At 44.7% G+C, this 144179-nt stretch overlaps 1 protein-coding gene across 3 annotated transcripts; it reads left to right on the forward strand.

The window, feature by feature from the left end:
* Positions 1–22683: 22683 nt before the first annotated feature.
* LOC115140094 (transcription factor COE2) lies at positions 22684–79082 on the forward strand. Of its 3 annotated transcripts, none has more exons than XM_029678170.2 (16): positions 22684–23324; positions 26017–26173; positions 27977–28040; positions 29168–29223; positions 29340–29413; positions 30975–31043; positions 63426–63507; positions 74697–74838; positions 75220–75350; positions 75602–75728; positions 75876–75964; positions 76091–76156; positions 76266–76440; positions 76621–76806; positions 76993–77157; positions 77373–79082. In XM_029678170.2, the coding sequence occupies exons 1-16, from the start codon at positions 23191–23193 to the stop codon at positions 77402–77404; spliced, it is 1749 nt and encodes a 582-aa protein (XP_029534030.1). In that variant the 5' UTR covers positions 22684–23190; the 3' UTR covers positions 77405–79082. The 3 variants fall into 3 exon arrangements, with proteins under 3 accessions (XP_029534030.1, XP_029534031.1, XP_029534032.1); XM_029678171.2 differs by having other exon boundaries at positions 27983–28040; XM_029678172.2 differs by having other exon boundaries at positions 77347–77432.
* The last annotated feature ends 65097 nt before the right edge of the window (positions 79083–144179 follow it).

Consider the following 144179-nt stretch of genomic DNA (forward strand, 5'->3'; position numbering starts at 1 on the left):
AGCTTTTGGTACAGTAGACCATTCCATTCTTGTGGGCCGGCTAAGGAGTATTGGTGTCTCTGAGGGGTCTTTGGCCTGGTTTGCTAACTACCTCTCCCAAAGAGTGTAGTGTATAAAGTCAAATGTACTTGTTGCCGATTAAAGTCAGTGTGTCAATACGTAGTGCACATAAAAATAACTTTTGAGCAGAAAAATATATATATATATTTTTTAAAGTTAAATGAGTTTCCATCGCATTTTCAACTCTAGGCCTACTGATGGTTTTGTCACAAAAAGTGTAGCGAATGTGCTGACTCTGGTATTTGCATTTGCGCTCTAGCCAACAGTTTGCAGATAGAGTGCAGATACAGTGCAGGTATAGTCTACTACATAATGAGATTATTATGGACAACAGTGGCAAGATTATTTTTATTTGTCAAATGGCAGCCAAGCGTCAATTAAATGGATTCTATACACTTGTGTGAAACCCTATGCCATAATCTTCTACCTGGGTAACTGGCACCCCCGGGCGCCAGTTACCCCATGGGGAGGGGCCAGTTACCATGGCACTTTAAAAAAAATGGCCCTTTACTAAAAACAAAATTTCATGAAATAACTAAAAAAGTTTCAGCCATAAGCCATTTATTTCCCTTTATAGTTTATTCTAAGGAGGCACCGATATGACATTTTTGGCCGATACCGATATCCGATATTTTCCTTGACAAAAAAAAACAGATACCAATTTAGCGGGCCTTTTAAGCATTCTAGTACAGGTAAATAGTTGAAACACACATACTGAACAAAAAGTTATTTTGTTGGCATTTACGTATGTCCCCATTACCAGTAAAACATAATCAAAACCTATTTCTTTCACTTACTTGCCGTGCTGTTTTGTTGTTTATTCTCAACCGGGATTTCATCATACACGTCAAGCAGTCTGTCAATGTGTCCGTTTCCATCTTGTCCAGTTGTGTTTGTAACATATCACGTAATGTTTCAAACATGTTCTGAAATTACAAACTGGATGTAGTCTGTCACAGTGCCATCCATTTTGTCACCAAAGCCCCATATACCACCCAAAACTGCGACCTGTATGCTCTCGTTGGCTGGCCCTCGCTACATATTCGTCGCCAGTCCCACTGGCTCCAGGTCATCTATAAGTCTTTGCTAGGTAAAGCTCTGCCTTATCTCAGCTCACTGGTCACCATAACAACACTCTCCAGCAGGTATATTTCACTGGTGATCCCCAAAGCCAATACCTCCTTTGGCCGCCTATCCTTCCAGTTCTCTGCTGCCAATGACTGGAACGAATTGCAAAAATCACTGAAGCTGGAGACTTATATCTCCCTCTCTAACTTCAAGCATCGGCTGTCAGAGCAGCTTACGATCACTGTACCTGTACACAGCCCATCTGTAAATAGCACACCCAACTACCTCATCCCCATAGTTATTTTTTTGTTGCTCTTTTGCACCCCAGTATCTCTACTTGCACATCATCATCTGCACATCTATCACTCCAGTGTTAATGCTAAATTGTAATTATTTTGCATCTATAGCCTATTTATTGCCTTACCTCCCTAATCTTACCTCATTTACACACACTGTACATAGACTTTTTCTATTGTGTTATTGACTGTACGTTTGTTTATCCTATGTTTATCCCACTCTGTGTTGTTGTTTGTGTCACACTGCTTTGCTTTATCTTGGCTAGGTCGTAGTTGTAAATGAGAACTTGTTCTCAACTGGTCTACCTGGTTACATAAAGGGGAAATAAATTTAAAAAATAATGGCCATTGCCACATTGTGCTTCTGTGTCTGTACCTCTCAGGTTGTTACAGAACTAGTTTCAAACAAATATTCTTCTCAGATTTGACTTTTCATTGTAATTGTTGCTACAAATACCCTCCTCTGGTCTCTGATCTGATGAATGGGGAAGTATGCTATTTTTGTGCCAGTCTTTCCTCATTCAGATCATGTCTGAGGGCTCACATTTTCAGTAAAGCAGTATGATTTAAGATACATTCATTGTGGTTTGTTTGATCATTTACTGTCATGCGTTTTGTTTTTCTCCCATTAGGCCTATGTATCATTCCCCTTTGATTTGTAGATATAATGTGCATTCAACATTTCAAAAAGGATGCTGCTGCGACCTTAAGTAAAATGATGAAGGTTGAACAATATTTAATGCATCCCAGTGCAAATTCAAGGGTAAATCAATTAGGATTGAGCAATTCATGAAAATAGTATTACTGTAATCCAATGGTTTTATGGACACAGGTGACAGATTGACAATGCAGGTCTCCATACAGGTTGTCACACAGGTGACAATGAACAATTTTGTGATGTGTGCTGCACGTTGATTAACCACACCCCAAGATCTGGTCGTCTGCTTTTTGCCCACATTAAATTTCACCATCTTCACTCAGCCCCTTCAGCAAAAACAAATTAGTTGTCACCAGAGGTCATCTTGATGCAATTGAAAGGATGGTAGGATGCCTCTTTGTGTGTCAACACAGGGTAAATCTGTCACCGGTCAAATTCACGTCTCCGTGTGTGGCTGGCTGTTGAACAGGTGCGAATAAAACCCCATATGTCAAGACCGTCTCTGATGACACTAGCCAAAGTTAAGAAAGTAAATGACATACAGATAATTGACAAAATAAAGGAAACGCCAACATCAAGCATCTTAATAAGGCGACGGCCCTAGGGTCGCAAAGGGAGGGTATATTACTGGAAACTTTCAAAGTTTACCAGTAAACTACTAGAATTTTGGTATCTTTCAAGGATTTTATGTAATCTATCACAAGACATCTAGTGGCTCTTTTGGGTACTTCAGATCATCAAAGGTGTCAGGTAGCCTAGCAGTTAGGGCGCTGGGCCAGTAACTGACAGGGCGCTGGTTTGAATACTTGAGCTGACAGGGTAGAAAATCTGTCGTTCTGCCCCTGAACAAGGCAGTTAACCCACTGTTCCTAAGCCGCCATTAAAAATAAGAATTTGTTCTTGTGGAATAAATCAAGGTGTATGCATACTTTCTGAAGGCATTGTAATCATGTCATTCAAATCAAATACCAACTGTTCAATATCTAAATCATACAATTATGCAATTCATATCATATACCTACTGTGTGGATCACATGCTGTCACCACTAACAGTGATGTTCCAGTTCAGAGAAGCATCAAGGGCCCAGATCTACAGTCTAGTTCAAGATTGCCAGGGAAACATAGGATGTTATAACACATACATAGGATGTTATAACACAGTGCCAGGATAAAGTGACTAAGGGGGCAGTAGAAATCGCCGTGGTGGCAAACAATTTTGTGATTCTTGCGTTGGAATTACATCAAATTCAGTTTACATATATAATCACCCTCTACCATAATAATCATAAAATTAAAATGCAGAGATTATGAGATCATTGAGTGCTTTTGAAATCTGTAGGCTGTCTGTGCTGCGCTGTACAGCATAATGGACAGCCTCCTACAGCAATGCCATTTAGATGGGCAATTACCCAATTACAAACAGCCTATGTGAATTCAATGCAGCCGTACACACAGCTGTCTTACCAAAATAATGCAAACTAAATGCTGAAAGTAGTAGCTAAGTTATTCATGCATGCAAACAAACATACTGAATAGCAGTTTTGTCTTAGAATACCGACACAACTGTGAATGCGAATGAATGTGATCAGAACAAAACAATGGTACAAAGTAGGCCTAGTAAACTAAATATCAGATGGATAAAAGTCATGACAATCTATATTTAAGTTAGTTACATTAACAGTAAACAAACACACTAAACGAAAGGCAAATGGAGATCCAAATAACCAAAACATAGCCTACAGTCTACTACAGTGAAATGCAGCCATGAACAGCTGTCTTGCCAAATAAATAGGCCTATACAGGAAACATGGGAAAGTCATGCCACTCATGAGTTCAGCAACACGTTATGATATGGCACATTACACTTCTGTAAATCAAATCCGACCCACTTTATCATTTAAGCAATGCCAGCCTACCATAAACACATTTCAAATACGTACAGTTCCATTTACAGCAATGAAAACCACTAGGCTACCAAGAAAACCATAATATAATGCAGCCTATATCTATTTCTATGATGAAACATACAGATATGTAGCATCATTTGTGTTCTTGCATTGGAATGATATACAATTCTGCTTATGTCACGCTATAAGACAAAATATATAAGTAAAAAAATGATGCTTTGACCAAGAAGTGACATGTTCAATGGCATGAAATCTCACTGCGCTCTATCAGCACCATGGACAGGTAGGTAGCCTGGCGGGTAGGAGAGTTGGGCCAGTAACCGAAAGGTTGCTGGATCGAATCCCCAAGGTAAAAATCTGTCGTTCTGCCCTTGACCAAGGCAGTTAGCCCACTGTTCCCCGGGCACCGATGACGTGGATGTCGATTAAGGCAGGCTCCCACACCTCTCTGATTCAGAGGGATTGGGTTAAATGGGGAAGACACATTTCAGTTGAATGCATTCCGTTGTATAATTGACTAGGTATCTCCTTTTCTACACACTAAAGCAAGATTTTGATAAAAACCAACCAGCTAGATTGTTTTAATCTTACCTGTTCAAAAGGATTGAACCTGTTCAATAGCTAGGCTATCCATACTACCGGAGATTCTTCTTATTCTTTCTCTTTCCATGGCGGATTCCCGGGCACAAATTATGAAACATTTATGAAACAATAGATGTCAAGTCAAAGATACTTGTTTCCCCAATCCATCTGTGGCAAGTTTTTCCCTAAATGTTTATGACAAATCCAGCTCCAGAACCAGCCATAGCCTTAGCCAGCTGTCTACAATTTTGAATATGGTGTAGGAACAAGAGATAACATTAGCTAGCTCGATAAGTTTTGCATGCCAGCTAGCTAAACTGACAGCTGTCAGTGCCCTACTTCTTGTTATTTCTCCACTCCATGTGGAAATCACCATATAGTTCCTACCCACAATTTGTGAATATGTATTACCAGCCTGCGTCATTCTTCAGATGTGGAACCTAAACAATCATTTTTGCTATAGGAAAGGAACTACATCAAAAAAGGTTGCCCTCTGGTTGGGGGCCTTTATAGCTAAATTCCTACAATTCTACACATTACTTATGCCTTATGGTAATATGATATCTGAGTAAGAATCAATGGGGGGCCCCTGGAGGTCAGGACCCCTGGGCACATGCCCTGCGTGCCCGGTTGGTAGTTGGCCATGATTGCTACCAGTTTAGATAGCTGGCTAGATATACTAACTACCAATGAAAAATTTCACATGGCTTATTGACCCTTTGTTAAACCCCACCCCAGAATTTTGGCCAACCAATCGCAGTGCTCCAATGGATAGCAACTGTTGTTGAGTCCAACACCTTGGACAAGCTCACATTTGAAACACATGAAAGCCACTGAGGACATTACAAAAGAGTTTTCATCCACAAGCTAATTGTTTGAATGGCCAAATAACTGACCAGTGCACCAGGGGTACTTGCTACTGTGATTCCTGAAATGCAGAGCCTATTGATGAAGTATTTTTCAAATCCAAAATTATACTTTTGTTACATTGTTTGCTAGCTCAGGTGGTTAGCTAGCTCTCATTTTTATTGACGACCCAACGTTGCTAATGCTCTCTCTAGCTAGCTAGTAGCCAGTTAATATTACTTGTTTGTATGTTTGCTAGCTAAGTTAGCCATGTTATGAATACAACTCATCTGCTGTCAACATCAAGATATTATTTGAAAGCACTAGTTAGCTCCAAAAGTGGTTAGTAACTTTGGCTACATGCTGACAGTGTATTCAGAGCCATCCAGTGGCTGCATGCTGACAGTGTTTTCAGAGCCATTTGGCTGCATGCTGACAGTGTATTCAGAGCCATCCAGTGGCTACATGCTGACAGTGTATTCAGAGCCATTTGGCTGCATGCTGACAGTGTATTCAGAGCCATCCAGTGGCTACATGCTGACAGTGTATTCAGAGCCATTTGGCTGCATGCTGACAGTGTATTCAGAGCCATCCAGTGGCTGCATGCTGACAGTGTATTCAGAGCCATCCAGTGGCTGCATGCTGACAGTGTATTCAGAGCCATTTGGCTACATGCTGACAGTGTATTCAGAGCCATCCAGTGGCTACATGCTGACAGTGTATTCAGAGCCATCCAGTGGCTACATGCTGACAGTGTATTGACAGTGTATTCAGAGCCATCCAGCCATCCAGTGGCTACATGCTGACAGTGTATTCAGAGCCATCCAGTGGCTGCATGCTGACAGTGTATTCATGCCATGACATGCTGACAGTGTATTCAGAGCCATCCAGTGGCTACATGCTGACAGTGTATTCAGAGCCATTTGGCTGCATGCTGACAGTGTATTCAGAGCCATCCAGTGGCTACATGCTGACAGTGTATTCAGAGCCATCCAGTGGCTACATGCTGACAGTGTATTCAGAGCCATCCAGTGGCTACATGCTGACAGTGTATTCAAAGCCATTTGGCTACATGCTGACAGTGTATTCAGAGCCATCCAGTGGCTACATGCTGACAGTGTATTCAAAGCCATTTGGCTACATGCTGACAGTGTATTCAGAGCCATCCAGTGGCTACATGCTGACAGTGTATTCAGAGCCATCCAGTGGCTAGCCACACTGCAATCTTCCTTTTACGAGGTTCCCGTGAAGCAGTTGTAATGACAGTCCATCACAACATAACAGAAAGTCTGCTGATTAGCAACGGGTAGTCTGTGTTTTAATTTAATTGTGTATTAAAAACACAGCTTGAGATCATTGTGAGGGGCTTCCCGTGAAAATGTTGTCCAAGGTCAAAATAGTTGCATCAAGGGGGCGGGGCTTAGCAAAGGGTAAATTGTCAGCTAATTGAGTGACTGACATAACAAGAGAACGACTGTTGATGCACAACCAAATTTCGAAATTGCACCATTCTTACTCTCAACAGCAAGTTGAGAGCCCGACTCAAGGGCCCCCTAGGCAACCACTTATTTCGCTAATGCCTGGAGCCGGCCTGGAAAGGACTCAGCCATGTCTAATTTGCACTGTCATACTTCTGAGTCTTCAGCCATGGTTAGCAAAACCCCTGTTAATAACCATAATTCATCACAATGGTGATGACAAGTGTTGATCTGAGGCCTTGTGTGACATACAGCTCTTTAACTGAGCCTTACAGAGGTGTGATTTGTTTTGTTCTCATGTGTGAGTTAGAAAGATATTATTTGGTCAATATTTACAGGAATACATGATTTCTAATGTAATTTTTCATTGATCACAGTCCAAATACAGATCCCAAATCTGGTAGGACTGGAACAGTAGGACCGAGAAGACCACCAGGACCAGAAGGTGAAATCACCCCCTCCTCCACCATTATTTTTCTCCCCCATATATTTAGTTACTGTCTGTATCATGTCATAAATATTCCACTAGTAAAGTTTGAATGTACAGTAGTCACTCATTAGACCTGATGTGAGGTGTAAGTGATGAGGTCCCCCAGAACATAACCACTGCTGTGACTAATAGTGTAAAACAAGGAGGTGCATAACCACTGCTGTGACTAATAGTGTAAAACAAGGAGGTGCATAACCACTGCTGTGACTAATAGTGTAAAACCAGGAGGTGCATAACCACTGCTGTGACTAATAGTGTACAACAAGGAGGTGCATAACCACTGCTGTGACTAATAGTGTAAAACAAGGAGGTGCATAACCACTGCTGTGACTAATAGTGTAAAACAAGGAGGTGCATAACCACTGCTGTGACTAATAGTGTACAACAAGGAGGTGCATAACCACTGCTGTGACTAATAGTGTAAAACAAGGAGGTGCATAACCACTGCTGTGACTAATAGTGTAAAACAAGGAGGTGCATAACCACTGCTGTGACTAATAGTGTAAAACAAGGAGGTGCATAACCACTGCTGTGACTAATAGTGTAAAACAAGGTGCATAACCACTGCTGTGACTAATAGTGTAAAACAAGGAGGTGCATAACCACTGCTGTGACTAATAGTGTACAACAAGGAGGTGCATAACCACTGCTGTGACTAATAGTGTAAAACAAGGAGGTACATAACCACTGCTGTGACTAATAGTGTACAACAAGGAGGTGCATAACCACTGCTGTGACTAATAGTGTACAACAAGGAGGTGCATAACCACTGCTGTGACTAATAGTGTAAAACAAGGAGGTGCATAACCACTGCTGTGACTAATAGTGTAAAACAAGGAGGTGCATAACCACTGCTGTGACTAATAGTGTAAAACAAGGAGGTGCATAACCACTGCTGTGACTAATAGTGTAAAACAAGGAGGTGCATAACCACTGCTGTGACTAATAGTGTACAACAAGGAGGTACAGTTGAAGTCAGAAGTTCACATACACCTTAGCCAAATACATTTAAACTCAGTTTTTCACAATTCCTGACATTTAATCCTGACCAATTTATTTTAAGAATGTGAAATGTCAGAATAATAGTAGAGAGAATGATTTATTTCAGCTTTTATTTCTTTCATCACAGAAGTTTACATACACTTAGGTTGGAGTCATTACAACTCGTTTTTCAACCACTCCACAAATTTCTTGTTAACAAACTATAGTTTTGGCAAGTTGGTTAGGACATCTACTTTGTGCATGACACAAGTAATTTTTCCAACAATTGTTTTCAGACAGAATATTTCACTTATAATTCACTGTATCACTATTCCAGTGGGTCAGAAGTTTGCATACACTAAGTTGACTGTGCCTTTAAACAGCTTGGAAAATTACAGAAAATGATGCCATGGCTTTAGAAGCTTCTGATAAGCTGACTGACATCATTTGAGTCAGTTGGAGGTGTACCTGTGGATGTATTTCAAGGCCTACCTTCAAACTCAGTGCGTCTTTGCTTGACATCATGGGAAAATCAAAATAAATCAGCCAAGACTTCAGAAAAAAAGTTGTAGACCTCCACAAGTCTGTTTCATCCTTGGGACCAATTTCCAAACGCCTGAAGGTACCACGTTCATCTGTAGAAACAATAGTACGCAAGTATAAACACCATGGGATCGCGCAGCCGTCATACCGCTCAGGAAGGAGACACGTTCTGTCTCCTAGAGATTAACTTACTTTGGTTCAAAAAGTGCAAATCAATCCCAAAACAACAGTAAAGGACCTTGTGAAGACGCTGGAGGAAACAGGTACAAAAGTATCTATATCCACAGTAAAACCAGTCCAATATCGACATAACCTGAAAGGCTGCTCAGCAAGGAAGAAGCCAAAACCGCCATTTAAAAAAACACTACGGTTTACAACTGCACACGGGGACAAATATCGTACTTTTTGGAGAAATGTCCTCTGGTTTGATGAAATAAAAATATAACTGTTTGGCCATGATGACCATCCTTATGTTTGGAGGAAAAAGGGGGAGGCTTGCAAGCCGAAGAACACCATCCCAACCGTGAAGCACAGAGGTGGCAGCATCATGTTGTGGGGGTGCTTTGCTGCAGTAGGGACTGGTGCATTTCACAAAATAGATGGCATCATGAGGAGGAAAATGATGTGGATATATTGAAGCAACATCTCAAGACATCAGTCAGGAAGTTAAAGCTTGGTCGCAAATGGGTCTTTCAAATGGACAATGACCCCAAGCATACTTCCAAAGTTGTGGCAAAATGGCTTAAGGACAACAATGTCAAGGTATTGGAGTGCCTATCACAAAGCCCTGACCTCAATCCTATAGAAAATGTGTGATCAGAACTGAAAAAGCGTGTGCGAGCAAGGAGGCCTACAAACCTGACTCAGTTACACCAGCTCTGTCAGGAGGAATGGGCCAAAATTCACCCAACTTATTGTGGGAAGCTTGTGGAAGGCTACCCGAAGTGTTTGACCCAAGTTAAACAATTAAAATGCAATGCTACCAAATACTAATTGAGTGTATGTAAACTTCTGACCACTGGGAATGTGATGAAAGAAATAAAAGCTGAAATAAATAATTCTCTCTGCTATTATTCTGACATTTCACATTCTTAAAATTAAGTGGTGATCCTAACAGACCTAAGACAGGGAATTTTTATTTGGATTAAATGTCAGGAATTGTGAAAAATTGAATTTAAATGTATTTGGCTAAGGTTTATGTAAACTACTGTCTTTAACTGTACATAACCACTGCTGTGACTAATAGTGTATAACAAGAAGGTACATAACCACTAGTATGATTAATAGTGTATAACAAGGAGGTAATAGCATAACCACTAGTATGACTAATAGTGTATAACAAAGGTACATAACCACTAGTATGACTAATAGTGTATAACAAGGAGGTGCATAACCACTAGTATGACTAATAGTGTATAACAAGGAGGTGCATAACCACTAGTATGACTAATAGTGTATAACAAGGAGGTGCATAACCACTAGTATGACTAATAGTGTATAACAAGGAGGTGCATAACCACTAGTATGACTAATAGTGTATAACAAGGAGGTAACCACTAGTATGACTAATAGTGTATAACAATGAGGTGCATAACATAACCACTAGTATGACTAATAGTGTATAACAAGGAGGTGCATAACCACTAGTATGACTAATAGTGTATAACAAGGAGGTGCATAACCACTAGTATGACTAATAGTGTATAACAAGGAGGTGCATAACCACTAGTATGACTAATAGTGTATAACAAGGAGGTGCATAACCACTAGTATGACTAATAGTGTATAACAAGGAGGTGCATAACCACTAGTATGACTAATAGTGTATAACAAGGAGGTGCATAACCACTAGTATGACTAATAGTGTATAACAAGGAGACTAATAGTGTATAACATAACCACTAGTATGACTAATAGTGTATAACAAGGAGGTGCATAACCACTAGTATGACTAATAGTGTATAACAAGGAGGTACATAACCACTAGTATGACTAATAGTGTATAACAATGAGGTGCATAACCACTAGTATGACTAATAGTGTATAACAATGAGGTGCATAACCACTAGTATGACTAATAGTGTATAACAAGGAGGTGCATAACCACTAGTATGACTAATAGTGTATAACAAGGGAGGTGCATAACCACTAGTATGACTAATAGTGTATAACCAAGGAGTGTATAACAATGAGGTGCATAACCACTAGTATGACTAATAGTGTATGACTAATAGTGTATAACAAGGAGGTGCATAACCACTAGTATGACTAATAGTGTATAACAATGAGGTGCATAACCACTAGTATGACTAATAGTGTATAACAAGGAGGTGCATAACCACTAGTATGACTAATAGTGTATAACAAGGTGCATAACCACTAGGACTGCATAACCACTAGTATGACTAATAGTGTATAACAAGGAGGTACATAACCACTAGTATGACTAATAGTGTATAACAAGGAGGTGCATAACCACTAGTATGACTAATAGTGTATAACAAGGAGGTGCATAACCACTAGTATGACTAATAGTGTATAACAAGGAGGTGCATAACCACTAGTATGACTAATAGTGTATAACAATGAGGTGCATAACCACTAGTATGACTAATAGTGTATAACAAGGAGGTGCATAACCACTAGTATGACTAATAGTGTATAACAAGGAGGTGCATAACCACTAGTATGACTAATAGTGTATAACAATGAGGTGCATAACCACTAGTATGACTAATAGTGTATAACAAGGAGGTGCATAACCACTAGTATGACTAATAGTGTATAACAAGGAGGTACATAACCACTAGTATGACTAATAGTGTATAACAAGGAGGTACATAACCACTAGTATGACTAATAGTGTATAACAAGGAGGTGCATAACCACTAGTATGACTAATAGTGTATAACAATGAGGTGCATAACCACTAGTATGACTAATAGTGTATAACAAGGAGGTGCATAACCACTAGTATGACTAATAGTGTAAAACAAGGAGGTGCATAACCACTGTGACTAATGACTAATAGTGTAAAACAAGGAGGTGCATAACCACTGCTGTGACTAATAGTGTAAAACAAGGAGGTACATAACCACTGCTGTGACTAATAGTGTAAAACAAGGAGGTGCATAACCACTGCTGTGACTAATAGTGTAAAACAAGGAGGTGCATAACCACTGCTGTGACTAATAGTGTAAAACAAGGAGGTGCATAACCACTGCTGTGACTAATAGTGTAAAACAAGGAGGTGCATAACCACTGCTGTGACTAATAGTGTACAACAAGGAGGTACAGTTGAAGTCAGAAGTTCACATACACCTTAGCCAAATACATTTAAACTCAGTTTTTCACAATTCCTGACATTTAATCCTGACCGATTTATTTTAAGAATGTGAAATGTCAGAATAATAGTAGAGAGAATGATTTATTTCAGCTTTTATTTCTTTCATCACAGAAGTTTACATACACTTAGGTTGGAGTCATTACAACTCGTTTTTCAACCACTCCACAAATTTCTTGTTAACAAACTATAGTTTTGGCAAGTTGGTTAGGACATCTACTTTGTGCATGAAACAAGTAATTTTTCCAACAATTGTTTTCAGACAGAATATTTCACTTATAATTCACTGTATCACTATTCCAGTGGGTCAGAAGTTTGCATACACTAAGTTGACTGTGCCTTTAAACAGCTTGGAAAATTACAGAAAATGATGCCATGGCTTTAGAAGCTTCTGATAGGCTGACTGACATCATTTGAGTCAGTTGGAGGTGTACCTGTGGATGTATTTCAAGGCCTACCTTCAAACTCAGTGCGTCTTTGCTTGACATCATGGGAAAATCAAAATAAATCAGCCAAGACTTCAGAAAAAAAGTTGTAGACCTCCACAAGTCTGTTTCATCCTTGGGACCAATTTCCAAACGCCTGAAGGTACCACGTTCATCTGTAGAAACAATAGTACGCAAGTATAAACACCATGGGATCGCGCAGCCGTCATACCGCTCAGGAAGGAGACACGTTCTGTCTCCTAGAGATTAACTTACTTTGGTTCAAAAAGTGCAAATCAATCCCAAAACAACAGTAAAGGACCTTGTGAAGACGCTGGAGGAAACAGGTACAAAAGTATCTATATCCACAGTAAAACCAGTCCAATATCGACATAACCTGAAAGGCTGCTCAGCAAGGAAGAAGCCAAAACCGCCATTTAAAAAAACACTACGGTTTACAACTGCACACGGGGACAAATATCGTACTTTTTGGAGAAATGTCCTCTGGTTTGATGAAATAAAAATATAACTGTTTGGCCATGATGACCATCCTTATGTTTGGAGGAAAAAGGGGGAGGCTTGCAAGCCGAAGAACACCATCCCAACCGTGAAGCACAGAGGTGGCAGAATCATGTTGTGGGGGTGCTTTGCTGCAGTAGGGACTGGTGCATTTCACAAAATAGATGGCATCATGAGGAGGAAAATGATGTGGATATATTGAAGCAACATCTCAAGACATCAGTCAGGAAGTTAAAGCTTGGTCGCAAATGGGTCTTTCAAATGGACAATGACCCCAAGCATACTTCCAAAGTTGTGGCAAAATGGCTTAAGGACAACAATGTCAAGGTATTGGAGTGCCTATCACAAAGCCCTGACCTCAATCCTATAGAAAATGTGTGATCAGAACTGAAAAAGCGTGTGCGAGCAAGGAGGCCTACAAACCTGACTCAGTTACACCAGCTCTGTCAGGAGGAATGGGCCAAAATTCACCCAACTTATTGTGGGAAGCTTGTGGAAGGCTACCCGAAGTGTTTGACCCAAGTTAAACAATTAAAATGCAATGCTACCAAATACTAATTGAGTGTATGTAAACTTCTGACCACTGGGAATGTGATGAAAGAAATAAAAGCTGAAATAAATAATTCTCTCTGCTATTATTCTGACATTTCACATTCTTAAAATTAAGTGGTGATCCTAACAGACCTAAGACAGGGGATTTTTATTTGGATTAAATGTCAGGAATTGTGAAAAATTGAATTTAAATGTATTTGGCTAAGGTTTATGTAAACTACTGTCTTTAACTGTACATAACCACTGCTGTGACTAATAGTGTATAACAAGAAGGTACATAACCACTAGTATGATTAATAGTGTATAACAAGGAGGTGCATAACCACTAGTATGACTAATAGTGTATAACAAGGAGGTGCATAACCACTAGTATGACTAATAGTGTATAACAAGGAGGTGCATAACCACTAGTATGACTAATAGTGTATAACAAGGAGGTGCATAACCACTAGTATGACTAATAGTGTATAACAAGGAGGTGCATAACCACTAGTATGACTAATAGTGTATAACAAGGAGGTGCATAACCACTAGTATGACTAATAGTGTATAACAAGGAGGTGCATAACCACTAGTATGACTAATAGTGTATAACAACCAGTAGTATGACTAATAGTGTATAACAATGAGGTGCATAACCACTAGTATGACTAATAGTGTATAACAAGGAGGTGCATAACCACTAGTATGACTAATAGTGTATAACAAGGAGGTGCATAACCACTAGTATGACTAATAGTGTATAACAAGGAGGTGCATAACCACTAGTATGACTAATAGTGTATAACAAGGAGGTGCAAGTATGAGGTATAACAAGCATAACCACTAGTATGACTAATAGTGTATAACAAGGAGGTACTAACCACTAGTATGACTGTATAACAAGGAGGTGCATAACCACTAGTATGACTAATAGTGTATAACAATGAGGTGCATAACCACTAGTATGACTAATAGTGTATAACAATGAGGTGCATAACCACTAGTATGACTAATAGTGTATAACAAGGAGGTGCATAACCACTAGTATGACTAATAGTGTATAACAATGAGGTGCATAACCACTAGTATGACTAATAGTGTATAACAAGGAGGTACATAACCACTAGTATGACTAATAGTGTATAACAATGAGGTGCATAACCACTAGTATGACTAATAGTGTATAACAAGGAGGTACATAACCACTAGTATGACTAATAGTGTATAACAAGGAGGTGCATAACCACTAGTATGACACTATAACCACTAGTATGACTAATAGTGTATAACAAGGAGGTGCATAACCACTAGTATGACTAATAGTGTATAACAAGGAGGTGCATAACCACTAGTATGACTAATAGTGTATAACAATGAGGTGCATAACCACTAGTATGACTAATAGTGTATAACAATGAGGTGCATAACCACTAGTATGAGGTGTATAACCACTAGTATGACTAATAGTGTATAACAATGAGGTGCATAACCACTAGTATGACTAATAGTGTATAACAAGGAGGTACATAACCACTAGTATGACTAATAGTGTATAACAAGGAGGTACATAACCACTAGTATGACTAATAGTGTATAACAAGGAGGTGCATAACCACTAGTATGACTAATAGTGTATAACAATGAGGTGCATAACCACTAGTATGACTAATAGTGTATAACAAGGAGGTGCATAACCACTAGTATGACTAATGATAACAAGGAGGTACATAACCACTAGTATGACTAATAGTGTATAACAAGGAGGTAATAACCACTAGTATGACTAATAGTGTATAACAAGGAGGTGCATAACCACTAGTATGACTAATAGTGTATAACAAGGAGGTGCATAACCACTAGTATGACTAATAGTGTATAACAAGGAGGTGCATAACCACTAGTATGATTAATAGTGTATAACAAGGAGGTACATAACCACTAGTATGACTAATAGTGTATAACAATGAGGTGCATAACCACTAGTATGACTAATAGTGTATAACAATGAGGTGCATAACCACTAGTATGACTAATAGTGTATAACAAGGAGGTGCATAACCACTAGTATGACTAATAGTGTATAACAATGAGGTGCATAACCACTAGTATGACTAATAGTGTATAACAAGGAGGTACATAACCACTCGTATGACTAATAGTGTATAACAAGGAGGTGCATAACCACTAGTATGACTAATAGTGTATAACAAGGAGGTGCATAACCACTAGTATGACTAATAGTGTATAACAATGAGGTGCATAACCACTAGTATGACTAATAGTGTATAACAAGGAGGTACATAACCACTAGTATGACTAATAATAACAAGGAGGTGCATAACCACTAGTATGACTAATAGTGTATAACAATGAGGTGCATAACCACTAGTATGACTAATAGTGTATAACAAGGAGGTGCATAACCACTAGTATGACTAATAGTGTATAACAAGGTGGTGCATAACCACTAGTATGACTAATAGTGTAAAACAAGGAGGTGCATAACCACTGCTGTGACTAATAGTGTAAAACAAGGAGGTACATAACCACTGCTGTGACTAATAGTGTAAAACAAGGAGGTGCATAACCACTGCTGTGACTAATAGTGTAAAACAAGGAGGTGCATAACCACTGCTGTGACTAATAGTGTAAAACAAGGAGGTGCATAACCACTAGTATGACTAATAGTGTATAACAAGGAGGTACATAACCACTAGTATGACTAATAGTGTATAACAAGGAGGTGCATAACCACTAGTATGACTAATAGTGTATAACAAGGAGGTGCATAACCACTAGTATGACTAATAGTGTATAACAAGGAGGTGCATAACCACTAGTATGACTAATAGTGTATGTTGCAGCGTTGACATAATTTCTAACCTTGCTCTCTCTCACTCATGGCCGCAAGGGCCAAGTGGTTTCTGTGGCATCGCCACAAAATCTGCCTTTGCCATGCGGCTGGGCTACAACTACCTCCGAACCATGCCACCCCATCTAATTCCGTGAGGTCATGGACAGAACAAAGTTTGAGTTTCATGGCACCATATACCAGAATGTTGGCAACATGGAACTGCTGAAAAAACGTCCAGATGGTGCTGCACTCCTTCACCACCCAGCAGAATGGCTACATCACGGCCACAGGAGGCACACTGCTGCAGCTCAAAAAGGGGGGTGAGATCTGCCTGTCAGCTAACTATGGTGGCAACGGCATGACCTCTGACAGCTTCTCTCAGGGCACCTGATCTTCACTGTCTGGAGCCCATCCTGACCTGGACACTGATCCCAAAACACAACCACTCTGACACACAGGTTAGAACTAAGCTAAGGTTCTGTATTTTAAAAGGGAGATATTTTATTTAGACTCTTTTAACTAATGATAATCTTTATCACATCTACAATGAAAAGAGAGGTCAATTGACTGTTTTGTTATATTTGCACTGAAGTTTGTTAGACTTGCACATGAGTGGGAGAGTCATTGCATGCCACATTTGTCTCTCTTCCTCTTTCCTCTATCTTTCACGTTTTTTCACCAAACCAACACCAATGTCTAAACAGTTTATCTGTGTGTTGACCCAATCCCTCTACCCCCCCAAACCCAATTATTGTTGTTAGATTAAATTAATTTTACCACATCAGGGAAATGCAATGTGATCACTTTTTGATTGTTAATTGCATTATTTCTTCTAATTATTGGTATGTGTTTTCCTTCTTATGAACTTTAAGGCTAATTAAATTATATAGTTTAGGTCTTGCACATAAAACACATAGGAACAAAATCTAACTTAATATATGCTAATTATGAGTTTTTGGGTGATGGTGAAATTATGACAAATAAGAACAAACTCAAAACTATGCTCAGGGAGCCTACCTGCTGCATTGGTTCGGGCAAACCATTGAATTCTAAAGCTAAAGACTGAATATTTATGTAGTAAACTTCAGATGTAAATTATTATAAAGAAAATACTTTAAAAATAGATGTTGTATTTTCACATATACCGGATAGGTGCAGTGAAATGTATTGTTTTACAAGGTCAGCCATAGTAATACGGTGCCCCAGAAGGTTTAAGTGCCTTGCTCAGGGGCACAGCAACACATTTTTTCAACTTTTCGGCTTGGCTCTTCAAATCTGTTTTTGATAAACAATTATATTCTGTTCTGACTGTTTCATCTTTCGAAAAAATGAATACAAATAAATACAACAATAAAATAACACATGCACATACTCTGTGCTTTCTGTCACCTCAAGTCAAGACTTGCCCTCACATTTTTGGAGTAGCGAGACACAGCACAGCATGCACTTCACGCTCAACCAAAGGGGGGCGTGAAGGCTCCACCTCTGCTCGCGCACTTTTCCTCATGTGGAAGATGAGTATAGGGCTTTTCACAAAATACGAACATTTTCATGACAAAAATTAATAAACGATCATATCATCATACCAATCCCTATGATTCAAATGCACGTTAAACTTTTATTAAACAATTTTTTGTTTTTGCTCATTGAGCTACAGATTTCACTTATGGGGCACTAAAAATGCCTAAAATAGGCCTAAAAATGTGCAAAACATAAACCAACTTCTTACCCTTGGATGCCCAGATATTTGCCTATAGGCAATAGTGTGTGGGTTATCGCACATGTAATTAATAATCTATATACACTGACAGTACAAAACATTAGGAACACCTTCCTAAATTTTAATTGCACCCCCATTTGCCCTCACAACTGCCTCAATTCATCGGGGCATGGACTCTACAACGTGTCAAAATCGTTTGACAGGGATGCTTGCCCATGTTGACTCCAATGCTTTCCACAGTCATGTTAAGTTGGCTGCATGTCCTTTGGGTGGTGGACCATTCTTGATACACAAGGGAAACTGTTGAGAGTGAAAACCCCAGCATACTTGCAGTTCTTCATCTACACTGATTGAAGTGGATTTAACAAATGACATCAATAAGGGATCATAGCTTTCAACTGGATTCATCTGGTCAGTCTGTCATGGATAGAGTAGGTGTTCCTAATGTTTTGTACACTCAGTCTACGTAAGAGTCAAGAATGTGCAAAAAAAAACTTTTTGTGCATAGGGAAAAATTGGAACAAAAATATTGTCTATATACATAAAACTACTATGGACAGGCTATAAGCTATATGGAAAACAGACAACTTTAACATTTTGTCAACTTTAACAGGGCTATTAATGTTATAACCAATCATTATTAAAGCAAACTAACATTTTTCGTAAACATTTTCATTAACAAAAACGTTTTATTACTGAAGATAATGATTTAGAAAAACAATAGGCCTACAATAATACAGGCAGAGGATAACAGAAGATGTGGTTTGACTGCGCACCATTTTAATTGTTGTTGTATATTTTCCCCGGGGACTGACCTTACTTAAATAAGTAAACAAATAAATGAGCTCAATATATAGGCTAGCATCGATACAGACGTGGTGGGCCGCATTATCCCATTGTTCTCACCGGAGTGGAATGAGCGGACGGGAACCAGCTGCTGCGTCCCGGGCCATCCCCCACACGCCCCTGTGACCTCCTAGGACTTGAGTGCCATCCACAGAGAGTGGCGCTGGTAGGCTACTCCCGTGGGAGCGAGGGAATGCTTGTAGAGGGAGAGTGGCACACCGTACTCGATTGTTCGCTCTAGCAGTCACTGATTCCTCGTTCCACCCCCCATAAACACGCGCGGATGACAGTCTCCGTGGCTTACATTGATTAGAAAGCCGTTTGTCTAGCTCAAGGTGGTTTGAATATTTTTGCTAAAATATCACAGCCAACCAATTATTTTTTCTTTCGATGTGGCTACATGGCTAGATCTACCCATCTGTGAAGCATTTTTGTAAGGCAATCCAGCATTTTTTAGAGTGCACTAACGTTACAATTACTGCTAGGCTAGTTCGCTGTCATTTAGAACTGACAAAAATTGTGTTGGCATGAGTCCTGTTTGTCTAGCCACCCTCTCCGTGCACAATGCTCCTTGACTTGTGAATGGAAGAGCAAACACACCAACGCCTACATTGAGGAAGTTCTGAGTCATTCAAGGCTTCTGAGGAGTCTACTGTTTTAGGCCAACAGTCCTTCTCCATTAGTCCTCAAGTCAAGAAGGTCTCTCTCATGCCAGTAGATGACTCCTTTCACCGGAGAGGAAATGGGTAGCCCACATAAAGCAGGTGGGCTATAGTTCACAATAAGTAGACCTAGACAGAATGCCAAAATACTTGTAAAAGCAAGTGCGGTTATTTTAGTGATGGTGCTATGTCATCTCGGTGTAGGCATACGGCTGTTTTTTTGTAAAGTAGTGTGGAGGAATTCCCAAGATGTGTATTACTCCTTCAGCATCTGTAGTTATTTAATGGTTTCTGGTTAAGCAGAGCTGTCAATCAAACAAGTCGGGATGCGGGGAAGAAGAGTGTGGAACGAACACGGGAGGGGGCGGAGATTCAGTGGCAAGGATTCCGCAAGACTGTTCTTATAATTGGGGGAACATCTGACTCTGTTGCGCGCTGGCAGATGGTCGGTTGAGGCGGGATCGAAGGAGGGAGATTTACGTTCATTGTTCAGGCGCTGGAGCTCAGTCCAGAGACAATAGCCTCCGCAAGGAGCAAGGGATGGAAAAACTTGTCTTTTCAGATTCAGAAAGATGGATAAAGAAAGCAACGGAAATTAATTTTAAAAATCTGGAAATTAAAACGCATAAAAACGTTTGCCAGCTCATCGAGCACATCTGTCAGGCCTATAGAAACACGTAGTTTGTCAGCAATTGTAATGTAAATCATGCAAATAACCTCAGTAAAAGGCACCATACACACCTGGCCGGTGTTTATTGCAGACAGACAAACTACAAACGTAACGGTTTTTCTGCACAGGTTCTTCAGTGACATGACATCCTCATGGGAACTGATGAGGTCTAACTTTCCAACTGCAGAATATTTTTGATAATAAGGTTGAACGTATTTACAACTCAAATGTTGTTAAATTAATTAAACACTGGTTCACATCCTATTTATATCAGCATGATATCTGATTCCTCTATTATGGAACATTTTGGAATGTGCAGAAAATAAATATTGATGATCTATTTCGAATGATAAGCCTTTCCAATGTACACATAAAACCACATTATTTTTCATGGATGTCTTGTCATTCCATTGGCTGTTGTTATAATGTATATCATTATTTATCATGTGTTCATTTGAAACGTATCAAACATATCTGTACCATTTTAGACACAACTTCCAACCATGTTGCCTCAGACTCACAGCACTGCCTTGGATGAGCAGCACAAACGTATGCAGTGAAGAGTAATAGACCAACCAGACTACAATTGTTTAGCATGATGCCACTGATATCCTTAGTCGAATCACAGCTTTCAATCACTGCGCATTGTTCGTGTCAGACAGAGCGCGAGAGCGTGGCTGGTTGAATAGGCAACGCGCCTGCCGGGTGCTCTCTTGTGTTTAGTGATGACTCGACTGAAAACGCCAAATAAAATGTTCAGGATGGTTACTTTAGACTTTTCATCCAGTTATCTGATTAAAATACAATTAGCAATAGAATGCCTAACGCAAGAAATATAACTGAAACTTTTGCCAAATTTTGAATAGCAAACTAAATAGACCAATAGTTTTGTTGGAAATGCAATATGTGTAAAGAATAATATTACATTTGACATTTTTAAGTAGCCTAGACTTAAATGCTCAAAGTGTAGGCTTAGTTGTCTTTTTGCTGGACTTTCATATTTCAAATGGACCTTTTTCAAAGGGAATGTACAATATAGCAGCGAAGATGAATAGACCAACCAGACTACAATTGTTTGTGCACGACATTGATATCCTTAGTCGAATCACAGCTTTCAATCACTGCGCATTGTTCAGGGAGAGCAGACAGAGCGCGAGAGCGTGGCTGGTTGAATAGGCAACGCGCCTGCCGGGTGCGCTCTTGCGTTTAGTGATGACTCGACTGAAAACGCCAAATAAGATGTTCAGGATGGTTACTTTAGACTTGTCATCCAGTTATTTGATTAAAATACAATTAGCAATAGAATGCCTAACGCAAGAAATATAACTGAAACTTGAGCCAAATTTTGAATAGAAAACTAAATTGGCCAATAGTTTTGCTGGAAATGCAATATGTGTAAACAATAATATTACATTTTAAATGTCTAAAGTAGCCTAGACTTAAATACTAAAGAAACGTTCGAAAAATGTGCTACAACGTGTTAGTTGTCTTTTTTTCACAACTTTCATATTTCAAAATAACCTTTTTCATTTTGTTATTTCTGTTATTTGTTTCGTTTTGCATGAATTTGCTGACTTAACTTATTCATTTTCTCACATGGTAATTGCGTGCATGCAACACTGACAAATCGTCAATAAATCGAAAAATAAGTAATAAATATATTAGGTGATTCTTATCAATGGCTGAATTAGTTAGTCACTGCAGTAAATACCCTAGTCCCAATATGAACGACTAATGTGTTCACTGAAATTATCCATTTTTGATTTCAACATTGAAGAATAATTTGTTGAAACACAAAATCAAGCAATGAATATAATGTAGCCTGATAGTTCGATAGTCAACAAATAATACAGCTCCATTGTATGAATTCATAATTTAACCAAATTGATAAAAGTAATACATGAACAAAACTATATTTAGAGACATTTCCTATTCTTATTTGTATAATCAATTAGCCTAAACAGCTGAATAGTTGTTTATATTATCCCACTTTCACCTGCAATCCGAAGCAGTCTTTGGTAGGACTTCACTAGAGAAAAGTTTGATGAAACATGAGAGCTATAGGCTAGCTGGATGCTAAAATTGGTATAAGTCCAACTAACGGAGGCATTTTACACCAATGAGAGCATCAATTTCAACAATCGGTCCCCCATAAGGCAGTGTAGCCCCTCCTCCAGACCCTATCCCGGCAGAGGAAGTCATTCATGCTCCGGGACAGTGAAACGTTATTGCCAGCCCTTCGGCCTATAGATTCAAAGAGCAAAAGGTCTCTGTCTACTCTGTTTGAGAAAGATTCTTTCACCTGTGACTTTAGGACTTTCGTGTGGAAGTGTGTGCATGCATATCTGTGGTGTGCATATCTAAGGTGTGCATGAGCTTGTCGAGGAGTGCTTGCGTGTCCACCAAACAGGTGATCCTTGTTTATGTTCGAACCGACGTTGGACGTTACCGATCCCCTGCTCTTGGACAATGATTGCAGTCCAACAGAAGATACATCATCTATTGCCTGTTTTCCTTCATGAGCACGTTTGACGACAAGCAGTATTATTTACTTTGGGCAGCTAAGCCCCAGTCATCTTCCAAGTGTTCGATAGCACAGTATCCTGGAACTGACCTTCCAGTTCTAGTTTCCCAAAGTCATATCGCTCTCTCGTTTACTCTGAATTTCTCAAAAGAAATAAAAGAACAGCATTTGGTTTGTGTTTTAAATGTACGGGATCCAGGAGCATCTCATAAGAGACGTCAGCGGATTAAAAGAAAGAACTCTGGGAGAGGAGATGGATCCGGTCCGGTCCTGGGTGCGTAATGTCGGTGTTGTCGATGCTAACGTAGCGGCGCAAAGGTACAGTATACCTTCATGTTCTCAAGTACTTTGTGGTATTTTGACGAAATTAACGAGTCAATCTGTCTTATTGGCAACACAACATAAAACAATATTACGGACCTATAAGAAGTGAATTAGACCTCTTTAAGCATGCACGAGGAGTCGATGTAGGCTATTATGTAGGTCGTTTGTCTCACTTCAATATCCAAAAGCATATTATGCTAGGGAAATAATTATACAAGTAAATGACAAATAACCTATGTGCACAGATCACCATAACATAGCCCATAAGTGACCGGTGGTGCCAAGCGGTCAAATATAACGTATTTTTGTTGATTATGCTCATGCCTCTTGTTTGATACTCATTGACCTCAAACTTCTCCAGACTTGGGATGAAACGAAAAAGCAACAGGTCGTCTTTGGGAGTTAATGGCCGGCGGTAAAGAATGACAAATGTAGAAGAATAGATATCGAGCATCCCTTGCTTTGTGTGAGAGTGCGGCTTGTCCCGGGGTACGCGCTGTCAATAGCTAGGGGTGTCACGAGCATGAAAGGGATAGGGATAAAACAAAACAATTAAACAAAAACGCATTCTGTCACGAAAGCGAGCGCCCGGAATAATGTTATTTTAGTGAGGATCACACCTCTTGGCTATTGATTTGTATGAAGCGCATGAAATCTCCATCCAGTTCTCTGATCACCATAGTTTAGGCCTATATCCAATAAGCTAATTACGATGTAAGTTGATAATAATAATAACCCAATAATAATAACAATACAATTATATTGGTGTGTCTACTGAAATATAAATCCGTAGACAAATTCATATTTATATTGTCATCCCTTTCCCCAAAAGAAAGAGGTTGGAGAAAAATCTAAATGTATTTTGATCAACTAGGCTACCATTATATTATGCATTGAACATTTTTGCTCAGTGCTTTTCATACTGGTTTAAAAGTAACTTTGTGAATTCTTAATGTTAAAATACTCCAGTACATATACAGTATGTTGTGATAGCCTTGGTATAAATTAGCCTTAAAATACTCCAGTACATTTACAGGCTATTATGATAGCCTTGGTATAAATTAGCCTATGTTTATATTATTCAAAGGAGAACATGCAAAACAGTAAGCATGCAGACAAGGTAGTCTAACATTAATGTCAAAGGTGTATTTGCCAAAATAAACAGATGTTTGGTGCTAGGACAAACTTGTAACAAATCTCTGTTATTTGGTGTGTTCGGTTAAGGTTATGACTGACGTTGCAAATGTGCATCATCTATTGCCTGTCTTTTCATATTTTAGATTTATTTTTTTGCAAACGAAACACGTCTCGAGTCATTTGTTGATTGAAGGCCTTTATCACATCATGAGTATCTACTTTCATAATAGGCTACTCACTAGATATGGTAACTTTACCTAAAATGTATCTGATAGTTATTTGGCATGTGCATTTCTAAATCAAACCTATGTTGTACAGCTATAACTACGTAACACAGTTCAGACGTGTTCTATCAGTGTTTATTTGGTGGGAGCCGGTTTGAAATCGGTTAAATGGACGGTGGTACAGGCCCGCGCTTGAGTATTGAGTTGGCCTATAGGCTAGGATCCACCTATCAACCTAACTAACCTATTATTCTCATCCTGTAGGAAAATTATAATTTGCGTATTCTGCTAGATCTACATTATGTATGCGAAAAAAATGTATGCAGCGCACAATTATCCAATCAAAGCAAATGTTAATTTGTCAGACTTTGAAACTTTTAGTCCTTGAACTTTTCAAAGGTCAAGAGGATGAAGGTCAGCATGAATTCCAAAATAACTTTCACAGTATAAAAAAAACGTTTTATCTGAAAGAAAGAAAACCTTTAAGGTTTGGAACTTTATGTGGTGCAGCGTCAACAAAAACCAGCCTTGGTGTCATCTAGTGTAAGAGGCGAAGCATCAATAAACAACCAGTGTTAATTAAGCTGCAGGCATCCACGTTTGGGGCAAGTCAAACTTTGACCCACCCATTAATGATAAAAACACACTGAGAGGAGAGTTAGGATATTTTTTGACTTCCTTTCATTCCACCATCGATCATCTGTGATTTCCTAGATAGGTCATAAATAGAAAGTTACAGTCATTGAACCCAATGTTTTAAAACGTTTTGAAAGGCGTTGAATTGTTGCGAACAAATAATCTACATTTAAGCTCGTGAAAATTAACCATCAACCAATAATTCAGTTAGACTACAGTAATAGGCTATTTATTTATTTTAATATGAATTAAGCATATTAATCATGTAGGCTCAAATTCATTTGACGTTTTTTCCACAGTGTTTGTTCAGTGAGTATTTTTCAAAACGAATTTCCTCTATATTGCCATTTCTGACCAATTCCTGTTGCAATAGTTGTTGAATCTAGAATTGAAATAACATAAAGATCAGGAAGCATAGGAAAGATGTTCCTTTCAATAGTAGTTATAATCACTACAGACTTCTTTTCCTTTCATAATTTACTTTTATCTGCAAATAAATGTATTGTTCATTAGACCTGTATTAGCTCAAAGTCTAAACTCAATCACCCTATAATTATTATGTTGTAGCCTATACAGTTGTCCTTAATAAACAGTGATTGCAGTTGTAAGAGTTTTTGTTATGTGTGCCTGAGGATTGTGATGTAATGTGAAGGGATTTTACTCTCCTAATTTCCCTCTCCTCTCTACAGTGGTGTAGCTCTCTCCAGGGCCCACTTTGAGAAGCAGCCCCCCTCTAACCTGCGCAAGTCCAACTTCTTCCACTTCGTCCTGGCACTCTATGACAGACACGGACAGCCTGTAGAGGTGGAGAGGACTTCCTTCGTGGACTTTGTGGAGCACGACAAGGTGTGTGTGTTTGTTTGTTTTAGTTTGTTGAGTGTGTGAGTATATTTGAGAATAATATGTATTTCTCTTTATTATGCATGTCCGCTTTGGCTATTGTTTACCAGAAATACTTAAAAAAACATTTGGTAGCTATTACAGCAGTACTATCTAGCAAAGCTTTAAGCTGATCACATTTGTACAACCCGTAGCAGGACATTTCTGTGCAGCCAGTAGTCTACATCCAGGCGTTTAACTTGACCTTCCACATCCCCTATAAAGCTGAGCATAATGAACAGCTGACAGCTCAATGTAACACAAGCCTCACTCCCAATAAGCTGAGCTGATGATGAGCGATTGAAAAAGAATACCTAATGACTAATTAGCAGCCTTCCTCATTAGTGGGACATCACTACTTTTAAAAATGCAAATGACGCTTGCCTCTGTTAAGTTATACCATGTACACATCATCAAAGTCTCTTTTCCTCCCACCCCCATGTACTAAATACTGCTGAGGGGAAGAAGTAAATTCCTCAGGTCAGACATGGGGCCAAAAGAAGGAGAGGAAGAGGTGCAGAGTGGCACTCAGATCAAGAGAGAGAGAGAGGGGGAGAGAGAAAGAGAGAGTTTAGAGAGAACCAGAGAGACAGGGCAGGGGAGGGGTACACTGCCCATGGTGGGAGCCTTGTGCCCAGTGTTGATGGATGGTTTTGCCTTGTGGTTAAACTTGAGCTGGGAGTGTGGGGCTTGTGGTCCAAACTGGTAACAGCTCTTCCCTCAGAGAGAGAAGAGGGCACTGTCCTGTCAACAGAAGTTAAAACACTGTTTTGTTTTACTGAGAGTGTGAGAGGGAGGGAGACATGGAGGGAGGGTGAAAGGGAGAGAGGGAGGGAGTGAGGGCTCCACTCTGGGCATCAGTGCTAATGCTAGGGCTGAGGGCTGTCAGTGTTTCTCCTAACGCCACACACACAGCCAGGGCGAGGCAGAGTGATATGACGGCTGCAGAGGAGTTCATTTTCTGCATGGTTAACCTGGCATCTGGTTTTGTTTTGTTGTTATTCAGAGGTGGAAGGGTGATAAGGGGAAATAAATGTTCCTCTGTGTATATGAACACAACATTATATTCCAGTCTCTACTGTATCTCCACTGTCGATTTCTTTCTTTCTCACCTTTACTCATCTCTTTTAATCTGTCCATTGTTTTCCTTCTTCTCTTATCTCTCTTACTTTCTCCTCATCTCTGTATTCCTCTTTCTGCTCAGAGATGCTCCCTGGGTTATTGGACCAAAGAGCATTCCTTTGAGACCAGTTAGGGATAGACTAGGAAAGGCAGAGAAAGAGAGGGATAAAATGAAAGAGAGTGGTGTAGAGCCAGGGGGAAGAAGGGATGGAGGAAGGGAAGTTTCTCCTTCAAGGTCGACTGCACTGAAAGAGTTTCCACTCATTGAAGCACACACGCACAAAGGCACACAGGCACAGACACTCAAAGACATGCAGACCTATACATATGCACACATGAGCTTGTGTGGACATTAACTGTTGCATACATGATCCTTTGTACACTGTTGTATGTGATCATAAGGATCCCATGGCTTTAGGATTTCACATCAGACATGTGGCAGTTCAACTTCTAAAAAGAGGTGCTAACTCAAGGTTAAGGACCTTGTTCTGGAGCCCAGTGTAGGGTCCCGTCTACAGGGTAGGGATCCCTCTGATCCCACACCAGTCCCAGGGATGAAGTGAGCTTAACTGTGCTTAACTGTAACCCCACCGCGCTATAACTGCATGACTGCATTGTGTGTTCGTCTGTTTGTCGTCTCATTCCAAGGAGCAGACGGGAGAAAAGACCAACAACGGCACGCACTACAAGCTGCAGCTCCTCTACAGCAATGGTGAGTACACCAGACCTCCAAACCACCCTGGAATCACATGAGGAGCAGCATGTCCCATTCATGTCAGTGTGAGAACTTGGGCATTCAGGAGTTGATATGGTCTGTGTGGTTTCATGTCTCTTGATTCTTTGTCCCGGAGACATTTTAGTGTTTGACCACTTTAGAGTGGGAGGAGAAACAGGTTGTCCTGAGCCAGACCACTGACCAAACACCATTATGCATCTCAATGGTCTGGCCATGGAATGGACATGATATGGACATTTGTTCCAAATATAAGAGGAAAATCCCACTTTCCCCCAACCCCCCACTCCCAGTACTCTTCTACCTACCTCTTCCTCTGCCTCTCATCCGACCTCACCCCTCTTCTAAATATCTATCCATTCATCCAATCACTGAGTTATTTAAGCCCCAGATTTAGTTGTGTGTGAAGCTGCTCCAGGCCCCATAAACAGGGAAACGAGGTACACGGTGCCCCCCATGGTGTTACAACATCAGATAAGGGATGTGCACAGAAATTTGGGTTCCCATGAGCCTCCACTGCCCCTACTCTGCCATCCCTGTGGCACCCATGGGATAGGAGTTCTAAGACATGTAGCAGAAAGACCCCGACTATACACACTCATATACATGCACACACACACACACACGCCTGGCTCTGCACCCTCCCTTTCCCCCCCACTTCCCTCTAGTGATATCAAAGCCCCCCCGATTGAGACTTTGATGAGGGGAACCCGTTTTAAAAGCAATACTCTGCATAGTAGGCTCCATAAAACAAAACCTTGGATAACATGCTGCTCTTCAGAGGCAATCCATTACATCAACGTTGTTTCTCTGTCCTGTGTGATTCTCAGCAGCCTACAAGGAAGTAAAACCAGTGTGTTTGAAGCGCCCAGAGGTTCAGGTGTTTTCTAAAAGTATGCTGGGAGGTACTCTGTGTCAGATCCCAGAGCTCCTAAAGCCCTCAATTGATCCTGATCTGAACTGTATGGATGACCCAGGAAATGGCCATTATGGGAGTCAAATCAATGTCCAGTCTAAAACACTCATATCCCATGCCTTCAGGATTAGGTTGTCTTTGTGAGGTTAGATTAGATTCCTCTAATGACTGTGTTTATGCCTGTGTGCAGGGGTTCGTACAGAACAGGATCTTTATGCACGACTTATTGACTCCGTCACTAAACAGGTAAGGAACCCTGTTTTCCCTGACTGGATTTAGCCTGCTGTGCAGCTCATGCTTACAGCTTGATTGATTGCACATGAAATCAAATGCCCCCATCACCCATGCTCCCTCTCTCTCAGCCCATATCATATGAGGGACAGAACAAGAATCCTGAAATGTGCCGGGTTTTGCTCACTCACGAGGTTATGTGCAGGTGAGTCATATACGCATGCGCACACACGCACACACGCACACACACACACACACACACACACACACACACACACACACACACACACACACACACACACACACACACACACACACACACACACACACACACACACACACACACACACACACACACAGACATTCTTAAAAATGTATTTGGGTTTTGTTTTGATGTGTCTGAAATGTGGTATGCCATTTGGAAATAAGACTGGGTCTGAAATGAAAGTATAGCCAGTCCGTCATCAGGCTTGTTACAGTGTGAGCCCCCTGCTGCTCTCCGTGTCCCACGCCAGCCCCTGTTTCTCTCTGGAGCCTCCCTCACAGATAAACAGGGGCCACTCTACCTTCAACCTCCACTGAAACATGTTAAGGGAATAATCAGCCCCCTAACCCCCCCACCCCCATCACCACCTCAGACCCTTATGTTATGCATGGACAATGATCTACATAGGAACAATGTTGAGACATAAGAATTAGAGTAGTTTCTCACAGTTCTGAATGATTTAGTTTCTGACAATGTGCATGGAAACTAATGCATATGTAAAAAGAATAAGACAGTGTGTCAGGAATGGGTCAGGGTGGAAGAAGAGAGCTGCCGTTATGGTGCTTTTGGAAGATGGGGCTTCTTCACCATGCATGCAGTGTTTTTGGAGGTATGGAGCAGTGGAGGCTGTTGAGGGGAGGATGGCTCATAATAATGGCTGGAATGGAGTAAATGGAATGACATGTATTTGATACCATTCCAGTTATTCCACTCCAGCCATTACCATGAGCCCATCTTCCCCAATTAAGGTTCCACCAACCTACTGTGGTAAGCAGGTAGGAAGAGAAGGACACAGTGAGAGAGAGGTAGTGTTGGTGTAGTGGGACAGTGGCTCAGGGTTTGAGGGCAGGAGGGGGAATGAGAGGGGGTTGGGTAGGGGAGAGGGGCTAAGACTGATTGGGCTTTGCCATTGTGTAGCCAGCAGATGCCCGAATGTAACTCACAGCTGGCTAATAACAGAGCCAGGGAGGCAGAGGGCAAGCGTCACAGCTGGGGAGTGAGGCCGCCTGACAGGGGGGCGGAGGGAGGGTGGAAGGGGGCAGGGCAGGGCCAAGCTGGGACACGAGAGGGGTGAGGTGAGGTATAGGGGTGGCAGATGGTTAGGGGAGGGGGCACTTTTGTTATACAGCGGAGGGGACTTGTAGGGGGGGGGCAGGCTCCACAGACAGGACTGCTGACGAATTGTAGGATGCTGTGTGGGTGTGTTGATGTGTTTGTCTGTGTGATGGGGTGGGGGTTCTCTTTGATTTTGAAATCCATGTGACAGATTGCCAGGCTGGCTTTTCACTTTTGAAGGGTCTCTCCCTGTTTGTATGATACCTTTTCTTCCCCTTTCTTTTTTTCACCTCCTCTCCTTTGGCACTTTTTGTTTCCCTGGATCTGTGCAGTCTGCAGTGCAGTCTGGGCCAGTGGTCGGGCCAGAGGAAAGATTAGTCCGGTCATGCTGGTTTGTTTCACTCACTGTGTTGTTGTGTTTTCTGTTTGTTATTTTGGAACACAGTCGCTGTTGTGAGAAGAAAAGCTGTGGAAACCGCAACGAGACGCCCTCTGACCCGGTCATCATTGACAGGTAACGGCACCTGTCACTCACTCACACTAACCAGACAACGTCAAACAGCCCAACTGAGCCTATGTTCTACTGTCTCCCCCTCAACTGTCCCTCTCATGCCTTTAAGATGTCCATTGTCCAGACATGCTCAGATGCAGAAATACTCACACAAACATTAATTTTGATAGAGAGAGAGAGAGAGAGAGAGAGAGGAGAGAGAGAGAGAGAGAGAGAGAGAGAGAGAGAGAGAGAGAGAGAGAGGCAGAGACCCATGTGGTTCCTGTGATGAGACCTCACAAATCAGCCGTTTCTTTTATGGCCAGTAAAAACAGAGGAGAGGGAGGGTTAGTGAGGGCAACGGGAGAGGAGGAGGGGGCAGGGGTAGGGTGTAGATGTGTAGGGGTGGTGGCAAGGTGCATACATGTCTGCATATTAAATGTGTGGGTGAGTAGGTGCAGTCCGTGTGTGTGTGTATATATATTTAAGAGCTTTCCTCTAGGTCTGTTGCTGTGTCAGATCCCTGTAACAGAGCGTACCTACCCTATGAGTGTTTATGGCACTGAGGCATGCGTCTGTGATAATTAGTGTCTCTGCAGTATACCTGTCGGTGCTAATGTAAGCATCTGTGTTTGTTAGTGACTGTGCTCACATACTGTATCTGTCTGTCTGTCTGTCTGTCTGTCTGTCTGTCTGTCTGTCTGTCTGTCTGTCTGTCTGTCTGTCTGTCTGTCTATTCGCTTGTCTCCTTTGCTCTGGTTGGTCAGCACACAGGACACTGTGGCGTCCCCTTACACTTAGTCCACACTGTCCTACTAAAAATACCTCCTCTGTACACAGTCCTAACTCCTGCCAAATATATGAATACAAAAATATTCCTATCAGAATCGTGAAGAGTTAGGGTCTATCGTGCAATGTGAAGGTTATGTATTGTCTGTAGATTCCCTACCTGACAGTCAGTTATCAGGCTTTAGGGAGACGGAGTATTACCTTAATGGACATGTGTGAGGGTTTCCAGGTCCCACCGTATCTGCCTGATATCAGCTGCTGTGATAAATGATCATAAGCAGAACTTCTGTACAATGGTTTTTCTGTGACGTCATATCTTCAACCTTCATCGCCCCTTCCTTCCCCTCCCTCTTCCTCCCTCCCTCTCTCCATTCCTCCAAAAATACATCCCAAAATGTCAAGAATTTTTCTCCCACTTTCCCTCCCTCTTCTGTCTTTGTCTCTCCCCATCACCCCCCCCCCCCCCCTCTCCTCCTCTGTCCGAGCTGGCCGGCAGTTGACAGTGTGTCTCAGAGGATCTCTGCTGAAGATAGTTTTCATATAACGGAAAATTGGTCTGTTGTCTTTTGAATTTTCCCAGAATCCCTAGTAGCAGCTGTTTTGCTCATTTGGCGCATTACTTTCCCAACGACCCCCGTCCTCTTCCTCCATCTTCCATGGCAAAACCACTCCAAAGATTGTTTATAAGTAGCGCAGGGGCCTTGTGAATTGGAGGATCTATGTCAGTGTGTGGGCCTGTGCAGGCTGATGGTGGTACTGTGAGGATGGATTTAAATGGGATCGTTGACCTACTGTACCCTCTAATCACACTGGGCCCATCCAGGTCTGATAGGGGGTTATTCCCTCTTGACAGGCCCATGGATCCCTCTCCTTGGGGACCAGCCTATTAGCAGTTATGTCATTTGGGATAAGCTGGTGGAATTTGTTGCAGCGTTCCACTGTGTCCTTGCAGAGATCTCAACTTTATTTATTGTGGATTTTTGTGTGTGTGCATGTGTGCATGTGTGCATGTGATAAATAGCAAGAGAGAGCGAGAGAATGTGTCTGTGTCTGAATAAGCCCATATGTATATTGTTTGTGTATGTGTACATGGATGTGCACAGATGTTTATTTATTTATGTATGTATGTATATTGATGTGTGTGCAATTGTGTATGTGTCGGTGACCCTTTGCCTGACCCTTTCCCTTAGTCACTGCTTGGGGCCTAAATGATTCATGTGTGTATGTGGAGGGGGGAGGTGGGTGAGGGTGGCTGTTTCTGAGGCTGCAGTAATCAGCCTCCTGCTCCCAGCCCCAACACCTGTTCTCCAATTAATATGCAGCGTGCTGGGGCCCACCCGCTCCTACTGCCGCTCCTACTGCCGCTCCTACTGCATCTCCATCTCGCTCTCTCTCACTCTCTTACTCTTTCTCTCTATGGTCCCCCTCTCTCTTGGTTTCTCAGGCTCATACCAGTGTTTCTACCCTACTCATTCATTCTTTATCTCTCTTTCTTTCACTTCCTCTCTGCCCTTGTCTTTCTCTCTTCCTCTCCCTTGTGTTCTCTCATCCATCTCTTTTCCCTCCTCTTAGCCCATCTTATTTTGTGATAATTAGGCAGTGTCATTAAGACACCTACCCAACCACAAGGGAGTTTGCAATTCCCCAAACGGCCCAAACCCCCTCTTTTTCTAATCTCCTTTCCATATTGTTTCGGTCCCCCCCCAAATCCCCTCCTCTCTCTCCTGCTGCTCCACTCTGTCCTTCTCCCTAATCCTGATTTGAGTGAAAGGGGAGAGAGTAGATCACAGCTGATCCATAGGGAGGGGTGGTGGGGCCAGGGGGCTTGTAGGGGGTTAGTCAGGAGGGGGAGATTACTCTTAAAGACGCCCTTGTGTCGGGCTCTTATTCAGAGTAAAACACTGATCATGTCATATTGCTTGCAGCGTCTACTAGTTGTGTTATTGTTCAAACTGTCACTCACTCACTGACATTCATACTTTTGCAAATTGAAGGGAACCTCTGTTTCAAAGATGTCAATGGTCTTTGACTGATTGATTGACTGATTGATTGATTCCTCTGTCTTGCCCATTTCAAATCTTAATGGATTACATCCACACGTGCCCTGGTGTTGACTGAATCTCAGGTGACTGAAGGATCTGTTTCAAAGATATTTTCTTTTACAGTATGGCTACATCCCTCCATACTCCGATATTCTGTTTTTTACAAGCCTTGCTTTTGCATTGTCTGGCTTTGATATTTTCAGAGCTTGTCTAACTTGAGTATACTAGAACATACAGTATCCCTGTCTGTGTCTCTCCCTCCATTTAGTTAAGGAGTTCTCCCTCTACCCTCTGCTCAGAGACAGACAGGTCATTTATCGGTGGCATTACTGTCAGATGACCCCTGACCTTTAGAAAGCGCTAGCCTCTGTATTTCTAGAGGAGCATGCTTTACAACAGAGACAGGCAGAGAGTCAGTATTGGTGCAAGTGTTTGTAGGAATGGGAAGTGTGGGTTGGTTAGTGGGAGCAGTCAGGATTGGAGTGTACAAGTGTGGTTTTATATTTGGCTAGGAGGTTGGAATCAATAGATGGTCATAAGGAAATCATGGAGGATCCATTGTAAGGCAGGAGAGAAGAGTGGAGGAGAGGAGAGTTGGGGAGAGGGGAGGCAGGGGAGGAGAGGAGAGGGGAGGCAGGGAAGAAGAGTGGAAGAGAGGGGGCAGGGGAGGAGAGGAGGAGAAGAGAGGAGAGGGGAGGCAGGGGAGAAGAGTGGAGGAGAGGGGAGGCAGGGGAGAAGAGTGGGGGAAGCAGGGGAGAAGAGTGGGGGAGGCAGGGGAGAAGAGTGGAGGAGAGGGGAGGCAGGGGAGAAGAGCGGAGGAGAGCAGAGGATAGCGGAGGCAGGGTATAAGAGTGGAGGAGAGGGGAGGCAGGGGAGAAGAGGAGAGGAGGAGAGGGGAGGCAGGGGAGAAGAGTGGAGGAGAGGGGAGGCAGGGGAGAAGAGTGGAGGAGAGCAGAGGATAGCAGAGGCAGGGTATAAGAGTGGAGGAGAGGGGAGGCAGGGGAGAAGAGGAGAGGAGGAGAGGGGAGGCAGGGGAGAAGAGTGGAGGAGAGGGGAGGCAGGGGAGAAGAGGAGAGGAGGAGAGGGGAGGCAGGGGAGAAGAGTGGAGGAGAGCGGAGGCAGGGGATAAGAGTGGGGGAGGCAGGGGAGAAGAGTGGAGGAGAGTGGAGGATAGCGGAGGCAGGGGATAAGAGTGGAGGAGAGGGGAGGCAGGGGAGAAGAGGAGAGGAGGAGAGGGGAGGCAGGGGAGAAGAGTGGAGGAGGCAGGGGAGAAGCGTGGAGGAGAGTGGAGGAGAGGGGAGGCAGGGGAGGAGAGGGGAGGCAGGGGAGGCAGTGGAGAAGAGTGGGGAGGCAGTGGAGAAGAGTGGAGGAGGCAGGGGAGAAGAGTGGAGGAGAGTGGAGGAGAGGGGAGGCAGGGGAGGAGAGGGGAGAAGAGTGGAGGAGAGGGGAGGCAGGGGAGGAGAGTGGAGGAGAGGGGAGGCAGTGGAGAAGAGTGGAGGAGGCAGGGGAGAAGAGTGGAGGAGAGTGGAGGAGAGGGGAGGCAGGGGAGGAGAGGGGGGGAGGCAGGGGAGGAGAGTGGAGGAGAGGGGAGGCAGCGGAGAAGAGTGGAGGAGGCAGGGGAGAAGAGTTGAGGAGAGTGGAGGAGATGGGAGGCAGGGGAGGAGAGGGGAGGCAGGGGAGAAGAGTGGGGGAGAGGGAAGGCAGTGGAGAAGAGTGGAGGAGGCAGGGGAGAAGAGTGGATGAAAGTGGAGGAGAGGGGAGGCAGGGGAGGAGAGTGGAGGAGAGGGGAGGCAGGGGAGGAGAGTGGAGGAGAGGGGAGGCAGTGGAGAAGAGTGGAGGAGGCAGGGGAGAAGAGTGGAGGAGAGTGGAGGCAGGGGAGGAGAGGGGAGGAGAGGGGAGGCAGGGGAGGAGAGTGGAGGAGAGGGGAGGCAGTGGAGAAGAGTGGGGGAGGCAGGGGAGAAGAGTGGATGAGAGTGGAGGAGAGGGGAGGCAGGGGAGAAGAGTGGGGAGGCAGGGGAGGAGAAGGGAGGCAGGGGAGGAGAGGGGATCAATGACAAGCACCATCTCACTAATTTATAGTGTTTTCAGGAGGGGTCTTTTTTAACAAGATGGTACTCTGAGGAAACAGGAATAATCAATGGGAATTTTCACATTTGGTCAATATTACTTTTCCCTTCCCCCTTTTAAAATGAAAAGCGATTTCACAAGGACTGAATGCAAGGGAGAGATACAGTAGAGTTTTCCTTTCTGTCAACTAGAACATACAAAATCTTTCAAGTAAGTTATTTTCTCATCACAAATCAGGTTTCAATCTAACCTTTTTATGCGAGTAAAGTACATGTTGGATACAACTTTATTACAGGTCTGATGGAAACAGAACATTTGTTGGTAAACATTCCAAATGTTGACAAAACGAAATACGATAGACAGTGGGAACTTTTTGTGTCTGTACAATTAATTGTGCGAGAATTGTCAGAGGAAACGCTTTTATGCGCCAATTTTGATATAAGAACCATCACATCGAAGTAAACATGGAGTCACGGGATGACATGGTGTGTGGTCCTCCCACTACGACTCGTTGGGAAAGCATGCAGTTTATTAGGCTACATATTAAATAAATAATGATGAACTTCACAGGGTGGTGAAAGTGCAAAGTGATGAGCTTGATGCTCCTTTACAATAAATATCCAGGGTCTTATTCTGGTGACATGATCATCGATGCTTGGCTGCCGTTTGTCAAATAAAAACAATATTGCTCTTTTGTCCATAATCATCTCATAGTGTAGGTTCTACCTGCACTGTATCAGCAACAAATTGCAACAAGTCAATTTGATGGAAACACACCTCTAGTGGCAAAATGCGCATATTGTTTTTATGCAGATTTTTTTTTTATTCTGAAGAAAATCTGTCACCAATTGGATGGAAGCCCAGCTAATTAGACAAGAGAAATCCTGTCCTATGTGTTAATACTTCTAACTGTTAAGGACTTATTATAGGAGGCAGTGATGGTTATGGTAAAGCCCACTTTTAGAGATGTGATTAGCCTTTTACTGCAGTGGGGTGAATCTACTTTCAAACAAAAGTATACAGGTCACACACATGGTTCTGGGCTTTAAAAAGGAAGACACCTGTACGATGTCAGATATCGAGTTGAAAGGTATTCAATGTTGAGTTTGCATCCCAATATTACACTTTATATACTGTACATCACAGAAGAATGAAATATAACAAAACTGTTTGACATAGAAACATCAGATCTTCTTCTGTAAAAAAATAAATAAATATGAATAACATTTCACCCATGAAGCCAAAGAGGGTGCTTTTCGTCATTGACTGCAGGAAAGGGCTTCATTTGCTTAGACTCGACCATACTAGGAATCCATTGCTCTTCATCTTGTTTAACAGACCATACTGATCTTGTACTCCTGATTCTAGCCATGTGCTCGTTTGGCTGTTTTTAACTTGCCTTCACATAGCAGTGAATGAAAGTGTGCATACATTTGCTCTGAATCAATATCCACTACATGAACTTCCCGAAAAGCATGTGTCAATTTCTAATGTCTTCAGTTGGATGAGGATTATTTCAGTAAATGTTTTGCACATGTTATCTGTTGGAATGGATCCCTGTAGACATAGCTAGTTTCCACTGTGAGAACGTACAGTATGTGTCTGTGGAAGAGCACCGTGTAGTCTATCATCCGTCTGTCCTCTGGTGCAATACAACTACAGGCATCTTCATGGGTCTTTACGGATTTAGTCTGTCTGGACAGTTTGACAATAAAGCATTCAGATATCATTTTTCATCGATTTGTATGTGAATGCCCTTCTTTAACCACCACGTCTCTAAGGGATTGTTTAACCATCTGTCTGAATCGTATTTTCTGTCTGTCTCTGCCTGTGACTGCCTGTCCGTCTCTCTCAATCCCTTCTTTCCTCCTCTCTCTCCTTTTTTTCTCACTTACTTTCCCCTGTAAGTAGGATTTGTTTGGGTGATAATTATGAACACATTGTTTTATCTCCTGTCTCTGTGTGTTGTCTCTGTGTGTTGTCTCTGGTTGTTGTCTCTGTGTGTTGTCTCTGGTTGTTGTCTCTGTGTGTTGTCTCTGGTTGTTGTCTCTGGTTGTTGTCTCTGGTTGTGTAAGGGTTTTCCTGTGGTGAAGGAGAAGCGGACCAAAATGCAGCATGGTGGTTATTCATGTTCTTTAATTTATAAAGAAACTACACATGAGATAACTAATAAAAACAACAAATGTGAGAAAACCTAAAACAGTCCCATCTGGTGCAAACACAAAGACAGGAACAAACACCCACAAACACACAGTGACACCCAGGCTACCTAAGTATGATTCTCAATCAGAGACAACTAATGACACCTGCCTCTGATTGAGAACCATACTAGGCCGAAACATAGAAATACCCAAATCATAGAAAAACAAACATAGACTGCCCACCCAACTCACCCAACTCACGCCCTGACCATACTAACTAAATACAAAACACAGGAAATAAAGGTCAGAACGTGACAGTACCCCCCCCCCAAAGGTGCGGACTCTGGCCGCAAAACCTTGACCTATAGGGGAGGGTCTGGGTGGGCGTCTGTCCGCGGTGGCGGCTCTGGCGCGGGACGCGGACCCCACTTCACAATTGTCTTAGTCCGCCTTATTGTCCGCCTCCGTGGCTTTCTCACCATGGCCACCCTTATCAATGACCCCACTGGACAGAGGGGCAGAAGCTCTGGACAGAGGGGCAGAAGCTCTGGACAGAGGGGCAGAAGCTCTGGACAGAGGGGCAGAAGCTCTGGACAGAGGGGCCAAGCTCTGGACAGAGGGGCAGAAGCTCGGGACAGGCGGGACACTCCGGCAGCGGCGCCGGACAGGCGGGACACTCCAGCAGCGGCGCCGGACACAGGCGGGACCACCTGCAGGGAGGAGACAGAGAGACAGCCTGGTGCGTGGGGCTGCCACAGGAACCACCAGGCTGGGGAGACCTTCAGGAGGCTTGGTGTTAGGAGGAGCCTGAAGGACCGGGCTGTGGGGGAGCACTGGAGCTCTGGTGCGCAGCCTTGGCACCACTTCCCCAGGCTGGACACCTACTCTAGCCCAGACCCTCCAGATTGCAGGCACAGGTTGAACCGGGCTGTGGGTAAGCACGGGAGATCTAGTGCTCACTACACGCACCTCTCCCTTAGGCTCCACTCCCACATTTGCCCGGCACGAGCGGAGCGCAGGCAGAGGACGCACTGCACCCTCCCAGCGCCCGGAGACACAGCACGCAGAGCCGGCGCAGGATAACCTGGACCAAAACTGCGTACCGCGACCAGACCCGCTGAGCAGGCACCATACGCCCTGGCTCAATGCCCACACTCGCATGGCACTTTCGGGGCTGCCCTATAGCGCACCGGGCTATGGGGCACGCACTGGCGACACCGTGCGCTTAACCGCATAACACGGTGCCTGACCAGTAATGCGCTGCTTATAATAAGCACGAGGAGTGAGCTCAGGTCTGCTACCTGGCTTAGTACCACACCTCGTCTGCCCCCCCCCCAAAACTTTTTTGGGGCTGCCTCTCGTACCTGTCGCACTGCCGTGCTGCCTCCTCATATCGCCGGCTCCTCTCTCCGGCTGCCTATGCTCTCCTAGCTGCCTCCACCTGTTCCCATGGAAGGCGATCCTTTCCCTCCAGGATCTCCTCCCAGGTGTAGCAACCCTTGCCGTCCAATACATCCTCCCATGTCCATTCCTCCTGTGATGCTGGCCGCTGTTGTTGCTGCTGCTGCTGCTGTCGTCGCTGCTGTTTACCACACTGCTTGGTCCGAGTTGGGTGGGTGTTTCTGTAAGGGTTTTCCTGTGGTGAAGGAGAAGCGGACCAAAATGCAGCATGGTGGTTATTCATGTTCTTTAATTTATAAAGAAACTACACATGAGATAACTAATAAATACAACAAACGTGAGAAAACCTAAAACAGTCCCATCTGGTGCAAACACAAAGACAGGAACAATCACCCACAAACACACAGTGACACCCAGGCTACCTAAGTATGATTCTCAATCAGAGACAACTAATGACACCTGCCTCTGATTGAGAACCATACTAGGCCGAAACATAGAAATACCCAAATCATAGAAAAACAAACATAGACTGCCCACCCAACTCACCCAACTCACGCCCTGACCATACTAACTAAATACAAAACACAGGAAATAAAGGTCAGAACGTGACAGTACCCCCCCCCCAAAGGTGCGGACTCTGGCCGCAAAACCTTGACCTATAGGGGAGGGTCTGGGTGGGCGTCTGTCCGCGGTGGCGGCTCTGGCGCGGGACGCGGACCCCACTTCTCTTGTCTTAGTCCGCCTTATTGTCCGCCTCCGTGGCTTTCTCACCATGGCCACCCTTATCAATGACCCCACTGGACAGAGGGGCAGAAGCTCTGGACAGAGGGGCAGAAGCTCTGGACAGAGGGAAGCTCTGGACAGAGGGGCAGAAGCTCTGGACAGAGGGGCCGAAGCTCTGGACAGAGGGGCAGAAGCTCGGGACAGGCGGGACACTCCGGCAGCGGCGCCGGACAGGCGGGACACTCCAGCAGCGGCGCCGGACAGGCGGGACCACCTGCAGGGAGGAGACAGAGAGACAGCCTGGTGCGTGGGGCTGCCACAGGAACCACCAGGCTGGGGAGACCTTCAGGAGGCTTGGTGTTAGGAGGAGCCTGAAGGACCGGGCTGTGGGGGAGCACTGGAGCTCTGGTGCGCAGCCTTGGCACCACTTCCCCAGGCTGGACACCTACTCTAGCCCGGACCCTCCAGATTGCAGGCACAGGTTGAACCGGGCTGTGGGTAAGCACGGGAGATCTAGTGCTCACTACACGCACCTCTCCCTTAGGCTCCACTCCCACATTTGCCCGGCACGAGCGGAGCGCAGGCAGAGGACGCACTGCACCCTCCCAGCGCCCCGGAGACACAGCACGCAGAGCCGGCGCAGGATAACCTGGACCAAAACTGCGTCTCGTGACCAGACCCGCTGAGCAGGCACCATACGCCCTGGCTCAATGCCCACACTCGCATGGCACTTTCGGGGGGCTGCCCTATAGCGCACCGGGCTATGGGCACGCACTGGATACACCGTGCGCTTAACCGCATAACACGGTGCCTGACCAATAATGCGCTGCTTATAATAAGCACGAGGAGTGAGCTCAGGTCTGCTACCTGGCTTAGTACCACACCTCGTCTGCCCCCAAAACTTTTTGGGGCTGCCTCTCGTCCTGTCGCACTGCCGTGCTGCCTCCTCATATCGCCGGCTCCTCTCTCCGGCTGCCTATGCTCTCCTAGCTGCCTCCACCTGTTCCCATGGAAGGCGATCCTTTCCCGCCAGGATCTCCTCCCAGGTGTAGCAACCCTTGCCGTCCAATACATCCTCCCATGTCCATTCCTCCTGTGATGCTGGCCGCTGTTGTTGCTGCTGCTGCTGCTGTCGTCGCTGCTGTTTACCACGCTGCTTGGTCCGAGTTGGGTGGGTGTTTCTGTAAGGGTTTTCCTGTGGTGAAGGAGAAGCGGACCAAAATGCAGCATGGTGGTTATTCATGTTCTTTAATTTATAAAGAAACTACACATGAGATAACTAATAAAAACAACAAACGTGAGAAAACCTAAAACAGTCCCATCTGGTGCAAACACAAAGACAGGAACAAACACCCACAAACACACAGTGACACCCAGGCTACCTAAGTATGATTCTCAATCAGAGACAACTAATGACACCTGCCTCTGATTGAGAACCATACTAGGCCGAAACATAGAAATACCCAAATCATAGAAAAACAAACATAGACTGCCCACCCAACTCACCCAACTCACGCCCTGACCATACTAACTAAATACAAAACACAGGAAATAAAGGTCAGAACGTGACAGTACCCCCCCCCCAAAGGTGCGGACTCTGGCCGCAAAACCTTGACCTATAGGGGAGGGTCTGGTGGGCGTCTGTCCGCGGTGGCGGCTCTGGCGCGGGACGCGGACCCCACTTCTGGTTGTCTTAGTCCGCCTTATTGTCCGCCTCCGTGGCTTTCTCACCATGGCCACCCTTATCAATGACCCCACTGGACAGAGGGGCAGAAGCTCTGGACAGAGGGGCAGAAGCTCTGGACAGAGGGAAGCTCTGGACAGAGGGGCAGAAGCTCTGGACAGAGGGGCCGAAGCTCTGGACAGAGGGGCAGAAGCTCGGGACAGGCGGGACACTCCAGCAGCGGCGCCGGACAGGCGGGACCACCTGCAGGGAGGAGACAGAGAGACAGCCTGGTGCGTGGGGCTGCCACAGGAACCACCAGGCTGGGGAGACCTTCAGGAGGCTTGGTGTTAGGAGGTGCCTGAAGGACCGGGCTGTGGGGGAGCACTGGAGCTCTGGTGCGCAGCCTTGGCACCACTTCCCCAGGCTGGACACCTACTCTAGCCCGGACCCTCCAGATTGCAGGCACAGGTTGAACCGGGCTGTGGGTAAGCACGGGAGATCTAGTGCTCACTACACGCACCTCTCCCTTAGGTTCCACTCCCACATTTGCCCGGCACGAGCGGAGCGCAGGCAGAGGACGCACTGCACCCTCCCAGCGCCCCGGAGACACAGCACGCAGAGCCGGCGCAGGATAACCTGGACCAAAACTGCGTACCGGCGACCAGACCCGCTGAGCAGGCACCATACGCCCTGGCTCAATGCCCACACTCGCATGGCACTTTCGGGGGGCTGCCCTATAGCGCACCGGGCTATGGGCACGCACTGGCGACACCGTGCACTTAACCGCATAACACGGTGCCTGACCAGTAATGCGCTGCTTATAATAAGCACGAGGAGTGAGCTCAGGTCTGCTACCTGGCTTAGTACCACACCTCGTCTGCCCCCAAAACTTTTTGGGACTGCCTCTCGTCCTGTCTGCCGTGCTGCCTCCTCATATCGCCGGCTCCTCTCTCCGGCTGCCTATGCTCTCCTAGCTGCCTCCACCTGTTCCCATGGAAGGCGATCCTTTCCCGCCAGGATCTCCTCCCAGGTGTAGCAACCCTTGTCCAATACATCCTCCCATGTCCATTCCTCCTGTGATGCTGGCCGCTGTTGTTGCTGCTGCTGCTGCTGTCGCTGCTGTTTACCACGCTGCTTGGTCCGAGTTGGGTGGGTGTTTCTGTAAGGGTTTTCCTGTGGTGAAGGAGAAGCGGACCAAAATGCAGCATGGTGGTTATTCATGTTCTTTAATTTATAAAGAAACTACACATGAGATAACTAATAAAAACAACAAACGTGAGAAAACCTAAAACAGTCCCATCTGGTGCAAACACAAAGACAGGAACAATCACCCACAAACACACAGTGACACCCAGGCTACCTAAGTATGATTCTCAATCAGAGACAACTAATGACACCTGCCTCTGATTGAGAACCATACTAGGCCGAAACATAGAAATACCCAAATCATAGAAAAACAAACATAGACTGCCCACCCAACTCACCCAACTCACGCCCTGACCATACTAACTAAATACAAAACACAGGAAATAAAGGTCAGAACGTGACTGTACCCCCCCCAAAGGTGCGGACTCTGGCCGCAAAACCTTGACCTATAGGGGAGGGTCTGGGTGGGCGTCTGTCCGCGGTGGCGGCTCTGGCGCGGGACGCGGACCCCACTTCACAATTGTCTTAGTCCGCCTTATTGTCCGCCTCCGTGGCTTTCTCACCATGGCCACCCTTATCAATGACCCCACTGGACAGAGGGGCAGAAGCTCTGGACAGAGGGGCAGAAGCTCTGGACAGAGGGAAGCTCTGGACAGAGGGGCAGAAGCTCTGGACAGAGGGGCCGAAGCTCTGGACAGAGGGGCAGAAGCTCGGGACAGGCGGGACACTCCGGCAGCGGCGCCGGACAGGCGGGACACTCCAGCAGCGGCGCCGGACAGGCGGGACCACCTGCAGGGAGGGGACAGAGAGACAGCCTGGTGCGTGGGGCTGCCACAGGAACCACCAGGCTGGGGAGACCTTCAGGAGGCTTGGTGTTAGGAGGAGCCTGAAGGACCGGGCTGTGGGGGAGCACTGGAGCTCTGGTGCGCAGCCTTGGCACCACTTCCCCAGGCTGGACACCTACTCTAGCCCGGACCCTCCAGATTGCAGGCACAGGTTGAACCGGGCTGTGGGTAAGCACGGGAGATCTAGTGCTCACTACACGCACCTCTCCCTTAGGCTCCACTCCCACATTTGCCCGGCACGAGCGGAGCGCAGGCAGAGGACGCACTGCACCCTCCCAGCGCCCGGAGACACAGCACGCAGAGCCGGCGCAGGATAACCTGGACCAAAACTGCGTACCGTCTCCAGACCCGCTGAGCAGGCACCATACGCCCTGGCTCAATGCCCACACTCGCATGGCACTTTCGGGGGGCTGCCCTATAGCGCACCGGGCTATGGGCACGCACTGGATACACCGTGCGCTTAACCGCATAACACGGTGCCTGACCAATAATGCGCTGCTTATAATAAGCACGAGGAGTGAGCTCAGGTCTGCTACCTGGCTTAGTACCACACCTCGTCTTCCCCCCAAAACTTTTTTGGGGCTGCCTCTCGTACCTGTCGCACTGCCGTGCTGCCTCCTCATATCGCCGGCTCCTCTCTCCGGCTGCCTATGCTCTCCTAGCTGCCTCCACCTGTTCCCATGGAAGGCGATCCTTTCCCGCCAGGATCTCCTCCCAGGTGTAGCAACCCTTGCCGTCCAATACATCCTCCCATGTCCATTCCTCCTGTGATGCTGGCCGCTGTTGTTGCTGCTGCTGCTGCTGTCGTCGCTGCTGTTTACCACGCTGCTTGGTCCGAGTTGGGTGGGTGTTTCTGTAAGGGTTTTCCTGTGGTGAAGGAGAAGCGGACCAAAATGCAGCATGGTGGTTATTCATGTTCTTTAATTTATAAAGAAACTACACATGAGATAACTAATAAAAACAACAAACGTGAGAAAACCTAAAACAGTCCCATCTGGTGCAAACACAAAGACAGGAACAAACACCCACAAACACACAGTGACACCCAGGCTACCTAAGTATGATTCTCAATCAGAGACAACTAATGACACCTGCCTCTGATTGAGAACCATACTAGGCCGAAACATAGAAATACCCAAATCATAGAAAAACAAACATAGACTGCCCACCCAACTCACCCAACTCACGCCCTGACCATACTAACTAAATACAAAACACAGGAAATAAAGGTCAGAACGTGACAGTACCCCCCCCCCAAAGGTGCGGACTCTGGCCGCAAAACCTTGACCTATAGGGGAGGGTCTGGGTGGGCGTCTGTCCGCGGTGGCGGCTCTGGCGCGGGACGCGGACCCCACTTCACAATTGTCTTAGTCCGCCTTATTGTCCGCCTCCGTGGCTTTCTCACCATGGCCACCCTTATCAATGACCCCACTGGACAGAGGGGCAGAAGCTCTGGACAGAGGGGCAGAAGCTCTGGACAGAGGGAAGCTCTGGACAGAGGGGCAGAAGCTCTGGACAGAGGGGCCGAAGCTCTGGACAGAGGGGCAGAAGCTCGGGACAGGCGGGACACTCCGGCAGCGGCGCCGGACAGGCGGGACACTCCAGCAGCGGCGCCGGACAGGCGGGACCACCTGCAGGGAGGAGACAGAGAGACATCCTGGTGCGTGGGGCTGCCACAGGAACCACCAGGCTGGGGAGACCTTCAGGAGGCTTGGTGTTAGGAGGAGCCTGAAGGACCGGGCTGTGGGGGAGCACTGGAGCTCTGGTGCGCAGCCTTGGCACCACTTCCCCAGGCTGGACACCTACTCTAGCCCGGACCCTCCAGATTGCAGGCACAGGTTGAACCGGGCTGTGGGTAAGCACGGAGATCTAGTGCTCACTACACGCACCTCTCCCTTAGGCTCCACTCCCACATTTGCCCGGCACGAGCGGAGTTGCGCAGGCAGAGGACGCACTGCACCCTCCCAGCGCCCGGAGACACAGCACGCAGAGCCGGCGCAGGATAACCTGGACCAAAACTGCGTACCGGCGACCAGACCCGCTGAGCAGGCACCATACGCCCTGGCTCAATGCCCACACTCGCATGGCACTTTCGGGGCTGCCCTATAGCGCACCGGGCTATGGGCACGCACTGGCGACACCGTGCGCTTAACCGCATAACACGGTGCCTGACCAGTAATGCGCTGCTTATAATAAGCACGAGGAGTGAGCTCAGGTCTGCTACCTGGCTTAGTACCACACCTCGTCTGCCCCCCCCCAAAACTTTTTTGGGGCTGCCTCTCGTACCTGTCGCACTGCCGTGCTGCCTCCTCATATCGCCGGCTCCTCTCTCCGGCTGCCTATGCTCTCCTAGCTGCCTCCACCTGTTCCCATGGAAGGCGATCCTTTCCCGCCAGGATCTCCTCCCAGGTGTAGCAACCCTTGCCGTCCAATACATCCTCCCATGTCCATTCCTCCTGTGATGCTGGCCGCTGTTGTTGCTGCTGCTGCTGCTGTCGTCGCTGCTGTTTACCACGCTGCTTGGTCCGAGTTGGGTGGGTGTTTCTGTAAGGGTTTTCCTGTGGTGAAGGAGAAGCGGACCAAAATGCAGCATGGTGGTTATTCATGTTCTTTAATTTATAAAGAAACTACACATGAGATAACTAATAAAAACAACAAACGTGAGAAAACCTAAAACAGTCCCATCTGGTGCAAACACAGAGACAGGAACAATCACCCACAAACACACAGTGACACCCAGGCTACCTAAGTATGATTCTCAATCAGAGACAACTAATGACACCTGCCTCTGATTGAGAACCATACTAGGCCGAAACATAGAAATACCCAAATCATAGAAAAACAAACATAGACTGCCCACCCAACTCACCCAACTCACGCCCTGACCATACTAACTAAATACAAAACACAGGAAATAAAGGTCAGAACGTGACAGGTTGTTGTCTCTGTGTGTTGTCTCTGGTTGTTGTCTCTGTGTGTTGTCTCTGTGTATTGTCTCTGGTTGTTGTCTCTGTGTGTTGTCTCTGGTTGTTGTCTCTGTGTGTTGTCTCTGTGTGTTGTCTCTGTTTGTTGTCTCGGTGTGTTGTCTATGTGTGTTGTCTCTGGTTGTTGTCTCTGGTTGTTGTCTCTGTGTGTTGTCTCTGTTTGTTGTCTCGGTGTGTTGTCTATGTGTGTTGTCTCTGGTTGTTGTCTCTGTGTGTTGTGTCTGTTTGTTGTCTCGGTGTGTTGTCTATGTATGTTGTCTCTGGTTGTTGTCTCTGGTTGTTGTCTCTGTGTGTTGTCTCTGTTTGTTGTCTCGGTGTGTTGTCTATGTGTGTTGTCTCTGGTTGTTGTCTCTGTGTGTTGTCTCTGGTTGTTGTCTCTGTGTGTTGTCTGTGTGTTGTCTCTGGTTGTTGTCTCTGTGTGTTGTCTCTGGTTGTTGTCTCTGTGTGCTGTCTTTGTGTGTTGTCTCTGTGTGTTGTCTCTGGTTGTTGTCTCTGTGTGTTGTCTCTGGTTGTTGTCTCTGTGTGTTGTCTCTGTGTATTGTCTCTGGTTGTTGTCTCTGTGTGTTGTCTCTGTGTGTTGTCTCTGGTTGTTGTCTCTGTGTATTGTCTCTGGTTGTTGTCTCTGTGTATTGTCTCTTGTTGTTGTCTCTGTGTGTTGTCTCTGTGTATTGTCTCTGTGTATTGTCTCTGGTTGTTGTCTCTGTGTGTTGTCTCTGTGTGTTGTCTCTGGTTGTTGTCTCTGTGTGTTGTCTCTGTGTGTTGTCTCTGGTTGTTGTCTCTGTGTGTTGTCTCTGGTTGTTGTCTCTGTGTGTTGTCTCTGGTTGTTGTCTCTGTGTGTTGTCTCTGGTTGTTGTCTCTGTGTATTGTCTCTGGTTGTTGTCTCTGTGTATTGTCTCTGGTTGTTGTCTCTGTGTGTTGTCTCTGTGTGTTGTCTCTGGTTGTTGTCTCTGTGTGTTGTCTCTGTGTGTTGTCTCTGTGTGTTGTCTCTGTGTGTTGTCTCTGGTTGTTGTCTCTGTGTGTTGTCTCTGGTTGTTGTCTCTGTGTGTTGTCTCTGTGTATTGTCTCTGGTTGTTGTCTCTGTGTGTTGTCTCTGTGTGTTGTCTCTGTGTGTTGTCTCTGGTTGTTGTCTCTGTGTATTGTCTCTGGTTGTTGTCTCTGTGTGTTGTCTCTGTTTGTTGTCTCGGTGTGTTGTCTATGTGTGTTGTCTCTGGTTGTTGTCTCTGTGTGTTGTCTCTGGTTGTTGTCTCTGGTTGTTGTCTCTGTGTGTTGTCTGTGTGTTGTCTCTGGTTGTCGTCTCTGTGTGTTGTCTTTGTGTGTTGTCTCTGTGTGTTGTCTCTGTGTGTTGTCTCTAGATGTTGTCTCTGGTTGTTGTCTCTGGTTGTTGTCTCTGGTTGTTGTCTCTGTGTGTTGTCTCTGTGTGTTGTCTCTGTGTGTTGTCTCTGTTTGTTGTCTCGGTGTGTTGTCTATGTGTGTTGTCTCTGGTTGTTGTCTCTGTGTATTGTCTCTGGTTGTTGTCTCTGTGTATTGTCTCTTGTTGTTGTCTCTGTGTGTTGTCTCTGGTTGTTGTCTCTGTGTATTGTCTCTGGTTGTTGTCTCTGTGTGTTGTCTCTGTGTATTGTCTCTGGTTGTTGTCTCTGTGTATTGTCTCTGGTTGTTGTCTCTGTGTGTTGTCTCTGTGTGTTGTCTCTGGTTGTTGTCTCTGTGTATTGTCTCTGGTTGTTGTCTCTGTGTGTTGTCTCTGTTTGTTGTCTCGGTGTGTTGTCTATGTGTGTTGTCTCTGGTTGTTGTCTCTGTGTGTTGTCTCTGGTTGTTGTCTCTGGTTGTTGTCTCTGTGTGTTGTCTGTGTGTTGTCTCTGGTTGTCGTCTCTGTGTGTTGTCTTTGTGTGTTGTCTCTGTGTGTTGTCTCTGTGTGTTGTCTCTAGATGTTGTCTCTGGTTGTTGTCTCTGGTTGTTGTCTCTGGTTGTTGTCTCTGTGTGTTGTCTTGGTGTGTTGTCTCTGGTTGTTGTCTCTGTGTGTTGTCTCTGTGTGTTGTCTCTGTTTGTTGTCTCGGTGTGTTGTCTATGTGTGTTGTCTCTGGTTGTTGTCTCTGGTTGTTGTCTCTGTGTGTTGTCTGTGTGTTGTCTCTGGTTGTCGTCTCTGTGTGTTGTCTTTGTGTGTTGTCTCTGTGTGTTGTCTCTGTGTGTTGTCTCTGGATGTTGTCTCTGGTTGTTGTCTCTGGTTGTTGTCTCTGGGTGTTGTCTCTGTGTGTTGTCTTGGTGTGTTGTCTCTGGTTGTTGTCTCTGTGTGTTGTCTCTGTGTGTTGTCTCTGTGTGTTGTCTCGGTGTGTTGTCTCTGGTTGTTGTCTCTGTGTGTTGTCTCTGGTTGTTGTCTCTGTGTGTTGTCTCTGGTTGTTGTCTCTGTGTGTTGTCTCTGTGTGTTGTCTCTGTGTGTTGTCTCGGTGTGTTGTCTCTGGTTGTTGTCTCTGTGTGTTGTCTCTGGTTGTTGTCTCTGTGTGTTGTCTCTGGTTGTTGTCTCTGTGTATTGTCTCTGGTTGTTGTCTCTGTGTGTTGTCTCTGTGTGTTGTCTCGGTGTGTTGTCTCTGGTTGTTGTCTCTGTGTGTTGTCTCTGGTTGTTGTCTCTGTGTGTTGTCTCTGTGTGCTGCCTCTGTGCCATTCTGAGTTACTGTATGTCTGTGTTGGCACGTCCCTGCTCCGTGTGCGAGCTATCCTCGTTAGCCTCTCACTGTAATTTTAATAGAGGGGAACATCACCCACCCCTCTCAGCAGAGCCCCCGTGAACATGGAGGGAGCAGGGCTTTTGGAAAGGAACATTAAACAATTGGCCCAAGAAATGGAAATGGAAACCATTATTTGGACAGTGTCAAGGGGTCGAATTACTCCCCTCTCCCAGATGCATGCTCAGTAGCAGCCGAACTGTTACTTCATCAGATGTGCTATTGTAGATGTAAATAGTGTCCGTTTTAAAGATTGTTTCTCATAATCACAGAATCTTTATCTCCTTTACACGTGGATGTCATGGTCACCAGCAGCAGTGCATGTCAGGGTGGAGATCCTAGTTAACAGGCACCACCACCACCAACCACCACTACAAACCACCACCACCACAAACCCACCAACCACCACTACAAACCACCACCATCACCAACCACCAACCACCAACCACCAACCACCACCACCACTACAAACCACCACCACCACCACCAACCACCACCAACACTACAAACCACCACCACCACCACTACCAACCACCACCACCACTACAAACATACCACCACCCCCACCACCACTACCAACCACCACCACCACTACAAACCACCACCACCACCACCAACCACCACCACCACCAACCACCACCACCACTACCAACCACCACCACCACCACTACCAACCACCACCACCACCACTACCAACCACCACCACCACCACCACCACCAACACCACCACCACTACCAACCACCACTACCAACCACCACCACCACTACCAACCACCACCACTACCAACCACCACCACCACTACCAACCACCACCCCTACCAACCACCACCACCACTAGCAACCACCACCACTACCAACCACCACCACTACCAACCACCACCACCCCTACCAACCACCACCACCCCTACAAACCACCACCACCACTACCAACCACCACCACCACTACCAACCACCACCACCACCACCAACCACCACCACCACCACCACCACCACTACCAACCACCACCACCACCACTACCAACCACCACCACTACCAACCACCACCACCACCACCACCACCACTACCAACCACCACAACCACCACCACCACTACCAACCACCACCACCACTACAAACCACCAGCACCACCACCACCACCAACCACCACCACCACTACCAACCACTACCACCACTACCAACCACCACCACCACTACCAACCACCACCATCACCACCACCACTACAAACCACCACCACCACCACTACCAACCACCACCACCACCATCACCACCACCACCACTACCAACCACCACCATCACTACCAACCACCACCACCACTACCAACCACCACCACCACTACCAACCACCACTACCAACCACCACCACCACCACCACCACCATTAAAAACCACCACCACCACTTCCAACCACCACCACCACTACCAACCACCACCACTACAAACCACCACCACCACTACCACCACCAACCACCACCACCACCACCACTGCCAACCACCACCAACAACCACTACCAACCACCACCACAACAAACCACCACCACCAACCACCACCAACACTACAAACCACCACCACTACCACCACCACGACGAACCACCACCACTACCAACCACCACCACCACCACTACCAACCACCACCACTACCACCACCACTACCAACCACCACCACCACCACTACCAACCACCACCACCACCACCACTACCAACCACCACCAACCACCACCACCAAGACCACCACCACCATTACCACTACCAACCACCACCACCACCACTACCACTACCACTACCAACCACCACCACCACCACCACTACAAACCACCACCAACCACCACCACCACCATTACCACCACTACCACCACCACCACCACCACCACTACAACCACCACCCACCAACCACCATCATCATCACCACCCCCTGTCTTTTCACCCTTTCCACAGTGGGGGTTCTTTCTTAGACCCATTTAAAATTGTCCCAGAGAGCCCTGATTTTAGAGGACCGAGGATCCCTGCATCTGAATTACACAGATCAATAGCACGACACGCCGTCCATACAGGCTCATCTCCACTACGTCTGGCCCTAAGTGTACCCTTTCTGGGAGCCAAAACATAAACATCTCCCACAGGCACTCCCTGAGCCAACTGTAGCTACAGGTACAATCTACCTAGATGCTGATTTTGTACATTGTCATAATCACAGCCACACATTTGTATTGTCTTTAAAGCTGCACGCACGCACGCACGCACGCACGCACGCACGCACGCACGCACGCACGCACGCACGCACGCACAGAGGCACACACAGAGAGAGACACACACACACACACACACACACACACACACACACATATACACACACACACACACACACAGAGACACACACAGAGAGACACACACCCTCCAGTCCCTTCACTTCCCTGTCACAGGCGTCTCCCTGGTGGCTGGTAGTGTCCCCCCAGACCCACTGTCAGGGAGCCCCTTCAGGCAGGGGACAGGCAGTGAGTGGAGACAGAGACAGGGCCCAGCGGCTCCACTGCACACAACAGCACAGGCTGGACCAGTTGGAGCAGCTGGCACAGGAGTGGGGGACACCTCCTCCCAGGAGGCACACACACACTCAATGAGAGGAGGAGAATGACAGACAGACATAGGGAGAGGGTGCCACTGTTTGGAATATCAAATACTCACTGACAGGTACTGCTTGTAAGAAACACAGAGAGAGAGAAATATATTCAGAGTCACGTGGTCGTAAAATAGTCAGAAGATCTTTTGTGATGTTTGGGGAGGTTGTCTCATGTGAACCAGGAAGACCCACGACTCAAATACAGACAGGGAGTGAACTTGCAGATTAGATGACCGGAATGTGTTATAACCTCTGGATGCGTTGGGCTGCATGGGACTGCGTTGGGCTGCACAGAGTTGCGTTGGGCTGCACGGGGCTGCGTTGGGCTGCACAGGGTTGCGTTGGGCTGCGTGGGGTTGAGTTGGGCTGCACAGGGTTGCGTTGGGCTGCACAGGGTTGCGTTGGGCTGCACGGGGCTGCGTTGGGCTGCACAGGGTTGCGTTGGGCTGTACGGGGCTGCACGGGGCTGCGTTGGGTTGGGTGTCGGGGCTTAAACCCTAACACTCAGAAGGGGGGGCAGTCGGAAACAAAGCGCAGCAGAGAAATGCTTTGACAGGAAATGGGAATGGACTGCAAATGGGCTAATGTGGGAGAATGACAGGGGTAGGTGGGGGGGGGGGCTCATAGCGCTCAAAATGGTGGCTGGGGCCTGGCGTGTTACAGGGAGAGAGAGAGCAAGAGGAAAGCCACGTCCCATTTGTCTGGCCACTAACAGGTTTCACCTTTGGTAGAGTGGTTTGGAGATTAAGTGGGGGGCACTTGATTTATTTTAGAGAGTATTTGAGATAGTGAGTGTGGGTTTGTGTGTACATGGATGTGTGTGTGTGTGTGTGTGTGTGTGTGCCTGCAGCCTCCCAGCAGGCGTGGATGAGTGTGAGCGTACGTGTGTGTCAGAGGCCAGAGTCAGAGGCCAGTTAGCACTGGTGTTTAGGAACAGGGGCTGTTTTCTTTGGCTGCATGCTGGTGGGTATGGGTGGAGCAGAGTGGGTGTGGGGGATGGATAGGGGGTCAGTCAGCTCTCCCCCTATAAAGGTCTTACATTTAAATTCAATTTCAATTTAAGGGGATTTATTGGCATGGGAAACAGATGTTTACATTGCCAAAGCAAGTGAAAAAGATAATAAACAAAAGTGAAATAAACAATAAAAAATATACAGTAAACTTTACTCTCACAAAAGTTTGAAAAGAATAAAGACATTTCAAATGTCATATTATGTCTATATACAGTGTTATAATGATGTGCAAATAGTTCAAGTACAAAAGGGAAAATAAATAAACATAAATATATGTCTTAAATTTCACTAATGATTTAACAATGCCCCCGGTGCTGTGGCCCGGACCCAGTTTGTTTGTTTGTTTCTCTGTTCGGAATCTGGACAGAATTGATTTCCCAGGAAGAACTCGGATTTCCCTGATTTTCTCCCATCCTCTACAGTGTACTCCCACTCACCCCTCAAACTGCCTCACAGAAAGACATTCACATACATCCCACTCACCCCTCAAACTGCCTCACAGAAAGACATTCACATACATCCCACTCACCCCTCAAACTGCCTCACAGAAAGACATTCACATACATCCCACTCACCCCTCAAACTGCCTCACAGAAAGACATTCACATACATCCCACTCACCCCTCAAACTGCCTCACAGAAAGACATTCACATACATCCCACTCACCCCTCAAACTGCCTCACAGAAAGACATTCACATACATCCCTACTTACCCCTCAAACTGCCTCAAAGAAAGACATTCACATACATCCCACTCACCCCTCAAACTGCCTCACAGAAAGACATTCACATACATCCCACTCACCCCTCAAACTGCCTCACAGAAAGACATTCACATACATCCCACTCACCCCTCAAACTGCCTCACAGAAAGACATTCACATACATCCCACTCACCCTCAAACTGCCTCACAGAAAGACATTCACATACATCCCACTCACCCCTCAAACTGCCTCACAGAAAGACATTCACATACATCCCTCACCCCTCAAACTGCCTCACAAGAAAGACATTCACATACATCCCACTTACCCCTCAAACTGCCTCAAGAAAGACATTCACATACATCCCACTCACCCTCAAACTGCCTCACAGAAAGACATTCACATACATCCCACTCACCCTCAAACTGCCTCACAGAAAGACATTCACATACATCCCACTCACCCTCAAACTGCCTCACAGAAAGACATTCACATACATCCCACTCACCCCTCAAACTGCCTTACAGAAAGACATTCACATACATCCCACTCACCCCTCAAACTGCCTCACAGAAAGACATTCACATACATCCCTACTTACCCCTCAAACTGCCTCACAGAAAGACATTCACATACATCCCACTCACCCCTCAAACTGCCTCACAGAAAGACATTCACATACATCCCACTCACCCCTCAAACTGCCTCACAGAAAGACATTCACATACATCCCACTCACCCTCAAACTGCCTCACAGAAAGACATTCACATACATCCCACTCACCCCTCAAACTGCCTCACAGAAAGACATTCACATACATCCCTACTTACCCCTCAAACTGCCTCACAGAAAGACATTCACATACATCCCACTCACCCCTCAAACTGCCTTACAGAAAGACATTCACATACATCCCACTCACCCCTCAAACTGCCTCACAGAAAGACATTCACATACATCCCTACTTACCCCTCAAACTGCCTCACAGAAAGACATTCACATACATCCCACTCACCCCTCAAACTGCCTCACAGAAAGACATTCACATACATCCCACTCACCCCTCAAACTGCCTCACAGAAAGACATTCACATACATCCCACTCACCCCTCAAACTGCCTCACAGAAAGACATTCACATACATCCCTACCTACCCCTCAAACTGCCTCACAGCAAAACATTCACATTCACATACACCCCTACTCACCCCTCAAACTGCCTCACAGCAAGACATTCACATACATCCCTACTTACCCCTCAAACTGCCTCACAGCGAAACATTCACATACATCCCTACTTACCCCTCAAACTGCCTCACAGCAAGACATTCACATACATCCCACTCACCCCTCAAACTGCCTCACAGAAAGACATTCACATACATCCCTACTTACCCCTCAAACTGCCTCACAGCAAAACATTCACATACATCCCTACTTACCCCTCAAACTGCCTCACAGCAAGACACATTCACATACATCCCACTCACCCCTCAAACTGCCTCACAGAAAGACATTCACATACATCCCTACTTACCCCTCAAACTGCCTCACAGCAAAACATTCACATACATCCCTACTTACCCCTCAAACTGCCTCACAGCAAGACATTCACATACATCCCACTCACCCCTCAAACTGCCTCACAGAAAGACATTCACATACATCCCTACTTACCCCTCAAACTGCCTCACAGCAAGACATTCACATACATCCCTACTTACCCCTCAAACTGCCTCACAGCAAAACATTCACATACACCCCTACTTACCTCTCAAACTGCCTCACAGCAAAACATTGACATACACCCCTACTCACCCCTCAAACTGCCTCACAGCAAAACATTCACATTCACATACATCCCTACTCACCCCTCAAACTGCCTCACAGCAAAACATTCACATACATCCCTACTTACCCCTCAAACTGCCTCACAGCAAGACATTCACATACACCCCTACTCACCCCTCACACTGCCTCACAGTGAAACATTTACATACACCCCTACTTACCCCTCAAACATGCAAACACAAAATAAGTATTTCAGTACAGAGGAAAGTATCAGATGTGCATGCCTGCTGCAATGTGGTCATAGTGTAGGTAGAACATCTTGCTATTAAGAATGGTGCATTTGAGGCAGCTTGCATATTTCTGTCAAATCTAATTTCCCTTTGAGCAACACATGTCTGCAAATACATTCCTCTGATATTAGTTTAGTGGAAAACAAACAAAACAATTCAGATGTTTTATGGTGTGTGTTTTATGGTGTGTGTATGTCCTGATGAATCCGTCAGGGCTAAGGGCAGGGGGTGATGTGCTGACAGCCTCCCAGCGTGCATGCCGAGCGCCCAAAAGTCCCCCCTTCCTCTTTGTTGTTCCGTCACTCTTCTCTTTCCCTCCCTCTCTCTCGCGCTCCTCTCCTCAGCTCCACACATTTGCTGTGGATTAGCTACGGACAGTAAATTACAGGACCCTGGACCTCTGAGTGATTCCATACCCACCTCTTCACACGTTCCACCTCTCCTTCCCTCCCTCATGTGCCATTTTCCAGTCCAACCCCTGTCTGTCTGTCTGTCTGTCTGTCTGTCTGTCTGTCTGTCTGTCTGTCTGTCTGCTCTCTTCATTTTGATAATTTTTCCCCTTTCTATCTGTTATTTTCGTCCTGGTTCCTAGATTCTCTCAACCCTGTCAGAATGATCTTCTCCTGTCTGTCTCTCTCTCTCTCTTTTTAGTTTTACTTCATTCGTTCCTTCGCTCTTCTATGGTGTCACGCTACACAGCATTCTCTCTTTTACACATCCACCTCCTGTCCCCCCCACTCCTTTATACAAGCAGGTCCCTCTTGTCTTGCCTTCACAGGTTTCTTTAGCTAGTTGCCTCTCTCTATTCCTCCCTCCTATCCCTCTCTCCCAACCTCTCTCTCTTCCACCCTCTCTTTCCTCCCCCCTCTCCTTCCATCTCTCTCTGGAAACAGATGTTGTTTGTCAGATCTTATCATTACTGGCTAATTAAGAAGACATCTCTTCTCATTCTGTTGTTGCTTCTCTCCTCTCTCCTTCTCTCCTCTCTCCTTCTCTCCGCTCTCCTTCTCTCTAGCCTCCTTCCCTCTGTCTTTGTTCCTCTCTGAGGAAGGTTTGGGAGGTGCTGTGGTATGTGGGTATATTTAATACTACAAAGGTGATTATCAGGCTGATAATAGCCTATACGTTTTGTCAGTGTTAGTAAGGAAGACTCAGTATCCTGGAATAATAGTTACGTGTATTAGAGGGAGCACATGACATCTTTCTGTGGTACATTTTTACATTTTGACATTTATTTGACACAATATAGTATGTGCCCATATTGCTGTTCTGTAGAAGCTTTATGTTATATTTGGGGTTTATTCATGCTGCTGCATTTAGAGCTGCCAGTTTTGTGTCACCGGTGTAGTGTGGTGATTGGAAAGGTCTGTATTGGTATGTATGAGACCTGTCCATGCACAATGGGCTGCTCAATCCAGTGTGACAGTTTGGGTATTTTAAATCTTCATCCCATAGGACTCTCAAAGCATGCTGGGAAAGGTCGGGCCATTGATGGAGGTATACTGTATTCCCTATCCTCTCCTGCTGGATCTCTGTGTATTTGTCTGTCAGTCTGTCCATCCATAGATCCATATACCTATTACTATCTCTAGTCTTCGTTATTATGCCAAGTGTTGGTTAAGGAATTGCCTTGTTCAAAAAGTACACATTCACACTTCTCAGGAGGGTCCATGAGCCCCCATACCTGTCCCTCTATAACCCCCCCTATCCCCTCTCTCCTCTCACCTCACAGCCTCGCCTCAGCTGAGGCACTTTTGCGGTGGTAAGCCGGGTGGTTTTACAGAACTACCAAGCTCTATAAATCAGCACTAGTGGTTTAAATGTTTGGCTTTGACACAATTCCCATGTTTAGAGACGGGGTGGGCTGGGCCGGAGGGGTGAGGCTAGGGTGGGCTGGGCCGGAGGGGTGAGGCTAGGGTGGGCTGGGCCAGAGGGGTGAGGCTAGGGTGGGCTGGGCCGGAGGGGTGAGGCTAGGGTGGGCTGGGCCGGAGGGGTGAGGCTAGGGTGGGCTGGGCCGGAGGGGTGAGGCTAGGGTGGGCTGGGCCGGAGGGGTGAGGCTAGGGTGGGCTGGGCTGGAGGGGTGAGGCTAGGGTGGGCTGAAATGGAGAAGGGGCCATGGGGGCACAACCAATCCAGCAATCAAACTTTAAGAAACAGAGTCCTCATTCCCCATGCTCTGTTTCAGTCTATGTGGCACATTGCCAATGAATCTAGCTGTTATTTTGATACAACAGGCCAATCTGAGTCCTACCCTCCACTATTGATCTGGAGTACCCATCTCATGTCAGTGTATGATTGTTAGTGTGTAGAGCGGTGGGTGTTGGTATGCCTGACTGTCAACCCATAAAGACAGGTTTAATCCCTGGATCAAAAAAGGCGTCAATGAGAGATTTACAGGGTCCAGATTATAGATTATGACAGGTTGGGATTAGGAAAGGTGGGGGTTGCTGGAAATTCGAGAGGACAGAGGTGCATAGCTGTGCACGCAATAAAACTTAACAAAAATAAGAGAAACCCCTGCTAAAACAAGTTGTTAAGGGTTAGTTAAAAACATATCTTTGTTGTTGTTGATTACTTTTTAAAAAATGATGCAGTTGGACAGGGAGGGTGAGTGATAGGAGGTGTGAGTTATATAAAGTATGTTAAGTAAAGTTGAGTGCACGACTAAGTATTATTTCTGTTGTAAAATATGAGGGGACGGGTTAATAGGCTTGTGTGAAAGGTCCCGTATGCGACAGAGGGGGTATCAGTTCGTGGAGGGTTCTCTGTGCCCCATTAGCAGTGTCAAAGGTCAGGTGCCCCGGGTGTTAACCCTGGTGACCAGTCTAGCTTCCAGTCTGCCAGGGGACCCCGGGATCCAGGGGTATTTATTACCTGCTCCCTAGCCCCCTCCTCCCCAGTCACTTTCCTCAACTCTCCCCATGGAGAAAAAAAACTCCCCCATCCCTCACCACAACCAATTCCATATATTCATTGGATGCATATCCATACATTGATGCATGACGACCCATCTGTAGAGTTCTGCATCAGTGTAAAATATGATTAGGTCAACTCTGGCCTGTGCACAACTCAGCCAATGGCTAGGAGCCATGAACCTTGCTTGACCCAATACTTGCATATTTTGCGCATACATTTAATTTGTGTTTAAGTTGTGTTCATTGTAGTTTGTTTGTGTGTATGTAATGTTTGTGTGCTTGCATGTGGCATGTGAGCGTGTGTATGTGTGTGTGTGTGTGTGTATGAGTTACTGTTCCCAGTGTTTGAGTGTGGCAGAAGAAGGTCCTCAGCATGTCAGTATGTTTTAATGCCTCACATCTGTTTTCCTAATTTTCCTCCCCTACCCCCCCCCCCCTCTCTCCCTCTCCTTCTCTTTTTTTGTCTCTCCCTCTCTTCTTCTCTCTCACTTTCAATCTTGTCTTTCCCCACCACCTATCCACACCTTCCCTCTCTACTTCCTTCAGTCTTTCAGCCTGTCGTCTAAATACTGATAGAAGGAATATCATGCTCCTGACCTGTCACTCCATCCCTGTTATCTCTCTTCCTTCCTTTCTATCTTCCTTCCTTCCTTCTTTCCGCTGTGTCTATTGGTGTTCCTAGATAGAGAATAGAGACTCTCCCACCCTGTCAGACTAAATTATCTCAATTTTAGTCCTCTCTCGCTACCTCTCATGGTTCAAATCCCTCCCAAGTCTTTTATTGAAATGTGATGATGTCATCATTAATGCAGATGTCCGAAACTACCAGTCTCCAGTCTCACATGAGCAGGACTGATGTCCCACAAGAAGACAAGGCTGCAGGAACTGGTCTAGTTATGTGGGAGTTTCATATGACCTCTATAAAGCCTGTATTAAAGCTGATAAATCTATGTATGTAGCATAAAGATCTGTTGACACTGATACAGCTTTGTGTCTAATCAGCATAGATAGAGAGTGATGTGTTGTGTCTTTGTGACATGGCAGTTCATGTCAGTAGTAATTAAGGTTGATAAATGCCAATACAAGTTATTGTTAGGGGTCCTGTGCAGCTTTTGTTCTAGCAGTGTGTAACGGCTCAGCTACATGTAACAGATGCCGTAGATAGGACTGACTGAGGCTGAACGTGGTCTGAAGGCAAGTCAATGCATAGGTGAACATGTAGGAATAATACAATTACAGAGTTAAGTTTATAACTTTGCTGTTACTGCAGTGTCATGACTTACTCTGTAATTTTTTTGAACTCGTTTTAGTTAAGAAAGTTGTCACCCTGCGAATTGCTTAACCCACGCTGTGAGGCCTGTGTTTAGTCTTGGGAACTGAAGCAGATGCAGACAAAGGGGATCTGGAGGCCTCAACAGAGATACAGACTGGAAGACTGAGGGGAAAACAGACTCCCCATGGAGCCAGTGTGGAAATTGATCCCAAGGCTTAAGACTTGGGCCTACCTTTTGTTTGTGTTTCCTAATCAGGGTCTCTGAGGAGGGTCGTGGGGAACACCAGTTGGAGGGGTTATAGCTTGATCTACATTAATGACAACTGGACAACTCATGAAATATTAAACTGGCATCTCAACTAGTCACAAAAAGGTTACCCCTTCCCCCCCCAATTTTTTTCTTCTCCAAATTAAATAGTGATTGAATGGGAAATATGATCGAATGGGAAATCAATTCCAGTGACTGTGTATGGTCATGTACGGTTATGGAATAACACCTTTGAGTATGAGAGGCAGAGCTGCAAATACATCCCCATGAGTCTAATCTACAGTGTAGCTAATAGAGTTCTCCTATGAAAGTCCTGGACCTTCCTCCGCTCACACAGTTTCCTTCTGACATCCAGATGAATGTTTTCCAAGTCCTCCTCTTCTCTAGCCTGTGGGCGTGTTGCATTACCTAAACAAAAACAAACAATGGCGATATTAAACTTTGCGACCACAATAGAGGGGGAAAAAAAGAGGGTCCTCGACTTCTTATTAATTATGCAAGATTAGTCTAATTATAATTCAGCAAATGAATGTGTGGCAGAAGGTGCGAGGCGACGGGGCTGGAAGATTTGCATGTTAAGTGGGTAGGGGAAAGTGGCTAATGCATGCTAATATATGCACCAACGTCTCGCTTTAATTTCAGCATTTGCAGCTGTGTGTGTCCGAACTGAGGGGGGTGAAAAGTTGACTGAATGGGGTTTGGGGGACAGAGGTGGTGGTGGTGGAGGGTGTTGTATGGAAGTGTGTATGATGTTACACAAGTAAACACAGTGAGGGAATAATGGGTGAAAGTCAGAAGAAAGGAGAAACAAATGCACACTGACCAGTGGGAATGTCTGCATAGAACATGTCCTATCTCACAGAGGGTCGTCGCTACATGTACAATGTGTCCTTAATGGGATGTCACACATCCCTGCTGTGAAGTCACCAATGCGACTGGTTGGAGTGAGCGGTCAGTGCTGGCTGGGTGCACTTGAAGTGGCCAGAGATCCAAAGAGCAGGTGGCCGGGCAGGGAGAGGAGAGTTTCTGGGACAGAGCCGGACCATGGCCACGGTCATTTCGCCCAACAAAGGAGCCTGCGGTAATGTTGTCATAAATTACTTTGCAGCGTCTCTGTATGGGAGTTCCCACATGAACTTGAAGCAAATTAATATAATGTTCCCTGTCATATATCAGGGTAGAAGTCACATACTGAAGGATCTCAAGTGCACTGTTTAAAAGAAGTGGACCAAAACAGCAGAACATAATCCAATATATCCCCTCATCAGCAGATATGAAGCCAACTGGATTCAAACACTGAGCATAACACACTGTAACATATCATATAAATGATGACAGCATGATAGATACTGTACAGAGAGAGGATAGAGAGGTAAGGGAGGGAAATACAGAGAGGGGGGAGTGAGGGCGTGAAAGATGGAGAGAGAGATGGGGATTGGGATAGAAAGACGAGGAAGTAGTTAGAGGGAGGGAGAGGCTATGTGGCCTTTTGTGCACATCCACCCAGAGCCCAACTGTAGAGGAGCGGAGAGGTTGGAGGTCCGAGCTCTCACTAATAAATCATAATCATCCTCCGCCAACAACAATATTGATTGTCCTCCACTGAAATAGTTCAAATCAAGAAATATTGGACACTGTTTTGGAAGCAAGCGTTCGTTCTGAATAAGGGCCTGTTCACGAGGGAGGAGGGGAGGAAGTGATGGAAGAAGAGAGAGAAAGCGGCTGAGAGAGGGAAGGAGAGATTACTATTGAATTGGAGGGTCCTGGGCTGCGGAGCCAATAGAAAGTCCCTCGCCAAACAAACTCTATCCATTAACATGACTTATATTTGCAGTGTTCACAATGTGGGTGGGATTGGATAACTGGCTGCCCAGCTCCTGCCTCATCACTGTTGTTATTTGTTTAATTTCAGCGTTGGGTGTGTCAGTGAAATTGAGCCCATATTTGTGGCTAAAATGACAAAGCATCTGATCCATGAACACACATATATCAGTTGTCCTGATCTAACCATGTCCCATTTCACTCTCATTCTCTTTTTCTCTTCAGACCATTTCTTTACTCCCTCAACTCCCTCCACTATCTCTCCAGCTCCCCTGCCTCCTCTCCATCTCCCCTGCCTATACCCTTTCTATCGCTTCCTCCCCCACCCCACCTCTCTCTCTCTCTCTCTCTCTCTCTCTCTCTCGGAATGTGTTCCTTGTGGTTGCCTTCTCTTTCCAATCTCTGTCTTTACCTATCAGCGTGGGGACTTTGGGATTGCGGCAGAGCTGCGTTGCCATGGCAGCGGGCTGTGTTGCCGAACTGTGTACACCTGGGATTTGGAGTCTCTCCCTCCCCTCCCCTCCCCTCCCCTCCTCAGCTTAATTTCAGTCTCTCCAGCTCTCGCTCCCTCTCTCTGCTCTTCTCTGCTGTAGTGGAGGCTATCAGCACCTCTCTCTCTCTCTCTCTCTCTCTCTCTCTCTCTCTCTCTCTCTCTCTCTCTCTCTCTCTCTCTCTCAGATATACACACACACAGTTAATGAGATACATACATATGAAAACACACCCACAAACCTCATTCAAACATGCACATGTGCACTTGTACATACAAATACTCTGTCTCTGTCCTTCTAGTTTCACTTTCTCTCTTCCACCACAGTTCTAATGTGGGGGTTCAAAAACAGCATTGCGGGGTACCATGTTCCCCAGAGTCCCCTGGCATACATCCCTGTCTCCGGTTCACTTTGAAACACAGCAGTAGTTTTCACTGGACTGCATTTCAAATTCTCATCATTTGATTTAAAGTGTAATAACATTGGCTCTAATGCTAAACTAAACAGCAGTGATTAATGCCAGGGCAGATATCACGCAGCAGCATTGACACACACACATAATGCATCTATGACCGGAACAGTAATCACCATCTTCTTGACTGACAGGCCAACAAATAATGAATGCATTGTTCACGTTATGTTTTCTTGTCTATTGAGTTAATGATTTTTATGTACTTGTCCTGTTTTTTTCTCTTACCCCTGCAGGTTCTTCTTGAAGTTTTTCTTGAAGTGTAACCAGAATTGTCTGAAGACAGCAGGAAACCCAAGGGACATGAGAAGATTTCAGGTATGGAGAGTAGGAGAGAGAGAGAGAGAGGTTTGTGTACGTGTGCGAGAGGGAAAGAGAGAGAGAGGTTTGTGTACGTGTGCGAGAGGGAAAGAGAGAGAGAGGTTTGTGTATGTGTGCGAGAGGGAAAGAGAGAGAGAGGTTTGTGTACGTGTGCGAGAGGGAAAGAGAGAGAGAGGTTTGTGTATGTGTGCGAGAGGGAAAGAGAGAGAGAGGTTTGTGTAGAGGGAAAGAGAGAGAGAGGTTTGTGTGCGAGAGGGAAAGAGAGAGAGAGGTTTGTGTATGTGTGCGAGAGGGAAAGAGAGAGAGAGGTTTGTGTATGTGTGCGAGAGGGAAAGAGAGAGAGAGGTTTGTGTATGTGTGCGAGAGGGAAAGAGGTTTGTGTATGTGTGCGAGAGGGAAAGAGAGAGAGAGGTTTGTGTATGTGTGCGAGAGGGAAAGAGAGAGAGAGGTTTGTGTATGTGTGCGAGAGGGAAAGAGAGAGAGAGGTTTGTGTATGTGTGCGAGAGGGAAAGAGAGAGAGAGGTTTGTGTATGTGTGCAGAGGGAAAGAGAGAGAGAGGTTTGTGTATGTGTGCGAGAGGAAAGAGAGAGAGAGGTTTGTGTATGTGTGCGAGAGGGAAAGAGAGAGAGAGGTTTGTGTACGTGTGCGAGAGGGAAAGAGAGAGAGAGTTTGTGTACGTGTGCGAGAGGGAAAGAGAGAGAGAGGTTTGTGTACGTGTGAGAGAGAGGTTTGTGTATGTGTGCGAGAGGGAAAGAGAGAGAGAGGTTTGTGTATGTGTGCGAGAGGGAAAGAGAGAGAGAGGTTTGTGTATGTGTGCGAGAGGGAAAGAGAGAGAGAGTTTGTGTATGTGTGAGAGAGGGAAAGAGAGAGAGAGGTTTGTGTATGTGTGCGAGAGGGAAAGAGAGAGAGAGGTTTGTGTATGTGTAGAGGGAAAGAGAGAGAGAGGTTTGTGTATGTGTGCGAGAGGGAAAGAGAGAGAGAGGTTTGTGTATGTGAGAGGGAAAGAGAGAGAGAGGTTTGTGTATGTGTGCGAGAGGAAAGAGAGAGAGAGGTTTGTGTAAAGAGGGAAAGAGAGAGAGAGGTTTGTGTATGTGTAGAGGGAAAGAGAGAGGGTGTAAAGAGAGAGAGAGGTTTGTGTATGTGTGCGAGAGGGAAAGAGAGAGAGAGGGTTTGTGTACGTGTGCGAGAGGGAAAGAGAGAGAGAGGTTTGTGTACGTGTGCGAGAGGGAAAGAGAGAGAGAGGTTTGTGTACGTGTGCGAGAGGGAAAGAGAGAGAGAGGTTTGTGTATGTGTGCGAGAGGGAAAGAGAGAGAGAGGTTTGTGTATGTGTGCGAGAGGGAAAGAAGAGAGAGAGAGGTTTGTGTATGTGTGCGAGAGGGAAAGAGAGAGAGAGTTTGTGTATGTGTGCGAGAGGGAAAGAGAGAGAGAGGTTTGTGTATGTGTGCGAGAGGGAAAGAGAGAGAGAGGTTTGTGTATGTGTGTGAGGGAAAGAGAGAGAGAGGTTTGTGTATGTGTGCGAGAGGGAAAGAGAGAGAGAGGGTTTGTGTATGTGTGCGAGAGGGAAAGAGAGAGAGGTTTGTGTATGTGTGCGAGAGGGAAAGAGAGAGAGAGGTTTGTGTATGTGTGTGAGAGGGAAAGAGAGAGAGAGGTTTGTGTATGTGTGCGAGAGGGAAAGAGAGAGAGAGGTTTGTGTATGTGTGCGAGAGGGAAAGAGAGAGAGAGGTTTGTGTATGTGTGCGAGAGGGAAAGAGAGAGAGAGGTTTGTGTATGTGTGTGAGAGAGGAAAGAGAGAGAGAGGTTTGTGTATGTGTGCGAGAGGGAAAGAGAGAGAGAGGTTTGTGTATGTGTGCGAGAGGAAAGAGAGAGAGAGAGGTTTGTGTATGTGTGCGAGAGGAAAGAGAGAGAGAGGTTTGTGTATGTGTGCGAGAGGGAAAGAGAGAGAGAGGTTTGTGTATGTGTGCGAGAGGAAAGAGAGAGAGAGGTTTGTGTATGTGTGCTAGAGGGAAAGAGAGAGAGAGGTTTGTGTACGTGTGCGAGAGGGAAAGAGAGAGAGAGGTTTGTGTATGTGTGCGAGAGGGAAAGAGAGAGAGAGGTTTGTGTACGTGTGCGAGAGGGAAAGAGAGAGAGAGGTTTGTGTACGTGTGCGAGAGGGAAAGAGAGAGAGAGGTTTGTGTACGTGTGCGAGAGGGAAAGAGAGAGAGAGGTTTGTGTATGTGTGCGAGAGGGAAAGAGAGAGAGAGGTTTGTGTATGTGTGCGAGAGGGAAAGAGAGAGAGAGGTTTGTGTATGTGTGCGAGAGGGAAAGAGAGAGAGAGGTTTGTGTATGTGTGCGAGAGGGAAAGAGAGAGAGAGGTTTGTGTATGTGTGCGAGAGGGAAAGAGAGAGAGAGGTTTGTGTATGTGTGCGAGAGGGAAAGAGAGAGAGAGGTTTGTGTATGTGTGCGAGAGGGAAAGAGAGAGAGAGGTTTGTGTATGTGTGCGAGAGGGAAAGAGAGAGAGAGGTTTGTGTATGTGTGTGAGAGGGAAAGAGAGAGAGAGGTTTGTGTATGTGTGCGAGAGGGAAAGAGAGAGAGGGGTTTGTGTATGTGTGCGAGAGGGAAAGAGAGAGAGAGGTTTGTGTATGTGTGCGAGAGGGAAAGAGAGAGAGAGGTTTGTGTATGTGTGCGAGAGGGAAAGAGAGAGAGAGGTTTGTGTATGTGTGCGAGAGGAAAGAGAGAGAGAGGTTTGTGTATGTGTTTGTGTATGTGTGCGAGAGGGAAAGAGAGAGAGAGGTTTGTGTATGTGTGTGAGAGGGAAAGAGAGAGAGAGGTTTGTGTATGTGTGCGAGAGGGAAAGAGAGAGAGAGGTTTGTGTATGTGTGTGAGAGGGAAAGAGAGAGAGAGGTTTGTGTATGTGTGCGAGAGGGAAAGAGAGAGAGAGGTTTGTGTATGTGTGCGAGAGGGAAAGAGAGAGAGAGGTTTGTGTATGTGTGCGAGAGGGAAAGAGAGAGAGAGGTTTGTGTATGTGTGCGAGAGGGAAAGAGAGAGAGAGGTTTGTGTATGTGTGCGAGAGGGAAAGAGAGAGAGAGGTTTGTGTATGTGTGCGAGAGGGAAAGAGAGAGAGAGGTTTGTGTATGTGTGCGAGAGGGAAAGAGAGAGAGAGGTTTGTGTATGTGTGCGAGAGGGAAAGAGAGAGAGAGTTTGTGTATGTGTGCGAGAGGGAAAGAGAGAGAGAGGTTTGTGTATGTGTGCGAGAGGGAAAGAGAGAGAGAGGTTTGTGTATGTGTGCGAGAGGAAAGAGAGAGAGAGGTTTGTGTATGTGTGTGTGAGAGGGAAAGAGAGAGAGAGGTTTGTGTATGTGTGCGAGAGGGAAAGAGAGAGAGAGGTTTGTGTATGTGTGCGAGAGGGAAAGAGAGAGAGAGGTTTGTGTATGTGTGCGAGAGGGAGAGAGAGAGGTTTGTGTATGTGTGCGAGAGGAAAGAGAGAGAGAGGTTTGTGTATGTGTGCGAGAGGGAAAGAGAGAGAGAGGTTTGTGTATGGGAAAGAGAGAGAGGTGCGTAGAGAGGGAAAGAGAGAGAGAGGGTTTGTGTATGTGTGCGAGAGGGAAAGAGAGAGAGTTTGTGTATGTGTGCGAGAGGAAAGAGAGAGAGAGGTTTGTGTATGTGTGCGAGAGGGAAAGAGAGAGAGAGGTTTGTGTATGTGTGCGAGAGGGAAAGAGAGAGAGGTTTGTGTATGTGTGCGAGAGGGAAAGAGAGAGAGAGGTTTGTGTATGTGTGCGAGAGGGAAAGAGAGAGAGAGGTTTGTGTATGTGTGCGAGAGGGAAAGAGAGAGAGAGGTTTGTGTATGTGTGCGAGAGGGAAAGAGAGAGAGAGGTTTGTGTATGTGTGCGAGAGGGAAAGAGAGAGAGAGGGTTTGTGTATGTGTGCGAGAGGGAAAGAGAGAGAGAGGTTTGTGTATGTGTGCGAGAGGGAAAGAGAGAGAGAGGTTTGTGTATGTGTGCGAGAGGAAAGAGAGAGAGAGGTTTGTGTATGTGTGCGAGAGGGAAAGAGAGAGAGAGGTTTGTGTATGTGTGCGAGAGGGAAAGAGAGAGAGAGGTTTGTGTACGTGTGCGAGAGGGAAAGAGAGAGAGAGGTTTGTGTACGTGTGCGAGAGGGAAAGAGAGAGAGAGGTTTGTGTATGTGTGCGAGAGGGAAAGAGAGAGAGAGGTTTGTGTATGTGTGCGAGAGGGAAAGAGAGAGAGAGGTTTGTGTATGTGTGCGAGAGGGAAAGAGAGAGAGAGGTTTGTGTATGTGTGCGAGAGGGAAAGAGAGAGAGAGGTTTGTGTATGTGTGCGAGAGGGAAAGAGAGAGAGAGGTTTGTGTATGTGTGGGAAAGAGGGAAAGAGGGAAAGAGAGAGGTTTGTGTATGTGTGCGAGAGGGAAAGAGAGAGAGAGGTTTGTGTATGTGCGAGAGGGAAAGAGAGAGAGAGGTTTGTGTATGTGTGCGAGAGGGAAAGAGAGAGAGAGGTTTGTGTATGTGTGCGAGAGGGAAAGAGAGAGAGAGGTTTGTGTATGTGTGCGAGAGGGAAAGAGAGAGAGAGGTTTGTGTATGTGTGCGAGAGGGAAAGAGAGAGAGAGGTTTGTGTATGTGTGCGAGAGGGAAAGAGAGAGAGAGGTTTGTGTATGTGTGCGAGAGGGAAAGAGAGAGAGAGAGTTTGTGTATGTGTGCGAGAGGGAAAGAGAGAGAGAGGTTTGTGTATGTGTGCGAGAGGGAGAGGGAAAGAGAGAGAGAGGTTTGTGTATGTGTGCGAGAGGGAAAGAGAGAGAGAGGTTTGTGTAAGAGGGAAAGAGAGAGAGAGAGGTTTGTGTGTATGTGTGCGAGAGGGAAAGAGAGAGAGAGGTTTGTGTATGTGTGCGAGAGGGAAAGAGAGAGAGAGGTTTGTGTATGTGTGCGAGAGGGAAAGAGAGAGAGAGGTTTGTGTATGTGTGCGAGAGGGAAAGAGAGAGAGAGGTTTGTGTATGTGTGCGAGAGGGAAAGAGAGAGAGAGGTTTGTGTATGTGTGAGAGGGAAAGAGAGAGAGAGGTTTGTGTACGTGTGCGAGAGGGAAAGAGAGAGAGAGGTTTGTGTATGTGTGCGAGAGGGAAAGAGAGAGAGAGGTTTGTGTATGTGTGCGAGAGGGAAAGAGAGAGAGAGGTTTGTGTATGTGTGCTAGAGGGAAAGAGAGAGAGAGGTTTGTGTATGTGTGCGAGAGGGAAAGAGAGAGAGAGGTTTGTGTATGTGTGAGAGGGAAAGAGAGAGAGAGGTTTGTGTATGTGTGCGAGAGGGAAAGAGAGAGAGAGTTTGTGTATGTGTGCGAGAGGGAAAGAGAGAGAGAGGTTTGTGTATGTGTGCGAGAGGGAAAGAGAGAGAGAGGTTTGTGTATGTGTGCGAGAGGGAAAGAGAGAGAGAGAGGTTTGTGTATGTGTGCGAGAGGGAAAGAGAGAGAGAGGTTTGTGTATGTGTGCGAGAGGGAAAGAAGAGAGAGAGGTTTGTGTATGTGTGCGAGAGGGAAAGAGAGAGAGAGGTTTGTGTGTGTGAGAGGGAAAGAGAGAGAGGGTTTGTGTAAGAGGGAAAGAGAGAGAGAGGTTTGTGTATGTGTGCGAGAGGGAAAGAGAGAGAGAGGTTTGTGTATGTGTGCGAGAGGGAAAGAGAGAGAGAGGTTTGTGTATGTGTGTGAGAGGGAAAGAGAGAGAGAGAGTTTGTGTATGTGTGTGAGAGGGAAAGAGAGAGAGAGGTTTGTGTATGTGTGCGAGAGGGAAAGAGAGAGAGAGGTTTGTGTATGTGTGCGAGAGGGAAAGAGAGAGAGAGGTTTGTGTATGTGTGCGAGAGGGAAAGAGAGAGAGAGGTTTGTGTATGTGTGCGAGAGGGAAAGAGAGAGAGAGGTTTGTGTATGTGTGCGAGAGGGAAAGAGAGAGAGAGGTTTGTGTATGTGTGCGAGAGGGAAAGAGAGAGAGAGGTTTGTGTATGTGTGTAGAGGGAAAGAGAGAGAGAGGTTTGTGTATGTGTGCGAGAGGGAAAGAGAGAGAGAGGTTTGTGTATGTGTGTGAGAGGGAAAGAGAGAGAGAGGTTTGTGTATGTGTGCGAGAGGGAAAGAGAGAGAGAGGTTTGTGTATGTGTGTAGAGGGAAAGAGAGAGAGAGGTTTGTGTATGTGTGAGAGGGAAAGAGAGAGAGAGGTTTGTGTATGTGTGCGAGAGGAAAGAGAGAGAGAGTTTGTGTATGTGTGCGAGAGGGAAAGAGAGAGAGAGGTTTGTGTATGTGTGCGAGAGGGAAAGAGAGAGAGAGGTTTGTGTATGTGTGCGAGAGGGAAAGAGAGAGAGAGGTTTGTGTATGTGTGCGAGAGGGAAAGAGAGAGAGAGGTTTGTGTATGTGTGTGAGAGGGAAAGAGAGAGAGGTTTGTGTATGTGTGAGGGAAAGAGAGGAAAGAGAGAGAGAGGTTTGTGTATGTGTGCGAGAGGGAAAGAGAGAGAGAGGTTTGTGTATGTGTGAGAGGGAAAGAGAGAGAGAGGTTTGTGTATGTGTGCGAGAGGGAAAGAGAGAGAGAGGTTGTGTATGTGTGTGAGAGGGAAAGAGAGAGAGAGGTTTGTGTATGTGTGCGAGAGGGAAAGAGAGAGAGAGGTTTGTGTATGTGTGCGAGAGGGAAAGAGAGAGAGAGGTTTGTGTATGTGTGCGAGAGGGAAAGAGAGAGAGAGGTTTGTGTATGTGTGCGAGAGGGAAAGAGAGAGAGAGGTTTGTGTATGTGTGCGAGAGGGAAAGAGAGAGAGAGAGGTTTGTGTATGTGTGCTAGAGGGAAAGAGAGAGAGAGGTTTGTGTATGTGTGCGAGAGGGAAAGAGAGAGAGAGGTTTGTGTATGTGTGCGAGAGGGAAAGAGAGAGAAAGAGGTTTGTGTATGTGTGCGAGAGGGAAAGAGAGAGAGAGGTTTGTGTATGTGTGCGAGAGGGAAAGAGAGAGAGAGGTTTGTGTATGTGTGCGAGAGGGAAAGAGAGAGAGGTGTGTGTATGTGTGCGAGAGGGAAAGAGAGAGAGAGGTTTGTGTATGTGTGCGAGAGGGAAAGAGAGAGAGAGGTTTGTGTATGTGTGCGAGAGGGAAAGAGAGAGAGAGGTTTGTGTATGTGTGCGAGAGGGAAAGAGAGAGAGAGGTTTGTGTATGTGTGCGAGAGGGAAAGAGAGAGAGAGGTTTGTGTAAAGAGAGAGAGAGAGGTTTAGAGGAAAGAGAGAGAGAGGTTTGTGTATGTGTGCGAGAGGGAAAGAGAGAGAGAGATGTGTGTATGTGTGTGAGAGGGAAAGAGAGAGAGAGGTTTGTGTATGTGTGCGAGAGGGAAAGAGAGAGAGAGGTTTGTGTACGTGTGCGAGAGGGAAAGAGAGAGAGAGGTTTGTGTACGTGTGCGAGAGGGAAAGAGAGAGAGAGGTTTGTGTACGTGTGCGAGAGGGAAAGAGAGAGAGAGGTTTGTGTATGTGTGCGAGAGGGAAAGAGAGAGAAGGTTTGTGTAGAGAGGGAAAGAGAGAGAGAGGTTTGTGTATGTGTGTGAGAGGGAAAGAGAGAGAGAGTTTGTGTATGTGTGCGAGAGGGAAAGAGAGAGAGAGGTTTGTGTATGTGTGCGAGAGGGAAAGAGAGAGAGAGGTTTGTGTATGTGTGCGAGAGGGAAAGAGAGAGAGAGGTTTGTGTATGTGTGCGAGAGGGAAAGAGGGAGAGAGGTTTGTGTATGTGTAGAGGGAAAGAGAGAGAGAGGTTTGTGTATGTGTGCGAGAGCGAAAGAGAGAGAGAGGTTTGTGTATGTGTGCGAGAGGGAAAGAGAGAGAGAGGTTTGTGTATGTGTGTGAGAGGGAAAGAGAGAGAGAGGTTTGTGTATGTGTGCGAGAGGGAAAGAGAGAGAGAGGTTTGTGTATGTGTGCGAGAGGGAAAGAGAGAGAGAGGTTTGTGTATGTGTGTGAGAGGGAAAGAGAGAGAGAGGTTTGTGTATGTGTGCGAGAGGAAAGAGAGAGAGGGGTTTGTGTATGTGTGCGAGAGGGAAAGAGAGAGAGAGGTTTGTGTATGTGTGCGAGAGGGAAAGAGAGAGAGAGGTTTGTGTATGTGTGTGAGAGGGAAAGAGAGAGAGAGGTTTGTGTATGTGTGCGAGAGGGAAAGAGAGAGAGAGGTTTGTGTATGTGTCTGAGAGGGAAAGAGAGAGAGAGGTTTGTGTATGTGTGCTAGAGGGAAAGAGAGAGAGAGGTTTGTGTATGTGTGCGAGAGGGAAAGAGAGAGAGAGGTTTGTGTACGTGTGCGAGAGAGGGAAAGAGAGAGAGAGAGGTTTGTGTATGTGTGCGAGAGGGAAAGAGAGAGAGAGGTTTGTGTATGTGTGCGAGAGGGAAAGAGAGAGAGAGGTTTGTGTATGTGTGCGAGAGGGAAAGAGAGAGAGAGAGGTTTGTGTACGTGTGCGAGAGGGAAAGAGAGAGATAGGTTTGTGTACGTGTGCGAGAGGGAAAGAGAGAGAGAGAGAGAGTTTGTGTATGTGTGCGAGAGGGAAAGAGAGAGAGAGGTTTGTGTATGTGTGCGAGAGGGAAAGAGAGAGAGAGGTTTGTGTATGTGTGTGAGAGGGAAAGAGAGAGAGAGGTTTGTGTATGTGTGTGAGAGGGAAAGAGAGAGAGAGGTTTGTGTATGTGTGCGAGAGGGAAAGAGGGAGAGAGGTTTGTGTATGTGTGCGAGAGGGAAAGAGAGAGAGAGGTTTGTGTATGTGTGCGAGAGGGAAAGAGAGAGAGAGGTTTGTGTATGTGTGAGAGGGAAAGAGAGAGAGAGGTTTGTGTATGTGTGCGAGAGGGAAAGAGAGAGGGGTTTGTGTATGTGTGCGAGAGGGAAAGAGAGAGAGAGGTTTGTGTATGTGTGCGAGAGGGAAAGAGAGAGAGAGGTTTGTGTATGTGTGTGAGAGGGAAAGAGAGAGAGAGGTTTGTGTATGTGTGCGAGAGGGAAAGAGAGAGAGAGGTGTGTGTATGTGTGTGAGAGGGAAAGAGAGAGAGAGGTTTGTGTATGTGTGCGAGAGGGAAAGAGAGAGAGAGGTTTGTGTATGTGTGCGAGAGGGAAAGAGAGAGAGAGGTTTGTGTATGTGTGCGAGAGGGAAAGAGAGAGAGAGGTTTGTGTATGTGTGCGAGAGGGAAAGAGAGAGAGAGGTTTGTGTACGTGTGCGAGAGGGAAAGAGAGAGAGAGAGGTTTGTGTATGTGTGCGAGAGGGAAAGAGAGAGAGAGGTTTGTGTATGTGTGCGAGAGGGAAAGAGAGAGAGAGGTTTGTGTATGTGTGCGAGAGGGAAAGAGAGAGAGAGGTTTGTGTATGTGTGCGAGAGGGAAAGAGAGAGAGAGGTTTGTGTATGTGTGCGAGAGGGAAAGAGGGAGAGAGGTGTGTGTATGTGTGCGAGAGGGAAAGAGAGAGAGAGGTTTGTGTATGTGTGCGAGAGGGAAAGAGAGAGAGAGGTTTGTGTATGTGTGCGAGAGGGAAAGAGAGAGAGAGGTTTGTGTATGTGTGTGAGAGGGAAAGAGAGAGAGAGGTTTGTGTATGTGTGCGAGAGGGAAAGAGAGAGAGAGGTTTGTGTATGTGTGTGAGAGGGAAAGAGAGAGAGAGGTTTGTGTATGTGTGCGAGAGGGAAAGAGAGAGAGAGGTTTGTGTATGTGTGCGAGAGGGAAAGAGAGAGAGAGGTTTGTGTATGTGTGCGAGAGGGAAAGAGAGAGAGAGCGTGTGTGCAGCATATATGATGTTGAAAATAGCAATTATTTTATTCTTTCTAAAATAGAATAAAAACTATCCCACCTTTCCTTCCTCTCTACTTTCACAAAGAGGGACTTTTTTTGTTCAGCGTCTGCCCAGGTATAGTTGGGACCACATTTCTCCATTCCGTAGCCTGAAGCACTGCTTAGACATTTTCCAATGGAAGGAATGGAGGGGAAAGTTAAAGGTGAAAGTACAAAATCTACAGTGAAACAAAGAGGGAGAGAAGGGAAAAGGGTGTATTGGGGTGGGAGAGAAAAGGGGGAGGCGGGCAGGAAATAGGCTGAGGTGTTTCAGGAAGTTGTCAAGAATTGAGTGATTGGCTCCAGATGGGGGAGGTCATGCTCCGTGACCCAGGAAGTGGTCACAGGGGACACTCCCGCTTCACTTCCTCTGCTGTCTTTCAGCACCGGAGCCACTGTCTGTCTCTCTCGCTCTCGTTCCTCTTCTCTTTTCTTTTCTCTTCTCTCTCTCCCGGATCTCTCTGCCTCTCCCTTTTTCTCTCTCTCCCTGTCTTCCACCATGTTTGTTTTAACTCCTGCGCTTTGACGCATGCTGAGAAGTTATGAGCGGGCGGCCGCTCCGAGGCCCTCACCTCCAGGTTAAAAGGCGATTAGAGCTGGACAGGAGCCTGTTTATGGTGCTTGATCAATAATTTACTGTTATTTTCCTATAGTTTCCTCACCACTCAACCATCTACAAGCACATCTGCTTTCTCTCTCTCTCTTTCCTTCTCAGCATCTGTGCTCCAGAGTCTCTTCATGTGCAGCTCTGGGATTCTGAAACACTTCTGTCTTATCTTTGCCCTTACACATCACTTTCTTATTGTAACGCCTATTTCAAAATGTCTCAAGCTTAGTCTTTCAGCACTTCATAGACATAGACCCTACACCACCATCAACACCCCCTCCTGCATGTACACCTATAGATATACAGTATGGACACTCTTAAACACACAGACCCAAGGCAAGCACACAAGAACACACATTTTGTATGCATGTCCTCCATGGGGAAATGATGTATCTCGTGGAGAGGGTAGGGACACACACATGCTGTTGGCCAGGAATCAAATTAGGTTCACCATATATCACACTCTACTTTAACGGCCAGTACAAATAGGAGATTCAGTCCATATGTCTGGTGTCAGTGAGGGATTAGGCCTGAACCTCTGTGAGCTGTTGGTCCAGACCACAACTCCAACCACAGTCTCAGGAGGGGAGAGGAAGGGAGAGAAAGGGAGAGGCCACAGAGAGGGGGGCGGTGATGTAAAAATATGATATAGTGTAGTAGGGTTGTCACATTACCCATTGAGAAATATTCCTATCAGCTGGATGTTGAAATGGATTGTGGCCAAGGGATTTTGCAGGAAACCAAATCTCACAAAAAGTGAACTGATATCACTTATAAACCCAGATAGACTTATGGTATGTATTTTCCTCTTCCCCGTCCTCCCCTGTCTTTTAGGTGGTCCTGTCCAGCACTGTGAGTGTAGACGGCCATGTCTTAGCCGTGTCTGACAACATGTTTGTCCACAATAACTCCAAACATGGCCGGAGAGCTCGCAGGCTAGAGCCTGGAGAGTCAGTGGAGAACGGTATGGAGTATGGTAAGAAGAGACCAAACACGACCTGCCCTGGGGTACTGATACATCAGGAACACATTCCTACTGTAGACATTCCTACTGTAGACATTCATACTGTAGACACTCATACTGTAGACATTTCTACTGTAGACATTCCTACTGTAGACATCCCTACTGTAGACATTCCTACTGTAGACATTCATACTGTAGACATTCATACTGTGCTTCTACATCTGTAGAAGCACTTTGCAACAACTGCTGATACATTTGATTGATGGATTAACTACTGCTGTACTAATGGCTAACCTCAAGGTCTAGGGCTGACACCCTGAAACAGACACTAAATACATTGCCAAGAGATGCAATAAGTTATATTAAAATGACATTATTGCCCTTCCTCTCCAGCCACCCCATGTATCAAAGCCATCAGCCCCAGTGAGGGCTGGACCACGGGCGGGGCCATGGTCATCGTGATCGGGGAGAACTTCTTTGACGGGCTGCAGGTGGTGTTCGGCAGCATGCTGGTGTGGAGCGAGGTAGCTATGTGGCTTCACTGTAACTGTCTCTTAAAAACAACTCATTAACGAGACTGTTACTGATTGAAAACATAAGGGACAAGGTAACAAAAGCATATGGCTTGTCTCATTTTGTCCAGTCATTTAGTGGCTGCCTTCTACATGTTGGCATTATGAGAGCAAACCGTATTATTCTGTCAGATACTGTAGACTGTCAAACAGTCGTTGCTCATTCCTTCTCTGTCTTGTCCCTGTTTCTCTCTCTCTCTTAGTTGATCACGCCCCACGCCATCCGTGTCCAGACGCCCCCACGCCACATCCCGGGGGTCGTGGAGGTCACGCTGTCCTACAAATCTAAACAATTCTGCAAGGGGGCACCTGGACGCTTTATCTATACAGGTAAACACACACCTCCTATTAACCCCACCGCCCCAGCCATATCTACCCTATCCAGCAACCATTCACCAACAACATATCAAACAGCACCATTCCATGGGATGAGTCAGGACCAAGTGCTCATGTATCTGTGGATGTGTTTGTGTATAGCGCTGAATGAGCCCACCATAGACTACGGTTTCCAGAGGCTTCAAAAGGTCATTCCCAGACACCCTGGTGACCCTGACAAACTAGCTAAGGTGAGTGAGAACATACCACACATAGTGAGATGATGTACATGCCATATGTCACCACACCTCACCTTTGACAATAAAGTACACTATGTAACACCAGAGGCTAATTCATGTCTCTCTGTCTGTGTGTAGGAGATGCTACTGAAGAGAGCAGCTGATCTGGTCGAAGCCTTGTATGGAAACCCACACAGTAATCAGGTAACCAGCACTGTTTAGTCGCTCCGTTCCTCTAGTAATTCCACTCATCAATAACTACTGTAAATCTGTGAGGTCTGGGTTAGTAACAGTTTGTATTGTCTCTCTTTAGGACATGTTGCTGAAGCGTGCAGCGGACATCGCTGAGGCCCTGTACAGTGTTCCCCGTCCCCACAGCCAGCTGCAGGCCCTGCCCAGCTCCCCAGCCCACGGCAGTGTCATGGGCCTGGGCTCATACCCCTCCCAGCTGGGGGTTAGCATTGGCGAGCCAGGACAAACCAGCCAAGGTGAGCAGGACAAGACTTACAATTGGATTCCCTATATTTATAGAAGTCTGGCCCTTTGATTTTCTTCGAGTTGGTGATATGATATCCCCAGTGGGAAAAGCACTTGTGTCATCCTGTCTTTTACTATCCTCTGTCTTTCTTGTTCTAACTCTTTGTATTTTTCCCTCTCTCTCGCTCCAGGTTATATTCGTAACTCCAGCAGTTTGTCCCCCCGGGGGTACTCCTCTGCCTCCACCCCTCAGCAGTCGGGCTATGGGGGTGGTGGAGGCATGAGTGGGGGGTACGGGGCAGTGCCCATGACTAGTCTGGGGGTGCCAGGGTCCCCTGGTTTCAGCAGTGCCTCCCCCACTGGTTCTCCCTATGGCAGTGAGTGTCTCTCCTTTTACTCAATCAATCTATCCTGTGTTTTCCTCCTGTACCTGTTACAATAAAACATAATTGCCCACCACTGACAAAGGTTGACCATTGCCTAGAATCCTTCTGTTATAAAGTAACATCTCTCTCTCTCTCTCTCTCTCTCTCTCTCTCTCTCTCTCTCTCTCTCATCCACAGTAATGCCATCTAGTCCCACTATCCCGGGTTCCAGCTCCTCCTCCCTCCTGCCGTTCTCCTCCTTCCCGTCCTCAGCCAAACAGAAGAGCGCATTCGCTCCTGTCCTCCGGCCCCAGGGCTCCTCCTCTCCTGCCTGTCCCGCTTCAGGAGGCAACAGCTTCAGAGGTAGAACCAAACTACAATCTTAGAAACATCTCTTTGTGTGTTAAAACCCCCCTCTTTCTTTCTAAAAACTAATCTATGCCCACATACACATAGTTTAGGCAGGCATGACAATACAATATGTCTGTTTTTTTGGGGGTTATAATAATGATTGCCATTGTCAAGAATAAGATTTGATCTAAAACATAATAGATTATTACTATTCTCTTTCTCTATAGCGATGACTGGCCTGGTAGTTCCCCCGATGTAGCAGCACTCCACCACCTCCCATCCATCACCAACAAACCAGACCAGACCAATGCTCCCACACTGCTGCCCCTCTGCAGGCACTGACAAGGGATAAATGGAACACACACTGACTTCTCAACCACCAACAACTCTCCTCACTGATGCCCTGCCACTTGTTGAGTCCATGTTTCATCCAACTGAATGAAAGGGAATGGGACAGAAAGAGTCCAAAGACCAGCCAGTCACTCCAGATGCAGAGAGAAGAAGATCTCTTCATCTGCAGTAGCTGTAAAGACATGAGACTTCCTTGGGCCACACCACAACACAATGGAGCTCTATGGGTGTCTATGGGTGTCTCTGTATTTTGAAAGGACAGCAGAAGTCAACGTCAAGATGCCTTCACGAGCTTCAAAAGCACCCGTACCACCCAATGCTACAGCCATATGCAGCATTTGGTTCTTCCAACAAAAACACCTACCCTAAACTGATCAACCTCTTGGCTATCAGTGTGCTAGAAGAAAATGTCTGTTGATGATTCGTTGTTAGAGTACTGAACTGAATGGACAACTCTGATACTATGTGCTGAAAGTCTATGAAGCAGGGTGCTATTTGTCTCTGTCAGGACACTGTCAAAGGCATGTATGTACATTGTCCCTGAGAAGATTGTCCCTGAGAAGACTTTGTAGCAGAGTTTTTGAAGGTGATTTACATTCCAGAATGATAGACCCTTTATTTTTAGTTCTGATCCCCATCATTTTACAAGGGCAAACTCTTTGTCCTCCAGGGTCGGTAATACAACATTTATTCATATATTGATTTATTTAAGAAGAAAAAAACAAGCAATTTAACTTATTATTATAGTTACTTTAGGGAATAATATAAACGTGTTTTAATTCCTTTTTTGCAATTGTTATAAATATGATTATGTCATCGCTATGTTGCCATTCTTGTTGTTTTAATTGAAATCTTTGAGGTTTTGTCAGACATGACTGATGATTAACACATAAGAGAGAATGAAGTAATACGCCATGAAACGTTTCTTTGAAATCAATTCTTGGCCAATACTTTTCCCTGGTTTGTCACATAACAAAATAGAACTGTCATGTCCAGTGTAAAAAATAAAGCACATTACCTTGCTGTTCTCCATAAAGGAAAATGAGTTAGCCTATATTATTATTAATTTCCTTTTTATGCATGTTATTTCCACACTGATTCCCTGCTATTATTTCATTACATGTTGCAAATTTGAAATTATATGTCAAAGTTTAGGATTTTGAATTGTTCATTCATTTGATGTTTTTCATCCCATAGTCTCTGGTCACGATGCAGTAAAGTAACAAGCATACATAAACTGAAAACAAAGTAAGGAACATGTTGGGGATTTGTTATAAACCCATGCAACAGTTTTCTTACTCACTGTTGGAGCACAATACAAACATCATACTCAGGATTAGAAAACAAAGAATTTAAAAGAGGTAGCTAACATCTATTCAAAGTTGTTTGTTGTGTTTTGCTGGTTTTATTTATTTGAAAGTCGTTAGTAAAATGTAAGGTTACTCAAAGTTTTTTTCTCCCAAAACCTATCTTTCTTTTTTAATGGTACAGAATAACATGATGACTGTCTGAAAATGTGATTTGTATATCTTAAACTGTAATTATATTTTGTCCTCCCAAATAAAACAAAAAAATCACAGTAAGAACTCACTGTTGGTAATAATTCAGAACTGTGTGTTTGCATTATGCAATTAGACATGGTATAGAAATGTACAGATATCCATAGTACAGTATATGAGTTGAGGTTTTGTTATGTACAGTATTATGGTAATATTTCAAGTCCACACCAGGACTATTTTTTAACTCACCTGTATGTTTGTATAGTTTGACACAAACCTGATGAGGCGCAGCATCTTAATTGTGGAGTGAGCGCTGCAGACTGTAGCTACTGCCTGTGAAGATAAACAACATCCCCCATCACTCTCCTCTCCTCCTCTCCAGCAGCAAACCTGCTTATTCCTCTAAGGACCAGGCCTCTGGGGGCCCCACTAAGAACCACATGAGCCTCTCCTCCCTCGCTCTCTCTGGCGTGTGCCCTCTTTTTCTCCCTCTCGCTACCCTGCCATTACTTCTTTCAGTCTTTGTTTCAATCCCCTTTCATCCCTTCTTTCTTTCTTTCTCTCCTGCTCCCTCTCTCCCTCTGTAATGGCTTCTCTCTGTTAATGTAATTAGCACTGGTAAAGGAGGGCAGTTAATTACCAGCTCTTTTTTGATGGGGTAATTAATGTTATGCCAGGAAACAGCAACTGTTTCATTAACACAGCGCCCAAAGCAGCGAGGGGGTTGGGCAGTGCTGAGTGTATGCATGTCCATATGTGCATCAATGTGTGTGGTTGTGTACTACATGTCTGCGTGTACACTACAGTAGAGTATAACACTGAGTGAACAAAACATTAAGAACACCTGCTCTTTCCGTTACATAGATTGAAAGTTTCCCGTTAAGATGACGCAAGAGAGAAAGGCTTCCATTTCATGGGCTCTTAACCGATCGTGCATTTTTGTTTGTTTTTTCATATTCTTCATAACTTATTTTGCACATAACATTGCTGCTTTTGTCTCTTATGACCCAAAAAAGCTCTGGAAAATGAGAACACTGAGTACTCACCTTGGACTGGACGAAGAATATCTCTTTAATGAGTTGGACAAGAGGGATTTACTCCAGACACCCGAACAGGCCCTCATTCCCGTCATTAGCAGGAGAAAAAGACGGAAGAGGTTTCGCGGAAAGAGATCGGGGTGCCTTGTGAGGATCTGCCGGCGAGTGGCTAATCTGCCTTTGCCATCTGTACTACTGGCCAACGTACAATCGCTGGATAATAAATTGGACAAACTAAAAGCACGTATTGCCAACAGGACATCAAAAAAGGTAATATCTTATGTTTCACTGAGTCGTGGCTGAACGACGACATGAATAACATACAGCTGCGGGTTATACACTGCATCGGAAGGATAAAACAGCAGCCTCTGGTAAGACAAGGGGTGGCGGTCTATGTACATTTGTAAACAACAGTTGGTGCATAATATCTAGGGAAGTCGGGAACAGGAAAACACTCATCCAGAGGCAGCGCTCCTAGTGGCCGGAGACTTTCATGCAGGGAAACTCAAATCCGTTTTACCTAATTTCTATCAGCATGTTAAACGTGCAACCAGAGGGAAAAAACTCTAGACCACCTTTACTCCACACACAGAGATGAGTAGTGACTCGGTCACCAGTGACTCGGTCACCAGTGACTCGGCCAATAAAAAAGTGGTAAAATGAAGCATATGCTAAGCTACTGGACTGTTTTGCTAACACAGACTGGAATGTTTTCTGGGATTCTTCCAATGGCAATGAGGAGTACACCACATCAGTCACTGGCTTCATCAATAAGTGCATCGATGACGTCGTCCCCAAGGTGACTGTACGTATATACCCCAACGAGAAGCCATGGATTATAGGCAACATCCACACTGAGCTAAAGGGTAGAGCTGCCGCTTTCAAGGAGCGGGAATCTTACCCGGAAGCTTATAAGAAATCCTGCTATGCCCCCCGCCGAACCATCAAACAGGCAAAGCTTCAAAACAGGACTAAGATCGAAACGTACTAAACTAGCTCCAACGCTCGTCGGATGTGGCAGGGATTGCAAACTATTACAGTCTACAAAGGGAAGAACATCCAAGAGCTGCCCAGTGACACGTGTCTATCAGACGAGATAAATTACTTCTATGCATGCTTCGAGGCAAGTAACACTGAAACATGCATGAGAGCACCAGCTGTTCATGACGACTGTGTGATCACGCTCTCCGTAGCCGATGGGAGTAAAACCATTAAACAGGTCAACATTTACAAGGCCGCAGGGCCAGACGGATTACCAGGACGTGTACTCTGAGCATGCGCTGACCAACTGGCAAGTGTCTTTACTGAAATTTTCAACCTCTCCCTGTCTGTGTCTGTAATACCAACATGTTTCAAGCAGACCACCATAGTCCCTGTGACCAAGAACCCTAAGGTAACCTGGCTCAATTAATCACATCTGTAGCCATGAAGTGCTTTGAAAGGCACTCAACACTGCCCTTTCCCAACTGGGCAAAAGGAACACCTACATGAGAATGCTGTTCATTGACTACAGCTCAGTGTTCAACACCATAGTGCCCTCAAAGCTCATCACTGGATCTTGGACTTTCTGATGGGTCGCCCCCAGGTGGTAAGGGTAGATAACAACACATCCGCCACGCTGATCCTCAACACATGGGCCCGTCAGGAGTGCGTGCTTAGTCCCCTCCTGTACTCCCTGTTCACTCATGACTGCACGACCAGGCACGACTCCAACACCACCATTAAGTTTGCAGATGACACAACAGTGTTAGGCCTGAACACCAACAATGATGAGACAGAAAACAGGGAGGAGGTCAGAGACCTGGCTGTGTGGTGCCAGGACAACAACTTCTCCCTCAACGTGATCAAGACTGAGGAGATGATTGTGGACTACAGGTTAAAGAGGATGGAGCACACCCCCATTCTCATCGACGGCACAATAGTGGAGCAGGTTGAGAGCTTCAAGTTCCTTGGTGTCCACATCACCAACAAACTAACATGGTCCAAGGACACCAAGACAGTCATGAAGAAGGCACGGCAAAACCTATTCCCAGTCAGGAGACTGAAAATATATGGCATGGGTCCTCAGATCCTCAAAAGGTTCTACAGCTGCACCTTCAAGAGCATGGTTGCATCACTGCCTGGTATGGCAACTGCTCGGCCTCCGTCCGCAAGGCACTACAGAGGGTAGTGCGTATGGCCTAGTACATCACTGCCAAGCTGGACCTCTACACCAGACGGTGTCAGAGGAAGGCCCTAAAAATGGTCAAAGACTCCAGCCACCCTAGTCATAGACTGTTTTCTCTGGTACCACACGGCAAGCGGTACCGGAGTGCCAAATCTAGGTCCAAGAGGCTTCTAAACAGCTTCTACCCCCAAGCCATAAGACTCCTGAACATCTAATCAAATGGCTACCCAGACTATTTGCACCCCCCCCCCCTTTTACGCTGCTGCCACTCTCTGTTATTATCTATACACAAGTCCCTTTAATAACTCTACCCACATGTATATATTACGTCAATTACCTCAACTAACCGGTGCCCCCACACATTAACTCTGTACCGGTACCCCCTGTATACAGCCTCGCTATTGTTATTTTACTGCTGCTCCTTACTTGTTTGTTCCTTTTAGTTCTTATTTTGTAGGTATTTTTCTTAAAACTGCATTGTTGGTTAAGGGCTTGTAAGTAAGCATTTCACTGTAGGTATTCGGCGCATGTGACAAATAAAATTGAATTTGATTTGAAAGCTATGATCCTTCCATCAAATCCACTTCAATCAATCTAGATGAATGGAAGGAGACGGCTTAAAGAAGGATTTTTATGCCTTGAGACACTTGAGACATGGATTGTGTATGTGTGCCATTCAGAGGGTGAATGGGCAAGACAAACGATTGAAGTGCCTTTGAACGGGGTATGGCAGTACAGTAGGTGCCATGTGCACTGGTTTGAGTGTGTCAAGAACTGCAACACTGCAGGATTTTTAACACTCAACAGTTTCCTGTGTGTTCCAAGAATGGTCCACCACCCAAAGGACATCCAGCCTACTTGTCACAACTGTGGGAAGCATTGGAGTCAACATGAGCCATAATCCCAGTGGAACGCTTTCGACACCTTGTAGAGTCCATGCCCCAACGAATTGAGGCTGTTCTGAGGGCAAAAGGGGGGTGCAACTCAATATTAGGAAGTTGTTCTTATTTTTTGTACACTCAGTATAGATAACTATGCTCAAGGATGGAGTCATATAGAGGTATTGACTTTGTAAAGCAGAGCTGTTTTCCCTTTCAGATGTAGCTTTTGTTTGATTCTTTGTCACCATCAAGTAGCACTTGACAGAGAAGTCAAAGCTGCTACCGATCCCCCCTCTCTCTCTCTCTCTGTCTCTCTTTTTCTCTCTCTCCCTTTCTACCTCTCTCTCTCCCCTTCTCTCTATACTTCTCTCTTCCTTTCTACCTCTCTCTCCCTCTTTCTCTCTCTCCCGTTCATCCCCCCATTTCTTTTCTCTCGCTTTACACCTCTCTCTCCCTATCTCACTGTAAACGTGCTGCTAATTTGACAAGTTAAAGTCAGCTTTGTTGTCAGCCCCTCAGCATTCATCCCACTGAGTGCTCCTTCTGCCCAGTGGTACAGGAGCCATATGCTCATCTTCCTGACTGTTTAGTTGTTGTTTTGGCTGCTGCATCACAGGGCCCATTTCTCTGTCTTCTGATCACACATTCCATTAAGGAAGGATGTTACACCGCCTGCCGTCAAGCACTTCTCACAGACTTGCTCAATCTCTTATTGTAAGCAGCACCACCATTTTTATATTCATGTTTTAGATTAAATCTAAAAGCAATACAAATAAATGGATGATGTTTTAATATGAATTGACTCGTCATGTAGCAGGATAGAATAGAAAATAGAAAATGGAGAGAAAAATGTAAGTAAAGAGCATATCAGACAAACGTCCACCCCCCTTTCTCTCAAGGGATGTGTTTGTGTTTATATAATCAATTAGCCCTCTGGCCACAGCATGGGATCACATTAGGCTGACATTAGCCCCAGTGTGTGCAGTTTGTATAGCATGTGTGTGTGTGTGTCCATCCCGTTCTCATTTGGATCTTAGAAGATGGCCAGCTAAACGCAGTCTGAGACTTGAGAGGGGGCCTTTTGGGCAAATAAATGTGTAGATTGGCTCAACCTTTGGCCAATCCCCAACTCCTGTATATTTGTCCATTAGACCACTGGACCCCCTTTCCTTTTTCCAAAATGAACCCCCCACCCCTCTATCCCCATTCCCTTGGGTGTCAGTAGAGTGGGGTGACAGATGGGATAGACAGAGAGCTACCCCATGAGACAACCTACCCAACAAAACACACACACACACACACACACACACACACACACACACACACACACACACACACACACACACACACACACACACACACACACACACCCCTCCCACCCCCCCCACCCCTGTCACTCTTATGCTTTTGTTCACTATGGAAAAGTGTGCTCTGTGAACACAGAGTGACGCCTCTACCCTCCCTATCTCATTCTCTCTGTGTGTGTGTGTGTGTGTGTGTGTGTGTGTGTGTGTGTGTGTGTGTGTGTGTGTGTGTGTGTGTGTGTGTGTGTGTGTGTTGAATGACATTAGCAGAGTATACGTTTATTATCTACTGTTTATTATATCTCTGGTTTTACTTTTCCATTATTTCTCTATTTTATTTGTCTCTGTATTGCTGGGAAGGGCCCATACAGGGCCTTTGGAAAGTATTCAGACCCCTTGACTTTTCCACGTTTTGTTACGTTACAACCTTATTCTAAAATGTATTAAAAATATATTTCTCATCAATCACACAACACACCATAATAACGAAGTAAAAACAGGTTTTTAGGCATTTTAGCAAATGTATTAAAAAAAGTGGAAATATCACATTTACATAAGTATTCAGACCCTTTACTCAGTACATTGTTGAAGCATATTTTGCAGCGATTACAGACTCAAGTCTTCTTGGGTATGACAAGCTTGGCACACCTGTATTGGGGAATTTCTAGCATTATGTTCTGCAGATCTTCTCAAGCTCTGTCAGCTTGGATGGGGAGCGTCGCTGCACAGCTATTTTCAGGTCTCTCCAGAGATGTTCGATCGTGTTCAAGTCCGGGCTCTGGCTGAGCTACTCAAGGACATTCAGAGACTTGTCCTGGAGCCACTCCTGCATTGTCTTGGCTGTGTGCTTAGGGTCATTGTCCTGTTGGAAGGTGTACGTTTACCCCAGACTGAGGTCCTGAGCAGTCTTTCATCAAGGATCTCTCTGTACTTTGCTCCATTCATCTTTTCCTCGATCCTATCTTGTCTCCCAGTCCCTGCCTATGAAAAACATCCACCCAGCATGATGCTGCCACCCCCATGCATCACCGTAGTGATGGTGCCAGGTTTCCTCTAGACGTGACGCTTGGCATTCAGGCCAAAGAGTTCAATCTTGGTTTCATCAGACCAGAGAATCTTGTTTCGCATGGTCTGAGAGTCTTTAGGTACCATTTAGCAAACTCCAAGCGGGCTGTCATGTGCCTTTTACTGAGGAGTGGCTTCCATGTGGCCACTCTACCATAAAGGCCTGATTGGTGGAATGCTGCAGAGATGGTTGTCTTTCTGGAAGGTTCTCCTATCTCCACAGAGGAACTCTGTCAGAGTGAATATCGGGATCTTGGTCACCTCTGTCATGACGTTGGCCTGGGGGTAGTTTTATGACAGCCATAAATACCTCTTTCCCCCTTTTTCCTCTCTCTATCCTACTGATGTTACATTTGCAAACCCCTTGGTTAACATAGAGATTCTGGAAACATCAGAAGGTGGGGGGAAATGAACTATATTCTGGTAATCCGACCAATTGAACATATGCAGTGGTACTTAATGAATATGATGTCAGTTTGGTTGTCATCTGAGACATTCTCATCAATGATAAGATGACATAAACTCTACAGTGGAAAATCTACACATTAGAGTTATCGGATTCACATGGAATTGTTGTTCAATTTAAATGTTTGAATATGAAATTATTTGTGATGGGATGGAATGGGATTTTAGCTTCTAAAATGTGAGATTTGGGTTTTCATACGGTTAGGGCTCTGCTCAATCAGTGGCCCGCCCCTGTGAAGGGACATGGGCTATAAAACTTTTCAAACACACACTCCTCTCCCTTCCTATATAAAGCCTTGATGACAATATAACCTCCTGTTCCGAGGATGTGAGGACGACGGTCCGATGTCAGAATGGTTCAGATAATAACTACAGAACGAAGCCAACATCAGCGTGAGCTTTGGTTGCGAATGGTATGAACTTTGAACTCTTATTCACTACAGAAGTGATACCTCCTAGCCGTGGAGTTAGCAACAGCAGCTGCAAACGAGGGTTAGGAAGGAACAGACAGAGTATCCCGTCTATCACACAACAACGTTACTACAACGTATCCAATTGACCACCAGAGACATTCTTCAAAGGACAAAGGACTCGGTTTGGCAACATGGCCTTCCATCTACCATCAACCTACCGAATCGCAGCTCAGAGTAAATATTTATTGCATTTTCCTTTTCCAAATGGGCGGTAATTTAGAATGTATAAAATACTGTATTTACCATAGCACAGCTTCTTCCTTTGGTCCTCAGTCTTCCCACTCTTTCACTCAAAACCAGCCCTTTTCTTTTGTGTAACCAGCTGTCATATCTGTTCCGCCCGCTAGGGACGTTTTCCTTTATGACGTAATTTGTAATCAAGTTATGATTAATAAATGTGTGTATGTGTAATTCTGTGTGATTAGTTAGGTATTTAGTAAATAAATAATTAAACCCAATTTGTATTGCTGATTCAACTTCTTAGCCAGGGTTCGTGAAGATAACCAAGAATTTACAACTTTCAGATGAGACTGAATTAAGGTGACGATTAATATTGACTGCTATTGATGTAAAATATTACTAGGTCTTTAAGAGTTTATTCGGAAGATAACAGCTCTATAAATATTATTTTGTGGTGCCCCGACTCTCTAGTTAATTACATTTACATGATTAGCTCAATCAGGTAATATTAATTACGGAGAAATTATTTTATAGAATAACATGTCATATCACTTAATCCGGCATAGCCAAAGACACAACACCTTCCTGACCAAGGTCCTTCTCCCTCGATTGCTCAGTTTGGCCGGGAGGCCAGCTCTAGGATGAGTCTTGGTGGTTCCAAACTTCTTCCATTTAAGAATGATGGAGGCCACTGTGTTCTTGGGGACCTTCAATGCTGCAGAAATATTTTGGTACCCCTTCCCCAGATCTGTGCCTTGACACAATCCTGTCTCGGAGCTCTACCAACAATTCCTTCAATCTCGTGGCTTGGTTTTTGCTCTGACATGCATTGTTAACTGTGGGACCTTACTGTATATAGAAAGGTGTGTGCCTTGTCAAATCATGTCCTATAAATGTAATTTACCACAAGTGGACTCCAATCAGGTGGAAACATCTCAAGGATGATCAGTGGAACAGGATGCACCTGAGTTCAATTTCGACTGTCATAGAAAATGGTCTGAGTACTTAATTTTTTAAAATAAATTTGCTAAAATTCTAAAAACCTGTTGTCATTTTGTAATCATAGGGTATTGTGTGTAGATTGATAAGGAACATTTTTGACTTTAATCCATTTCTGAATACGGCTGTAATGTAACAAAATGTGGAAAAATTAAACTGGTCTGAATACTTTCAGAAGGCACAGTAAGTAAGCATTTCACTGTTAGTCTACACCTGTTGTTTACGAAGCATGTGACGAATACAATTAGATTTGATTGATTTGATTTAAAGTGTGGGGTGAACGATTCTCAGATGAAGCCAGATGTACTCAATCATCATTTTCAGAACTGCATGTTGTTAGTGTACACACAATGCCGTATGGTACCTCATTATGATGCTTGGCTACTGTGTTGAGGAGAGGACCCAGATGTGCAGGTTTTATGTCTGGCCACCTCAGAAATGACATCTAACCTAAAATCTCACGGGAAGATACAATTATAGGTTGCCAATTTAAAGTATGGACACTACATTTCCTTTTATGGCAAACATTCCAACATGTCATTGTAGCCTAAGTAGAAAATGTATGTTGTGAATAGGCCTACAATCAATAGATACAAATATACACTGAACAAAAATATAAACATAGCATGTAAAATGTTGGTCCCATGTTTCATGAGTTTCATAAATAAATTAGCCAAGACATTTTCCATATGCACAAAAACCTTATTTCTCTCAAATGTTGTGCACAAATTTGTTTACATCCCTGTTAGTGAGCATTTCTCCTGTGCCAAGATAATCCATCCACCTGACAGGTGTGGCATTTCAAGAAGATGATTAAACAACATGATCAATACACAGGTGCACCTTGTGTTGGGGACAAGAAATGGCAGTTTTGTCACACAACACAATGCCACAGATGTCTCAAGTTTTGAAGGACCGTGCAATTGGGATGCTGACTTCAGGAATGTCCACCAGAGCTGTTGCCAGATAATTTAATGTTAATTTCTCTACCATAAGCCTCCAACTTTGTTTTAGAGAATTTGGCAATAGGTCCAACCGGCCCCACAACCACAGACTACCTGTATGGCCTTGTGTGGGCGAGCGGTTGGCTGATGTCAACGTTGTGAACAGAGTGCCCCATGGTGGCGGTGGGGTTATGGTATGGGCAGGCATAAGCTATGGACAACGAACACAATTGCATTTATCGATGGCAATTTGAAGACAAAGAGATAGCTTGACGAAATCCTGAGGCCCATTGTCGTGCCATTCATCCGCCGCCATCACCTCATGTTTCAGCATGATAATGCATGGCCCTGTGTCGCAAGGATTTGTACACTGTTCCATGGCCTGCATACTCACCCGACATATCATCAATTGAGCGTGTTTGGGATGCTCTGGATTGACGTGTATACGACAGCTTGATCCTGTTCCCGCCAATATCCAGCAACTTCACACAGCCATTGAAGAGGAGTGGGACAACATTCCACAGGTCACAATCAACAGCCTGATCAACTATATGCGAACTTCGGTCTGCAGGTAGTATAACTTTTCATTACATTTCATTACATTTCATTATAGTACAACGGTTTGATTTGTCTAATCTTAGCAATTTCTTCTTAGCTAGCTACATAGCCGTCTTTGTATCAAAGATAATTGCGTAATTATCGTATTTCGTCGTCCTAACGTATCTGCCCAGCAGCTAGCCAGCTAGCTAACGCCCACCGTCTACATAGCTAGCTACATAGCCGTCTCTGTATCAAAGATAATTGTGTAGATAATTGTGTAGTCTAGAGCGATTTTCTAGGTTACCTAGCCAGCTATTTGTCGTTCTTTTAACGCAACGTAACGTAATCAACACTGCTAGCTAGCCAGCTAGCCCCTGAATCAACAATTACCCTCAACTGAACGACTTGATTAGTGTAGTGTTAGCTAGCTACATAGTTGTCTTTGCTGTCTTCGTATCCATGATAATTGTGTAGTTTAGAGTGTGTAGTTTTTAGAGTGATTATCTTAATTTACCGAGGTTAGCTAGCCAGCTATTTGTCGTCCTTAAAGTAGGAGACACTGCTAGCTAGCCAACAGCTAGCCAACGTCTACCGATTAGAACTCAACAACCCGGTCGCATTCCGCCTCGCTCCACAGGTAGTATCACATTTTCATTTCATTTCATTACAGTACAACGGTTTGATTTGTTTGATCGTAGCTAGCTACATAGCTAGCTACATAGCCGTCTCTGTATCAAAGATAATTGTGTAGTCTAGAGCGATTTTCTAGGTTACCTAGCCAGCTATTGTCGTTCTTTTAACGCAACGTAACGTAATCAACACTGCTAGCTAGCCAGCTAGCCCCGAATCAACAACGCAGCCACTGCCAGCTAGCCTACAAAGTCAACAACGCAGCCACTGCCAGCTAGCCTACTTCAGCAGTACTGTATCATTTTTAATCATTTTAGTCAATAAGATTCTTGCTACGTAAGCTCAACTTTCTGAACATTCGAGACGCGTAGTCCACTTGTCATTCCAATCTCCTTTGCATTAGCGTAGCCTCTTCTGTAGCCTGTCAACTATGTGTCTGTCTATCCCTGTTCTCTCCTCTCTGCACAGACCATACAAACGCTCCACACCGCGTGGCCGCGGCCACCCTAATCTGGTGGTCCCAGCGCGCACGACCCACGTGGAGTTCCAGGTCTCCGGTAGCCTCTGGAACTGCCGATCTGCGGCCAACAAGGCAGAGTTCATCTCAGCCTATGCCTCCCTCCAGTCCCTCGACTTCTTGGCACTGACGGAAACATGGATACCACAGATAACACTGCTACTCCTACTGCTCTCTCTTCGTCCGCCCACGTGTTCTCGCACACCCCGAGAGCTTCTGGTCAGCGGGGTGGTGGCACCGGGATCCTCATCTCTCCCAAGTGGTCATTCTCTCTTTCTCCCCTTACCCATCTGTCTATCGCCTCCTTTGAATTCCATGCTGTCACAGTTACCAGCCCTTTCAAGCTTAACATCCTTATCATTTATCGCCCTCCAGGTTCCTCGGAGAGTTCATCAATGAGCTTGATGCCTTGATAAGCTCCTTTCCTGAGGACGGCTCACCTCTCACAGTTCTGGGCGACTTTAACCTCCCCACGTCTACCTTTGACTCATTCCTCTCTGCCTCCTTCTTTCCATTCCTCTCCTCTTTTGACCTCTCCTCTCACCTTCCCCCTACTCACAAGGCAGGCAATACGCTCGACCTCATCTTTACTAGATGCTGTTCTTCCACTAACCTCATTGCAACTCCTCCAAGTCTCCGACCACTACCTTGTATCCTTTTCCCTCTCGCTCTCATCCAACACTTCCCACACTGCCCCTACTCGGATGGTATCGCGCCGTCCCAACCTTCGCTCTCTCTCCCCCGCTACTCTCTCCTCTTCCATCCTATCATCTCTTCCCTCTGCTCAAACCTTCTCCAACCTATCTCCTGATTCTGCCTCCTCAACCCTCCTCTCCTCCCTTTCTGCATCCTTTGACTCTCTATGTCCCCTATCCTCCAGGCCGGCTCGGTCCTCCCCTCCCGCTCCGTGGCTCGACGACTCATTGCGAGCTCACAGAACAGGGCTCCGGGCAGCCGAGCGGAAATGGAGGAAAACTCGCCTCCCTGCGGACCTGGCATCCTTTCACTCCCTCCTCTCTACATTTTCCTCTTCTGTCGCTGCTGCTAAAGCCACTCTCTACCACTCTAAATTCCAAGCATCTGCCTCTAACCCTAGGAAGCTCTTTGCCACCTTCTCCTCCCTCCTGAATCCTCCCCCCCCCCCCCTCCCTCTCTGCAGATGACTTCATCAACCATTTTGAAAAGAAGGTCGACGACATCCGATCCTCGTTTGCTAAGTCAAACGACACCGCTGGTTCTGCTCACACTGCCCTACCCTGTGCTCTGACCTCTTTCTCCCTCTCTCTCCAGATGAAATCTCGCGTCTTGTGACGGCCGGCCGCCCAACAACCTGCCCGCTTGACCCTATCCCCTCCTCTCTTCTCCAGACCATTTCCGGAGACCTTCTCCCTTACCTCACCTCGCTCATCAACTCATCCCTGACCGCTGGCTACGTCCCTTCCGTCTTCAAGAGAGCGAGAGTTGCACCCCTTCTGAAAAAACCTACACTCGATCCCTCCGATGTCAACAACTACAGACCAGTATCCCTTCTTTCTTTTCTCTCCAAAACCCTTGAACGTGCCGTCCTTGGCCAGCTCTCCCGCTATCTCTCTCAGAATGACCTTCTTGATCCAAATCAGTCAGGTTTCAAGACTAGTCATTCAACTGAGACTCCTCTTCTCTGTATCACGGAGGCGCTCCGCACTGCTAAAGCTAACTCTCTCTCCTCTGCTCTCATCCTTCTAGACCTATCGGCTGCCCTCGATACTGTGAACCATCAGATCCTCCTCTCCACCCTCTCCGAGTTGGGCATCTCTGGCGCGGCCCACGCTTGGATTGCGTCCTACCTGACAGGTCGCTCCTACCAGGTGGCGTGGCGAGAATCCGTCTCCTCACCACGTGCTCTCACCACTGGTGTCCCCCAGGGCTCTGTTCTAGGCCCTCTCCTATTCTCGCTATACACCAAGTCACTTGGCTCTGTCATAACCTCACATGGTCTCTCCTATCATTGCTATGCAGACGACACACAATTAATCTTCTCCTTTCCCCTTCTGATGACCAGGTGGCGAATCGCATCTCTGCATGTCTGGCAGACATATCAGTGTGGATGACGGATCACCACCTCAAGCTGAACCTCGGCAAGACGGAGCTGCTCTTCCTCCCGGGAAGGACTGCCCGTTCCATGATCTCGCCATCACGGTTGACAACTCCATCGTGTCCTCCTCCCAGAGCGCTAAGAACCTTGGCGTGATCCTGGACAACACCCTGTCGTTCTCAACTAACATCAAGGCGGTGGCCCGTTCCTGTAGGTTCATGCTCTACAACATCCGCAGAGTACGACCCTGCCTCACACAGGAAGCGGCGCAGGTCCTAATCCAGGCACTTGTCATCTCCCGTCTGGATTACTGCAACTCGCTGTTGGCTGGGCTCCCTGCCTGTGCCATTAAACCCCTACAACTCATCCAGAACGCCGCAGCCCGTCTGGTGTTCAACCTTCCCAAGTTCTCTCACGTCACCCCGCTCCTCCGCTCTCTCCACTGGCTTCCAGTTGAAGCTCGCATCCGCTACAAGACCATGGTGCTTGCCTACGGAGCTGTGAGGGGAACGGCACCTCAGTACCTCCAGGCTCTGATCAGGCCCTACACCCAAACAAGGGCACTGCGTTCATCCACCTCTGGCCTGCTCGCCTCCCTACCACTGAGGAAGTACAGTTCCCGCTCAGCCCAGTCAAAACTGTTCGCTGCTCTGGCCCCCCAATGGTGGAACAAACTCCCTCACGACGCCAGGACAGCGGAGTCAATCACCACCTTCCGGAGACACCTGAAACCCCACCTCTTTAAGGAATACCTAGGATAGGATAAAGTAATCCTTCTCACCCCCCTTAAAAGATTTAGATGCACTATTGTAAAGTGGCTGCTCCACTGGATGTCATAAGGTGAATGCACCAATTTGTAAGTCGCTCTGGATAAGAGCGTCTGCTAAATGACTTAAATGTAAATGTAAATGTATGTGTCACGAGGAAAATGGTGGTCACACCAGATACTGACTGGTTATTTGATCCACACCCCAAACTTTTTTTGAAGGTACATGTGACCAACATATGCATATCTGTATTCCCAGTCATGTGAAATCCATAGATTAGGGCCTAATGAATTTATTTCAATCGACTGATTCCCTGATATCAACTGTATCTCTGAAAAATCTTTGAAATTGTTGCATGTTGCGTTTATATTTTTGTTCAGTATATTATATTGTTAGAGGATTTAATTACTTGATTTAGATTCTGAGCCACTTCAAGTATCAATGTAGACTGGCCTACAGGACATATTTTTTAAAACATTGATATTTTTTAAAACTTATAATATTGACAAAAGCAGAGTAGAATCAGTGAATCTGATCTAATCTGGCCTAACTGCACATATTGGCTGTTTTTGTAGAGTGGAGGTCTGAGGAGGTGAGAAGGCCCTGTACCAGTGATTAATTACAACCACGCCGGGTGACAGCAGTGGGATCTCAAAACGTGGTCCCTACAACCGACACAGACGGAAACCCACCCTGGCTAATTGACCCGGCTTCTGTTAGGCCATCCATCACCAGTGGCCCAAGTGCCCCCCTAAGAAACACATTATTCAGGGGTAAGTTAGTTAACCAACTACCACTCCACCTTTCATTAATGGTATTAGCTTCACGGACGTGCCTGGTTAGAAAGATTTGTGTAGGGGGTTGTTTTCCTAAAGGAAATAACTTTTGTGCGCCTAAATAAGTGCCAAAATTTGAATGCACTAATATTATGTGTCCCTTTTTGAAAAGCGCTCAACAATTTTTCATTTTGTAGTTCTATAAGCCTGACAGGCCTAATATGCACGTGTGGCTGCTTGAGTAGGCCAAGGCCTAATATGGATGAGTGGCTGCTTTAGTAGGCCAAGGCCTAATATGGATGTGTGGCTGCTTTAGTAGGCCAAGGCCTAATATGGATGAGTGGCTGCTTTAGTAGGCCAAGGCCTAATATGGATGAGTGGCTGCTTTAGTAGGCCAAGGCCTAATATGGATGTGTGGCTGCTTTAGGAGGCCAAGGCCTAATATGGACGTGTGGCTGCTTGAGTAGGCCAAGGCCTAATATGGACGTGTGGCTGCTTGAGTAGGCCAAGGCCTAATATGGACGTAGGCCTACCTTCATTGTTAGCCATGATCTCTCTTGGAATTCCTCAATTTGACTGAATGGAGTGTTCTTCAGAGAAGTACACATGACTGTGTGTTACAAAGCCTCCCGCCGATGTACAACACCCTCTCACTCGCTCTCACAGTTCCATTGGAGCGCAACTGGGGAGGAACTGTCATACTTTGGCTTGAAGCATGTGTTATTCAAAACACAGCCAGGTGTAACTGTGCTAAAACTGCATACAGTAAGTGTATCTTTTGTATTTGAAAGATTTTTTCTTGCTGATATGAAAGTTAAGTTCCAAAGGTTTTCAAAACCGTATCGCAAGCGAGAGGTATCAACGTTTAGACAGAGCAGAGCTTCAGGCCATTTCCTTCACACGGTATATATGTTTGTGAATAGATTTACATTTTATATTTTAGTCATTTAGCAGAAGCTCTTATACAGAGCGATGTACAGTAGCAGCGCATACATATATTTTTTTTCATACTGAATAGGCACTAATGCACTAATGTTTACCATCTATGAATGGACAAATTATGTTGTATGCCAGAGATTTGGTTCAGTTTTCTCTGAAAATTGCATCCAAAAACAAGGAGGGACCAGATCTGAAGGGGTCATAATTTAACACAACAGGATCATTTTGATCTGAGTTAAGGGTTCTATTCAGTCTGTATCGCTGAAGCGTCATAGATTGAGTGATAGAAATGTAAAGGCTATTTCCGATTGAGCTGACAAGACATACAGCGTTTACTGTGAATGCAGTCTCCGCTAACGTGACAACATTGCCTTTAAATTTCAATCATGCTTTAACGCTGAATCTCCGCGATAAGGATTGAATAGAGCCCTAAATGTTTTTAAAACTGGGCCCTGGGTTAAATAGTCAAATGGTGGTTTAAGTGAATCCCAGTGGTGAAAGCCTTTGCAGGCTGTAGGTTACATGTATTTATATCCTTATATTAGGAAGCCTAATGAAACTCCATTTAATTTCCCAATCAACATAAGATACTAAAGAGGTCTTACTGTGTTACATTTAGGGCTTCAGGTCATAGCTTGGTTGCTTTATACTTCTCAGTCTGTTGGTTAATTGGAGTCATTCCCTCTCTGTCCTTAGTACACAGTACTACAGCAGGCTACAGTAGGGTCCAGTAGGGTCCAGTAGGCTACAGTAGGGTAGAGTAGAGACCAGTAGGATACAGTAGACTACAGTAGGATTGTGTAGGCTACAGTAGGGTGGAGTAGGGTCAAGTAGGGTACAGTAGGGTACAGTAGGCTATGGTGGGGTAGAGTAGGGTACAGTAGGGTATAGTAGGCTACAGTAGGGTGGAGTAGGGTACAGTAGGGTACAATAGGGTACAGTAGGGTCCAGTAGGCTACAGTTGGCTACAGTAGGGTAGAGTAGGGTCCAGTAGGATAGAGTTGGCTACATTAGGGTCCAGTAGGGTCCAGTAGGGTCCATTAGAGTCCAGAAAGGTAGATTAGCGTCCAGTAGGCTACAGCAGGTTACAGTAGTCTACAGTAGGGTGGAGTAGGGTCCAGTAGGCTATAGTAGGTTATAGTAGGCTATGGTAGGTACAGTAGGGTAGAGTATGGTACAGCAGGCTACAGTAGGGTGAGGTAGTGAAAGGAGGGTACAGTAGGGTCCAGGAGACTACAGTTAGGGTCCAGTAGTGTCCAGTAGAGTAGAGTAGGGTGCAGTAGAGTAGAGTAGGGTCTAGTAGGCTACAGTAGAGTACTGTAGGGTCCAGTAGGGTGGAGTAGGCTACTGTAGGGTAGAGTTGTTCAAAGTAGGGTCCAGTAGATTCCAGTAGGCTACAGTAGGGTGCAGTAGGGTACAGTAGGCTACAGTAGGGTCCAGCGGGCTACAGTAGGGTAGAGTAGGGTAGAGTAGGGTAGAGTATGGTCCAGTAGGCTACAGTTGATTTCAGTTGGCTTGATGATCACAGCAGTGCAGTATGATGTGTGTCTGGGTGAGGACAGCAGATAGACAGGAAGAGATTGAAGGGCCTAAGTCCTCTATCCTTCACACCAGGTCTGGTCAGGGCCCACATGTGGTTTCGCTTTGCTCCTCAGGAAACGGAGGGACAGTCTGCGAGAAGAAGGGAGAGGAGGGGTGAGACATATATTAGAGAGGGAGAGCCGTGGGGAGAGACTGTGAGCATGATAAATGATTTCTCATCCCCAATGGGTAACTCAGTCATACCAGAAACTCTCCCAAAATTACCGCCACTTTCTCTCCCACCGAGAAAGCTGGCTCAGTGTTTACAGAGGTACACAGCTTGAGCAGTTAGAGTTGATGCAAACAAGCCTACTATGGACAGCCGTCTGTAGCAGAGGAGGTTGGTTGCACCTTATTTGGAGAGGGCGGGCTCGTGGTAATGGCTGGAGTGGAATAGGTGGAATGGTATCAAATATATACGCTTTCCATGTGTTTGATACCATTCCATTCGCTCCGGTCCAGCCATTATTATGAGCCGTCCTCCCCTCAGCAGCCTCCACTGGTCTCTAGTGAGATGAAGGTGTAATGGTCTGCACAGTATAAAAAGTTAGACAGTGGCGCTACGGTTGCTGCCTGTGATTTTGGACTGTGGAAAGAAGCTCTAGAATGCCACCTTCTGGTAAAATAAAATACTGTCTCTATTTGAATTCTTATTGGTCTCTAGTCAAAGATAAAGTGATGAGTTGATCAGTGCCCATCTGTTCTTGTGTGCGTGGGCATGTGCTTGTCTGTGTATGTGTTTAGGTCTGTCCCACCTCACCTCAGCTCCACAGTCAGTGCATCTCTGTGGGGTAACAACATTGTGACAACACAAACAACCAGTGCATCTCCATTCCACCCAGTGCACCACTGAATAAAAACATGCATAAATATGCAGCAGGATATCTAATCAAATAAATCCATTAATTAACAGAGCTGCTGGTATTTCTTATTTTGCATTAATTACACAGTCATTACCATATCAATTAGGGAAATCAGAGATCATGTAATTAAGGTTTAACCAGGAGCACCTGCTACTTCAGTGTTGTTTGTATTTGTGTGTGTGTGTGTGTTCCAGTCCTAATCTCATCTGGGGTCTTTGACAGGACTCTCCCTCATCAATCTGACCTGTCGGAATAAAACGTTTTTGTTGTTTTCTTTCAGTGGGGGGGGGGGGTTGTAAGGGGCTGAGTAGGAAATGTTATCATGGCGATTCAATTGATTGGCATGGACCCCTATTTAGAAAGGAGAGGGACAGGTGGATAGAGGCTGGCTGGCCCATCTTAAGGAATAGATTGGGCTAGAGTGAGAACACTGAGCGTCAGGCTGTATTTTGTGTGTGTGTTATTAATAGTGTTATGAAGGCTCGGATAACACAAGGCAAAAAAAAATCCTGTTGAGGGCTTGCTTGAAGCTTTGTCCCTGTTTACAAACATCTGGGCATCTGTTAAAAAGCACATGGATGAGTTTGTTAAGATGCTGAATAAAAATGGGCTTCTTTTATAGAAATAGGTCCTGCCTCTCCCTAAATAGTAGACTATGACGACATCATCTACATGAACGTAGCTGCTACTTCATTATAGCAGTTAGATGCAGTTTATCAGAGCTCACTGCACTTTATTGCGGGCAACAATTTTAGTACTCATCACTGAATTCTCTACCAGAAAGTTGATTGGCCCTTTTTGATGTCACGTAGGTTGATGCTATGTTTTCATGTATAAAGCCCTTTTACAAAAAGTCCCATTGTCTTTCCTTAACTTTAGACATACAAGTTAACACCCGATCTCAGGGATGGCTGACTCTGGACATTCCTTTTGGTCTCTGCTGAGTTAGGTAAATCAGCTTTTTGTTTTCTTCCACCTTATTTGTGGAACAATCTTCAAAATGTTCTTAAATTTGATGTTTTAGTGTCTCTAGGGCAATTCAGAAAGCTGATTGAGGACCTTATTACTGATGAATGTGTTTGTTTTTTATTATATAGATATATTAATGCAACATGTAGTATTGGTCCCAAAAATGTTCCATACCCACAAAAAGTAATTTCTCAAAAATGTTGTGCACAAATTTGTTTACATTCCTGTAAGTGAGCATTTCTCCTTTGCCAAGATAAAGAATCCACCAGACAGGTGTGGCATATCAAGAAGCTAATTAAACAGCATGATCATTACACATGTGTACCTGAGATCAGCCATCCAGACAGCGGATGAAACTGGGTTCGCACAACCCAAGAATTACTGCACAAACTGTCAGAAATCGTCTCAGGGAAGCTCATCTGCTCGTCGTCCTCACCAGGGTCTTAAACTGACTGCGTTGTTACTGACTTCAGTGGGAAAATGCTCAGTTTTGATAGTCACTGGCATGCTGGAGAAGTGTGGTCTTTATGGATGAATGAATAATGGTGACCAAGAAGATGGCTGCCGTTTTACGATTCCGTAACTAATTGTGCTATTGTGTATGTTTTTTTCGCATTATTTGTAACTTATTTTGTACATAATGTTTCTGCCACCATGTCTTATGACCGAAAAGAGCTTCTTGATATCAGGGCAGCGATTACTCACCCCGTACTGGAGGAATTCCTGTTCTTCTACGCTTCGGACGAGTCGGACGAGAAAGATTTACCTCGGCACCCGACAGGGCCCTCATCCCCATCATTCGTAGGAGGAAAAGACAGAGATATCGTGGACGACGACCATGTAAGGATCCGATACTGAGAAGCTAATCTACCTTTACCATCGGTCCTATTAGCCAACGTACAATCAATCGATAATAAAATAGACGAGCTACGAGTACGTATATCCTACCAACGGGACATTAGAAACTGTAATATCTGTTTCACCGAGTCGTGGCTGAACGGCGACATGATTAACAAACAGCTCATGGGTTTTAAGCTTGTTCGGCAGGATAGAATAGCGGCCTCTGGTAAGACAAGGGGCGGCGGCCTATGTACATTTGTAAACAACAGCTGGTGCACAAAAGTCTCAAGGTGTTGCTTGCCTGAGGTAGAGTATCTCATGATAAACTGTAGACCACACTATTTACCAAGAGAGTTTACATCTATATTTTTCGTGGCTGTATACATACCACCGCAGACCAATAATGGCACTAAGACCGCACTCAATAAGCTGTATACGGCTATAAGCAAACAGGAAAATACTCATCCAAAGGCGGTGCTGCTAGTGGCCAGGAACTTTAATGCAGGGAATCTCAAATCCGTTTTACCTCATCTCTACCAGCATGTTAAATGTGCAACCAGAGGGAAAGAAACTCTAGACCACCTTTACTCCAAACACATAGACGCGTACAAAGCTCTCCCTTGCCCTCCATTTGGCAAATCGGACCATAAATTTATCCTCCTGATTCCTGCTTACAAGCAAAAACTAAAGCAGGAAGCACCCGTGACTAGGTCAATAAGAAAGAGGTCAGAGGAAGCAGATGCTAAGCAACTGGACTGTTTTGCTAGCACAGACTGGAATGAGTTCTGGGATTCTTCCGATGGGAATTGAGGAGTACACCACATCAGTCACTGGCTTCATCAATAAGTGCATCGATGACGTCGCCCCTAAAGTGACATACCCCAACCCCGTACGTACATACCCCAACCAGAAGCCATGGATTACAGGCAATATCCACACTGAGCTAAAGGGAAGAGCTGACGCTTTCAAGGAGCGGGAATCTTACCCGGAAGCTTATAAGAAATCCTGCTATACCCTCAGATGAACCATCAAACAGGCAAAGTGTCAATACAGTACTAAGATTGAATCGTACTACACTGGCTCCGATGTTTGTCGAATGTGGCAGGGCTTGCAAACTATTACAGACTACAATGGGAAGCACAGCCGCAAGCTGCTCAGTGACACGAGCCTACCAGACGAGATAAATTACTTCTATGCTTGCTTTGAGGCAAGTAACACTGAAACATGCATGAGAGCACCAGCTGTTCTGAACAACTGTGTGATCACGCTCTCATCAGCCGATGTGAGTAAGACCTTTAAACAGGTCAAAATTCACAAGGCCGCAGGGCCAGACGGATTACCAGGATGTGTACTCCGAGCATGCGCTGACCAACTGGCAAGTGTCTTTACTGACATTTTCAACCAGTCCCTGACTGAGTCTGTAATACCAACATTTTTCAAGCAGACCACCATAGTCCCTGTGACCAAAAACACTAAGGTAACCTGCCTAAATGACTACTGACCCGTAGCACTCACGTCTGTAGCCATGAAGTGCTTTGAAAGGCTGGTCATGGCTCACATCAACACCATTATCCCAGAAACCCTAGATCCCCTCCAATTTGCATACTGCCCCAACAGATCCACAGATGATGCAATCTCTATTGCACTCAACACTGCCCTTTCCCACCTGGACAAAAGGAACACATAGATGTCATCCTAACTAATTCGTCCTCCAAATACACCTCTGCTGTTTTCAATCAAGATCTCAGCGATCACTGCCTCATTGCCTGCATCCGTAATGGGTCTGCGACCAAACGACCACCCCTCATCACTGTCAAACGCTCCCTGAAACACTTCTGTGAGCAGGCCTTTCTAATCGACCTGGCCGGGGTATCCTGGAATGACATTGACCTCATCCCGTCAGTAGATGATGCCTGGCAATTCTTTAAAAGTGCCTTCCTCACCATCTTAATAAATCTCTTGGAACTATCCATCCCGGATCCGGGCGAATTGTCATCAACTGACACTAATTAGCATAACGCAACGGACAAAAAATATTACTAGAAAATATTCATATTCATGAAATCACAAGTGAAATATATTGAAACACAGCTTAGCCTTTTCTTAATCACCTTGCTATCTCAGATTTTGAAATTATGCTTTACAGCCAAAGCAAGACAAGCATTTGTGTAAGTTTATCGATAGCCTAGCATAGTATTATACCTAGCTATTAGCAGGCAGCTTGGTCACGAAAATCAGAAAAGCAATCAAATTAAATGTTTTCACTCATGAGACTCCCAGTTAGACAGCAAATGTTCATTTTGTCCCATAAAGATTATTTTTATAGCCGAAATACCTCCGTTTGTACTTCACATTTGGTTGAGAAATCCACGGGAAACTGTGGTCACGACAACACCGAAAAATATTCCAAATTAGATCCATAATATCGACAGAAACATGGCAAACGTTTTTTTATAATCAATCCTCAAGGTGTTTTTCAAATATCTATTTGGCTTCTTAGTAGGAAAGAGAGAAACAATAGCCGCATTTGTCTATTACGCAGAAATCACTCTGAGAGCCTCCAGCTGACCACTGACGCAATGTTGTCGTTCAGGCTCATTTTTCAAAATAAAAGCCTGAAACTATGTATTGTGACACTAGACGTATTAGGGAAGCCATAGAAAAGGGAATCTGGTTGATATCTCATTCACTGCTCAATAGGGACGCATAGGAACGCAGAGCTTTCTAAATAAGAGTCCCTTCCTGATTGGATTTTTCTCAGGCTTTCGCCTGCAATATCAGTTCTGTTATACTCACAGACAATATGTTTACAGTTTTGGAAACATCAGAGTGTTTTCTATCCTAAGCTGTCAATTATATGCATATTCTAGCATCTTGTCCTGACAAAATAGCCCGTTTACTTTGGGAACGTTATTTTTCCAAAAATGAAAATAGTGCCCCCTAGTTTCATGAATTATATAAGCATGCCCCTCTCAAAAAATGTAGAACTAGGAATAGATATAGTCCTTGGTTCACGCCAGACCTGTCTGCCCTTGACCAGCACAAAAACATCCTGTGGCGTTCTGCATTAGCATCAAATAGCCCTCGTGAAATGCAACTTTTCAGGGAAGTTAGGAACAAATATACACAGGCAGTTAGAAAAGCTAAGGCAAGCTTTTTCAAACAGAAATTTGCATCCTGTAGTACTAACTCAAAAAAGTTCTGGGACACTGTCCATGGAGAATAAGAGCACCTCCTCCCAGCTGCCCACTGCTCTGAGGCTAGGAAACATTGTCACCACCGATAAATCAACTATAATTGAGAATTTCAATAAGCATTTCTCTACGGCTGGCCATGCTTTCCACATGGCTACCCCTACCCCGGTCAACTGCCCGGCACCCTCCACAGCAACCCGCCAAAGCCCCCACCATTTCTCCTTTACCCAAATCCAGATAGCCAAGGTTCTGAAAGAGCTGCAAAATCTGGACCCCTACAAATCAGCCGGGCTAGACAATCTGGACCCTCTCTTTCTAAAATGATCTGCCGAAATTGTTGCCACCCCTATTACTAGCCTGTTCAACCTCTCTTTCGTATCGTCTGAGATTCCCAAAGATTGGAAAGCTGCCGCAGTCATCCCCCTCTTCAAAGGGGGTGACACTCTAGACCCAAACTGCTACAGACCTATATCTATCCTACCCTGTCTTTCTAAGGTCTTCGAAAGCCAAGTTAACAAACAGATTACTGACCATTTCGAATCCCACCATATCTTCTCCGCTATGTATTCTGGTTTCGGAGCTGGTCATGGGTACACCTCAGCCACGCCCAAAGTTCTAAATGACATCATAACCGCCATCGATAAGAGACATTACTGTGCAGCTGTATTCATCGACCTGGCCAAGGCTTTCGACTCAATCAGAACATTCTTATTGGCAGACTCGACAGCCTTGGTTTCTCAAATGATTGCCTCGCCTGGTTTACCAACTCAAATTGGAGGGCCTGTTGTCTGGACCTCTGACAGTCTCTATGGGGGTGCCACAGGGTTCAATTCTCAGGTCGACTCTCTTTTCTGTATACATCAATGATGTTGCTCTTGCTGCTTGTGACTCTCTGATCCACCTCTACGCAGGTGACACCATTCTGTATACTTCTGGCCCCTCCTTGGACACTGTGCTAACTAACCTCCAGACGAGCTTCAATGCCATACAACTCTCCTTCCGTGGCCTCCAACTGCTCTTAAATGCAAGTAAAACTAAATGCATGCTTTTCAATCGATCGCTGCCCGCACCTGCCTGCCCGTCCAGCATCACTACTCTGGACGGCTCTGACTTAGAATACGTGGACAACTACAAATACCTGGGTGTCTGGTTAGACTGTAAACTCTCCTTCCAGACTCACATTAAGCATCTCCAATCCAAAATCAAATCTAGAATCGGCTTCCTATATCGCAACAAAGCATCCTTCACTCATGCTGCCAAACATACCCTCGTAAAACTGACCATCCTACCGATCCTCGACTTAGGTGATGTCCTCTATAAAATAGCCTCCAACACTCTACTCAACAAACTGGATGCAGTCTATCACAGTGCCATCTGTTTTGTCACCAAAGCCCCATACACTACCCACCATTTCGACCTGTACTCTCTCGTTTGTTTGCCCTCGCTTCATACTCGTCGCCAAACCCACTAGCTACAGGTTATCTACAAGTCTCTGCTAGGTAAAGCCCCGCCTTATCTCAGCTCACTGGTCACCATAGCAGCACCCACTCGTAGCACGCGCTCCAGCAGGTATATCTCACTGGTCACCCCCAAAGCCCATTCCTCCTTTGGTTATCTTTCCTTACAGTTCTCTGCAGTTCTCTGCTGCCCATGACTGGAACAAATTGCAAAAATCTCTGAAGCTGGAGAATCACATCTCCCTCACTAGCTGTCAGAGCAGCTTACAGATCACTGCACTAAAGCCATGCAATGCCACACAATACCACTAGGTGGAAGGAGTAAACTGTATCTTAATCAAAACCAGCTCAGCTCTGCATTTCTCCCTGCTGTCATGCACTATTCTAGCAGAGCTCAAATCTGTCACTAGATCCTAACCTCACCCTTTCCCCAGGTCATTTATAATTAGTCAGCTGATAATGGACTATATTCTGAGCCTTTGACAATTTTTGGGCCTTCCTCTGACACCGCCTAGTATAGAGGTACTGGATGGCTGGAAGCTTGGCCACCGTGATGTACTGGGCCGTACACACTTCCCTCTGTAGCGCCTTACGGTCGGATGCCGAGCAGTCTACTAGACATCTAGTAGAAGTTTCATTAATTGCCACTCGGATCACTTTGTAACTTTGTCTGTTTGTGAATGATGAGAGAAACAGCATATCTCCAGAGACCTGTAATACCCAAATTAAGCTTCTTAATAAGAGAATGTTTAGAAAAAATGCTTTAACTCTCCTATTAGAGCAGACTGGTCTCAGAGCAAAACGTATTATATGACACAGTTGAAGTCGGAAGTTTACATACATTTAGGTTAGTCATTAAACTCCACAAATTTCTTGTTAACAAACTATAGTTTTGGCAAGTCGGTTAGGACATCTACTTTGTGCATGATATAAGTAATTTTTCCAACAATTGTTTACAGACAGATTATTTCACTTATAATTCACTGTATCATAATTCCAATGGGTCAGAAGTTTACATAAACTAGTAGAAAGAGGAGGAAGGGAAGCGCTACTAAGGTACACAATAGTACATTTTGGTAGATAGAAGGTGATTTTTGGTAAAAGGGGTCAATTGGTCGTCAAAAAGAAAGGAAGACCAATGCACTCATAATATAATTAATTAAAATGCCTTTATTTGTATGGAATGTTCAATAGAAACAAAGTTTTAAAAATCTGTGAAATAATGTAGCTATGTTAACAAAAATGTCAACTGCAAGCTAGAGTATCAGAACGCCTAGAAAGGTAGTTCTAACCTTAAATATGACTGGGAGAAGTGTCAAGAATAAGAAAGCAATATATTCCATAGTCCACTAGAACACAGCAAACATGAACAACAGTCTGAACACAGCTGAGGGCAATTGAGCAAAATGTCCACTAGATGACAGCAAATGGACCAATCACAACCCTACAGGAAGGGTGAGAAATCCATATCTTCATTTAAACCAGGGTACTTAGTGGCCTGTAGTTGTAAATCCATATCTTCATTTAAACCAGGGTACTTAGTGGCCTGTAGTTTGTAAATCCATATCTTCATTTAAACCAGGGTACTTAGTGGCCTGTAGTTTGTAAATCCATATCTTCATTTAAACCAGGGTACTTAGTGGCCTGTAGTTTGTAAACCCGTATCTTCATTTAAACCAGGGTATTTAGTGGCCTGTAGTTTGTAAATCCATATCTTCATTTAAACCAGGGTACTTAGTGGCCTGTAGTTTGTAAATCCATATCTTCATTTAAACCAGGGTATTTAGTGGCCTGTAGTTTGTAAATCCATATCTTCATTTAAACCAGGGTACTTAGTGGCCTGTAGTTTGTAAATCCATATCTTCATTTAAACCAGGGTATTTAGTGGCCTGTAGTTTGTAAATCCATATCTTCATTTAAACCAGGGTACTTAGTGGCCTGTAGTTTGTAAATCCATATCTTCATTTAAACCAGGGTACTTAGTGGCCAGTAGTTTGTAAATCCATATCTTCATTTAAACCAGGGTATTTAGTGGCCTGTAGTCTGTAAATCCATATCTTCATTTAAACCAGGGTATTTAGTGGCCTGTAGTCTGTAAATCCATATCTTCATTTAAACCAGGGTATTTAGTGGCCTGTAGTCTGTAAATCCATATCTTCATTTAAACCAGGGTACTTAGTGGCCTGTAGTTTGTAAATCCATATCTTCATTTAAACCAGGGTATTTAGTGGCCTGTAGTCTGTAAATCTATATCTTCATTTAAACCAGGGTATTTAGTGGCCTGTAGTTTGTAAATCCATATCTTCATTTAAACCAGGGTATTTAGTGGCCTGTAGTTTGTAAATCCATATCTTCATTTAAACCAGGATATTTAGTGGCCTGTAGTTTGTAAATCCATATCTTCATTTAAACCAGGGTATTTAGTGGCCTGTAGTTTGTAAATCCATATCTTCATTTAAACCAGGGTATTTAGTGGCCTGTAGTTTGTAAATACATATCTTAATTTAAACCAGGGTACTTAGTGGCCTGTAGTTTGTAAATCCATATCAGGTCGGGTACTCAAGAACTGGTGCATAGCTGCCAAACATTGTTCATGTTCAATGGTGGTGTGTAGAGACTCCACATCCATGGGGACTAAAAAGGAAGCTGTACCTATATTGTTCAATTCCTTCATTTTGTTCAACACATCTGTGGTATCTTGAAGACAGGCTGGGAGTGACACCAGAAAAGGCTTAATAAAGTAATCAATGTACTTAGAGATGGGTTCTGTCAGACTTTCATTACCACTGATGACTGGTCTGCCTGGGGGATTTTTAAGACTTTTGTGGACATGGAAGAAGGTAAAAAGAAGCCAGACTGCCATTGAAAAGACATTTGAACTCAATTCAGTTTTTAGGTCCTCTGTAGGGTTGAAGGTAAGAGATTGGAAGAATTCATCATTGTCTAATTGACGGTAGGCTTCTGTCACATATTTGTCTTCACTCCACCCTACTGTAGCGCCACCTTTGTCTACTTTTTTAACCACAAACAGCTATGTTTAGACTATTGTTCATGTTTGCTGTGTTCTAGTGGACTATATTTCTTTCTTATTCTTGACACTTCTCCCAGTCATATTTAAGGTTAGAACTACCTTTCTAGGCGTTCTGATACTTCTAGCTTGGAGTCAATTGGAGGTGTACATGTGGATGTATTTCAAGGCCTACATTCAAATTCAGCGGGAACATGGGACAATTAAAAAAGAAATCAGCCAAGACCTCAGAAAAAAATTGTAAACCTCCACAAGTCTCGTTCCTCCTTGGGAGCAATTTCCAAACGCCTGAATGTACCATGTTCATCTGTACAAACAATAGTATACAAGTATAAATGCCATGGGACCATGCAGCCATCATACCGCTCAGCAAGAAGACGCACTCTGTCTCCTAGAGATGAACATACTTTGGTGCGAAAAGTGCAAATCAATCCCAGAACAACAGCAAAGGACCTTGTGAAGATGCTGGAGAAAACAAGTATAAAAATATCTATATCCACAGTAAAACGAGTCCTATATCGAAATAACCTGAAAGGCCGCTCAGCAAGGAAGAAGCCACTGCTCCAAAACCACTATAAAAACCCAGACTACGGTTTACAACTGCACATGGGGACAAAGATCATACTTTTTGAAGAAATGTCCTCTGGTCTGATGAAACAAAAATATAACTGATTGGCCATAGTGACCATCGTTATGTTTGGAGGAAAAAGGGGGAGGCTTGCAAGCCGAAGAACACCATCCCAACCGTGAAGCACTGGGGTGGCAGCATCATGTTGTGGGGGTGCTTTGCTGCAGGGGGGACTGGTGCACTTCACAAAATAGATGGCATTATGAGGACGGAAAATGATGTGTATATATTGAAGCAACATCTCAAGACATCAGTCAGGAAGTTAAAGCTTGGTCGCAAATGGGTCTTCCAAATGGACAATGACCCCAAGCACACTTCCAAAGTTGTGGCAAAATGGCTTAAGGACAACAAAGTCAAGGTATTGGAGTGGCCATCACAAAGCCCTGACTTCAATCCTATAGAAATTCAGTGGGCAGAACTGAAAAAGCGTGTGCAAGCAAGGAGGCCTACAAACCTGACCCAGTTACACCAGCTCTGTCAGGAGGAATGGGCCAAAATTCACCCAACTTGTCGTGGGAAGCTTGTGGAAGGCTACCCGAAACGTTTGACCCAAGTTAAACAATTTAAAGGCAATGCCACCAAATACTAATTGAGTGTATGTAAACTTCTGATCCACTGGGAATGTGATGAAAGAAATAAAAGCTGAAATAAATCATTCTCTACTATTATTCTGACATTTCACGTTCTTAAAATAAAGTGGTGATCCTAACAGACCTAAAACAAGGAATTTTTACTTGGATTAAATGTCAGGAATTGTGAAAAACTGAGTTTAAATGTATTTGGCGAAGGTGTATGTAAAATTCCGACTTCAACTGTATATAAACTCCGTGCCATTCCATTTAGTACAGGGGACTCCAGCCTTTTGGAAAAACTACATAGAATGCCCACCCTAACTCACGCCCCGACCAAACCAAAATAGAGACATAAAAAAGGAACTAAGGTCAGGGCGTAATAGTACCCCCCCCCCCCCAAATGTGCGGACTCCGGCCGCAAAACCTAAACCCATAGGGAAGAGTCTGGGTGGGCATCTAACCGCGGTGGCGGCTCTGGTGCGGGACGGGGACCCCACCCCACCTTAGTCTTGGTCCACTTAGGTGGCGCCTCTGGAGCGGCTCTGGGCGGCTCTGGACTGGGGGGCGGCTCTGGCGGCTCCGGAATGGCGGGCGGCTCTGGCGGCTCCGGACTGGCGGGCGGCTCCGGATTGGCGGGCGGCTCTGGCGGCTCCGGACTGATGGGCAGCTCTGGCGGCTCCGGACTGACGGGCGGCTCTGGCGGCTACGGACTGGAGGCAGACTCTGAAAGGAGAAGACGCAGAGACAGCCTGGTGCGTGGGACTGCCACAGTGCCCACCAGGCTGGGGAGACCTACAGGAGGCCTGGTGCGTAGATGATAGAGGAATTCTAAATTCCTTTATGCTTTAATTGCCAAAATCAATTAGCACTCATTTGTAATTCATTAATAAATTGTAAGTTCATTAATTATGCATGAAGTAGATCGAGACCAGTCTTAAAAGCCAGGTAAAGAGTGTTTAATTCCAGAGAGTACTGAATGCTTACACACATTTCCACAGGTTATAAACTGAAAATGACGTCAGCGTTTTCCAAACGTTCCGTTTCACAAACAGAGGGCCCCTCTAGCTCACAAGCCTCCGCGTTATCAGCACGAAGTCAAGGCCAGTCAGCATAAATCAACATTCCCGACCATTTGGAGATCGCCCGTTCCCACCACCTGGAGATTTGTACAACTGAATGAACTAAGGAACAGACCTACATTGTTACTAACTCCTGACTACATTATATACAATTGGGAAAGGGAGCAAGAGGGAAAACTCACATGTACAGTACATTATAGCATTTGGACCAGTCAGTTTCTGATTGGAATGTATACATAATTAGTCATTTCAACCATATTTTCCTCTATCAATCCTCCCTTTGATCAAATATTATACATTCAAATCTACAAAATAAAAATATTATTATAAATGTTTACCCGACTCTTCACCCATCCTTAATCAAATCTAACCTTAACTCCAACTGTTTTTAAACCTACATCAGAATCATAACTCCTCTTTCAGGATTTTTCTTTCTTTTTCTTTTTACAGTCTTTATTAAAAAACAATTTAACCTGTTGCTTCTACTCGGGACGCTTGCGTCCCAACTAGAGCTCTGGAAATGCAAATGCACTACGCTAAATGCTAATAGTATTAGTTAAAACTCAAAAGTTCATTAAAATACACATGCAGGGTATCGAATTAAAGCTACACTCGTTGTGAATCCAGGCAACAAGTCAGATTTTTAAAATGCTTTTCGGCGAAAGCATGAGAAGCTATTATCTGATAGCATGTAACACCCAAAAAGACCCACAGGGGACGTAAACAAAATAATTAGCATTTCGGCGTTACACAAACCGCACAATAAAATAGAAAACATTCATTACCTTTCACCATCTTCTTTGTTGGCACTCCTAGATGTCCCATAAACACTATTTGGGTCTTTATTTCGATTAAATCGGTCCATATAAAGCCTAGATATCGTTATATGTAGACTGTGTGATAAACGAAAAAAACATCGTTTCAAAACGTAACGTCATTTTTTAAAATTCAAAAAGTCGACGATAAACTTTCACAAAACACTTCGAAATACGTTTGTAATGCAACTTTAGGTATTAGTAAACGTTAATAAGCGATAAAATTCATCAGGAGGCGATGTAAAGATCATTAGCTGTCCGTCTGGAAAAATGTCCGGCTAGAAACTCAACGAAAATATCCGGTCCTAGACCATAGGAGATACGGTGCCCTGCATGTGTTTGACCAAGAAAAAACTCGAAGGGAAATGACAAGACTCTAGACACCGTGTGGAAGCTGTAGGTACTGCAACCTCAGTCAATTAATTGTGGTTCACCTTTATCAATGGGTTCAAGTAGCGCATGGATATATTTTCCCATTTTCAGTGATCAGTTTTTCCTGTGCTTTTCGATGTAAATGCCGTTCTGGTAAAGCCACAGCAGTGATTTAACCAGTTTTATAAACGTCTGAGTGTTTTCTATCCACACAGACTAAGCAAATGCATATACTATATTCCTGGCATGAGTAGCAGGGCGCTGAAATGTTGCGCGATTTTTAACAGAATGTTCAAAAAAGTAGAGGGTCGACTTAAGAGGTTAACCATTGAAACAAATTACAATCTAATTCCCCTTCATCTCAACACCATTCTCATCAAACATAAATTCCCCACAAATGACAGATCCAGATTCGTCCACTTCCTCTGTAGACATGCCTTCAATCCTCCATGGGTCAGAACCTGGAATCGGCCCATAACGCACCATCTGTAGTGTCATTGATCTCTCCAGAGTCCTGGAAACAATAACTTTCATACATACACGCAATCAACCACGTACGTACAAGACTAACACAGTCACACCGGTTAAGGTGGCCCATAACACCACATTTTTCCATAAATACTGTCAACCCAATTTAGTTCAGAGAAGTATCCACCCCAGAGTTTCTGCCAACCCGTGAGCCAGGGTGGTCAAAACAGCTGAGGCTTCAGGCACTGATTCGTCCGGAGCTGTGCTACCCCGGGATGTAAGACATGGTCCTGATTATCACGCCCACTTCCCCCTTTTATCTAATGCAATTCTATTCTGTCAGGTCTTCCAGCTGGTTGCTTCAGTCTGTTCTACAAAACCTTTAATAACACCTTTGGTATTCCTGACCATAACTATAATTACACACCTCGTGAAACCCCAATGTTATCAATATATACTCTGTCGTCAAAAGACCCAGATGGAGCATCTCTTCTCTCTCGTTTGGCTAACTTCATGTCTTGGTGTTGTATGAGTGTAAAAGGCCTTCCTAACCAGTCCAATCAGTCGGCAATACTGGCCACAAACTCATTCCCCCGCACAACCACCAGATGTCGACACTGGCCCATTTTATTTTATTGAAATCCCCAGAGTTCAACCAGCCTGTCAATTCAGACATGGTCTCGTCAGTGGTCATATTCTCTGTACCAACTTGGTTCCTGGGGATATAAATAGTGCAAATCAATACAACTGTCATTATTTGGCATTCCTGCTTTCATGAACAGCTTTACCATACATGCCATTCCCTTAGGGGAATTAATTCCGTTCAGTGGAAAAGGGATAGTTGTTAACTGGGGTTTAGCGTTCGCACAGGCATAACATTCTTCTTTAGCCACTGATCTGGCCGTATATTGAATCCATTCCAACCATAAGTTGGACTCCCCAAACCCAGTCTCCACCTCTATAACTTAACTGGTCGAAGCCCACATACCATAACCCGAGGTCCTGAGTATTGACCGCCTTAATGTTAATTCGCACCTTTATACAATACTTCCTTTGCTCGGGAACACAGTCCAAAACGCCAACCCTTACTATACTCCACCTGATCCCAAATTGAGTGTATGGGTTTACGTAGCCATCCCTTTCAGTGTGAGCTATGACCTGTGTCCACGATCAATATGGGAACCTGCACTGATATCTCTTCTATTTTGGAACAAAATCCTCACCGTCAAAACCATGGGTCAAATTACCACTCTCCGCATATCTAGTAGGGCGTGCTGTATCAGGAATACGTCACCCACGATAAGACAGCTCAGACGAACAGCTTCCATGTGAAACCCCACCCTTTCCCCGAGAACACATCACTTAGCAAGAGCCAGATACATCTTCACTTCTATGAACAAAAACAGGGGTGACAGGACAGGGAGGGTTACTTCATTCGAGAGATGGCCCCCGGAATTCTGTTAATTCCAGTTCTCCTCCCGAACACTGTTTATTTGTTCGACAGTGGAATATGTATCTTACCCCCCCGCAGTGCGATATGAATCCGGGTGGCCCACGGGACTGGATTGAGTGTCTTCACCTGTAGTTCACCTGTAGTGCATAAACTCTTGGACATACAGGTTTGGTTAATAAAACAGTTTCTTATTCGTCAAACCAATTAACACATTTTTTTTTTATTAGTTAATTATCCCGTAGGTCACATCCTATTCTAGAACACTATTTACCCATCCCCCTTTTGTTACCTGGCTCTGCCCAGGTAACAACCTTGCCTTATTCTTATACAATGACTTAGATAAGATTTAGTGAATTATCCTTATGTCTGAAATTCCATTTAGGAGTGTCCCTTTCATTTTCCACATGTCCAATTCTCACTTTTGTCTCCACTCAGTAACTTATCTACCCACTATGTTATCTTTGATCGTCCTGGACCCCCTTCTAAAACTTCTCTGCTCTCCAACCTTCAAGGTCTCTGCAGTGCGGGGGAGGGCTCCTCTGTATGTTTCTCATGTTTTCCAAATTTGAACTACATGTCTCACTGTTTGGCTCCATCCAAACCCATGGACCCTCTTTTAGAAAAAAAAAAACATGTCTATGAGCGGCTTTTCTCCAAATTCCTTAATCAATCTATCTTAATCCTAACAATAATCCTAACTCCTCATAGATGTCCTATATTCCTGTTAAATATAATACTATTTAAAAACTTATAATCTAATAAATGCTAACCATATTAAAAATCCTTCCTACACTAACAAGCCCTCTCCTTGGGGACCCTCAGTATTCTATCTGACAATAACATGGATTTAATGTGTTGCAAAGTGTGGAATAAAACTTTGGTCCTGTAAAACAGAGTAAAGCAGAACAAAGCATTCTTATAACCCATCTGGTCCTCTCAGCTATTCTTATCCAGCACCAGGTGGGCACCATGCCACCCTTCACGACAGGGAGAACAAACATACATGGGTCATCCTCAGTCAGTCTTATCCTCCCCTGAAAGCATGCTTCACCTCAGCCTCTCCAACTGGAGCATCAAGCAAAGGCATCATGCCTGAAGCCTTCACGACATCTGTAACAGACTTCTTAAAACACGGTATGATGCAAGCAGCACATCACATCAATAACAAATAATACAATAATTAGGGTCAGAAATCCAGTAACCACCATACCAGTATACTTACCAAACCAGGCTCCCAACCAGGTGGACAGTCAGACTCCTCTACCCCCGCCATGGTCCTCATCTCAGCAGATAGTGCATCAAGCCCATTAAGGCCCTTAGATATACTACCATCTGGACTGGTGTTATTAGGGATATACGTACAACATTGTTCACCGAACATCTTGCAGACTCCCCCCTGACTAGCAAGAAGCATATCCTAAGCAAGTCTATTCTGTATAAGACAGCCACAATTTGTCCCTACCATCAAAACCAGTCTCCGTGCCTAATTGATCAATAGCTGAATAGTCTAACATTAATTACCTGAATGGGATTTTTAACACAGTGGTGGCAGGTTCGGTCCAGGGGTGGTAGAGGAGTGTGTCTGGCCCCCTGGCTCGTCTGAGACCTCTGGTTTTGGCAGTACCTTAATAGAAAACTCACCCACGTGTCTGTCCCGGTCCTTTGTAGTCCGGGGTGTAAGTGCCTGCATCAGAGAGCTTAATAGTTTTGATGGTTAGTAGGATTTCATCACCTTTACAAAGTTCAACAGTACTCCCAGGTTTCCCCCATATCATGGAAAACCTATCCACCTTTGTGGGATTCCCTATGCCATAAGGATATCCTCTTCTCCAGTCCCAGAACTGTCCCAAGTTGGTTATCATGTAATCCCCATACGGACACCCTCCCCCATTACACAGGTAATGTCCCCCGTCTTTTGACACTCCTGTACACGGGTGTTAAAATCAAACAAAAATACCTCAATTTCTTCCCTGCCCTGTTGGCTCAAAATATGTTATCTTCCCCTATTTATTCTCAATGATGAATATGACATTCTCTCTGTTACAATACCAACTCCCTAATAGCCCATTCAAAAAAACTTCACAGCTAATTGTTATAAGACGGAATCCTGAACCACTTTCTCATTTGCGGTTCAAACAGTAATTCTAAACCCTCAACCAGAACTGCTTCATTTCTAATGAATTTACCTTAAAACTAGTAACTCAATATGACCCCATTCATTATACAAATGACTCTCCCCTGAGGCTGATCAGACCTCAGAAGCCAGTCATGACAAGGTCAAAGGGTCATACCATATTAGACATAAAGATCCCTTTATCCTTACAATAGAAATAGTCACCTGTGTGAGCGTGCCTCTAAAACCTAATGACAATTCCCCTTTGACTCAAATCATTAATCATAAGTTTTAAACATCGTCTACGGATATGTTTACTTAAATGACCATGCTACCTTTAGATACAATTAACCCGATAACATTATTATTCAATGCATTACTTTTTCTCTCTGCCGCAAATGTCGTACATTTCGCAGTGTAAGGAATCCGTAATTTAATCCCCGATATTTAATAAATATGCATTCGCATTCTCTCATGGCTCCTTTAATTTACTTATCTTGGGTAACTCTTATCCGTTCCGGAACAAAGAGTTCTATCTAAAACCGCCAGAACACACTGTTCAACTAAGTTAAATCAAACCCTAAAATTGACTATAACCAATAAACAAATAAACAAAACACTTTTATCTCAACTTCTGAAAGGTTACTCGCAGCCTCGATACACACACTAACAGCCATACAGTTTGCTCCGTTATTTCCCAGTCTCTGGTGACAAAAGTGTCTCGCTAGTGACGTCATCATCAAGCGCTCAACCTGCCAATTCGTAGCGACTTCAAATGGATTGTAAATAATTCTTGTTCGATTAACCAAACCTAATTTATCACATCTGTTCTAATCCTGAATTATAATTTACCACCCCAACCAACATCTCTAAATTCGCCAATTTTATAAAAGCTTTTCGATGGGCATAAACCATAATTGTCTCTTTGTTATCATTTAGAATCCATTTTGCTCTAAATACCTGTCTCGTCTTTGACTTAGTATTTTAATTACAACTCTATTCCCAATACGTTATTCACTTGTCTAATTACAACTCAGACCAGCATTAGTGAGTGCTCGCCTTAAAAATGCCTTGTCTCTGGGAACAGGGAAATCCCCTTAACCCAAACATTTACTCCTACAATGACACCCAATAATTCTTATGATCCCTTCACGTCGTTCGTTTTAAATCTCTTGATGTTTCATGTAACTTATTTTTCTCTCTTCGAATTGTCGTCCCACAATATTTTTTCCACTGTCATACACTCAAACCACTGTGATTACCGTGCACTGTCCATTTAAGATAAGACTTTTCATTTGTTCCCCGCAACGAGAACGGAAATCAGATCATTTTTAGAATACGTTACTTTTTGTTCAAATTCACTGGTGTTACCTTAACCAAAAATCAATAATCAGAAAAACAATCACAACTTCTTACGATTAAACTATTCTTACCTAATTTATAGTCCAAAACGTTGCACTATATAGCCGCATTGAGTGTCTAGCAATTCCGTTGCTGGCCATAGCCACAAATCTGCCCGCCTTTGTAAAATATATATTCCCTATTCAGATTGAGTTCAGTTTTAAATTCTAATCATCAGAGTAAACCCAACCGAACTTCTCAACTTACTATACCCTAACATTTAAACGCCCCATGTTTTTTGTGTTCAACTTCTCATATTCCAAATAGCCCGAAATTATCGTATCTCTCCGTTATCCCCTATTTAACTTTAGGTAACTCTCTCTTCTATGATACATTTATTTGAATACGACTCCCATCTCAATACATTATTCCACCAGGTCATTTTGGGCGAAATAGCGTTTTACATCGAAATTGTCTTGGCATTATTTTTAATGACTTCTTTTATCAATTCTATCTAGAACACATAATATCCGTTCAGTTATATCTTTTGCAAACACTGCCGACCGTATTTTTCAGGCAAAACATGCAAATAGGTCAATTACGATCTAAAAATCAATTTTAGTTAAAACCTTGGCCGGGAACCGAACCGTGGATTACCGTTGGTGAGACTGTTGCTCTCGCCACTATACTACCAGCGCTCTGAATTTGACCGAGACTCTCCGCAAATATACCCATTTTTACAGTTATCTGAAGTTGTTACTCCGACATCTAGACAACAGAAAATAGCCCAAATTTAAACGCCCAAACGTTTTCCCTCAGTTTAGGATTCTCATTAATCTCGCTCCCTTTGTATCTGTTTTAGAAGGGATTCTAACTTTTCGACATCTAGGCGTCCGTCAAAACCATTCCTTTTTTCCCATTTAGGACAGAAATCTACATTCCTTCTATCTTTTTGTTTCATATAACGGTAATCTTCCGTCTCTGCAGAAAGCAGTTTAGAAACTACTACCCATTATAATTACTACCCATTATAATAAATTCCTGCCCCTCCTAATAATTCCAATCTTCAACCCTTTATGTTAATTTCTCTTTATTGGAATCCTTATTTACTTACGCCTAGTAATTCCAATATTTAACACCTTATGGTTAATATCTCTTTTATTGGAATCCTCATCTACTAAAGTCTGACATTTAAGTCTCACCCGTATACAATACATTACTGTTCCTTTAGGACTTTTACTAAGATTGTCGCTCCAAATCAGCCTACTTGTAGGGTTGACCGAAGACAAATAGACCGAGTCTCAAGAGTCTCCGTCCTAGTTTTCACCAGTATACAGCGATCACTGCAGTAATATACAGTAATCCCTATTCCTATAGGACTTTGAACTAAAATATCGCCCCAAATATAGCTTAATCTGTAGAGTTGATTGAAAATGACCAACGGAAAAGCAACTCAGTTGTTCCCCATAATCTAAATAAAGACCACCAACAGTGTCTATTGTCAAGATCTATATATCTATGGGGTCACTTGTTCCGTCTTTCCGCTGGATACATTGTTCAATCTGACATTTAACTCACCCGTATACAGTAATCATCGTTCCTTTAGGACTTTTAACTTAAACTATGTCGCTCCAAACATAGCCTACTTGTAAAGTTGACCGAAAACAAATGGACCGTGGCCAGTCCCAAAACCAATCCTGCAGTGCCTATTCTTGAAAGCTGATGGCATAAAATCACCTGTTCCGTTTCTTCCCAGGGAACCTCAACCACACGATCACTTTTCACTATCAAGAACACTGACTACTAAAAACCGGGAAAGACCCCCCCATACATACATCGCTCATCTCCCGTCAGTTCTGGGGCTTCTTTCGAGGCATTTCTCCCCATTCTTAATCCTTACCGTTACTAGTAGCTATGGTCTTTAAACACTTATCTATGCCCTTCTATCTAATTTTAAATTCTATGTGCGTGCAGTTCTATAAATTTGTAATTTACCGTTACTTAGTTACTTCTAGTTACCATTCTGTCTGACTACGTGTGTGTCCCTTTAAAAATAATCAGTATGTATTTTCCATCCTGTGAACCGCGTCCATAGAAGACTTTTGATCGGACATCACATTTTCCCCATAGGATATTCCTTCTGGGACTTTCAACGTTAAATGTCTCGAATCTCACTTCTCTAGACTAAGTTGACCTCTCCTGTGAACCACGTCTATAGAAGACTTTTGATCGGACATTCAATTTCACCCGTAGGATATTCCTTTTGGGACTTTCAACGTAAAATGTCTCAAATCTCACTACTCTAGACTAATCACGTATCATTTGATATTAATTTCTTTCAGCATTGTACAGGTTCATTTATTCTGTTCGCCTAGAATTACCCTGCCTTCTCACCAAGCCTAATTTATCCTCACCTGTTTTAACATATCTATCTGCTACTTTCCACAGTCAGTTTCCCATATACAGATAGACTATTAGGTAAAAACTTTATTTAGGTATGTTTATTGAATTATTGGCCATCCTATTTGTACGGAACAAGCGTCCTAATTCTCCAATGCGTACTATATCACTCCTTAATAATCCTTGGCTTGCAAAACCAGGCCGTATTAAGCTCTAGTTTATTTGTTGGTAGCGCACCTTACCTCAGGTCAATTTCGGACCTGCTTCCATTTTATCGATATCCTGGTTAATACCCCCGGTAGAAACCCATTTTATTTGTTCGGAATATTCAAGCACCTATTATTGATCAAATTCAACTCCTTCATAACATTTTAATCAATAAATATCCTAAATAATCCCTCCCAAATTCGAGAATAAAGGCTACTTTACCTGCTGCCGACTGGGATAAGTATTGTTCGTTTGAATCTAGTCACCCTCTCTGTCCTCTGTGATAATACGCAGGCCTGTTTCAATTTTAACCTCAATTCAGAGGTCAGGTCTTTAGTAAAACGAGTCAAAACTCGTCCGTGCACGATTTTCCAGCGTACTACCTACAGGCACAGAGAGGGATATTTTAGATCCGGCTCTTCGAAGGACCAAATTGATAGAGGAATTCTAAATTCCTTTATGCTTTAATTGCCAAAATCAATTAGCACTCATTTCTAATTCATTAATGAATTGTAAGTTCATTAATTATGCATGAAGTAGATCGAGACCAGTCTTAAAAGCCAGGTAAAGAGCGTTTAATTCCAGAGAGTACTGAATGCTTACACACATTTCCACAGGTTATAAACTGAAAATGACGTCAGCGTTTTCCAAACGTTCCATTTCACAAACAGAGGGCCCCTCTAGCTCACAAGCCTCCGAGTTATCAGCACGAAGTCAAGGCCAGTCAGCATAAATCAACATTCCCGACCATTTGGAGATCGCCCGTTCCCACCACCTGGAGATTTGTACAACTGAATGAACTAAGGAACAGACCTACATTGTTACTAACTCCTGACTACATTATATACAATTGGGAAAGGGAGCAAGAGGGAAAACTCACATGTACAGTACATTATAGCATTTGGACTAGTCAGTTTCTGATTGGAATGTATACATAATTAGTCATTTCAACCATATTTTCCTATCAGTAGAGGAGGCACCGGATAAACCAGGCTGTGGGGGAGCACTGGAGCTCTGGTGCGCAGCCTTGGCACCACTCTTCCAGGCTGAATGCCCACTTTAGCCCGGCCCCTCCAGAGTGCAGGCACAGGTCGAACCGGGCTGTGGGGGAGCACTGGAGATCTGGTGCTTACCACTCTCACCTCTCCATTAGGCTCAATGCCCACTTTCGCCCTGGCACGGGTGGAGCGCAGGCATAGGACGAACAGCAACCTCCCAGCGCCCAGGAGACACGGCACACAGAGCCGGCGCAGGATACCCTGGGCCGAAATGGTGCACCGGAGACCAAACACGCTGGGCTGGCACAATCCGCCCTGGCTGGATGCCTACTCTCGCATGGCACTTGTGTGGGGCTGGCCTATAGCGCTCCAGGCTATGAGCGCGCACTGGCAGCACCGTGCACTTCACCGCATAACACGGTGCCTGACCAGTACTATGCTGCTTCCGGTAAGCACGGGAGTTGGCTCAGGTCTATCGCCTGACTCCGCCAATCTCCCCGTGTGCCCCCATCCCAAAAATTGGGGGGCTGCCTGCTTCGCTGCCTTACCTCATATCGCCGCCTCTCCGCTTTCGCCGCCTCCAGTTCAGCCCCGACCAGCCCCGACCAAACCAAAATAGAGACATAAAAAAGGAACTAAGGTCAGGGCGTGACAGTCACACATTGTCAGTTGTGGTTGCAAGTCCGATTTGCAAATGTGTAATTTAATCTCTCAAGTTTGTATCATGATGTGTGAAAGATTTAACAGTGGAAAACTTGCAACTTGACATTTGAAAAATTTCAATAAGTTTTGCAAGCATCATTTATTTTACGAATATGAATATTCTGCTGTGAATCAAAATTACACATACAGATTTTGAATCTGCGCTCGCTTTGCTTCGCGTTCCTAGGAAACTATGCAGTATTTTGTTTTTTTACATGTTATTTCTTACATTGGTACACCAGGTAATCTTAGGTTTCATTACATACAGTCGGGAAGAACTACTGAATATGAGAGCAACGTCAACTCAGTAGGAGTTAGTAGTAGTATCATCAGTAGGACCAGGAATATGACTTTCGCGAAGCGGATCCTGTGTTCTGCCTTCCACCCAGGACAACGGAATGGATCCCAGCCTGCGACTCAAAACAACGACGTCGTAAAAGAGGCAAACGAAGCGGTCTTCTGGTCAGGCTCCGGAGACGGGCACATCGCGCACCACTCCCTAGCATACTACTCGCCAATGTCCATGTCCAAGCTCAAGACCCTGGGTCTCGACCCCGCCCTATGCAACTGGGTACTGGACTTCCTGACGGGTCGCCCCCAGGTGGTGAGTGTAGGTAACAACATCTCCACCCCGCTGATCCTCAACACTGGGGCCCCACAAGGGTGCGTTCTGAGCCCTCTCCTGTACTCACTGTTCACCCACGACTGCGTGGCCATGCACGCCTCCAACTCAATCATCAAGTTTGCGGACGACACTACAGTGGTAGGCTTGATTACCAACAACGACGAGACGGCCTACAGGAAGGAGGTGAGTGCCCTCTGAGTGTGGTGTCAGGAAAATAACCTCTCACTCAACGTCAACAAAACAAAGGAGATGATCGTGGACTTCAGGAAACAGCAGAAGGAGCACCCCCCCCCCCCTATCCATATTGACGGGAAAGTAGTGGGGAAGGTGGAAAGTTTTAAGTTCCTCGGCGTACACATCACGGACAAACTGAAATGGTCCACCCACACAGACAGCGTCGTGAAGAAGGCGCAGCAGCGCCTCTTCAACCTCAGGAGGCTGAAGAAATTCGGCTTGTCACCAAAAGCACTCACAAACTTCTACAGATGCACAATCGAGAGCATCCTGTCGGGCTGTATCACGGCCTGGTACGGCAACTGCTCCGCCCACAACCGTAAGGCTCTCCAGAGGGTAGTGAGGTCTGCACAACGCATCACCGGGGGCAAACTACCTGCCCTCCAGGACACTTACACCAGCCGATGTCACAGGAAGGCCATAAAGATCATCAAGGACAACAACCACCCGAGCCACTGCCTATTCACCCCGCTATCATCCAGAAGGCGAGGTCAGTACAGGTGCATCAAAGCAGGGACCGAGAGACTGAAAAACAGCTTCTATCTCAAGGCCATCAGACTGTTAAACAGCCACCACTAACATTGAGTGGCTGCTGCCAACACACTGACTCAACTCTAGCTACTTTAATAATGGGAATTGATGGAAATTTATGTAAAAGATATCACTAGCCACTTTAAACAATGCTACGTAATATAATGTTTACATACCCTACATTACTCATTTCATATCTATATGAATATACTGTACTCAATACCATCTACTGCATCTTGCCTATGCCGTTCTGTACCATCCCTCATTCATATATCTTTATGTGCATATTTCTTTATCCCTTTACACTTGTGTGTATAAGGTAGTAGTTTTGGAATTGTTAGGTTAGATTACTCGTTGGTTATTACTGCATTGTCGGAACTAGAAGCACAAGCATTTTGCTATACTCGCATTAACATCTGCTAACCATGTGTATGTGACAAATACATTTGATTTGATTTGTTGTCAGGTTACCAAGAGGTTCGTAGAGTTGTAGAAAGTTTTTTTTGTTTGTAAAAAAATGGGCAAGTAAAATGTTACTTGATTTGAGATGATCTGGGGCAGGATCTTTTACTCCTGACCAATCAGTTCCCTCTGCCAAAACCATAGCCACCTAACCATGGGCTGGATTGTTCCATCATGATGCACATTTTTCTCTTATTCTATCCCTTTACTTAGATTTGTGTGTATTAGGTAGTTGTTGTGGAATTGTTAGATTACTTATCGGTATTGCTGCACTGTCAGAACTAGAAGCACAAGAATTTCGCTACACTCACAATAACACCTGCATATGTGTATGTGACCAATAACATTTGATTTGATTTGAGGATGAGGACTGAACTGTATACATGTTTTTGTTCAGGACACAATTATTTTAACGAAGTGTTAGTGCAGTCCTGGAACAAAAACCTGTACACTCCTGTGTAAAGAACCTATGGCTTTCAATGACCTCAATTGACAAAATACTATGTAGGTTTGTCATATGCTTTACAGGAGCCTGATGTAGATGGATACAGCCATTTTCAACCTGCATCCAGGTTGAGGCCTGCTACCAGCAGGAACATGGAGCACTCCATGCCAGTGTCCGGGCTCTGGCTGGGCCACTCAACGACATTCAGAGACTTGTCCCAAAGTCACTCCCGCGTTGTCTTGTCCTGGGGTCCTTATTGCATTGGAGCAGGCTTTCATGAAGGATCTCTCTGTACTTTGCTCCATTCATCTTTCCCTCGATCCTGACTAGTCTCCCAGTCCATGCCCCAGAAAAACATCCCCACAGCATGATGCTGACACCACCATGCATCACCGTAGGGATGGTGCCAGGTTTCCTCCAGACGTGACGCTTGGCATTCAGGCCAAAGAGTTCAATCTTGGTTTCATCAGACCAGAGAATCTTGTTTCTCATGGTCTGAGAGTCCTTTAGGTGCCTTTTGGCAAACTCCAAGTGGGCTGTCATGTTCCTTTTACTGAGGTGTGGCTTCTGTCTGGCCACTCTACCATAAAGGCCTGATTGGTGAGGTGCTGCAGAGATGGTTGTCCTTCTGGAACGTTCTTCCATCTCCACATAGGAACTCTGGAGCTCTGTCAGAGTGAACATCGGGTTCTTGGTCTCCTTCCTGACCAAGGCCCTTCTCCCCTGATTGCTGAGTTTGGCCGGGCGGCCAGCTCTAGGAAGAGTCTTGGTGGTTCCAAACTTCTTCCATTTCAGAATGATGGAGGCCACTGTGGTCTTGGGGACCTTCAATGCTGCAGAAATGTTTTGGTACCCTTCCCCAGATCTGTGCCTCGACACAATCCTGTCTCAGAGCTCTACGGAAAATTCATTTGACCTGATGGCTTGGTTTTTGCTCTGACATACACTGTCAACTGTGGGACCTTATATAGACAGGTGCGTGCCTTTCTCTATCACGTCCAATCAATTGAATGTACCACAGGTGGACTCCAATCAAGTTGTAGAAACATCTCAAGGATGATCAATGAAAACAGGATGCACCTAAGCTCAATTTCGAAGCCCTATACACCAAAATGCATGAAACACATGTCCAACGCAGCTGTTTGTTGGGCAATAATGCTGTTTCACAGTTTTAGTTGGTTGATGGATAGTCTTTGCAACTATTCTGAAGGGACAGCACAACAAGCCTCAATATCCAGGTCATAAGCATTGACTGTAATGCCTGGGTCCTGTGGTTGTCTGGCAACATGCTGCTTTCTCGTGATCTTACTTCCTCTCCACCTGAAATGCAATAACAAAAAAAACTTCAATAACAATAAGCCTTGTCAGTCATTAACTTGGCTAACTAGGCTAATTAAACACTCATGCCAAATTTGCACATCAGCTAAATGATACCCAACCAATAGTCTATTTGCAATAAAATTTCGAGGGGCATTTTCCTCGCCAACCTTTTCAGTCACCAATGAATCAATAAACAGGCAGTGCAATGAACATAAGTAGTTCTGTCACGAGAATTATGTTCTCAATGTTCATAAACCAATTCAATTAAACTACTCAGTCTGCTCATCAGGATTTGTAAGAAACTGATTGAAATGAAACAGACGGAGGCCCAGCTAAAATAGTCAATAAGGTTTATTCACGAGAGCGCTGGTCTGTTGTACAAAACCAGTCATTTTATACTGGCTTCTTACGCACATACGTTCACCCCACAAACATTAGGTCCTACGCACACACATTCACACTAACATACGCACACACATTCACACTAACATTAGCACACAATGTCCTGCTACCCAGCCGACAAAGATTAGGGACCGTGAGAATCACTCCCTTGTCCTTTCCCAAATCTCTCAGTGGCCCTAGCCAAGGTTGGCACCGAATCTTGTTCAGACAGTCTGTGTTTAAGACACTTTAGAGACTACACATTTATTGATTATAATTGTATACATTCTAATCAATTCCATACATTTATATGGTTTCAGGGTGGAATATTCCAATCATTCAATTAACAGATAAATCCCATTAACATTGACAAAAAGTGTTCAAAAGTCAGTAACAAGTCTTTAAACTATAGCTAGCGAATCTAAGTTTTATTTTTTAGAAACCTAGCTAACATTAGCTACTCTGCACTAATGATGGTGGGAGTTAGCTAGCAGTTTCAATTTAGCTAGATAGCTAGCTAAGTAATGGCCTTTATTTAATCTTTAGCAACAGATGGTTAACTAGCAAATATATTTATTTTCCCTTCGCATCTAAAGCTGCCTGATAAAGCTAGCCAGTTGATAATAAAGTTGATGATAAGCTAGGATGAATAGCGTCTGTCAATGCAATGGCTGGTCTTGAATTAGTCTGAAATGTACCATTATATTTCACATGATAAGCAAACTACTGTCATGCATTTTCACACAAAAGAAAGATGTACCCAGATGAAAGAGACGATTGCTTTCAATTATATTGTATTGGTTTTATTGACCTCATCCTCACTTGCTCATGTGTGTAGCTACTTCCTGAGATTTGATTAATGGAACAATCCAGCCAATGGTTATGGCTGTGGTTTTGGCAGAGGGAACTATTTGGTTAGCAGTAAAATGTCTTTCCCCCAGAGCTGCTCTCTCACGTTGTGTGAAGGTTCGGGAGACAGGCGCAGGAATGCATAATAGGGGTTTTTATTGACCCAAATTACAGCGTGCCATGTAAAGGCATGGGGACGAAGACCAAACAAACACTTATACAAAACACAGAGTTGAAACCCAAACAAAAAGAGCGAGGAGTACCTAAAATAAATACACGGGGCGAGACCCGTAATCATGTATGCACCATCCAAATGGCACGAAAGCCAAAACAGCACAGGTACTCACAAGCACAACAGACATGGGAACAATAATCGACAGCCCAATGGTGAAACAAAGGGCACATTTATACAAATGCAATCAGTGAGGAATTGGAACCAGGTGTGCGTAATGACACAGTTCAGTGCCTAGAAGCTGGTGACGTAGACCTCCGAAACTGGTGCACGGAATGAGCAACAGTACCGGAGGGCTCCGTGACAAGCTCAAATCCTAAACTTAGCCCTTTCCTGTTTAAGCAGGACAATGCACAAAGCAAGGTCCATACAGAAATGATTTGTCGTGATCGGTGTGGAAGAACTTGACAGGCCTGCACAGAGCCCTGAATTGGAACGCCGACTGCCATCCAGGCCTAATCACCCAACATCAGTGCCCAACCTCACTAATGCTCTTGTGGCTGAATGGAAGCAAGTCCCTGCAGCAATGTTGCAACATCTAGTGGAAAGCCTTCCCAGAAGAGTGGAGGCTGTTAAGGCAGCAAAGGGTGGACCAACTCCATATTAATGCCCATGATTTTGGAACGAGATGTTCAACGAGCAGGTTTCCACATACTTCTGGTCATGTAGTGTTTATCAGGCTAAAGCAGTCGAACATAATATAAAATACTAAAGCTAAGCAGTCGACCGTAATATATCACAATAAAGCAGCTGAACATAGCATATCATACTAAAGCAGTTCAACATAATATATCATACTAAAACAGTCAAACATAATATATCATACTAAAACAGTCAAACATAATATATCATACTAAAGCAGTCGAACGTAATATATCATACTAACCAATCAAGATGTAGAATACTATATGTCCTACAATTTGTATTATATTGTACAACTGCTATTACGTTGGTATGTCAATTTAATGTAACCTAACGCAAAGTAACATATCATACTAAAAGGAGTGGCTTGGATTTTGTAAAATATAATACGTTTTTGTCTGAGACCAGGTTGCACATTAGAGCTCTTTACTAAAGCCAAGCTGGGGCTTTTTTTTCATTCAGTACCACTGAGTTAGAGGTTTCAGTTGATTGAACATTTCTTAGCTTGTTTGTAGGCATTCCTTGGGTTTAGAACACATTTCTTTTTATTTAGTAAATTTATTTTTTTTACAAAGGCAAAAAACACATAAAGCTGTTTGTTTTGACCAGCGAATGGACATGTGTTTATAGTAAGATAGTGGGCAATTTCCTCAGGCTTCGGGGGTTAAACCCAATTATTTGTATGTATGCTAGATGACTGACAGGGGGCGCTGTTTTGAAGCCACTGCACCTTCGTCTTCGCACTCAACCACCGTTGTACATTTTTTTGGGAAGCTATCGAAATGCATTTATTAATGTTTACGTTTGTTTTTGCCACGTGTATTCTATTACAGATACTTTGGGGCGGCAGGGTCGCCTAGTGGTTAGAGCGTTGGACTAGTTACCGGAAGGTTGCAAGTTCAAACCCCCGAGCTGACAAGGTACAAATAAATCTGTCGTTCTGCCCCTGAACAGGCAGTTAACCCACTGTTCCTAGGCCATCACTGAAAATAAGAATTTGTTCTTAACTGACTTGCCTGGATAAATAAAAAACCTTAATCTATATTATTTGAGCTAAACATAAAGATTTTTTTTTTCTTAAAGTATATATTTTTTAAAGTTCTAATGTTACTTTCCCCACTACAACAACTAAAAATACTTAAATACATGTAATTTTGTCATTGCAACATTTAATTCATTCCTATGGAGGACTGCTTCTTCTGGGGGGTACCAATATGGCTGGCCAGTGGCTTCAAAGAATTTCATTGGCCAATACATAGCATCAGCAATCCAAGGTTTATATATATCATTGGTAAACCCTTGTTGTGTTTCGAGGGAAGAGCAGTAGAATACCCCTGGCTTTAACAAGAGCCTGTACATCCCAACCCTTTATCTTTTGATATAGATTTCTATCCGCCACTTAGCAGTAGTGGTGCCATAGTCATCAGAGGCATGAGACAGAACAGTGGTGGTTGCCAAGCTGCCCTAGGCTGTTGTCATTCCCAGTTGGTGTGACCCGGCGATACCCAACACTTACCCCATGGTTATCATAACACCCTCAGGCCTGCCCACACTGGCCACTGGTCAACACACACACACATACAACGTGTACACCAGCGGACGGCTCATAATAACGGCAGGAATGGAGTGAATGGAATGGTATCAAACACCATTCCATTCACTCCATTCCAGCCATTACACTCCATTCCAGCCATTATTATGAGCCATCCTCCCCTCAGCAGCCTCCACTGACGTACAGTCGTGGCCAAAAGTTTTGAGAATGACACAAACATTAATTTTCACAAAGTCTGCTGCCTCAGTTTGTATGATGGCAATTTGCATATACTCCAGAATGTTATGAAGTCCCTCTTTGCCATGCAAATGAACTAAATCCCCCCAAAACATTTCCAATGCATTTCAGCCCTGCCACAAAAGGACCAGCTGACATCATGTCAGTGATTCTCTCGTTAACACAGGTGTGAGTTTTGACGAAGACAAGGCTGGAGATCACTCTGTCATGCTGATTGAGTTTGAATAACAGACTGGAAGCTTCAAAAGGAGGGTGGTGCTTGGAATCATTGTTCTTCCTCTGTCAAACACGGTTACCTGCAAGGAAACACGTGCCGCCATCATTGCTTTGCACAAAAAGGGCTTCACAGGCAAGGATATTGCTGCCAGTAAGATTGCACCTAAATCAACCATTTATCGGATCATCAAGAACTTCAAGGAGAGCGGTTCAATTGTTGTGAAGAAGGCTTCAGGGCGCCCAAGAAAGTCCAGCAAGCGCCAGGACCGTCTCCTAAAGTTGATTCAGCTGCGGGATCGGGGCACCACCAGTACAGAGCTTGCTCAGGAATGGCAGCAGGCAGGTGTGAGGCAAAGACTTTTGGAGGATGGCCTGGTGTCAAGAAGGGCAGCAAAGAAGCCACTTCTCTCCAGGAAAAACATCATGGACAGACTGATATTCTCCAAAAAGTACAGGGATTGGACTGCTGAGGACTGGGGTAAAGTCATTTTCCGGGCATCCGTAAAAAAGCTTCTCCGGAGAAGACAAGGTGAGCGTTACCATCAGTCCTGTGTCATGCCAACAGTAAAACATCCTGAGACCATTCATGTGTGGGGTTTCTTCTCAGCCAAGGGAGTGGGCTCACTCATATTTTTGCTTAAGAACACAGCCATGAATAACGAATGGTACTAACACATCCTCGAGAGCAACATCTCCCAACCATCCAGGAACAGTTTGGTGACGAACAATGCCTTTTCCAGCATGATGGAGCACCTTGCCATAAGGCAAAAGTGATAACTAAGTGGCTCGGGGAACAAAACATTGATATTTTGGGTCAATGGCCAGGAAACTCCCCAGACCTTAATCCCATTGAGAACTTGTGGTCAATCCTCAAGAGGCGGGTGGACAAACAAAACCCCACAAATTCTGACAAACTCCAAGCCTTGATTATGCAAGAATGGGCTGCCATCAGTCAGGATGTGGCCCAGAAGTTAATTGACAGCATGCCAGGGCGGATTGCAGAGGTCTTGAAAAAGAAGGGTCAACACTGCAAATATTGACTCTTTGCATCAACTTCATGTAATTGTCAATAAAAGCCTTTGACACTTATGAAATGCTTGTAATTATACTTCAGTATTCCATAGTAACATCTGACAATAATATCTAAAGACACTGAGGCAGCAAACTTTGTGAAAATGTATAATTGTGTCATTCTCAAAACTTTTGGCCACGACTGCGCACACACACACACACACACACACACACACACACACACAAACAACAACAGAGCAACACAGACCAAAACAACAACACAGAGTTACACACAAAGAAACGTACAGTCAATAACACAATAGAACACACAGACACACGCACAAACACACACACACACACACACACACACACACACACACACACACACACACACACACACACACACCGCAGTATTAGTGACTGATCAGCCCTTCAGATTACATGTCTGAGTGCCAGGGCTGTGTGAGAGTGTGGATGTGATTCCCTGCCCTTGGTTTGTTATCCACCATATGGCATTCCCAATCAGTCCCCTCTCTTGATGCTGTGTCAGGACCAGGCAGCCCAGCACCGACAGGCTCACCAGAGGAGACACTCCAAAGCTCTGAGCCTGAGCTCTAGGGATTTATGCTCCGCCATGAAGCAGACAAATGTCAGAGATGCTTTTGAAAAGGACCTAAATGTCAGAAGGGCTGTATGGGTATTAATAATCTAGTTTACTAATTTGCTAGACATGGAGAATATGAACAAAAAGAAGATGCTGGCGTTCTCGTATTTTAATATGTAAATCTATGACGCAGGTTTGTCATTGCTGACGCAAACAGAGGGATGCCTGACTCAGACGTTGCTGCAACTACTGTAATACTAACAGATCACCGTCCCGTGGTGTGTTGGCTTAGATGTCATAATATTGTACTACCTTTACAGTGTTTGATTAGTAGTACTTTGTGTGTTTGTTTGCATATAGGAGGCGTTGTGTATGTATTTTGCTGTCTGGGTTGAGCGGTGGTCTTTACTGGAGCTTTCCTCTGGGTTTGCTCTGTGGTGCAGTGCAGTGCTGAACCTCCAGCTATATAACATACACCATCTGATAACACTTCCAGTATTCTCCACAGGGGGCGCCATTGGTCAGTGAGTAGCAGTCATACAGCAGGTTGAAACACTTCTGCCACTGCAACATTCCTTTTTTCTGCTCTTTCAATGACATTTTCAGTCACGTCGTCAGATTAAGATAACAGATTAATTGAAAAATCATATTTGCTTGATCAGAAGTTGGCCTACAGGTTTACAGTGATTGAAATTATTGTGGGCACTTGGGTGACTGGTTAGGCTAGGAGGTTGACTTGGTGAACAGGTGAACCACGGTTAGATGGTTAGATGGAATCAAGAAAGAACACTAAGAATGGGATCCTCTTCAGTCTCACTCATGGTGAGGTTTATTATATTCAGTGTGTGTGTGTGTTTGGTTCTTTTCACACACTCAAAGGAAATAAAAGTATTAATTGTTTCTGGGTAAGATGGCATGGATCCAACAACAGGTGAGAAGGTGGAGTTCAATGCCAGCAATGACAGACATGTTTAAATCCCAGGGGCACTGGCAGCTCTTAAAGGGCCTGTATCCCATATTGGCCTTTGGAGCACAGGTTCTGCTGGGCCTTTCATACAGTGATAACACAAATGGAGGTAGTGTCTCATTAACCAGTCCCTCTTTTATTCTGTTGTGGCTGGTGTACTGTTCTCTGTCAGTGCTGACCCCTCTCTGTCCTGTACCCCCTGTATCATCAATGCTTACACTCTCCACTAGATGGGGTCAGTTACTCTGCACTACTCATACTTTTAGTCCCTGACTGTAATGGGAGAGAGGGGTAACACAATGAACACCACCCTCTGCAATTGGAACCTGAACTTCCTTATGGGCAGACCTGAGGTGGTAGGCAACAACACCTCTGCCATGCTGACTTTCAACACGGGGGCCCACCAAAGGTGTGTGCTTAGTCCCCTCCAGTACTCCCTGTTCACCCACAACTGTGTGGTCAAACATGACACCAACACCCTCATCAAGTTTGCTGACGACACGATGGCAGAATGCCTGATCGACAACAATTATGAGAAAGCCTACATTGAGGAGGTTTGAGCTCTGGCAGAGTGGTGCCAGGTCAATGACCTCTCCCTTAACGTCAGCAAAAACAATGAGCTGATCGTGGACTATAGGAAGAATAGGGGGGAGCATGCTCCCATCCACATTGACAGGGCTGCAGCAGAGAGGGTCAAAAACTTCAAGTTCCTATATGTACATACATATCACTGAGGACTTAACATCCCATCACACGGATACAGTCATAAAGAAGACGGAGCAGCGCCTCAGGCAGCTGAAGAGATTTGGCATGGCTCTTCCGATCGTCTGGAACTTATACAGATGAACTATTGAGAGCATTATGTCTGGCTGCATCACCACATGGTACAGCAACTGCACTGCCCTCAGTCATAAGTCTCTACAGAGGGTGGCGTGGATGACCCAGTACATCACTGGGGGCGAGCTCCCAGCCATCTACTACCAGGCAGTGTCTGAGGAATTTTTGGGGGTCAAAGACTTCAACCATGGACTGTTCTGCCCGCCACCGTCTAGGAAGTGGTACCGTAGCATCAGGTCACAAACCAACAGGCTCCGGGACAACTCCTACCTCCAAGCAATTTGACCGCCGACGAACAGCTAATCTAGGGTTGACTTCCTACACCCATCTGCACTGACTATATACACACTCATAGATTCTACCCACACATACAGTGACACTCTCACCCCCCCCCCCCCCCCCAACACACACACATGCACACACACACAGTGAAGCTTATACACACACACAAACACTCGCACACTACACACACGAACAAACACTCACACAACAACACATACACTTACACGATCACCATATTTGCTGCTGTTACTATTTATTATATTTATCCTGTTGCTCAGTAACATAATTAAGCTCAAATAATTATATTGTGTTATTTTGAAATACATTTTCTTAATATCATAATGTTTCTTAAGACCTGCCTAAACAAACAAATGTATTTATTTGTGTTGGTGCATACTAAATGGATTTATGTGACTGTTAAAATGTAGATGCCCCAAGGGCACTGCATTGGCAGTATCACGTTTCAGGGAAGACCCAGACGCAGACAGTGTCGAAGTAACAAACATTTATTACTAGAACAGGGGGCAGGCAAAACAATGGGTCAAGGGCAGGCAGAGGTCAGTAATCCAGATCAGAGTCCAAAAGGTACAGAACGGCAGACCAACAGAGAACACAGGTATAAATACACTGGGGATAATGGTAAGATGGGCGACACCTGGAGGGGGGTGGAGACAAGCACAAAGACAGGTTAAACAGATCACGGTGTGACAGGCAGCTAAAGTAGCACTGTAGACAGAAGACATTAACACCAGACCTGTTCATCTATATGATTCTGCAGAATAGTGAGCTACTATCAGATGAGGGGATGCTTTTGCAGGAGAAAGAGAGGAGGGGAGGGAGAGAGAGAGAGAGAGAGAGAGAACAGGTAGAGTGTGAAGGAGAAATGTAGCAGCACAATGAGAGGGTTCAATGTTCGAAAGACCTTAAAACACATCCTTGATACAAGGCAAAGTCATTTGATTCACTGAATACAAATGTAATTTTCATGTGAGGGACTTAATTTCCTCCTCTCTAAGGAAGAAACTTGGATGCAAATTTGGTTCAGCATAATTCATTATTCTGCAGTAATGGTAAGACATTTTGGTAGAGGGTGAGAAAGTTAGGGAGGGAGAATGAAGAAGAATGCAAGAGAAAGAAGAGAAAGAAGAGATTGGGAGAGAGAGAGAGAGAGAGAGAGAGAGAGAGAGAGAGAGAGAGAGAGTCAACGATGTCGGTGAGATGGAATCATGTGTTTGTGCCAATGACTGTCGCACTACCCTCCAGGGGTCCATACAACAGGGCAGTATGAGATAATGAAAGAAGCAAAAAAAATCCCTCTATTGAATTGAATTCCAACATCTTACCTCTCTCCCCTTCCTCTCTCCTTCTCTCCATTCCCTCCTGCAATAGTTAATTTGCTCTGAAATGATCAATGAATTAAGACAGAAAGATCTCCCTATCTGTGTGTGCATGTGCATGTGTGTGTGTGTGTACTGTATTTGTGTGCTGCATGTGATGAACAGAGCCAGGGACAGAGAGATGTTAAAGGATCTGTTTTGCCTGCATCAGCAGCATTGCAGGGGGAGGAGAAAGAGGGAGAAGAGAGAGGGGGAGGGGTGGTTTGGAAAGTGAGAGCAGAGGGTTCGCTCGAAAAACGACCGTAGCAATACCAGTGAACAGGTGCAACCTCCGTCAGTTCCCCTCTCTGCATGCTACACAAACACACATACTGACTGACGCCTGCACATGTTTAGATATACACACACTTTGACCATGACACAGGAGTAGCTTCTCTCTCTGCTGTCCATATGGTGCCCCTCTAGTGTACATGAGAGAGAGATTGAGAGAAGAGACAAAGAGAGAGTGACCAAGGGAAGGAGAGAAAGAGAGAGCGGGAGATAAAGCTTGAGCTTGTAGCATGCTTGCTGGTGTTATTACTGCAGCTCAGAGTGTGATATAGAATGGTCTGTTATTGCACACATAAGCACTACGCTCGCACACACACACGCACACACACACGCGCACACACACACACACACACACACACACACACACACACACACACACACACACACACACACACACACACACATTGCGCCAGACAGCCTGTATGGGTACCAATGGAGGGAGGGGGAGCAATGAGATAGAGAGGGAGGGAGCAGCACAGTGAGCAAGTGAGAGAGAGGCAGTTTTTTTATGTGTGTTTTTTTATGTTTTCGTGTGACTGCGCTGCACTGCTGAAGAGGAGGAGGCAGAGTGTGAACACGCTCTCTCAGACGCTGCAGGGCCATACGAAGGAACACACACCGGCACCATCAGCGTCAGGGTCTGCCCGCGGCAGGCAGGACCTCCAGCACTGCAGCCTCCCAGCTCCCCAGCCCCAACCCAGGACCTCCAGCACTGCAACCCCCAAGCCCCAGCCCCAACCCAGGACCTCGCCAGGCCTCTACCACCTTCATCTCCACAGACAGTCGTCTCAACCAGGCTGAAATATGGCACAAGCCGCCAAACATCTCGTGAAGAACAAGGAATTAAAAATCCAGCTCGAGGCGGAGCGCCTGCAGAAGGAGGAGGAGAAGGCCAAGAAGAGGAACCGATCGCGGGATAAAAAGCGCAAGGTAAGGGGTCCACTCACAGGGGGTCGGAGGGGGTGGGAAGGGGGAGAGATGGAGAGGGGGGCAGGAGGGAGAGAGACACCCCCCTTCTTTCTCTCTCATGCTAAGCTCTGATCAGGGGTGCTGGGGCACACATGGACATATACTGATGCATTTCTACAGTGTGTGCACAGTGGCACTGGCAGACATGTACTGTGCATACAGACATGAGGAAACTGTAAACACACTGCATGCTCTCCTACTCCTCTTCCTGCTTTACTGACTGTCCTGTGGCAGAACTGTCCTATGGGTCTGTGTGGTACTCTACCTCTTTCTCTCTCTTATTTTATCTCTCTGTCGCTCTCCGTTTATTTCTCTGTCGCTCTGTCTTTCTTTCTTTCTCTTTTTCTCTCTCGCTCTCTCGCTCTCTCTCTCTCTTTATCCCTTTCCCTCTTCTCTCTCTCTCTCTCTCTCTCTCTCTCTCTCTCTCTCTCTCTCTTTGTCTTCACACTGCAGTGTATTGTGTCAATGAGCAAGATTTCACTGCCGATCCACTCAGTGGTAACTTCAAAATTACAGGACTGAGAGAGGACATGTTTTTGTGTCCCTCTCTCTCCTCATCCTCTTCTTTCTACCTCTCCTTTATGAACGTTTGTAATGACTGCTGACTAAGGAGTAATACATACCTGCGGGCTTTTCTCATACTGGAACCTTGTGCACAGCGCTGCCAGAGCTGGTGGCTGCTGTCGCACTAGTGGCACTCGCCTCAAACATTACATCTCTGCTTCATCAATTACTGGCTGCATCAGCGGTATATTTCATGATGACTGGGACAGCAGGAAATGCCGACTTAGCTCTTTTACATCACATTTCACTTAGTTTCATGAATGAAAATGAGCAGTTATCAAATCCATTGATGAGCATCGTTTAGCATATTGATAAGACATATATTTTGGTCTGTCTGTCTGTTCCAGTCTGTCTGTCTATCAATATTTATATATAGTATATATCAGGCTAGTGGGAGGAGCTATATGATTATGGGCTCATTGTGAAGACTGAAATGGAATTAATGGAATGGTATCAAACATATGAAAACCACGTTTGACTCTTTTACATTGATTCCATTTCAGCCATTACAATGAGCCCGTCCTCCTGTAGCTCCTCCCACCAGCCTCCTCTGGTATATATATTGGGTGGCCAACTACAGCATGGAATCTGTGTTGTGGACACACAGCACATCTCCTCTGTAGCCGTGTATGGACAGCCGTCTCCAGTGAGATGAGGGTGTAATGGGCCTGGGTAGTAGATGATAAGTTACAACGACAGTTGTTCCATGATCAGGCAGTGGAGGTGGGGTTATGCTGCTATGCTGTTCAGACCCTGTAGCAAGGGATTGTGCAGCTGCACATGGGACTGCATTACAAAGTTTGAAAAGTTAGACAATGGTGCTGCAGTTGCTTAGCCTGGCTACCAAAACTTCTTGCTCCGATCAAACGCTACGCCTACGGATGTTTCGTTTCTTCTCCGCAGCGAACATAAGAGCAGTGGAGAATTCAGTTTGAGTCGTCAAGCAAGCGTTTGCTGCCTGATGATGTGCTTTTGGACTGTGGAAAGAAGCTCTAGAATGCCACCTTCTGGTAAAATAAAATATTGTCTTAATTTCAACTCTTTTGTTGGTCTCTAGTCAAAGATAAAGTAATGATTTCGGTCTGTCCATCTGTGTGTGCTTGTGTTCAGGCGTGTCCCACTTCACCTCAGCTCCACAGTCAGTGCATCTCTGTGGGGTAACAACATTGTGACAACACAAACAACCAGTGCATCTCCATTCCACCCAGTGCACCACTGAATAAAAACATGCATAAATATGCAGCAGGATATCTAATCAAATAAATCCATTAATTAACAGAGCTGCTGGCATTTCTTATATTGCATTAATGACATAGTCATTAACATATCAATCAAAGAAATCAGAAATCATGTAATTAAGGTTTAACCAGGAGCACCTGCTACTTTGGTGTTGTTTGTATGTGTGTGTGTGTGTGTGTGTGTGTGTGTGTGTGTGTGTGTGTGTGTGTGTGTGTGTGTGTGTGTGTGTGTATATGTTCCAGTCCTAATTTCATCGCAGGTCTTTGACAGGACACTCCCTCATCAATGTGAGCAGTCGGAATGAAAGCTTTACTTTTGTTTTGTAGTTGTTTTTCAGTGAAGGGGGGATTTGCAGGGGGTGGAGTAGGAAATGTCACAGCGATTTTATTAAGGGACACCTGATTAGAAATGAAGAAAGAAACAGGTGGAGAGAGGCTGGCTGGCCCATCTTAAGGAATAGATTGGGCTAGAGTGAGAACACGGAGCGTCAGGCTGTATTTTGTGTGTGTGTTATTAATAGTGTTATGAAGGCTCGGATAACACAAGGCAAAATAAATACTCTATCTTACTGGTCACAGAAAATGTGTGTTGAGGGCTTGCTTGAAGCTTTACTGCATATTCTTGTAACAGCTGTAAAATTCTTGAAATTACAGTACTCATGAAATATTTCTAATGTATTCCACATGGATCATGAAGTAGACTTTATATCAGTTTTGTACCACAGACAGTAGTTGTCATTTCTATTTATCAAAATATCGGACCTATGAAAAGATTTGTTAATCAAAGACATATCAGTTTGGGCAGTGGACCATGGAAGTTCTGATCATGATGTAGAGGAAGGGGGGTAGGTGTTAGAGGGTTAAGGATGACCACCTGATGGGAATGGATGGAGGTGGTTGGTACAAGAGAAAATTGAATATTTTTTTATATGGGGAGAAGGAAGCTCAGAAAGAAAAACACCCTTTGACATCCTCTGGACGCCTCTGGCCACGCCCAACTGTGCTTTGAGATAGTAAGTCTCTTCCTCCTTACCCAGACCCAGACTCTCACCCCCTGTCCCCCCTGTCCCCCCTCTACTGTCCCCGGTCCTTTAATCACTCTCACACCCCCTGCTCTGCAGCCAGGAAGTAGGACCTTAGAGTGGACCACAGCTGCAGTAACACAGTCTCTTCAACACCGCCAAGGGAGCCGTGCCCTTTACCTTTTCCACTGTAAAGCACTCGAGTGTTAATATCGAGAAACATGTCAAAAGGTTAGGCTCCTGTGTGTGATGCCTTTGTTTGTTAAAGGAACTACCTGTCTGCTTTCAGCCAGAACATGCCTCTCTGCCTTGTTGATAGTAAAGTGTTAGAAAGTCTCTGAGGCCAACAACACAACCAGTCTGCTACCACCTCAGATAAGACATCTTATGGTAAAATAGCTAAAGCCATGTGATGCACTACCACTAGGTGTCAGTAGTACGCCACTATCTGTATCAATATCAGCTCTGCTTTTATCCCTGTGTCATGTACTAGGACCACTTCTAGAATCAGAGCACAAATATGTCACTAGATTATCCTCTCTGTTGTCATTCCCAGCTGGTGTGACCCGGCCGATGCCCATCACTGACCCCATGGTTATCATAACCCCCCCAGGCCTGCCCACGCCGGCCACCGGTCAGCACACACTTTATTTTATTTGTATTTTCATTTCACCTTTATTTAACCAGGTAGGCCAGTTGAAAACACCTTTATTTAACCAGGTAGGCCAGTTGAAAACACCTTTATTTAACCAGGTAGGCTAGTTGAAAACACCTTTATTTAACCAGGATGGCCAGTTGAGAACACCTTTATTTAACCAGGTAGGCCAGTTGAAAACACCTTTATTTAACCAGGTAGGCCAGTTGAAAACACCTTTATTTAACCAGGTAGGCCAGTTGAAAACACCTTTATTTAACCAGGTAGGCCAGTTGAAAACACCTTTATTTAACCAGGTAGGCCAGTTGAAAACACCTTTATTTAACCAGGTAGGCCAGTTGAAAACACCTTTATTTAACCAGGTAGGCCAGTTGAGAACACCTTTATTTAACCAGGTAGGCCAGTTGAAAACACCTTTATTTAACCAGGTAGGCCAGTTGAAAACACCTTTATTTAACCAGGTAGGCCAGTTGAAAACACCTTTATTTAACCAGGTAGGCCAGTTGAAAACACCTTTATTTAACCAGGTAGGCCAGTTGAAAACACCTTTATTTAACCAGGTAGGCCAGTTGAAAACACCTTTATTTAACCAGGTAGGCCAGTTGAGAACACCTTTATTTAACCAGGTAGGCCAGTTAAAAACAAGTTCTCATTTACAACTGTGACCTGGTCAAGATAAAGCAAAGCAGTGAGACCAAAACAACAACACAGAGTTACACATAAAGAAACGTACAGTCAATAACACAATAGAACACACAGACACACACACACACACACACACACACACACACACACACACACACACACACACACACACACTGCAGTGTTAGTGATAGTGTGGATGTGTGTCCCTGCCCTTGGTTTGTTATCCACCATATGGCATTCCCAAGTTTCACATCCAATTTGTCACATGCACAAGTACAGTGAAATGCTTAACTTGGAAGCCCTACCCAACAGTGCATCATTTAATATCAAAATAGTATAAAAACAAACAAAAACAAGAAACACGAGAAATAAGAAAAAAGAGAGGAAGCTATATACAGGGTCAGTGCCAGTACCAAATGTACCATGTGCAACGATACTGGAGTATTTGTGGTAGATATATACATGTAGGCAGGGATTAGGAGAAAGTGAATGGTAGCAGCATGAATAATAATAATAATAATAGTAGGGCAGCAGCAGAAGTGGACGGGAGGGGTGTGCGTGGTGGTGAGTGTGTCAGTGTGAGTGTGTAAGAGTGTGAGTGTGCCAGAGGGACAGTATAGACATAATTGGTGGATATACATGTAAACAGGGCTGAAAAGAGACTGGTAGCAGGAATACATAAATACTTATAGTAATATACTAATGGTAATATATACATGTAAACAGGAGTAATAGTGACCAATAACAGGATAAATAGATAGATACTAATGGTAATGGCAGTCAATAATCAATGGACAGCAGCTTAGTGGTAGTAATAAATCTAATCAGTAATCATTTTAGCAGCAGTGTAAATTGTGAGGGGGAACAGTACTTGTTAGCCATTTAAACATTTTATGTCCAGGAGATAGAAGCTGTTTAGGAATCTTTTGGTCTGAGCATTGATGCACCGGTACCGTCTGCCGGATGGGAGAATGGAGAACAGTCCATGTCTCGAGAGGCTGGTGTCATTGGCAATTTTGGGCCTTTCTCAGACACCGCCTGGCATGTACTTCCTTGGATGGTTGGGAGCTATCCCCCAGTGATTGCGCTGGGCCGTCCACATCACAATCTGTAGGGCCTCCTGGTCAACGGCGGTGCAGTTTCCATACCAGACGTTTCCATATCAGTATGCCCTCGATGGTGCAGGATCTGAGGGGTCATGCCAAATCGTTTCAGGCTCCTGAGGATGGTGTGAGAAGACCATGTTAAGTCCCCGGTAATGTGGACACACAGGATCTTGAAGCTCTTGACCCTCTCTCCTGTGCACCCCCCCTGTTTCCTGTACTCCACAATCAACTCATTGGTCTTGCTGACATTGAGGGAGAGGTTTTTGTCATGGCACCACACTTCCAGGTCTCTGACTTCCTCCCTGTATGCTGTTTGATCGCCGTTGGTGATCAGGCCTACCACCGTCTTGTCTTCAGCAAACTTCATGATAGATTAGAGTCGTGTATGTCCACACATTCGTGGATGAACAGGGAGTACAGCCCTGGGGGGGGGGCACTGTGATGAGGGTCAGCTTGGTGGAGGTGTTGTGTCCTACTCTTACCAGCTGGGGTCGGCCCGTCAAGAAGTCCAGGATCCAGTTGCAAAGAGAGGTGTTCGGTCCCAAGGTCCCGAGCTTGGTGACGAGTCCCCTCGTTCTTGATTATGGTTGTCTGGACCAGGCTGCCCAAGGCTCTGAGCCTGAGAACTAGGGCTTTATGCTTCGCCATGAAACAGACAAATGTCACAGATGCTTTTTAAAAAAGGAACTGAATGTCTAGTTTACAAATTTTCAAGAAATTGAACAAAAAAGTAGCTGGCTGTTCTCGTATTTTGATCTATAAATCTATGACGCAGGTTTGCCAATGTTGATGCAAACGGAGGGGTGCCAGAGTCAGACGTTGCTGCAGATAATACTAATAGACCACTGTCCTGCCGTGGTGTGTTGGCTTAGATGTCATAATATTGTACTACCTTTACAGTGTTTGATTAGTAGTACTTTGTGTGTTTGTTTGCATATAGGAGGTGTTGTGTATGTATTTGTCTGTCTGGGTTGAGCGGTGGTCTTTACTGGAGCTGTGCTCTGGGTTTGCTCTGTGGTGCAGTGCAGTGCTGAACCTCCAGCTATATAACATACACCATCTGATAACACTTCCAGTATTCTCCACAGGGGGCGCCATTGGTCAGGGAGTAGCAGTCAAACAGCAGGTTGAAACACCTCTGCCACTGCAACATTCCTTGTCTCTGCTCTCTCTCTCAATGACGCTTTCACGCGAGTCAGATTAAGATAACAGATTCATTGAAAAGTCACATCTGCTTGATCAGAAGTAGGCATACAGGTTTAAAGTGATAACACAAATGGAGGTAGTGCATCATAAACCAGTCACTCATTTATTCCTGTCTGTCCAGTACGCCGTGTCTCATCAATGCTTACACTCGTCACTAGCTGTGGCCAGTAACTCTGCACAACTCATACAGTTAGTACCTGACTGTAATGGGAGATAAGGGAAATGCAGTGAACAACTATATTTCTCTCATTATAAGGAACTGCAGGATTGTACAAGTCAAAAGTTTGGACACACCTACTTGGACACACCTACTTTAAAACTATTTTCTACGTTGTATAATAATAGTGAAGACATGAAAATTATGAAATAACACATATGAAATCATGTAGTATCCAAAAAAGTGTTAAACAAATCTAAATATATTTTAGATTCTTCAAAGTAGCCACCCTTTATCTTGATGACAGCTTTGCACACTCTTGGCATTCTCTCAACCTGCTTCACCTGGAATGCTTTTCAAACAGTCTTGAAGGAGTTACCACATATGCTGAGAACTTGTTTGCTGCTTTTCCTTCACTCTGCGCTTTAACTCATCCCAAACCATCTCAATTGGGTTGAGGTTGGGTGATTGTGGAGGCCAGGTCATCTGATGCAGCACTCCATCACTCTCCTTCTTGGTCAAATAGCCTTTACACAGCCTGGAGGTGTGTTGGGTCATTGTCCTGTTGAAAAACAAATGATAGTCCCACTAAGAGAAAACCAGATGGGATGGCGTACCACTGCAGAATGAGTAGGTGTGTCCAAACTTTGGCTGGTACTGTATACAGTATATATACACTGTATATATAACATATATAATATAGTATATACATATATACGCATATATATACATATATATTATATACATACATATATATATACATACATACATACATACATACATACATACATACATACATACATATATATATATATATATATATATATATATATATATATATATATATATATATATATATATATATACTGCCGTTCAAAAGTTTGGGGTCACTTAGAAATGTCCTTTAAGTATAATATCAAATTGATCAGAAATACAGTGTAGACATTGTTAATGTTGTAAATTACTATTGTAGCTGGAAAAGGCAGATTTGTTTATGGAACATCTACATAGGTGTACAGAGGCCCATTATCAGCATCACTCCTGTGTTCCAATATGCACGTTGTGTTAGCTAATCCAAGTTTATCATTTTAAAAGGCTAATTGATCATTAGAAAACCCTTTTGCAATTATGTTAGCACAGCTGAAAACTGTGGTTCTGATTAAAAAATAAATAAAACTGGCCTTCTTAGACAACAGTAGTTGAGTATCGGGAGCATCAACGTTTGTGGATTCGATTACAGGCTCAAAATGGCCAGGAACAAATAACTTTCTTCTGAAACTCGTCAGTCTATTCTTGTTCTGAGAAATTAAGGCTATTCCATGTGAGAAATTGTCCTGAAACTGAAGTACTCGTACAACACTGTGTACTACTCCCTTTACAGAACATCGCAAACTGGCTCTAACCAGAATAGAAAGAGGAGTGGGAGGCCCCAGTGCACAACTGAGCAAGAGGACAAGTACATTAGTGTCTAGTTTGAGAAACAGACGCCTCACAAGTCCTGAAAGTGCCTGGATTTACAATGTAAAGTTTGGTACGGATAGTCCTCCTACATCTTTTTCTCTTTGTAATTTTGTTAATTTTATCCGGGATTGGTTACCTTGCCATAAACATTTAAAAACTGCATTATGGATTTTATCCCAATAGCCAGAAGGGGGAGACTAAATTAATCTGTGGCAATATAGCCATTTTGACTATAGATATTCTGCTGGTTAAAGCAACTGGTATATTAGTCCATCTAGTGAGGTCGGATTGAATTGATCTGAGTATTCTGTTAAGGTTTTTGCCAATTGTTTTATATAAGAAAGGAAATGTATCCATTCCCAAATATTTCAAATGGGAAACAATTAGGATTCCATAAGGAGAGATGGAATCCTCCATCGGGTAGATTTGATTAGATGTATTTTATATCTTGAGATGAAGCTGAATTTGTCTATGATCTTTAAAGCGTTTGGGAGAGATTGAGATACATTGTCAAGATAAAGATATCGTCAGCATGTAATGAAATGACGTGATCCGTATAATTGAGAAATACTGGTGTAATTTCTTTCGATTGTTGAATTGCCTGGGCCAGGGGCTGGGGCTGGGGCTGGGGCTGGCTCCACAGACAAAATAAATTGTAGAAGTGAGATGGGATCACCTTGCCTGCTACTTCTAGTTATTCTGAATGGAACAGAGCAGGTATTGCCTGTTATTACTATGGCTGAGGGATTGGCATTTAGTATTTTAATCATATTAATGAAATTGGAGCCAAGTCCCATTTGTTCCAAAACCGACCAAAGATATGACCATTCTAGTCTATCAAAAGCTTATAAAAGCAATATAATTTTTGAATATAGTTTAATATACAGTGCCTTGCGAAAGTATTCGGCCCCCTTGAACTTTGCGACCTTTTGCCACATTTCAGGCTTCAAACATAAAGATATAAAACTGTATTTTTTTGTGAAGAATCAACAACAAGTGGGACACAATCATGAAATGGAACGACATTTATTGGATATTTCAAACTTTTTTAACAAATCAAAAACTGAAAAATTGGGCGTGCAAAATTATTCAGCCCCCTTAAGTTAATACTTTGTAGCGCCACCTTTTGCTGCGATTACAGCTGTAAGTCGCTTGGGGTATGTCTCTATCAGTTTTGCACATCGAGAGACTGAAATGTTTTCCCATTCCTCCTTGCAAAATAGCTCGAGCTCAGTGAGGTTGGATGGAGAGCATTTTTGAACAGCAGTTTTCAGTTCTTTCCACAGATTCTCGATTGGATTCAGGTCTGGACTTTGACTTGGCCATTCTAACACCTGGATATGTTTCTTTTTGAACCATTCCATTGTAGATTTTGCTTTATGTTTTGGATCATTGTCTTGTTGGAAGACAAATCTCCGTCCCAGTCTCAGGTCTTTTGCAGACTCCATCAGGTTTTCTTCCAGAATGGTCCTGTATTTGGCTCCATCCATCTTCCCATCAATTTTAACCATCTTCCCTGTCCCTGCTGAAGAAAAGCAGGCCCAAACCATGATGCTGCCACCACCATGTTTGACAGTGGGGATAGTGTGTTCAGGGTGATGAGCTGTGTTGCTTTTACGCCAAACATAACGTTTTGCATTGTTGCCAAAAAGTTCCATTTTGGTTTCATTTGACCAGAGCACCTTCTTCCACATGTTTGGTGTGTCTCCCAGGTGGCTTGTGGCAAACTTTAAACAACACTTTTTATGGATATCTTTAAGAAATGGCTTTCTTGCCACTCTTCCATAAAGGCCAGATTTGTGCAATATACGACTGATTGTTGTCCTATGGACAGAGTGTCCCACCTCAGCTGTAGATCTCTGCAGTTCATCCAGAGTGATCATGGGCCACTTGGCTGCATCTCTGATCAGTCTTCTCCTTGTATGAGCTGAAAGTTTAGAGGGACAGCCAGGTCTTGGTAGATTTGCAGTAGTCTGATACTCCTTCCATTTCAATATTATCGCATGCACAGTGCTCCTTGGGATGTTTAAAGCTTGGGAAATCTTTTTGTATCCAAATCCGGCTTTAAACTTCTTCACAACAGTATCTCGGACCTGCCTGGTGTGTTCCTTGTTCTTCATGATGCTCTCTGCGCTTTTAACGGACCTCTGAGACTATCACAGTGCAGGTGCATTTATACGGAGACTTGATTACACACAGGTGGATTGTATTTATCATCATTAGTCATTT

This window comes from Oncorhynchus nerka, unplaced genomic scaffold (assembly GCF_034236695.1).
Source record: "Oncorhynchus nerka isolate Pitt River unplaced genomic scaffold, Oner_Uvic_2.0 unplaced_scaffold_1___fragment_2___debris, whole genome shotgun sequence".
In the NCBI taxonomy this organism is placed as follows: domain Eukaryota; kingdom Metazoa; phylum Chordata; class Actinopteri; order Salmoniformes; family Salmonidae; genus Oncorhynchus; species Oncorhynchus nerka.

What these genes read in the sequence shown, in the direction of transcription:
- LOC115140094 (XM_029678170.2), top strand. Translation starts at nt 23,191, where the DNA reads ATGTACGGGATCCAGGAGCATCTCATAAGAGACGTCAGCGGATTAAAA. An exon ending in TTGACTCCGTCACTAAACAG is followed by an intron (nt 29,224 to 29,339) that starts GTAAGGAACCCT and finishes CCTCTCTCTCAG; the next exon opens with CCCATATCATATGAGGGACA. An exon ending in CACTGGTTCTCCCTATGGCA is followed by an intron (nt 76,807 to 76,992) that starts GTGAGTGTCTCT and finishes TCTCATCCACAG; the next exon opens with TAATGCCATCTAGTCCCACT.